Source organism: Rhamphochromis longiceps, linkage group LG7 (genome assembly GCF_057381845.1).
Source record: "Rhamphochromis longiceps isolate RC_006_pf linkage group LG7, R_longiceps_female_GT1.1, whole genome shotgun sequence".
NCBI classification, from domain to species: domain Eukaryota; kingdom Metazoa; phylum Chordata; class Actinopteri; order Cichliformes; family Cichlidae; genus Rhamphochromis; species Rhamphochromis longiceps.
This window is the reverse complement of record NC_140563.1, coordinates 71,170,765-71,308,109: the sequence shown is the minus strand read 5'-3', so window position 1 is coordinate 71,308,109 and position 137,345 is coordinate 71,170,765. Positions and strand designations below refer to the sequence as shown.

At 48.6% G+C, this 137,345-nt stretch overlaps 11 protein-coding genes and 1 long non-coding RNA gene across 20 annotated transcripts in view; 6 read left to right on the top strand and 6 right to left on the bottom strand.

The window, feature by feature from the left end:
• The window catches only part of zfc3h1 (zinc finger C3H1-type containing), an 18,139-nt gene extending 4,618 nt beyond the window's left edge, over nt 1-13,521 (top strand). Inside the window, exons 10-36 of one of the 2 annotated variants that reach the window (XM_085415143.1) lie at nt 10-168; nt 277-414; nt 525-643; nt 719-859; nt 940-1,114; nt 1,251-1,379; nt 1,809-2,429; nt 2,507-2,616; nt 2,695-2,826; nt 8,714-8,835; nt 8,915-9,016; nt 9,095-9,226; nt 9,304-9,481; nt 9,555-9,741; nt 9,875-10,063; nt 10,300-10,537; nt 10,627-10,732; nt 11,064-11,262; nt 11,339-11,433; nt 11,510-11,620; nt 11,707-11,811; nt 11,886-12,051; nt 12,200-12,300; nt 12,477-12,578; nt 12,659-12,698; nt 12,791-12,853; nt 13,213-13,521. In XM_085415143.1, the coding sequence (XP_085271269.1) occupies nt 10-168; nt 277-414; nt 525-643; nt 719-859; nt 940-1,114; nt 1,251-1,379; nt 1,809-2,429; nt 2,507-2,616; nt 2,695-2,826; nt 8,714-8,835; nt 8,915-9,016; nt 9,095-9,226; nt 9,304-9,481; nt 9,555-9,741; nt 9,875-10,063; nt 10,300-10,537; nt 10,627-10,732; nt 11,064-11,262; nt 11,339-11,433; nt 11,510-11,620; nt 11,707-11,811; nt 11,886-12,051; nt 12,200-12,300; nt 12,477-12,578; nt 12,659-12,698; nt 12,791-12,853; nt 13,213-13,338 (4,086 nt within the window). In that variant the 3' untranslated portion in view covers nt 13,339-13,521. Of the gene's footprint in view, nt 1-9; nt 169-276; nt 415-524; nt 644-718; nt 860-939; nt 1,115-1,250; nt 1,380-1,808; nt 2,430-2,506; nt 2,617-2,694; nt 2,827-8,713; nt 8,836-8,914; nt 9,017-9,094; nt 9,227-9,303; nt 9,482-9,554; nt 9,742-9,874; nt 10,064-10,299; nt 10,538-10,626; nt 10,733-11,063; nt 11,263-11,338; nt 11,434-11,509; nt 11,621-11,706; nt 11,812-11,885; nt 12,052-12,199; nt 12,343-12,476; nt 12,579-12,658; nt 12,699-12,790; nt 12,854-13,212 lie in introns of those variants that run through there. The other variant, XM_085415144.1, reaches the window with a different exon arrangement.
• Nucleotides 13,522-23,208: 9,687 nt separating this feature from the next.
• On the top strand, nt 23,209-29,705 carry tbc1d15 (TBC1 domain family, member 15). Its single transcript, XM_085415140.1, has 17 exons — nt 23,209-23,357; nt 23,913-24,011; nt 24,338-24,412; nt 24,594-24,741; nt 24,977-25,184; nt 25,761-25,863; nt 26,523-26,717; nt 26,811-26,939; nt 27,151-27,254; nt 27,352-27,446; nt 27,922-28,038; nt 28,118-28,218; nt 28,290-28,389; nt 28,474-28,571; nt 28,649-28,765; nt 28,837-28,923; nt 28,998-29,705. The coding sequence occupies exons 1-17, from the start codon at nt 23,334-23,336 to the stop codon at nt 29,175-29,177; spliced, it is 1,980 nt and encodes a 659-aa protein (XP_085271266.1). The 5' UTR covers nt 23,209-23,333; the 3' UTR covers nt 29,178-29,705.
• Nucleotides 29,706-29,900: 195 nt separating this feature from the next.
• Nucleotides 29,901-46,038, top strand: LOC146666983 (tryptophan 5-hydroxylase 2-like). The gene is made up of 11 exons (XM_085415141.1): nt 29,901-33,921; nt 39,955-40,089; nt 40,175-40,358; nt 41,917-42,017; nt 42,602-42,669; nt 42,753-42,949; nt 43,166-43,301; nt 43,456-43,582; nt 44,299-44,394; nt 44,484-44,617; nt 44,738-46,038. Exons 1-11 carry the CDS (start codon nt 33,487-33,489, stop codon nt 44,910-44,912), a joined length of 1,788 nt encoding a protein of 595 aa, XP_085271267.1. The 5' UTR covers nt 29,901-33,486; the 3' UTR covers nt 44,913-46,038.
• Nucleotides 37,350-68,956, bottom strand: LOC146666980 (uncharacterized). Its single transcript, XR_014912834.1, has 2 exons — nt 68,567-68,956; nt 37,350-37,533 (listed from the first exon to the last, which is right to left on the bottom strand). It is a non-coding gene; the product is annotated as an uncharacterized LOC146666980 (long non-coding RNA).
• LOC146666982 (apoptosis facilitator Bcl-2-like protein 14) lies at nt 49,985-51,102 on the bottom strand. The gene is made up of 6 exons (XM_085411465.1): nt 50,955-51,102; nt 50,758-50,829; nt 50,613-50,687; nt 50,455-50,513; nt 50,112-50,384; nt 49,985-50,008 (listed from the first exon to the last, which is right to left on the bottom strand). Exons 1-6 carry the CDS (start codon nt 51,100-51,102, stop codon nt 49,985-49,987), a joined length of 651 nt encoding a protein of 216 aa, XP_085267591.1.
• On the top strand, nt 52,718-55,466 carry LOC146666981 (sorting nexin-20-like). Its single transcript, XM_085411464.1, has 3 exons — nt 52,718-53,098; nt 53,435-53,577; nt 54,746-55,466. Exons 1-3 carry the CDS (start codon nt 53,041-53,043, stop codon nt 55,415-55,417), a joined length of 873 nt encoding a protein of 290 aa, XP_085267590.1. The 5' UTR covers nt 52,718-53,040; the 3' UTR covers nt 55,418-55,466.
• Nucleotides 68,957-70,354: 1,398 nt separating the features above from the next.
• On the top strand, nt 70,355-73,388 carry mphosph6 (M-phase phosphoprotein 6). The gene is made up of 5 exons (XM_085415139.1): nt 70,355-70,533; nt 71,269-71,381; nt 72,217-72,307; nt 72,738-72,838; nt 72,969-73,388. The coding sequence occupies exons 1-5, from the start codon at nt 70,486-70,488 to the stop codon at nt 73,090-73,092; spliced, it is 477 nt and encodes a 158-aa protein (XP_085271265.1). The 5' UTR covers nt 70,355-70,485; the 3' UTR covers nt 73,093-73,388.
• A 1,789-nt stretch (nt 73,389-75,177) lies between these two features.
• On the bottom strand, nt 75,178-84,480 carry LOC146666978 (glucose-6-phosphate isomerase-like). The gene is made up of 18 exons (XM_085415135.1): nt 84,267-84,480; nt 83,263-83,353; nt 82,930-82,998; nt 82,044-82,163; nt 81,884-81,967; nt 81,668-81,814; nt 81,478-81,549; nt 81,293-81,337; nt 80,563-80,616; nt 80,073-80,133; nt 79,817-79,860; nt 79,333-79,485; nt 79,043-79,172; nt 78,414-78,490; nt 78,181-78,309; nt 77,995-78,070; nt 77,778-77,844; nt 75,178-75,507 (listed from the first exon to the last, which is right to left on the bottom strand). Exons 1-18 carry the CDS (start codon nt 84,383-84,385, stop codon nt 75,384-75,386), a joined length of 1,662 nt encoding a protein of 553 aa, XP_085271261.1. The 5' UTR covers nt 84,386-84,480; the 3' UTR covers nt 75,178-75,383.
• Nucleotides 84,481-90,134: 5,654 nt separating this feature from the next.
• On the bottom strand, nt 90,135-96,119 carry lsm14aa (LSM14A mRNA processing body assembly factor a). The gene is made up of 9 exons (XM_085415136.1): nt 95,853-96,119; nt 94,812-94,975; nt 94,365-94,512; nt 92,092-92,295; nt 91,620-91,802; nt 91,378-91,534; nt 91,254-91,292; nt 90,925-91,168; nt 90,135-90,738 (listed from the first exon to the last, which is right to left on the bottom strand). The coding sequence occupies exons 1-9, from the start codon at nt 95,971-95,973 to the stop codon at nt 90,715-90,717; spliced, it is 1,284 nt and encodes a 427-aa protein (XP_085271262.1). The 5' UTR covers nt 95,974-96,119; the 3' UTR covers nt 90,135-90,714.
• A 10-nt stretch (nt 96,120-96,129) lies between these two features.
• Nucleotides 96,130-117,394, top strand: LOC146666976 (transcription initiation factor TFIID subunit 4-like). Of its 5 annotated transcripts, none has more exons than XM_085415132.1 (15): nt 96,130-97,973; nt 98,579-98,727; nt 100,369-100,455; nt 101,821-102,009; nt 102,091-102,213; nt 102,299-102,388; nt 102,455-102,646; nt 102,930-102,993; nt 103,229-103,337; nt 104,099-104,268; nt 104,586-104,716; nt 104,896-105,021; nt 109,550-109,606; nt 112,824-112,940; nt 115,274-117,394. In XM_085415132.1, the coding sequence occupies exons 1-15, from the start codon at nt 96,923-96,925 to the stop codon at nt 115,433-115,435; spliced, it is 2,817 nt and encodes a 938-aa protein (XP_085271258.1). In that variant the 5' UTR covers nt 96,130-96,922; the 3' UTR covers nt 115,436-117,394. The 5 variants fall into 5 exon arrangements, with proteins under 5 accessions (XP_085271258.1, XP_085271257.1, XP_085271256.1 ...); XM_085415131.1 differs by having other exon boundaries at nt 98,579-98,745; XM_085415130.1 differs by having other exon boundaries at nt 98,579-98,769.
• Nucleotides 117,395-117,420: 26 nt separating this feature from the next.
• Nucleotides 117,421-123,492, bottom strand: LOC146666975 (BTB/POZ domain-containing protein kctd15-like). Its single transcript, XM_085415137.1, has 5 exons — nt 123,194-123,492; nt 120,996-121,171; nt 119,221-119,365; nt 117,840-118,142; nt 117,421-117,751 (listed from the first exon to the last, which is right to left on the bottom strand). Exons 1-5 carry the CDS (start codon nt 123,434-123,436, stop codon nt 117,590-117,592), a joined length of 1,029 nt encoding a protein of 342 aa, XP_085271263.1. The 5' UTR covers nt 123,437-123,492; the 3' UTR covers nt 117,421-117,589.
• Nucleotides 123,493-132,495: 9,003 nt separating this feature from the next.
• LOC146666974 (carbohydrate sulfotransferase 8-like) overlaps nt 132,496-137,345 on the bottom strand; it is a 56,151-nt gene continuing 51,301 nt past the window's right edge. For all 4 annotated transcript variants that reach the window (XM_085415126.1, XM_085415127.1, XM_085415128.1 and 1 more), the window contains exons 3-4: nt 136,731-136,771; nt 132,496-134,175 (exon numbers count right to left, since the gene is read on the bottom strand). In XM_085415126.1, coding sequence (XP_085271252.1) covers nt 133,150-134,175; nt 136,731-136,771 — 1,067 coding nt within the window. In that variant the 3' untranslated portion in view covers nt 132,496-133,149. The remainder of the gene's footprint in view (nt 134,176-136,730; nt 136,772-137,345) is intronic.

Here is a 137,345-nt window from a genome sequence, read left to right as displayed (position 1 = left end):
TCTCTGCAGAAGAGCTCCAGCGCTCCTCCTTCTCCAGGTGGGCCTCCCCCTGCAGACCTTCAGCCTCCACCCAGAGGAAACCTGAGCACGGTCAGTCTGAACACGGTGCCTCAGCCCCGCCCAAACAAGGCCGCCAGAGCACACCTCGCCGCCAGAGCACCGCTTGTGGTAAGAGGCTCGCTGCACACCGCTCCTTATTTAGAAACAAACATGGAGCCTGAAACTGCCCCTCACCTGTCTGCCCCTCACCTGTCTGCCCCTCACCTGTCTGTCCAGCTGCCCAGACATAAGACGGTGGTGGTTTCTCTCAACGACTCTGACGACAGCGACTCGGACATGGACGCCTGCAGCTCATCGCAGGCGGTGTTTGGCGGCCTGGAGTTCATGATCAAAGAGGCCCGAAGGACGGTGGAGGTGAGTGCGTTCACCTGAACCGTCCGGGCACGACGACGATCGTTGTGCAGCCGGAATGTGTCTGCGGCGTTGCGTGATGATGTCACGACTCTGAACTTCTTATTTCTCAGGCGGCGAAGCCAAAAGGAGCGTCGGCCTCTGAGAAGGAGAACAACCCGGTCCGAACGCCAGAGGCTCTGTCTGACGCCAAGAAGGCCGAGTACCGCCTACTCAAAGAGGAGATCGCCAGGTACCCACGTGACCTCTCTCAAACACACACACACACAAAGACTTTTACTAACTCTGTGGGTGTGCACGCTCACAGCAGGGAGAGGCAGAGGATGATGAAGGAACAGAGCCCTCGTGGCTCCGCCTCGCCCGCCACTGCAGACTCCATCGACTCCTCCCTGAAGCCAGCGGTGGAGCTGAAGCTGAGCGAGGCCGAGCTGAAGCTCAGCAAACACAGGTGAGATCTTAAAACACACCGGGAGCTGGTGTGAGGTTTTCGGTGGCGCCGCTTTGACTGTGGGAGTCTGCTGCCCTCAGGGAGCTGCTGCAGAGAGACGAGGCCATGCTGCGACACCTGCTGCAGCAGGAGCTGAAGAAGAACGAGTCGCTGAAGGCCGCCGAGGCCAAAGTGGCCAAACTGAGGGAGCAGCTGCAGGCGTCGGAGAGGATCGTCGGCGCCAACAAGACGCTCCTCAGGAAGTTGCGCGAGCAGGTACGCCAACTTTACCGCCCCAACTGTGGCGTCAGCACGGCGGCACTCAGATGCAGGACATGAAGCTCAGACTCCTCCTGGCTGCTGTGAAGTCTCTTTGTTTGGTGTCGTTTGACCGCCTCCACGTCCTCTGCAGGTCCACCGGGTGGAGCAGCGGGTCTCCGTGAAGAAGACGGTGGCGGTGCGGTTGGAGCAGGAGCTGGTGCAGGCTCACCTAGCCGCCGGCAGGGCGCCCAAACGGCGAGCGGACTCCAGCCGGCCCGCGGTGAGTCTTCCTGTTTCTCTGTGGAACCTGCAGGTTGTGTGTTTGTCTCCTCAGCAGAGAAACACTCAGCCAGAGAGGCTTTTATTCTGAAAAAACAGTTGCATGAAGAATTGCTGTTGAAACTTACAGGTGAGGCAGTTAGCTGTAGTTAGCTGGCTGGTTAGCTAATAAAGCTAATTACCCATCCAGTCAGCTAATGAACAGCTGAGGCAAGGATCAGGGTGGGACCCACAGTGGGGAGGCGCTGGCTAAACGAACTCGGGCTGTTACAGAGGACGCTTGCGCTCACGCAGCTCCTCACGGCGCCGGTAACCATGGATTCAGAGGCGTTGGTGGTTACATGCACCCGCCGATAAAACTATAAGAAAGCTCTGATGGAGCGCCGCTGTGTGCAGGTGTGTTTACCCTGCGTAACGTTATCCTTTCCAGCTCAGCAAGTTGCCGCGGCGTGACGCAGCGCCCCGCGGTTCTGAGCGCCACTTTGCCGAGCTCATCGCTCAGAAGCAACGACTGCAGCAGCTCGAGTCCGAGTACGCGCTGAAGATCCAGAAGCTGAAGGAGGCGCAGGTGCTGCGAAACAAAGGCGTCCTGCCAGAGCTCCCCGTAGAGCCGCCGTTGCGATCCGCCACGCCCCCGGACCCTCAGGTCCAGCCGCCGCCGCAGCCCTCGCTGCACGACCTCTCCCAGGACAAGCTGACGCTGGACAGCGAGGACCCCGCAGAGGCCGAGGATCACGAACCAGAACCTGCGCCCGCTGCTGCGGCCAGAGGCGGCCGTCGCTCCTCCTTCCGTCAGTCCAGCTGCTCCTTCACCAAACCCCACCTGGACGCCACGAGCTCGGCTCCGCCCAAAGACGTCGGCACTGCCGCCAAGCCCGTGAAGGCGCTGCCCAGTGGCTCGGCAGGCGTGGAGCTTCCTGCCGAGATGTTCGCGGGGCTGGACGTGGACGCCCTGCAGCGGCTGTACAGACAGAAGACACCTCTGGGAGATCTGCTGCTGATGGAGCTGCAGGTGCTGGGGGAGGACGTGGACCCCGCCCTCGCCGCACAGGTGAGCGGAGACTGTCAGAGGGGCAGCTGAAGGTCTCGGGGGAATTTCACGCTAACGCTCTGTGTCCGGTCATCCAGGTGTTTCCGGCTGAGGTGGAGACAGCGGTGAGTTCGTCGGGCGGCTTGGAGCTGAGGCCGCTTCCCTTCGGACCGTACCACAGCCCTCTGCTGGCCTTCAGGTCCTACAGGTAGCTCCGTCGTACCGACAGCAGCAGAGCTCGTATGTGGTCTGTGCGGTCGGCTCACAGCTGTGTCCTCCCGCTCAGGTTCAGCCCGTACTACAGGACCAAGGAGAAGCTGTCTCTGAGCTCGGTGACGTACAGCAACGCCATCGAAGCAAAGAAGTGCTTCTGCCGCTTCGACCTCACGGGAACGTGCAACGACGATGGCTGCAGATGGTGAGCGGGGTGTAAAACAACAAAACAAACTATTTGAATAACGTGATATCAATTCATTAAATCCTGAATCGATTTTTGCATTTAAATGTATCTCCGGTTAAAGCTCAGGAAATATTTCAACAAACAGCTAAAGCAGTAAGTGAGAGCAGCTACGAGGATGTAAAAACAGAGCGTGGATCTTTCACCTGACGGCACGTCCACAGACACGCCGTCGGGCTGAAGGCCAAAAGCTCACAGATCCTGAAGCTGCAGGTTGCATCACTCTAACCGCCAGAGGGGCCGATGGCGCGATATGGCAGCCTCGCCTCTGTCAGTCTGCCCAGGGCAGCTGTGGCTACAACTGTAGCTGCCTCCACCAGTATGAATGCGAGAGTGAATGAATAGTGGTGTTGTAAAGCGCTTTGAGGGGTCCCGAAAAGCGCTATATAAATGCAATCCATTATTATTATTATTATTATTATTATTATTATCATTATTCTAACCCAAGTTCACTGAACCAGCAGCAAAAGCAGATCAAACTGAGCTTCACGTTTGATGAACTTCGTCATGACTTTCGCTGTTTTACTTTGACATCAAAGCCTCATCTCTGCTGTTCAAACTGAAGAAATTTAAACCTAAACGATCGCTCAGCTTCTGTAATCAAACCTCAGGTAACGTTCACATGTTGATTTATGGTTTTCTTCAGTGTTTGATCGACTGCAGAATATGTTTAAGGTTATCTGCTATAAAAAGGCAGGCCTGCAAAAACTCAAACTCTTACCAAGTATATTTGTCTTATTTCTAGTCAAAATTATCTCATTACACTTAAAATAAGACACAATCAGCTACAGGGCAACATTTCAGTAAGCTAAAGGAACTTGTTTCAAGACAGTGAATCTTGAAACTAGAGAAAAACTAGAGATTTTTCACTTGTTCCACTGGCAGATTTTTTCACTTATTTTAAGCTAAAATATCTTGTATTAAGTGAAAAAATCTGCCAGTGGAACAAGTGAAAAATCTCTAGTTTTTCTCTAGTTTCAAGATTCACTGTCTTGAAACAAGTTCCTTTAGCTTACTGAAATGTTGCCCTGTAGCTGATTGTGTCTTATTTTAAGTGTAATGAGATAATTTTGACTAGAAATAAGACAAATATACTTGGTAAGAGTTTGAGTTTTTGCAGTGAGGAAAGTCTGCTTCATGTTTTTATCCTCAGTTACTTTGACACAAAGTCTCCCAGTGTCAGCTTTGTGCTCACAGACATAAGCTAGAAAAAGTTGCATTTCCTGCGAAAGTGCGGTGTGAATGCCGTGTAGTGGAATCTGCTGAAAAGCTGAAGAAGCTGAAGTACACATTAGAAAAGCTGCTGAAATCATAAAAATTGCAGAATTGTAATGAATTAGCAGAAATACAAGACGATTCCCTGAGCTGTCTCGTGAAACATGTTTCCACGGGCGAGATTCAAACCCGGGCCTCCTGCTCTGAGAACCGCTGCTCATCGCACTGAGCTTGTTTAGAGCTGGGCGGTTTTTTTCATATCACGATATGTGTTTTTCATTTCAGGCGATAACGATATCTATCACGATATAAGCCAAATAACTATATTTGTAAGATTTAAATGTGCCGTTGCTCACAAGTAAAATGTGAAATAATCAGCAGCTTGTTTTTATTTAAATATTTATTTCCCATAATAAGTTCAACAGGGTAGATGTACTTAAGGAACATAAGACTTTTTCAGATAAATAAAGGCAAATATTGCAAACTACACAAAAGGCAGCCGCTAAAGCGTTTAAGTTTCAAAATAGAACAAACGAAACAGACTAAATTGTCAATTCCACTTAGAAACAAAATATTAATTCTAAAAATAAATCTTAGTTTGTTTTACAGAAGAACAGACAAAACTGACTAACTTTTGTCAATATCAAATAAACTGAGAACTAAAAGGAAATTCTCAATCTCTCCTTGTTGTATAGCTGAGCTTTTCAAACAGTTGTAACAGTTACTTTAGTCTGACAAAAGCCGAATGATGAATTAGCGCTTCCAGTCAGAGACTGAGCTGCACCGCTTTATCGTATTTCCAGACTTGCTTTCGGCACATTTACAGTGCAGCTGCTCTGTTTTTGTCAGTCTTGAAATAGCAGAAATACCTTCACACTACGGAGCTTCTATGGCTCTTCCGTTCGACAATCTCTCCGGCGTTGGAACCATCATCTGTTTTCTCTTCGGTAACCTTCGGTCACGCTCTCGGTTGATGTTTCTCTAGTCGGCACACTCATTTCCTCCATTACCCGGCGGCACGGCGGCTGGCTGCTTCCCAAACAAACACACGTGCGGCTTGGCACTTGTGCTGTACGTAACAAGTCACGTGACGTGACACTGCGGCTGTGATTGGTTCGGCTCTGCGCTACTTCATTTGGATTGGCTGTCCTTCTTTTTTTTTTTTTTTTTTAAGAGGACAAGAGCGGCGAGGTCTATCGCAATAGTTTAATTTTTCTATCAAGAAAAAGTTATTTCGCGATACATATCGTTATCATTCTATCGCCCAGCTCTACGCTTGTTCATTCATTTTAATGGGCCAAAGAACGGCATAGAAATCTTAATATTTTAAAAAGTGTGAAATAGATCAGGGCGATATGGCCAAAAATATTTATCACGATATATATTTGAAAATTTGCGATAACGATATAACTGACGATATAATTGATGCGAGACAAAATACAACTCCACAACATTACTAGCGCAAAAAGACAACCTTCCATTTATTTTCACTTAAACAAGAAGCTGGTTTTTATGTACATTAAAGCTTTATAAAAATGTAACAGTGCAAATGCAAATTCCTTGCTGAAAGTTTAACCAAAAGGCATTTCCAGTAGAAATGGGCTGACATATCCTGAGCATAACCATGTATAATATCCACTGAAGTTAAAAAGAGGTGCTTTGCAACATTAAACTGCAGTGTGCAGTATGCATTTTTCGGACCATAAGGTGCACGGGATTATACAGTGGGGCAAAAAAGTATTTAGTCAGCCACCGATTGTGCAAGTTCCCCCACTTAAAATGATGACAGAGGTCAGTAATTTGCACCAGAGGTACACTTCAACTGTGAGAGACAGAATGTGGAAAAAAAAAATCCATGAATCCACATGGTAGGATTTGTAAAGAATTTATTGGTAAATCAGGGTGGAAAATAAGTATTTGGTCAATAACAAAATACAACTCAATACTTTGTAACATAACCTTTGTTGGCAATAACAGAGGTCAAACGTTTACTATAGGTCTTTACCAGGTTTGCACACACAGTAGCTGGTATTTTGGCCCATTCCTCCATGCAGATCTTCTCGAGAGCAGTGATGTTTTGGGGCTGTCGCCAAGCAACACAGACTTTCAACTCCCGCCACAGATTTTCTATGGGGTTGAGGTCTGGAGACTGGCTAGGCCACTCCAGGACTTTCAAATGCTTCTTACGGAGCCACTCCTTTGTTGCCCGGGCGGTGTGTTTTGGATCATTGTCATGTTGGAAGACCCAGCCTCGTTTCATCTTCAAAGTTCTCACTGATGGAAGGAGGTTTTGGCTCAAAATCTCACGATACATGGCCCCATTCATTCTGTCCTTAACACGGATCAGTCGTCCTGTCCCCTTGGCAGAAAAACAGCCCCATAGCATGATGTTTCCACCCCCATGCTTCACAGTAGGTATGGTGTTCTTGGGATGCAACTCAGTATTCTTCTTCCTCCAAACACGACGAGTTGAGTTTATACCAAAAAGTTCTACTTTGGTTTCATCTGACCACATGACATTCTCCCAATCCTCTGCTGTATCATCCATGTGCTCTCTGGCAAACTTCAGACGGGCCTGGACATGCACTGGCTTCAGCAGCGGAACACGTCTGGCACTGCGGGATTTGATTCCCTGCCGTTGTAGTGTGTTACTGATGGTGACCTTTGTTACTTTGGTCCCAGCTCTCTGCAGGTCATTCACCAGGTCCCCCCGTGTGGTTCTGGGATCTTTGCTCACCGTTCTCATGATCATTTTGACCCCACGGGATGAGATCACGGGTAGATTCACTCTTCCCAGTCTGGTGCAGGTCTACAATACTTTTCCTGGTGTCCTTCGAAAGCTCTTTGGTCTTGGCCATGGCGGAGTTTGGAGTCTGACTGTTTGAGGCTGTGGACAGGTGTCTTTTATACAGATGATGAGTTCAAACAGGTGCCATTCATACAGGTAACGAGTGGGGGACAGAAAAGCTTCTTACAGAAGACGTTACAGGTCTGTGAGAGCCAGAGATTTTCCTTGCTTGAGGTGACCAAATACTTATTTTCCACCCTGATTTACCAATAAATTCTTTACAAATCCTACCATGTGGATTCATGGATTTTTCTTTTCACATTCTGTCTCTCACAGTTGAAGTGTACCTCTGGTGCAAATTACTGACCTCTGTCATCATTTTAAGTGGGGGAACTTGCACAATCGGTGGCTGACTAAATACTTTTTTGCCCCACTGTAAGGCACATTAAGCGAAACAAAGCAGTCAGATAAATCAAACTTTATTAAACTCATTCTTCTTGCTTCCTCCACTTCTGTACCATTGATTCATTAATGTTGAATCCTCTGGCAGCTGCTCTATTCCCATGTTGTTGCAGTGTATTAATGACTAACCTCGTATTGTGGATGGATTATCTCAGTTGTTCTCCTGACTGAAGTTTGGTCCGTTTACAGCATCCTGCCATGCGATTGCATTTGTCTCTAACCATCAGGAACCTTCACGTTAACTTTTATAAGTGGAAAAGTGTTAGTGTTCGTCCTCCAGCTTCACTGTTTATGTTATGCTAACATAGCTGTGTCGCTAGCGATCACGTAGCACATCATTATATACCAGCTAGCCCAACTTCAGTAACCCTACAAACGTCACTGCTGTTTAGTTTCCTGTCTTCATTTATGTTGGAAGTGATAGCAGAGCTGTACATTTGAATTTTTTCAGAAATCTCTCAGTCAGAACATGCTATATCATGCTTAGCTAACTAGCGAAACTAGCGAGCTAACTTCCGCTAGCTTCCTGCTAACTTCTAATTCCGTTAAATGTAATAAATTTTGTTTTCATGGATGCCTGGAAGTTAAACTTCATAGTTACCCCTGGTAAAGCAGCAATGCTGAACGTTTTATTAAAGATGAAAGAATTTAGACAGTTTTTAACTCTCAGTGATGCTGCAGTGTTCGTTTGACCTGAAGCATACGGAGTTTAGGACCCAGATTACTCCCAGATTTAAGAGCATCTTAGTCCGACAAATACGACAATAACGACGGCCGCTTGCATGTTCTGCAAAAAATGTGCTTTGTCGTGTATCTGACGGACAAACACCAAACCAGTTCCACATCACGGAAGTTGGGTTAGTTTTTACAAACCAGTTCTGGTTCATCTGTTTCACTCAACAATCGGCCATGTGCGTATGAAAACAAAGCCACTGCGCATGTGCGTTTTACTCATATTCTATCGCGATATTTCATTTTCCTATCGTTGCCTAACATTATACCGGTATTACCGTGAACGGTATAATATGGCCCAGCCCTAGTGTGAAAGTTATGAGCACCAAAAGATATAGCCGGCATCAGCAGAGAGAGAAGAACAGTTTAAAGTTTGAACAGTCGGATAAAAGCTGGTTAACCAGCAACACGGAGCAACTAGAATCACTGCATGTCTTTGTGAAACCTCACGGCGGGCACGTGCGGGTTATATTCCTGAGCCTGACCGCTGAGTGTGCACACACCCCGCTGATCGCTGGTGGACGTCACACCACAAAGTAAAACAACGCAGCGGCACGTTTGCGTGATGTGTCGCCCTGTTACCGTGACGATAATGTTACCCGCCTGAGTCTGTAGCTCTTCCTGTTTAATGTTTGTCCCTCTGCGCCGCAGGCAGCACATGAGGAACTGCACTCTGAGCGGAAACCAGCTCTTCCAGGACATCCTGTCCTACGACCTGTCGCTGATCAGCTGCTCCGACGGCAGCTCTGACGAGGACGTGTGCGCCGCCACAGGTGCGGTGGGTGCGAAGCCTCGGTCTGGTGGTCGGCAGGTGTGTCACGTGGAAGCTCAGGTGTTTGTGTTTGTTTGCAGAGAAGTACATGAAGAGGCTGTTCGGCTCTAACAAGGACCGCATGGGCGTCGACCAGAAGGCCGTCCTCCTCGTCAGCAAAGTCAACGAAAGCAAGCGCCACGGTAGGTCAGCATTCCCGTAACGTTACGCCCACTGCTCCAGCCGCTTCCGTGCTTCTCACCTGTCCCCTCCATCTTCAGTCCCGCCCTACACCACCTACAAGGATGCGAGGAGGTGGAGGCCGAAGCCATCGACGCAAAGTGACCTCAGTCCCGAGGACGACGGCAGCGGCGACGAGGGGATGGCGGCCGGTCACGTGACACCTGGCAGAGGTTAGTGAACGGGGAGGATTTCGTCGTTTCCTCCGTGGCAGGTCTGAGTGAGCTCACGTGTGTCTGTGTGCGTGCAGACAGCGGCGCTCACGCCGGCCTCTCTGCTCTGGACGCGTGCGTCACCTCGGAGGACAAACGCTACTTCATCAGTGAGACGGACGACATCGCCAACCTGGAGGCCAGCGTCCTGGAGAGCCCCCGAGACACTCAGCTGTGGATCAAGCTCGCCTTCAAATACCTCAGTCAGAGCGAGACGTAAGTCCCCGCCTACCTCAAGGTCTGTGCTGCGGAGCTCCACCCCCTTTAACCTTGAATCTGTCCCCTGCAGCTCTGCGGCAGAGTGTTTGGAAGCCGCCCTGAACACGCTGTCACGCGCTTTGGAGAGCAACTGCGATAATCCCGAGGTGTGGAGCCATTACCTGTCCTTGTTCTCCAGGCGGGGCAGCCGGGAGGAGGTGCAGGAGATGTGCGAGATGGCGGTGGAGCACGCCCCTGACTACAGAGTGTGGTGGAACGTAAGTGAGCGTGGTTTGCTCGCAGGAGCCGCTAGCTCACCGCACAGCTCAGCGGGCTAACAGTGGCGCGTTGGTGGTTTTAGCGTTGTTTATCAGGTAAATGTCATAATGACCTCTGACCTCTGCTGCTCAGTACCTGAACCTGGAGAGCTCATTTGAAGGGAAAGACTACGTGTGCGAGCGTCTGCTGCAGTTCCTCCTCGCCGAGGCGTCGTCTGGAGTCACAGAGATGCTGTCCTTCGAGCTGATGGAGGCGCTGCTCTACAGAGTCCAGCTGAGCCTGTTCACGGGCCGGCTGGAGAGCGCGCTCGCCGTCCTGCAGGTGAGCCGCGACCTCGGGCACCTGCCTCACGCTGTGCACCACAAACGTAACGTCAGAGTGGGACGAACATTTTTCACAGAGTTTAAAGAATCAGGTTCCTAAAAAAACAAACAACAAACACAGCTGTTTACGTCAGTGTGCAGCCATGTTGGGGGCCACATGACTGGCTGTCACCTGTATTCCAGAGGGCGGGACTAATGTGACGTGACATCTGCTGTCTGGATTTCTCCTCTCAGAACGCTCTGAAGTCACCTCAGGACCGGAGCATCGCCGACCACCTGATGGCCGCCGACCGGGCGCTGCTCTGGCTCTCCTACATCCACCTGACAGAGTTCGACCGACTGCCGGCGTGCCTGTATGACCCCGCGGAGTCCGGCCCGTCCCGTGTAGTCAGCAGGGAGCCGTTCCTGCTGCCATGGAGGACGCCGCAGGACATCAGCACGCCTGCCGACATCCTCATCGCTCTCTTCCAAGGTATGGCATTGCGACCCAGCAGACACGCGAGGTTCTTGTCTCCCTAAGCTTAACTGGTTTCTACTTTCTGTGTGACTGTTTCCTCTCAGATGGCGTCCGTCAGTGCAGCGACGACCACGCATCTGACAGCGAGAGGACGCTGGCCTGCCTTCCTCTGCACACCAACCTCATCTTCCTCTACAAGTTGCTACAAAGGTGAGCTCGCTGCTGACATCACACTGTGAGGAAGCGGGATGAACATTCGAGTAATCAGAGCCCCGCCCACCTCAGACCGCTCTGACTCTGTGATTGGTCGGTTGACCTCGTCACGCTCGCCACACGGTTAGTGAGCCGCACCGTACCTGACCAGAGGAGCAGGTGTGGTGACGCGAGGTCACCTGTGAGGTCAGTGCGGAGTGCGCCATGTTTGTTCTCTCGTGTGATGTCATCGTGTCAGGTTTGTGAACAGCTGTGAAGTCAAAGGTCAAATCTGTTTGTGCTCGGTGACATCGTGGTCTATGAAGCGCCTCGCTGTGTGTGTGCGCAGGTACAGCGAGGGCGTCGCGCTGTGCGAGTCGCTGCTCGAGTTCTGTCCCGAGTCGTGCGTTCTGCGAGACGCTGTGGCCGACCTCCACCTGCACGGCGGGAGCGGCGACCGGGCGGTCAGCATGTGGCTCCACGCTCTGGCCGAATGCCCCCACAACGCCGAGGTCTTCTACCACTGCTGCAAGTTCCTCATGGCTCAGGTGAGCTCGACCGTGAGTCTGTGAATAAAGTTTAAGCTCCGCCTCTCGACGCTAAGAACAGTCTCTGTGTCCACAGGAGGAGGCGGGCGCCATCACGCCGCTGTTCAGAGGCTTCGTGCTGTCGCTTTGCGAGGACGAGCAGAGTCCGAGGACGCCCGTAGATGTGCTGCGGTACGTCCCGACGCCTCAGTCTTCCCAGCTGTAGTCCGCACGGACAGCTGATGGCGCTCTGTTCTTCCTCCCTCAGGCACATCCTGGGCTTCTCCTCTTCCTCCGAGCTGCTGGGAGGTCCCGTCATCAAGAAGGAGCTGCAGGAGCGGCTGAGCCAGCAGATGAGCTTCCTCCACCTCATTCACTGGTTGGTGTTTAAGGTTTCATAAATGGCGTCCTGCGGTGATGATGAAAGCGGGCGCAGTAGGGTTAACGTGCTCACTGTCGTTGTAGTCGGTGGCAGTGGCTGCACGGCTCGGTGGAGGACGCGGCAGAGGCGTTTGAGCGCGCACTGGGGGCGGTCACCCAGCTGGAGGAGCTTCACAGGCTGTGGATGGAGTGAGTTCACCTGCCACAGGTACTTCCTCCTCGACCGCACGCGCCTGCTGCTCACAGTTTCCCTCTCTCTGCAGTTACCTGACGTTCAGCTGCAGCCCGCAGGCCCGCGCCGCCACCGCCGCCTCACAGTCCAGGACGTTCTCAGACCTGGTCCAGCGCTGCCTCAGCACCACCCCCTCAAGACTCGAGCTCCCCTTCAACGCCGCAGAGTTCTGGAGCTGCTACCGCTTCCACAACAAGGTCAGAGGTCGAGTCTGCTGCCACACGCCATCTTCACCTGCGTGATGTCACGACTCCGTGCCGTCGTCACACAGATGTGAGCGCTCGCTGCCTTGCTCAGCGGCAGGTCTGTAGTTGTAGTCTGCTGATGTCATGTCTCCCTCTGCAGGTGGTCGCGCTTTACCTGAGCTGCCTGCCGCCATCCCAGCATGCACTGGTTCTGGAGAGACTGTGCTACACTATGCCCAATAACACTGAGCTGAGCCTCAGGTACACACTTGGAGGAGGACTGGGTGGAGCTTAATGCCACTTGTCAGTGATTTGACTCCAGTAATGAGATGGAAAATACATCTACTTCCTGTTTGTCGTTGGATTTAAATCATCCGACCGCAGGGACAGTTTAGCTCTGCCCACATCAGCGATGTCACTGCTGTGTGTCTGCTCAGGTTGCTGCACCAGGAGTGGCTGGATGGGAACGTGGAGCACCTGAAGTTCCAGGCCCGGATGCTGAGCGGTAACACCCCCAAGTGTCTGAGCAGCTGGAAAATGTGAGTGCGTGTCGACAGTCCCGCCAGATCAGTGATCAATGATTACTGCGTCCTGATTGTGTGTGTGCGTATGTTCATAGAGCAATTGCTGTGGAGGAGGAGCTAAAGGAGCGAGCTGAGGTGAGTCTGAGACTGAATCAAATCAAGAAAAGAGGGTGGAGTCTAGCTGAGCACTCAGTGGTGTTTGTCTCCGCCCCCTTGTTGTGTTTCAGGTGCGTCACATGTTCCAGCAGGCCCTGCAGAACCTCCCACTGAGCGCAGCCCTGTGGAAACATGTAATATACACACACACAGATAATCACATCACATTAGACAAGCTGTGATTGGACAGCTGCTCTCAGATCTGAAGGGGGGGGGTCCTAAAAACTTGGACTGGGAAAAGAAATGCTGGAATCTGATTGGTCAGAGTGTGTGGCCCTGTAGTAGATCTGAGATCAGCTGTTCAGATAGGGCGTCGGCCCATGCTGATTGGCTTGTACTGCCTCGTATTCTATGACCATGTGACTATAAACAGTTTGACTCACCTGTATACAGCATGTTCACCTGCCCTCCGTCCCCGTCCCCCTCCCGCATGCCCCCCCCCCCCCCCCAACCTTTGTTTATCCCTCCCTTTGTCCCCCCCACACCCTTGTAGCGTCTGCTGCTGGAGGCAGCGGACGGCGGGGCCTCGGAGCGCCTTCGGCGGCTGTGGGACTGCTGTCAGCGGGCGGGGGTGAGCGTGAGCGGGGGCGTCGGCCCATCGCTCGGCGAGGACGGCTGATCAGACTGATCAATAATAGATCAATAATGAGAGGCTGTAGGTGACTGAGTGAGAGCAGACGAGGTAAGCCAGACGTCCCCCTCCCCGGCCGCTGAAGCCACGCCCCCTCCGGGAGCGCGTCGGTGTGAGTGTAAGTATCGAGAGCTGAGTGCCGCCCTCACTCTTCATCACCTTTCTTTAGTTCCTCACTTTTCAGTTGGAGTCATTTCCCTCCCTTTTATATCTCATTTACCCGGCGGGGGGAGGGGGGTGCTGAGGGTGTGTTTGGCGCCTGTGTGTGTGTGTCAAGAGGACGCCGCCGTCGCCTGTCTGTGGACTCTTTAGTTAAACAAACTGAGTGTTACTGAGGCGACGCGGCAAGAAAGGGAGCGGATGCAGAGACTGGACCGACCACCGCCGCTGTTGGCCACGCCCCTCTGAGACTCATGTGCAATGTGCTTTTGTTTTGTCAATCAGCTGATTAAAGAGTATTAGCAGCAGAGGAGATGCGCGTCCTGCCACTGATGTTTTTTACATTCACCTGTTATTAAATTATTTTCTAAAATAAGAGGGTGTGTGCCTCTTCACTGCCTCCGTGTCACTTCCTCCAGCAGCGGCTTCCTGTCACAACCAGGAAGTGACACATTCACATCAGTCGTATTTGACGTGATTCTCTGGCTGTGTCCCAATTAAGAGACCGCACGCTTGAAGTACGCATTTTAAGTGCGGTTACGTCACCGCCACGCGACGACGGCTGTCCCAATTCAAAGTGTGCTTCAAACGCATACTCCAAATGCGCCGTCGATTTCCCCAAATATCAAGCGTGGTCCGGTGCACGCTTCGTGGTCCCATATATCCCACAATTCATAGCACAGCGGTGGGTGTGGATAATTTTGCCGCAAAATACGGCAGAAGGGAGCGGCTGAAGAGGTTTTTTTTTTTTCAAACTTTATTGAAATTATAAAGCGAACAGTCAGTCATTCCAGTTCAGTTCGTACAGTAGACATACAAGGCAAATAAGAGTAACAATATACAGCACAATGAAATAAGAAGGATAAATAAATAAAGGATAAAAAAAAGGGGGGAATGTGACAGACTTCATAACAACTTTGTACTTGAAAGTTGTGACAGCTCATTCCTTAAACATTTCTGAATGAATTTCAATCAATGATAAACCTTTTTTATTGGAAGTTAATTTAAGAGAGTTTAAGTAATATTGAATTTCAATCAAAAACAAATTAAATGATGGGGTTGAGTTTTGAAATTTACATTTATGTATGTGGAATTTCCCCAATAAGATGGAGCGGCCGAAGAGTGAACTGTCAAAAGTACTGAATATGACGTCACTTATTTATGTGCGAATGTTTAATAATTAGTCAGTCATACAAACACAACAAGCTGAAAGTCAGTGATATATGTGTGTGTGTGTGTGTGTGTGTGTGTATATATATATATATATATATATATATATATATATATATATATATATATATATATATATATACATACACACACACACACACACACACACACATCAGCTGGATAGCGTAGTGGTTAGACTACACGCCTTTCGAACAGAGGATCGCAAGTTCGATTCCTGCCTGGGGCGTCTGTATCCAGTAAGGGTCCTAAGGCTAGACCCCCTATGCTAAGCAAGCCTACCGCAGACATGAGCGAGACAGATAAATATGAAGGCATGCCGGCTCGGACGTCGCCCGGATCAACAAGGTCCGCGTCAGGTGTTGAGGAACCAGGGCACCCTGACGAAAAGTGGGCTACTGGAACAAGAAGGCATCGGTGGGCAGGAGAAGTGTAGTCGGATGGTAACAAAGAGAGGGAAGGTAGTCAGAACTGAGGGGATTGAACTACCAGAAGGCAACATTGCAGACATAGAGGACAGTTACAAGTACCTGGGGATCCCACAGGCAAATGGGAACCATGAAGAGGCCGCTAGAAAGGCTGCAACCACCAAGTACCTGCAGAGGGTCAGGCAAGTCCTGAGGAGTCAGCTGAATGGTAAGAACAAGATCCGGGCCATCAACACGTACGCCCTGCCCGTGATCAGATACCCTGCTGGGGTAATAGGCTGGCCAAAGGAGGAGATAGAAGCCACTGACATAAAGACAAGAAAGCTCCTTACCATGCATGGAGGGTTTCACCCCAAGTCCAGCACCCTGAGGCTGTACGCTAAGCGGAAGGAAGGGGGCCGGGGACTGGTGAGTGTCAGCACCACAGTCCAGGATGAGACAAGGAACATCCAAGAATACATTGGGAAGATGGCCCCAACTGACCGAGTGCTCAGTGAATACCTCAGGCAGCAGAAACCCAAGAAAGAGGAGGGAGACGAGGAACCATCATGGAAGGACAGGCCCCTGCACGGTATGTACCACCGGCAGATAGAGGAGGTGGCTGATATCCAGAAATCCTACCAGTGGCTTGACAAAGCTGGACTGAAAGACAGCACAGAGGCACTAATCATGGCAGCACAAGAACAAGCTCTGAGTACAAGATCCATAGAGGCTGGGGTCTATCACACCAGGCAAGACCCCAGGTGCAGGCTGTGTAAAGATGCCCCAGAGACAATCCAGCACATAACAGCAGGGTGCAAGATGCTAGCAGGCAAGGCATACATGGAACGCCATAACCAAGTGGCCGGCATAGTGTACAGGAACATCTGTGCCGAGTATAACCTGGAAGTCCCGAGGTCAAAATGGGAGATGCCCCCAAGGGTGGTGGAGAATGACCGAGCTAAGATCCTGTGGGACTTCCAGATACAGACGGACAAAATGGTGGTGGCTAACCAACCGGACATAGTGGTGGTAGACAAACAGAAGAAGACGGCCGTAGTGATCGATGTAGCGGTTCCGAATGACAGCAATATCAGGAAGAAGGAACACGAGAAGCTGGAGAAATACCAAGGGCTCAGAGAAGAGCTCGAGAGGATGTGGAGGGTGAAGGTAACGGTGGTCCCCGTGGTAATCGGAGCACTAGGTGCGGTGACTCCCAAGCTAGGCGAGTGGCTCCAGCAGATCCCGGGAACAACATCGGAGATCTCTGTCCAGAAGAGCGCAGTCCTGGGAACAGCTAAGATACTGCGCAGGAACCTCAAGCTCCCAGGCCTCTGGTAGAGGACCCGAGCTTGAAGGATAAACCGCCCGCAGGGGCGTGCTGGGTGTTTTTTTTTATATATATATATATATATATATATATAATCAATCATAATAATCTGACAATACTATAATATTGGCCATATTATATTTACATTGCCACAGGGAGTTGACTTTAGTCTCATGAACAACATTGGTGGTGGCTGTAGCTCAGGTGGCAGAGCAGGTCAGCCACTAATCAAAAGGTCGGTGGTTCGATCCCAGGCTGCCTCCTGGCTGCATGCCAAATATCCTTGGGCAAGATACTAACCCCGTGTTTGCCTACTGGTGGTGGTCAGAGGACCTGGTGGCGCCAGTGTCCGGCAGCCTCGCCTCTGTCAGTGCGCCCCAGGGCAGCTGTGGCTACAATGTAGCTGCCATCACCAGTGTGTGAATGTGTGTGTGAATGGGTGAATGACTGAATGTAGTGTAAAGCGCTTTGGGGTCCTATGGACTAGAAAAGCGCTATACAAATGCAGGCCATTTACCATTTAACTAATTGTTATTTACTAACTAATCTTAAATGACTGTTCAGCACCAGAGGCGGAGCCAGACATCAAGACACGAGGACTAAACCCCAATTCAACCAGACCCAGAACTGATCCTGAATTAAAGCAGGACTACAACAGTTCAAAATCAGGACTACTGAGGACTTAACCAAGACAGAACCAGAATCAGAACTAGATGATAGTAGCAGTAAAAATCATCATAGACCTGCACTACACTTATTGTTTAATTCTACCAAAGTACAATATTTAGATTGAGAAAAGTTTATATAATTATTTAGCCTTGTTGTGCAAACAAGCTGCAGAACTTAATAAATATAGAATTTGAAAAATAACAAACCTAAAAAGAAACACGAGGTACGAGATACATGAGGACCTGTGATACGCTGATACTTCTGGTAAACAACCATGTGACTGACATGTGTGTCTCACCTGCTCTTGTTCATCTGTTCTGTCCTCATTCTCCATCTCCCTCTCTGTTCCTCTCTCTCTCTGCTCCTCTCTCTCCCTCTCTGTTCCTCTCTCTCCCTCTCTGTTCCTCTCTCTCTCTCTCTGCTCCTCTCCCTCTCTGTTCCTCTCTCTCCCTCTCTGCTCCTCTCTCTCCCTCTCTGCTCCTCTCTCTCCCTCTCTGCTCCTCTCTCCCTCTCTGTTCCTCTCTCTCTCTGCTCCTCTCTCCCTCTGTTCCTCTCTCCCTCTGTTCCTCTCTGTTCCTCTCTCTCTCTGCTCCTCTCTCTCTCTGCTCCTCTCTCCCTCTGTTCCTCTCTCTCCCTCTCTGCTCCTCTCTCCCTCTGTTCCTCTCTCTCCCTCTCTGTTCCTCTCTCTCTCTGCTCCTCTCTCTCCCTCTCTGTTCCTCTCTCTCTCTGCTCCTCTCTCTCCCTCTCTGCTCCTCTCTCTCTCCCTCTCTGCTCCTCTCTCTCTCTGTTCCTCTCTCCCTCTCTCCCTCTCTGCTCCTCTCTCTCTCTGTTCCTCTCTCTCCCTCTCTGCTCCTCTCTCCCTCTGTTCCTCTCTCTCCCTCTCTGTTCCTCTCTCTCTCTGCTCCTCTCTCTCCCTCTCTGTTCCTCTCTCTCTCTGCTCCTCTCTCTCCCTCTCTGCTCCTCTCTCCCTCTGTTCCTCTCTCTCCCTCTCTGTTCCTCTCTCTCTCTGCTCCTCTCTCTCCCTCTCTGCTCCTCTCTCTCCCTCTCTGCTCCTCTCTCTCTCTCTCTGTTCCTCTCTCTCCCTCTCTGTTCCTCTCTCTCTCTGCTCCTCTCTCTCCCTCTCTGTTCCTCTCTCTCTCTGCTCCTCTCTCCCTCTGTTCCTCTCTCTCCCTCTCTGCTCCTCTCTCTCTCTGCTCCTCTCTCTCCCTCTCTGCTCCTCTCTCTCTCTCTCTGTTCCTCTCTCTCCCTCTCTGCTCCTCTCTCTCTCTGCTCCTCTCTCCCTCTGTTCCTCTCTCTCCCTCTCTGCTCCTCTCTCTCTCTGCTCCTCTCTCTCCCTCTCTGCTCCTCTCTCTCTCTGCTCCTCTCTCTCCCTCTCTGTTCCTCTCTCTCCCTCTCTGTTCCTCTCTCTCTCTGCTCCTCTCTCTCCCTCTCTGCTCCTCTCTCTCCCTCTCTGTTCCTCTCTCTCTCTGCTCCTCTCTCTCCCTCTCTGCTCCTCTCCCTCTCTGTTCCTCTCTCTCCCTCTCTGTTCCTCTCCCTCTCTGCTCCTCTCTCCCTCTCTGTTTCTCTCTCCCTCTCTGTTCCTCTCCCTCTCTGTTCCTCTCTCTCTCTGTTCCTCTCTCTCTCTGTTCCTCTCTCTCTCTGTTCCTCTCTCTCCCTCTCTGTTCCTCTCTCTCTCTGTTCCTCTCTCTCCCTCTCTGTTCCTCTCTCCCTCTGTTCCTCTCTCTCTCTGCTCCTCTCTCTCCCTCTCTGTTCCTCTCCCTCTCTGTTCCTCTCCCTCTCTGTTCCTCTCTCTCCCTCTCTGTTCCTCTCCCTCTCTGTTCCTCTCCCTCTCTGTTCCTCTCTCCCTCTCTGTTCCTCTCCCTCTCTGTTCCTCTCCCTCTCTGTTCCTCTCTCTCCCTCTCTGTTCCTCTCCCTCTCTGTTCCTCTCTCTCTCTGCTCCCCTCTTCCTCTCTTTGTGCTGACAATCATCAAATATACAGTTGAAACCAGATATTTACTCTTCAGATAAAAACAATTTTTTAATTGTAACATCAAATCAGACTAAATGTTTATTTTTTTTAGATAAATATAAAAACATATTTGTTAACTTTAAGAGTAAAGACAGAAACTGTCTGTATTTCTTAATTGTAAATGGCAATAAATTGTATTCAAACTGAGCCACACTTATGGAGCTCCACAGTTCTCTTCCTGGTGTTTTGGTTGACATCTCTTGATGTTCCCATGTCACAGAAACAGGCTCTGTGTTTTGCCTTATATGCATCCACAGCTGTGCCACCAGTTTACTCACATGGACTCTACTAACCTATCAGAAGCTTCTTCAGCTCAGAATGGAATCGTCTGGAGTTTCTTATTAATTAACAATAAACTTAGTGTATATGTACTCCTAAATTTGATCAAAGTGATTAAAAAATAGAAAGCTCTGTCTCTCTTTATTCTGACATTTAACTAATTCAAAAGATATTTCAATATTTATCTAAAACAAAAGTTTACTCTAAATTGATGTTGTACAGTAAAAATGTTTTCTCCCTAAAGTGTAAATATCTGGTTACAAATGTGAATATCCTGCTGTGTACTCAAATCCCTCTTGTTTTGCATAGAAATATACTGAACAACATACAAAGCATAATATATAAAATAACATTTACCTGAGTTTTTTCTTTGAAAGAACCCTCTAATGTCCATTCTTATCTTTCAGTACATAACTGAAACCGATTTAGTCGGGGAGGGTAAGAACTGAAAATATGAAATAAACACACGTAAGCTAAAACTCGCTAAAGAAACAGCATTTGTTCGGCTTTTCATTTCGCCATTTGTTGATTCACTTGAAGAGCAATAACGTAATATTGGTCAAGTGATCAGTTTGATATCAATCTTTCGTGATGCACCGTCATATTTACATTATTTGTACGGTACGAATGATTTGCTTTGGTACCTGGTCAAACTTAAGCTCTCCTTAGTATGGCTGGCTCCGTTTCTCCAACAGCGCACTCACGGGCAGCAGCTGTCCCGCCCCCTCGCTCAGTCGCTGGCTGTCTCCCAATTCAGGGTCTGCAGCCTTAAAGTACGCAGCCTCAACGATCCTCAAGGGCCGCGTACTCAAAGACCGCTCAGGCCGGAAGTGCGAGGCTTGTGTAATGGGCCGGTCTAGCCTCCGTTGCGCTGATACTGTTGTTTGTCAATAAAGTTTTTTTTTTAAAAAAAGCCTCCGTTGCGGTGTCCAGGTAGCCTAGCAACCATGATACTAACAGCTGGAAACGTGTCATACAGCTGTGTTTGACAGAGATGAAGGAGAAAATCTTTTGTTCATTTGTTTGTTTCTACATGAGCTTTGATCATTCTCTGTGAGATGAAGCTCAGCTATTGGACGGCGTATATTTTAAAGTAAAGGCTTTAAAACCAAGTTAGTACAAACGTCACTGATGTCACATAACTTTGCTGACATGTGGCCAACAGTAATGTTTAATGGTCTTCGTTATTAAACATTTGCACATAAATAAGTGACGTCATATTCAGTACTTAAAGTTCACTCTTCGGCCGCCCCTCATCCGCCGTTTTTTTTCTGCAAATTTATCCACACCCACCGCCACGCTATGCATTCTGGGATATGTTGGGCCACGAAGTCTACACTGCCACATCCTTAAAATTCAGGGAAATGAAGGACGCATTTGAGGGCCGCATTTCGAGCAGCCTTTGAATTGGGACAGCCTTCGTCGCGCCGCTGTGACGTAATTGGCCTTGAAGTCCATACTTTAAGGCTGCAGACCCTGAATTGGGAGACAGCCGCTTAGTGCCTGAGCTCGGATCATACCAATATCAGGGGGGATTCACGCACAGTCGTAAATTCCCACAGTGTGCACTATGTGCTTCGAATATTGTGTGTACTTTTTGTTTTATACAGTTGTCAGCCAGGCATCTAACTATGAAAAAATTACACTCCAAAAGACCCCGGGCTTCTGACAAAACAACCCGGGCTTAAGCCCAGTAAGCCACCCCCACGTCCGCCCCTGTTCAGCACAGAAATGAAGCCCAACAATCATGTTTTACAGTGCCGTGGTCTCAGCCTCAGATACTCAACTAAAGTGATGTCATGACAAAAATGAATGACCAACAAAACATTTTTCTCCTTCATTTCTGTCAAACAAAGCTGTATGTAACGTGTCTCGCGGTTAGTATCATGGTTGCTAGGCAACCTGAACAGCAGGACGAAGCGTATACCGTCCCATTTCACAAGCCTCTCACTTCCGCACTTCTCGTACTTGTAGTACGCGTAGTGCGCGTACTTCAAGCGTGCAGTCTCTTAATTGGGACACAGCCTCTGACTGAGGAGAGCCAGCAGGCGTCTCACCTGTGCCTGCAGACCACAGGTGTGTTCACCTTTCAGCATAAAGTTCTTGCTGTGTCTCAATACACTGATCGGGTTCATTGATGATGTCATCAGTGTGTGACAATATCAAAACTGTTAGGCTGACGAAGACATTTTTCACGTGTGGCCAAAGGTGGAGCCAGCTGTTCCAGGAGGATGCAGTCACTGTGAAGCATGAAATAAAAACATTGAACCTCATTTTAATCCGTTTTTGTCTCATTTCTAAGAGTTTGATCATTCCAGACTTTACTTTATTTTGAAATGTCGGGATGTGTTGCTCATGAAAGAAACAATTTTTTCTCCAACTTTATTTCAACAGAATCTTCAAGAAAAAGCAGAAAACTGCACGATGTAAAATTGTAGTGCAAAATTATGATACAGTGGAAGAGTATGTACAAATAAATAGGACAGAAATGCAGATTCAAACAGGGAAAGGCGAGAGACACCGTGAGATTATTAATGGTTTTAAAGCTTTCTTGTTGTAAGAGGAACAAATTGTTCCGATTCTGTCCTGAGAGTGGAGAAGTCACATTTATGGATGTGGAGTTTGATTAATGAGAGTCTCTCACTAAAGTCTAAACCAAAATACGTTTTGGTAGAAAAGATTTTGATAAGATGCTGTTAGAGATGAACGTAGTGACATGATTCCATAACAACTGAGTAAAGGTGAATTTTCCAAATAAAATCTCTTCACTTTGTTACTGACCTTTATCCAGTCTGCGTCCTCAACAAACTGAGACCAGAAAGAAACCGACTGAGGAGCAGAGGTCAGAGACGTAGAGCGTTAATTAAGTAGTTAGTTAACGAATGGATCAAAATTATAGATGAAATACAAACAATTGACCTACAGAATAAGGACTCAGGAAGATCAATACCATAAAAAGTGGGAGAAATGGACTGAGTACATAAACCCAACAGGATAAAGACCAACACACTGATAATGAGAAATGATCAAACTGTAGAAACAAGGAGATCCAACATGGGTTTGTTTTGTTATCCTACCTGTTGTATTTATCTTTTTGTTGTTGTTGTTTTGTTTTGTTGTTACCCCCCTGTATAATGTTTAAAGAAAACAATAAAAAGAAAGTAAAAAAAATAAATTCAGTTGAGTTGAAAAGATACCAAACAAGGCAATGGGGGAAAAATAAAATGAAACAATCTGAGGGTGAAATACAAACGTAAACTCAAAGGAGTCACAAATGTCCGGTTGTATTTCAGACCTCAGTGGGTTCATCCAACAAATCATGAAAAATGAGGTTTACATGTTTGTTCATGACGGTGCAGATTTCTGACATTTTGTGTAATTTAAGCTGCAACAATGTGACTGTTTTCTAACAAAAACAGTGAAACTTAAGTTAGACTTGTGTTTGTAAATGAAGCGCCCCATGTTGTGTAGCTTTCTGGAGTTTATACTTATTGGGCTACATATTTATTTATCATACAGGCTATACAGTACATAGCATCAAAACTCACATGTTTTATGTAACTAAAGTGTGTAATCATGTGGGCTACAGACAATAATTAAGTTATCGACTATATTTATATGAAAAACGTGCATACTTACTGCATTTGAATCATGTAACCGTATGTAACCATGAGTGTTTGGGGGGGGGCTTCGACTTTGCCACCCTAAGAAAATCTCTCTAGATCCGCCCCTGGGCTGTAACATCTATCCGTGCGTTTGTCAGTTTTTACTTCAATTTAAGCTCTTTTGTCTTTTTTTTTTGGGCCGTCAGCTGACCCGTTGAAGTGGGCGTGGTTCTAACCGGAAGCTGACCTTTTTAAACCGGAAGCTGAGCTGTCGGTTGTGTTTTGGAAGTTGGTGGTCACGTGAGCTTCCGTCGTCATTGGGAGAGTGAGTCCAGACATGGCGGCGGAGCCTGCGTTCAAGGTAAAACATGATCGCGTTTCCGGGATTCTGCCGCGGAGGCCGGAGCTCCGCGGCGGGGAGAAGAGAGCTCCGTCCTGTCGGGCCGGGAGCTCTGTCCTCCGGCTCTGCGCCGCCGCTGCTCGGATAGCCACTGAGCTCACCGACCGCAGCTGCCTCGGGAGGCGGCTATCCGCCGGCCTCTGTCCGCCTCTCCGGCCCGGACGCTGTCTGCGGGCGGCGTAGGGCTGAGGGTCGGGGCTCTCAGGGGACAGGCTGGGTTAAGCTAGCGTGCAGTGGTCCCTGGGCGGACCGGTGAACCTCAGCAGACAGCTTCAAGTTTGCGTGATTGATCTCAGGGGAACCTGACTGATTTGTTTTGATTAGTATTGATCAGTGGTTTTATCTGAAGCTCTGATTGCGGGTGGCACAGGTGTGAACAGGTGTGCCACCTTCTCGCTGTATCGCAGGTTATTTTTCCCACAATGCCCTGAGTCCTCAGACGTCATGTGATGTGATCAGACTTCCTGCCTGCTGTATTGATCCTTCAGCTGACCTCACTGTGACTCTGCTCCACAGGTGATATTTGAACACGAGGGAGTCTTCCTCCATCCCAGCAGTGATGAGGAGATCGAGCCAGACTTCCTGGTTTCAGGAACCCTCCGGATCCTTGAAAAGGTAACAGTCCCGACACACTCTGGTATCGATTAGTCAGCCTGGTCATCGATTAAGTATCAGAATGTCTCTGCGATGGAACGACTTGAAGAGAAAAACATCCTCACACACCAGCAGCATGTTTGATACCAGGGCGATAACCTGATTGCTTAATCAAAGACCTGTTAAACTGCACATGATTGGCTGGAATAAAGCTCCGGTTTGTCACTGTTATTGATTGTTTATAGATCTATGCGATCGGAACAGAAGCGCTCTTTCTTCCTGAACGCTCCTGTGATTTGTTTGATTGATCGATGAAGTAATGTGTCAATGTGTGTCCTCGCCGTCAGGACGCCGAGATCGTGGTGGAGTATAGACCTCTGGAGGACGGCGTCGACCCCTCAAACATGCTCTGTGCTGGGAAGGTTTGTCCAAATACTCCCACTCAGTAGAGTTCAACTTTATTGACTCAAATTGAGTATCAACAAACCGAATTTCCTGATTTGATTACATTCAAACTTCAAAGTTTCCAAGAACAGATTTTTAAACAAACCAAAAAAAACATAAAACTTCATGTAAAGGTGATTTAAGAGTGTGTGTGCGCAGGACTCGAGCTCGGTGGTGGAGTGGGCTCAGTGTCCAGGGGACCGTCCACAGTCTCAGCAGCTGTTGGAGGCTCAGCTGAGCTACGAGACAGAGTGGGACATGGTGAACGCCGTGTCGTTCAGGAAGAGGCGGAGCTCCAACATGGAGGGTGAGCGGCTGCTTTAACCTGCTCGGCATGTTGGAATCACGTGACTCAGATTCAGAGACGATGAGGCAGCGATGAGGAATTTTAATGCTGTCGACTGCAGCCTAGCCTCGAGCTGCCGGGCTGCATCTGCAGGTCGTGAAGACTCTCAGCAGCCTGAGCCAGACGGGTGCATCAGCTGATCTGAGCTTTTATTTTGAAATCCCTGTTTTTTCTAATCCCTGCTTCCTGTCTCCAGGTTCTCTCAACAGCAGCCACGAGAGGAGCCGCTTGGCCTTCGCCTTCAGTGTCAGTGACCTCCGCTCCGTCACGGTGAGGGAGGAGGGCTGGACCTTCATCATCCTGCAGCTGAAGGACTCCTCCACCCCGCTGCCACATCTGCACTTCCACCAGGGTGGCAGCAGAGCGTTCCTGGACAGCCTGAGGAGGTTCGCTCTGCTCACAGAGTGAGTCCAGCGGTTGATGTTAAGCTCTGACCCCGCCCTCCACCTCAAGGAGGGCTGTTTTTTTTTTTTTTTGTTTTTTTTTTGTTTGTTTTTTGTTTTGTTTTGTTTTGTTTGGGGGGGGGCTGGTCAGGTTCACATACAGATCAAGTTATTGGTGTTTGTGTCACAGACAGTTTATTCAAGTTACTCTCAGTCAGGAAGACATATAAATGTTACTCCACCTTGGGGTGGGGGCTGCGGGGGGATTTGGCGCCGGCGCCGCTCTCTCGGGTCATTTATATGCTAATGGCTGATTTCCACAGGCGTGCGGCAGCGTTCCCGTCCCTCTGATCCAAATATCGGGTGAGGCGGGGGCAGATAGCTGTTATTAAAGTTCTTATCAGGCTTCATAATGACGTCCCGCCCACGTGCTGCCTGCTGATTGGCTGATAGAATCTGTACACCCCAAAGAGACGAGCGCTTCCTCTGATGTCTGATTTGCCGCTCGCGCCGTGAATAATAAGCACCCGTTTGTTATCAGAAGGCCGGCGTTGATCCTGTGAGCTGTTACTGAGGTCACATGTTTCCTGTTTGCAGGTCTCCCAGCGACCACACGTGCCTGCTGGTCAGCACGCCAAACAAAGCTCTGTCGCAGTCCTTCGAGAACCTTCTGGACGACAACAACTTCGGCCTGGTTCACGTAAGAAGTTTAACCATCTCTCACTGCCAGCTGTTAGGCTCAAACATCTGGATTCGCATGCACAAACATGCACGCACACGCGCGCACACGGGGGTGCAACTATAGATTATTTGGTCGTCGATTAACCTGTCTGATTTCTCTTCGATTATTTGTGTGCTGAGTGCAGTCTGGGCAGGTGATGCAGCGATGCTGCCCCCACAGCTTCCTGTGGTGTACTGCAGGTACAAAAACACATTTATGAGGTTTTAGCATGCGACGTGTCAACGTCATGGAGTGTGGCGACGTGCGCACAGGGACTCTGTCGCACTGAAACATGCTGCACATAAAAGTGTGAGCATCACATGGTCCTCATAGTGAGTGAGGGGTTCAGCAGCTGTTACCATGGTGATTTAAACGGACACATTAACGTGTGATCTTCACGCAGATGTTTCTGTGGAAGCTGCTGTGCATCAGCGCATTTATTTCAAACTAAATAAATCTGTGTGTTGGTTTTGTGAGCGAGGTCGCTGCGGTGGGCTGTTGGCTGCTCTGGTTTCACACGTAGAATTCTGTCTGTGAAAACACGTCGTAGGATTTATTTTCAGATGACGTTTGGAGTCGTGCGCTCCATCTTGTTCCGGCGTCCGTCGGCTGATGAGCTCTGCGTTTGTCTCCTGCAGAAGTTCAAGCGGGACCCGTACGTCACCACGCTCGGCGGCTTCTCCAAAGTCACAAACTACTTATTCGACGCGCTGCGGGGGATGGAGGAGCAGCAACAGCGCCCCCCAGAGGAGGTGGCCGACCTGCTGGGCGAGGTCATCCCGGGGCTGGAGATCAACCAGCAGGAAGAGCCGGGCTTCGAGGTCATCACCAGGGTGAGGGGTCTAATGTGATTGGCTGTTAGGCAGACGCGTGGCAGCGGGTGTGTCAGCCGTGTGATGCTCTTTGCTCACCTTTGACCCCGTCAGATCGACCTGGGCACGAGGCCCGAGGTGAGCAGGAAGTCGCCGCTGACTGCAGACGACTGGGCGCGACACCAGGATGCAGACGGGAGGATGAAGGATGTCCCAGACCTGAAACACGCCGTCTTCAAGGGGGTACGTACGTGTCTGTGGGTGTGTCCAGCTCTGAACCAATCAGCTGACGTGATTCTTAGCAGCATCACTCATTTATTCAGTTTTGGGCTGTTTGATCTTCACTTTGGTTTTTATGCCTGAGTTTACTGTAAAGCACTCGTTGGTGTTTTGACCTGTGACACTGATTGAAACGAGCAGAGACCACGCCCTGACGCGTCTGTGTCGTCTGCAGGGTCTGTGCCACGCCCTCAGGAAGGAGGCCTGGAAGTTCCTGCTGGGGTATTATCCCTGGGAGAGCACGCACGAGGAGAGGAAGACCCTGCAGAGAGAGAAAACGTACACACACACACACACACACACACACACACATACCTGATTACCCTGACTGGTGTGTATATCATGTTAACATGAGGGGTGTGTGTGTGTGTGTCAGTGATGAATACTTCAGGATGAAGCTGCAGTGGAAATCTGTGAGTGAGGAGCAGGAGAGGAGGAACTCCAGACTGAGAGACTACCGCAGTCTGATCGGTGAGCAGCACCTCGGCTCAGGCCTTGTTTGGTTATTTGGGCGGGGCTCCTGATGGAGAGCAGTCCAGTGTAGCGGGTGGATGACGTCACATTTGAAGGTGTTTGTGATGTTTGATGTGCCAAAGAATCAGAAGCATTGATGAGCGATTGATTCTTGCTCTGATGCTGGAGATGATGTCAGCGTGGAGTCGGGTGCAGCAGGTGGGTGAGATCGTAACACTGTCGCCGGGATCAGATCTGAGGCGTTACCTGTAAAGTTAAAGGAGTTTTTACGTGTGAAATACTGCAGTACGGGGAGTGAACGCAGTACTTCAGTGAGGTACTCGAGTGAATGCTCAGTTACTGCCGCGGTGAGGTGGAGGGAGAGCTGCGGGAGTTGAGCAACGACCGCTTTGGTCTTCTGAGTTGGGTGGTACAGCTTGCCGTGAGGGGGTAAAGGTCAAAGGTCATGTGACGTATGTGTCTGCGCTCTCAGAGAAGGACGTGAACCGAACAGACCGAACGAACCGCTTCTACGAGGGCATCGACAACCCGGGCCTGGTCCTGCTGCACGACATCCTCATGACCTACTGCATGTACGACTTCGACCTGGGTGAGCGAACGCTTTGCCTCCGCAGGTACGGCGCCGCTTCCCGTTTCCTGGTCGTGACAGGAAGCTCTCTGTGTTGCAGGTTACGTTCAGGGCATGAGCGACCTGCTGTCGCCCATCCTCTACGTCATGGAGAATGAGGTCGAGGCTTTCTGGTGCTTCGTGGCCTTCATGGACCAGATGGTGAGTCTGATCTTTGCTCTGACAGCTCGGACGTTTAACCGCGTGCTGATTTACCGCCGTGTGTCCTGCAGCACGAGAACTTTGAGGAGCAGATGCAGGGCATGAAGACTCAGCTGATCCAGCTCAGCTCGCTGCTCAGGCTGCTCGACCTTGCCTTCTGGAACTACCTCGGTACGCCGCCTGCAGCTGTGCGTGTGTGTTTGCTGTGAATAGCGGCGGCTCTGAATGACTCCGCCCCCTCTGTCTGTGTCTCAGAGTCTCAGGATTCAGGATACCTGTATTTCTGCTTCCGCTGGCTGCTCATCAGGTTCAAGAGGGAACTGAGCTTCGTGGACGTGCTGCGGCTCTGGGAGGTTGGTGTCCTCCTGCGGGGTCGGAGGTGCTGACAGGTGTCGTTCTTCCTGTGGTCTCACGTGTGGTTCATCCTCAGGTGATGTGGACCGGGCTGCCCTGCGAGAACTTTCACCTGCTGGTGTGCTGCGCCATCCTGGACTCAGAGAAGCAGAAGATCATGGAGGAGAACTACGGCTTCAACGAGATCCTGAAGGTGAGCATCGCCCCAAAGCTGCCCGGAGATCTGTGCACACCTGAGATTGTTCACCGACCTGTGTGTTTCAGCACATCAACGAGCTCTCCATGAAGCTGGACATCGAGGAGATCCTGCAGAAAGCTGAGGGCATCTGTCTGCAGATCAGGAGCTGCAAGGTGAGTGCAGGGAGCGTCTTCTGTCATGGTACGTCCATCTGACCCCTCACCCTGACCTGTCTGCTCCTCCTCAGGACCTCCCTCGCCCTGTCGCCACCATCTTGGGCTTTGATGTCGAGTCTCGCCGTGCAGGCTCGACCGATTGCGGCTCGGCGGCGACTTCCGGAGCAGCTCGGCGGGAGGTTGGCGTCTCCAACGGACACTCGAGAGAAAGCAGCTGCGAGCAGAGTGGCAGAGGGGCCTTTGTATCGTAGTGAAGAGTGGAGATGGACTGTGTGTGGGCGGGGTGAATCTGTGGCCCCGCCTCACTGGAGGAGGGTGTGTGTGTGTGTAAAGAGATTATTAAGAATCTTATTTTTGTAATTTCTTGTATCGTGCGGCTCTAATCGGGCATTCCTCCACTCTGAAGCCTCATTCATCCTGATGAAGAGGAGGTGGAGCCAACCAGTGACTGAGCAATCATTCACCTGTTGGCTCCGCCTCCTGAGTGTTACAGATATGTTAAAGATAGGGTTAGGGTGGAGCAGTTGTCTGGCTGTAGTTTGAATGAATGAGGCTTCAGATCCAGGAAGTTCTGCCAACAAGAGCCCTGATTGGCCATGCAGTGACAGAGGGAGGAGCTCTTTCTGTTGACAGGAGGTGCCTGTGTTCCTCTTCCTGTTGGCGCTCTGACGTTTTTCTCTGTACTGAGATCAGATTAAAGACTCCACGTCATCAGCTTCTGTCACCATGACGACGGCGAACAAACCAAAGAAATAAAGTTTGTTTCCTGCAGCGTGAAACCGTCTCAGCTGTGACATCTGGATCACACTCACACACACAGTTTCCTCTCAGGGTTGAAACACTGAATCTGGTTCATGTTGTGAGTGCAGACGACCTCAGCGTCCAGCATGGCTCCACCTGAGGAACGCTAACAGGTGGTGCAGTAGAGCTCTTTGGTCTGCATCGCCTGCCTGATGTAACGAGGACACAGCTCCGTAATGCTGTAGCCTTACCCAGGCACTAGGGGTGCAACGATACTGGTATCGATATTGAACCGTTCGATACAGTGCTTTCGGTTCGGTACGCATATGTATCGAACAATACAACATTTGTAATTTATTTTATCAATTTTCCTTCTGACGATGCTGTCTGTGTTGAGCGCTCAGTGAATCTGCGTTCGACTACTCCGCCTAGGCTGCACTGTCCAGCGCAGATCCAATGAGTGCAGCACAAGCTAGCAAGACAGAAGTTAAGCTCCTTGCAACATGGACCTCCCCCACCCTCATTCAGATCTGGCGTTTGGAACTATTTTGGTTTTCATGTGACGTATGACCCTGAAGGTAAGCGAGTCATGGACTAAAGTAAAACAGTATGTTGGATGTGCCACGCAATGCTCAATTACATGGGTGGGAGCTAGTGCGTTAGCGCAGTTAACTCATTAACGTGTTGGCCGTCCAGCCCCACGCACGGGGCGATCCGCGGTAGCTCGTTAACGGAGATTTGCCGTGTTGTGGCGTTAACGTCATTTCAGATTAACGCTGACAGCACTAGTGGGAACACAACGAATATGACTGCACATTTACTCCGACATCATCCTCGTGCAAAGACAAGTGGAAGCAGACAAAAACAACAAGCACGCATGCTACAAACTTTACCCGAGTCATTTAGACAGCCGTTAGCACAGGATTCTCCTTATGGGGACCTGATATGTTTAATATGCTGCTGAGAATATAGCCCAGAAGAAGCGTATAGTAGAGCTTTTATTTTGGAAAGAGACATTTCTCTGTAATAAACTCTTTTCCAAAGATGAGAGATTTCTCCATTGGATTTATTTTTTTACTTTGTTGTTTCAGCAACATTAAATTTAAAAACTGCACGTTTGAGTTAAAATATTTATAATTTTAATAAATGACAAATTAAAAAGCATGAACATTTTTTTTGTATCGAAAAAATATCGAACCGTGACACCAAAGTATCGAACCGAACCGTGAATTTTGTGTATTGTTGCACCCCTACTAGGCACTGATGCCACAGGTGGCTGGGTGGAGTCCTGAGTGGTTCAGGGCCTCCACCTCCTGTAGACTCAATGATGTAGCAGCACACAGCCCTGAGGCCTGTCTGGGTCTAAAATCGCCTGCTGCTTGTAGTGAGGTGAAGTGGTGCAATACACCCTTTGCTCTTTAACGTGACGCATGTTGAAACTACAGGGTGCTGAAGGCGGACTACAAAAACTAAATCCTCTTCGATTTGTGGAGATGATATGAACGAGGCTGGCGTTGAGAGGAGGAGCGTCTGGGGTCGTATTCACCGACGTCAGCACAAACACTTCTTTGAATCCTGAGGCTCAGTTTGTCTGAAATCTGTGGTGTATGTGAGTCAAACACTCAGGATTTACCGAATACAATCAAACATCCTGCGCGTGTTGTGGTCGCTGCTGCTGGGACGGTTCAGCATACGGGGACACTGAGTCCGACTGCACCATGTTCACCTCCACCCACACACGCTGAACTTTGTCCTCATAAATATCAGCAGCTGTAGGTCTGCTTCCACCTTAAAATACGTTAAGGACTGAGTGCCATCTCTCTCTCTTATTGGAGCTGACCTGTCAGTAACCATGGAGACCACAGCTGGACACAGCATCGCAGCTCGTCACGGGAGGCCAGATTATTTACGATGATGCTCGCGCGGACGTTTTCGCTTTGTGTCACACGCAGAAGGAAAACACACCTGCAGGGCCAAGCTCCAATCAGAGAGCTGCGCCACTGCACAGTCAGAGTGGGAGGGGAGGTGGAGGGCAGCTGCTCTGCTTGCATCGATGTGAGGAAATGATTCGATTCATCTTCATAAATGTCACGCCTCCTCCCGTTTGCTCCAAATGTCACCTCAGCTGCTTTCATGCGACTGTCAGATATCTCCTGGCCTCCTCCTCCACCTCCCCCTCACCACCTCCCCCTCCTTGCCTCCTTAGATTGGAGAAGTTTGGTTTTAAAGGCGACGAGGAGGAGGAGGAAGATGAAGGTATCACCTGCAATCAGCTCATAAAGCCTCAGGAACAAAGCAGCCGCGGCTCCTCCCGATGCAGCTTTCATTTCCTGTGTGGCAGGAAATTGTCTCCGCACGCTGATAACCGCGGCTGCCATCATGGCCGTTTATCAGCCAACCATCAGCCGTCCATCACCTGCCCGCCCACAGGTTTAATAGAGGACTCCGCTCCTCTGTGCCCACAGCTGATGAAACCTCAAACTGAAGTTTAAGATCTGAAACGACCAATCAGAGCACGGCGCCATTCCAGACTCAAAGCTCATTAGGCCGAGAGCTGCAGATGTTTACAGTCGAACCAAACCACCCTCTCTGATGTCTGGCAGTCGGGGGGGCGGGGCCACAGCAGGATGTACAGGTGGGAATCATGTTTGATTTGTGGTCACATGACTTTCTGTGGGTGAAGGTCAGCTGTGTGACAGGATTTATGAACATAGGCAGGTATTTAAGGTGTGTGAGAGCAGGAAACACGCCCCTCACCTGCGGGAGTTGTATGGTCCGTCCAAGCCGGAGAGGGCGGAGCCGTGGAGCCTTTCTTACTCTTTATGTCCTACCTGTCACATGACACTCGACGTCAGCGGGAAATCGCTCAGGTGGGGTGACCAGGTGTGTCAGGGTGTTACGAGTTCAAATATTGAGGGTGAGCACAAAGACAACGATTGGTCCAGGAGAGTTAGGATGATTTAATGAACACATGCGTGGGGACATGAACACTGCACGCCGACAGCATCGATCTCCGCCCAACGATACACAAGCAGTTGTTTTCATAACATCAGGGTATTGTTTATGACGCCCCCTCACGCGTCAAACAGATACAACACATGCATACGTTTCAACACCACTAATGTTCTGTTGACGACTTTCGACACATTTAAAAGGACATCTTCTCCGTCTCGAGGCCAGGTGCTTCCTGTTAATAACTCTCGCTTATCTCCTGGAGCAAACTGTCCCTTAGGCAGACACAATTTTGCATCACAAGCTTTTGCAAACTATTATTTGAACTCTTACCTAAACATGAGTCTAACTACTGTGTGTGTGTGTCTCAACCTCCAAATGCACTCGGCCTCACCCCGCCCGTTGATGCTTCTGACCTTTTACCAGGCAGAAGCTCTCTGTCTCCTCTATTATCAGAAAACAAGGTCCTGACTCTGAAAACAGTATTTCTTATACCTCAGCAGTATCATGCATCATAAACAATATCATTCATTCACAATAAGCCAGCAGCCTAATGTAATGCAGTTTAACAAATGTAACTCAGGAGACTAATGCAAACTAAAACTACATAATAATTCACAGTCATTATTCAGGGGCATAACGTGGCATTAATATCACAATCTCACTGCTTTTAAACACGCAGGTCCCTGTGTGCGTGTGTGTGTGCTCCTTTAAACATCTTTGTGGGGACCAGTAATTGGGAGGACCAAATGGCGGTCCTCAGCTGTGGTTAGGTCATTGTTGGGGTCAGGCATTAGCTCCTATTGGTTAGAGTGAGACAGCAGGTAAAGTGTTACATCAGCTCAATGTCCTCAAGGAGATGTGAAAATGAGTGTGTGTTTGTGTTCAGGTGTGTCTCTGAGCTGCTATGTGTGCTCTAATGATGTCACTCTGCTGCCAAAGTCTCCGCCCACCTGGAGACTGCTGTGGGTGGAGCTTACCCCCCCTCCCCCTCCTGGGGGAGTATTTTTGAGGAGGCGGGTCGGCAGCGGCTCACAGCTCCAGCAGCATCAGCAGCAGTATCCTCCTCTTCGTCCTCCTGAGCGGCGGCAGAGCGACAGGCTGGAGTCCTGGTACTCGTACACTCACTGGTTCCCGATGGCGTCGGGCCACGTGATGAAGGACGATGGCGAACCCATCCCCAGGATGCAACCGGCTATGATGATGTTCTCCAGCAAGTACTGGTCGCGGCGCGGGCTGTCGCTGGACTCGGCCATGTTTGACCAGCAGCATCAGCGGCAGCGGCACACCGGCGGACAGATGGTGAGGAGTCTTCATCCTCCTCCTTTTAGACTAACTGGGTACTTTTACTCGAGTACTGTAGCTGAGAGCAGCTTCAGGACTTTATTGATTGCTGATCAGGAGAAGATAATAAGAAACTCTTTATTTCTCAAATTCTGCTCCAAAAATTCAAAGTCAAACTAATTATTTCTACTTTTAGCACTTTTTTACTTGAATTGGCTCATCACACAACCTTCTTGCTGAAGAGCCTTTGAGCAAGGCAGTAATCCCATCAGCTCAGAATATTCATCCAGGCAGCAGAAACAGATCAAACGATTTAAAAAGAACTGCCCAGAGCGATCAGATCAGTAACTGAAGATTCATCTCCACACTCTAGTTCGACCCTCTGCTTTATGGAGGAACAAATGTGCCAAAAGAAATCTACAGGAACTAATGAATCTGACATGAATTTATGTTACAGAGTTCTTTCTGTGATACTCGTTATTTACATTCACTTTAATTTATTTATTCCTTTTATTTCTGTTTTATCTCTGCACCATTCTCTCTATTTACATCTTTTTCTAATGGCAGGAAATCTGTCAAAGAAAAGCAGAAAAACAAATGCAAATACAATTTAAACCCTAGCATGAAACGGTCAGCCTAAAGTGATGTTTCTGGACTGTATTTAAGCAATATTTCTTCTTTTTCTCTGGGCCAACATGAAAAACCTGCAGTCAGGCTGATGGCTCTGCATCGTTTACATCACACGTTAAATATTCCCTCCATGCAGCTTTGCAGGCGGCATTTTCCTGCCAGTCGGCTCACAGGGATCGAAGTTCGTCCACGAAAAACAAAAACCGTCCACAATCCAGACACTGAAGAAGAGCGAAAGATAATGTCCAGGCTCAGCATGAGGTAAAGAGTAGACTCAGAGTACACACTCAGAGTTGTGTGTCCGTGCTCACTGTGGGGTCTTTGCTGTCAGAGTTCTGGGTAAGCAGCGTGTCGTCGGTTGCTAGGCTATGGGCTGTTTGTCCGAGCATCCGTCGGCAGCTCCACATCTTTATTTCATGACGCTAACAGCCGTCAGAGCAAGCTGCTTCACGCCGTTGCCACCGTGTGTTTGAACAGCAGTTCTGGGGAAATTTGTCGCCGTCTGCATCAGATAACGCTCCACGCCTTTATGAGGCCGGCCTATCAGAGCAAGCGATCATACTGATGGCGTTACTGAGAGGAAGTCACCCAACCAGAAACAGAACTGTGCTTTAGTTTACGCAGTGGAAACAAAAGCACGCAGGTAAAAAGGTTTAGGGTGGAGAAAAGGCTCCATCAGCTGATGAAGGTCAGGTGGCCAGCAGACACACTGGTACAGTTTAAATTCATTCACAGCAGCAGAAGCACCTCAGCCTGACTCCCGCTCAAACACTGCCCCCTGCTGGTGGGAGTCTGAGCTAAATCTGCACAGGACACAGACGACTCACCCTCCTCTGTCACTCCGACCCTCTGCATGTTCCCTTCACTGCATCCATGAACCTCCTCTGAGCTCTTCTCCTCCTGCCTGCAGCTTCTCCCTTCACCTTTCCTCCTCTGCACAGGCTCAGACCATCTCAGCCTCTCTGAGTCTGAGCCGTTCCCCTGATGACAGGATTCTGTCCACACTGCTCACTTCCAACAAACATCTGAGCATCTCCACATCTCCAAACCCCTGACACTCTTTCTCCACCCACTCCACCCTGCCTGCACGCTCCTCTTGGACCTGGAGGTGCTGCTTCCTGTCCCGTTGGACTGAGGGCTGACTCACTATCGCCCCCTCAGGTGCAGGGTGGCATTAAAATCCACAGGAAAGGTGAAGGGAGAAGCTGCAGGCAGGAGGAGAAGAGCTCAGAGGAGGTTCATGGGAGGGCCTAATGAGCAGGGGCGGATCTAGAAGGGTGGCATGGGGTGGCAAGTGCCACCCTAAAATGATCCCTTGCCACCCCAGTTTTGCATATGACAGTGTTGTTTATTAAAGTAAGACAGCATTAACAGTTTGAGCGTAGTTACAGTCAGCAGTGAATATAAATGCTAAAACTGAATATATTGCATAGTGTCCCCCCCCTGCACCAGTAACAAATGGTTCAGCCCATAGCAGGACCGGCTTTTTTCTTGTTTTCAGCAGCAAGCGATGCTCATGATCGTGCCAGAGCACATTTTGAACAACACCATGGGAATTTTGGATTTTACACAGGTGGGTGGATGTTACACTGTGGAAATGGAAGGAAGGTGAGTGTTATTAACCCTCTGTGGTCCACGGACACGCTGCACCTCCAGATCACATGACTGATGTAAGCTGACACAGCAACAAGCTGCAGCCACGCTGAGTCTCTGTTTCAGCCACATTGAAAGTTCGGACTTCAAAGTTTTTAAATTTTAATTACAGGCCAGTAAATCCAGAGTTATGATCATATATATCAGCCACGCTTCGTTCTAAATACTGTCGTCACGTGTGTGTTTTAAGCGTTTTGTAAGGACAGCACGAAAACAGGAAAGAAAGGAAAAAAGCCACCTCTTTCTTATTGGTGGAAAAATGCACCATGTCGACCAATTTTAAAAAAAGTCAACATGTGGGATTTGGTTGTTTAGGAAGAGGGAAAAGTTTGGGGAGTGACGGTAACAGGGCGAGCGAGACAGAGCGAGAGAGAGAGTTTAGATGTGGCAGATTTGTGACGTTTAGTGTGTTGTGTAGTCGTTCTGTTGTGTAGTCGTTTTGTTTAGTGTGTCAGTGAGGGCGCTAATGACTGTCAGAGGCACATTTGCAACGTAAACACTGTCACTAAGTAGAAAACCAGCGGAGTGATACACCTGCTGTTGTCGGGCCTGCAGGTTTGTCCCTGTGCTCTTCTGTCTTTTGGTGGACAAACTTGTTTTTACTGGCACACATCATTTGTGGGGCATCTTATTGCCACATCTGATTGTTCTCTCATTTTAGTTTTAGTAATATTTTTAAATGGTTGTAGAAAATGAAACAAACGGTGTATTGGCTGCATTTTTAGATAAATAGTTGTTTATGTTTATAAAATGTACGTTTTATATTTGCATTTCAAGTTATAAACATTTACCCAACATGTCTGTGTTTTTTTACAGTAAAAAAACAACTAAAGTCAGTTGAGCTGAATTTAGTTGTTTTTTGCCTGTAAAAAGGCAATTACAAGAAAATGGAACAAGATAGACCCACCATCACAGGACGAATGGATCAAAATTATAGATGAAATACAAACAATGGAAGAATTGACCTACAGAATAAGGACTCAGGAAGATCAATACCATAAAAAGTGGGAGAAATGGACTGAGTACATAAACCCAACAGGATAAAGACCAACACACTGATAATGAGAAATGATCAAACTGTAGAAACAAGGAGATCCAACATGGGTTTGTTTTGTTATCCTACCTGTTGTATTTATCTTTTTGTTGTTGTTGTTGTTTTGGTGTTTTGTTTTGTTGTTACCCCCCCCCCCCCCGTATAATGTTTAAAGAAAAACAATAAAAAGAAAGTAAAAAAAATAAATAAATAAATTCAGTTGAGCTGAAAAGAAAAAATGAAATGAAACAATCTGAGGGTGAAATACAAACGTAAACTCAAAGGAGTCACACATCGCCGGTTGTATTTCAGACCTCAGGGTTCATCCAACAAATCATGAAAAATGAGGTTTAGATGTTTGTTCATGACGGTGCAGATTTCTGACATTTTGTGTAATTTAAGCTGCAACAATGTGACTGTTTTCTAACAAAAACAGTGAAACTTAAGTTAGACTTGTGTTTGTAAATGAAGCGCCCCATGTTGTGTAGCTTTCTGGAGTTTATACTTATTGGGCTACATATTTATTTATCATACAGGCTATACAGTACATAGCATCAAAACTCACGTTTTATGTAACTAAAGTGTGTAATCATGTGGGCTACAGACAATAATTAAGTTATCGACTATATTTATATGAAAAACGTGCATACTTACTGCATTTGAATCATGTAACCACATGTAACCACCTGCATGAGTGTTTGGGGGGGGGAGGCTTTGATTTTGCCACCCCATTTGATTTCTTTGCCACCCTAAGAAAATTTCTCTAGATCCGCCCCTGCTAATGAGACCTCCATCGCATAGTCAGAGGCCTGATTGGTTGATGCTTCTAAACATCTGTTTTGGCTCTCGGCGAAGGCGGTCGCACTTTTCTCCTCTCCTCCTCCTCCTCTCCCTTAGCTTCCCTGCTTAGCCTCTTATGTCCTTGTCTAGTCTCGTGTTTTTTGTATTACTTTTCCCTGGAACACTCTCTCACAGTCTGTTCTCTAAAACCTAAAAGAGGAATTATGGATTTGATCAACTGGTCTCTGAATGCAATTGACACCCCTTCTCAACGAGAAGTCTGGGCTCGGGTGAGCCTGAGTGCTGAAGATATCTACCTATTCGGAACCATGATAACAGGGTTCTTGCTGATCGGAGCTGGCTTGGCCCTGACTTATGGAAGAATTAAGGAAGCGGAACCGGCTGTTCAAACCCCCACAAGGCTGCCCGCTGGGATTGGAACGATGGGACGAGGCGTGAGTTTTTCAAAATGGGCTCATTGAGTGCAGCATGGATAAGATCTTGGAGAACGCACGGCTGCCATGAATACTCAGAACAAGACCTCTGAGTGAAAAACTGGATTACATCTGGAGGGGCTCGCTCGAATAACACCTTTGAGCGCAAATTGGATCACATCTTGGGGAAGTGCACTGCAGTCGTGAGTTCTCAGAACCTGCTCTTTGAGCAAAAGAATGACAACATCATGGAGCGTAAGTAACATCATAGAGCCTCCCCATGATGGTATCAAACTTCTGTTCCGTGGTGTTATCATTCTTGTGATTCTGAGACCCCACAACTGCAGTGAGCCGTTCTGCGATGTGATCCAACTTTCGCTCAAGGGTCTCATTTTGAGCAGGCCTCTCTTTGATGTATCCCAATATATGCTCAATGGTGTTATTGAGTCTTCACGGCAGCTGTAAGCGTCTCCAAGGTGTTAGCCATGCTGCGTTCGTTGTGAGAGGTCGCGCCTCGTCCCATCGCTTCGATTCCAGCGAGCAGCCTTGGGGGGGGGGGGGGGGGGGGTTTGAACAGCTGGTTCTGCTCTCATAATTCTCCGATAAGCCAGGGCCAAGCCAGCTCAGATCAGCAAGAACCCTGTTATCATGGTTCCGAATAGGTAGATATCTTCAGCGTCCTCGATCGACAGTCCCGCCAGGCACATGATCCTCCGATTCTGCCACCCGTCCATCGTGTATCCGGCAGGGAAAGTCCCTCCAGGGCACTCGGGCTCTCCCGAGCCCAGACTTCTCGTTGAGAAAAGGGTGTCAATAGCATTCAGAGACCAGTTGATCAAATCCATAATTCCTCTTTTAGGTTTTAGAGAACGACAGTGAGAGACTGTTCCAGGGAAAGTAATGCACACGAGACAAGACAAGGACACAAGAGGCTAAGCAGGGAAGATAAGGGGAAGGAGGAGAGGAGAAAAGTGCGACCACCTTCGCCAAGAGATAAGCACGCACTCATCCCCCTCCCTTTCCAAACGCCTTCGATGCTTGTTTCCTGCGGGGGAACACGGCGGGTCTGTGTGCCGCGCTGGAATGGTAGCGCTGTGCAGGGCGGCTGCTGTGTTCGCTTCAGATTACTCCTCACCCCCCACCCAATCCTGTGGCTTGTCATGTCTTTCACAGAGTTGTACTGTGGACATTTATGTGCTTTTTGTGCAGAGGAGTTTTTTTGTTTCCTGTTCTTGTGCTGTCCTACCATGGAAGCACAGCATGAGTAGAGGTCTCTTTTTTTCCTCTTGTACTTTCCCATTGTAGTGTATATTTCAGTGTTTTTCTGTAACGCTACCGATCTCCGACTTGTATCCCCATGTGATGTCTTTGTTGTGTGTGTAAGCTTGGGGGGGGGGGCGGTCCCATTTCACTGCAGGGCAACCTTCATGTGGCGAATAAAGCTTTGATTGATTGATTGAAACGCTTCATTTTGTCACAATAACCTCACGTTTTTTGTCATGTTTGTGTTGTTGCTGTCAGTCGAGGCGTCCGTCCTTCTGTCCCATCAACGAGAAGCCGGACAAAGAGGGCACAGAGGATTCTGGGAAAACGGCAGTGGTGTTTTCTCTGAAGAACGAGGTCGGCTGTCTGGTCAAAGCTCTCAGACTGTTTCAGGTCAGGAAGCCCTCAAAAACAGATCACGCCTGAACCTCTGCCCCACCTCCATCTTCACCCTCTCTGTCCTCGCGTCCTCCTGCAGGAGAAGCATGTGAACCTGAACCACATCGAGTCTCGGATGTCGAAGCGAGTTCCTAACGAGGTGGAGATCTTTGCAGACTGCAGCTGCAGCAAGAAAGAGTTCAACGAGCTGCTGGAGCATCTCAAAGACCACGTCAACATCGTGTCCTTCAATACGCCAGCACATGTGTGGTGTGCTGAAGCAGGTATGAGCGCGCTCAGGCGCACACCTGGATTTCTGGAGGCTTTCTGCTTTTGTCTTAACAGCTACTGCTTTAGTTTTAGTCAACTAAATGTGATGCGATTACAGCAGACGTAATCTGAAGTTGATTCAGTGACTCAAATCTAAAATGTAAAATTTGTGTTTTGAGCGGTGAGTGATTCTCCACGATGTTTACAAAGACCGCGTCTCTTCTTCTCTCCCTCTTCTGTTACGTTTTCATGGGAGTGGGCTGAACCGCCCCTCCCTCGTTGTTTATCAGGAGCAGATGGAACGCTGCACAATGAGGTCACTTCCGATTGGATCACTTCACACTCACCCCACCTTTTCTGTAGTACCTGATTAGTTCTGATTGGATCTCTTCATCTTGTTTTGACTAAAGTGGCCAGTTTCTAGCCACGTGCATAAAACGGCAAAGGTGGAGGAGAAGAGAAGTCGTAGGTGTTCACGTGCCGTGGAGCGATATTTAAATGACCACGCCTGTTTTACCACTGGAGAAGGCGTCCCCTTCACCAAAGAAACAAAAACAGGAAGGAAAGTCTTCGACATCTAAGCAAAATCATATTGTCTTCCTCCGCAGCTCAAGTTCATCTCCTGAGCTGAAGTCAGGGAGCTAATACATGAAAACATGCATAAACTCGCTCATTCATTCCTGATATTGTCACATTTTGCCAGTTAGTGTCCTAAAAATCACACTTTTCCCCTGATAAACAGTTTTGACATTTTCACATTGTAAAAGAGCAGCTAACACAGGCTAACAGAGGATAAAAAAGCAGCCAACACAAGCTACTGCAGCTAACAGAGGCTAACAAAGCAGCCAACACAAGCTAAAAGCAGCTAAAACTGTAGCTAACAGAGGCTAACAGAGGCTAACAAAGCAGCCAACACAAGCTAAAAGCAGCTAAAACTGCAGCTAACAGAGGTTAACAGAGGCTAACAAAGCAGCCAACACAAGCTAAAAGCAGCTAAAACTGCAGCTAACAGAGGCTAACAGAGGCTGAAAAAGCAACCAACACAAGCTAAAAGCAGCTAAAACTGCAGCTAACAGAGGCTAACAGAGGCTAAAAAAGCAGACAACACAAGCTAAAAGCAGCTAAAACTGCAGCTAACAGAGGCTAAAAAAGCAGCCAACACAAGCTAAAAGCAGCTAAAACTGCAGCTAACACAGGCTAACAGAGGCTAAAAAAGCAGACAACACAAGCTAAAAGCAGCTAAAACTGCAGCTAACACAGGCTAACAGAGGCTAAAAAAAAGCCAACACAAGCTAAAAGCAGCTAAAACTGCAGCTAACACAGGCTAACAGAGGCTAAAAAAAGCCAACACAAGCTAAAAGCAGCTAAAACTGCAGCTAACACAGGCTAACAGAGGCTAACAAAGCAGCCAACACAAGCTAAAAGCAGCTAAAACTGCAGCTAACAGAGGCTAACAGACACTAACAGCAGGTAGTGGACAACACTGTGAAATGAAAAGCTATCATACAGAATGTAAAGGTTTGACAGGCCGCAGTGTTTAAGCGTTGTGAGACTTCTCTGTGTTCTTCTCAGATGAAGACGAGGTTCCCTGGTTTCCCATGAAGATCTCCGAGTTGGATCAGTGCTCTCACAGAGTGCTGATGTACGGGTCCGAGCTGGACGCCGACCATCCCGTGAGTCGTTTCAGTTCAACTTTATTTATAAAGAACAGCTCACAGATGCCTGCAACGTGAGTTCATCTTGCATTCGAGACAAAGAGGGGGCCAGACTGCAGTGTTTAGGGCCTTTGTGTGCAGGTCAGGGTGTTAAGTTTCTCCTTCGGGTCTTCGGGCTCATCTCTGAGTTCACCTCTGGACCTCCTATAGCTGTTTTCATTCAAGAGGAAAACTTTAACTGAGTCTGCAGCTGTCCAGCCTGTAGGTGGCATAGATCAGGAAGTGAGACCTGCAGAATGAGTTCCTCCCCACAGGTTGAGGTGCTGAGTTCAATGTGCTGCTCATCTGCCCCCTCACGTGGAAGAGGCGGGGCTTTTTACACACACCTGCCCGCTCTTCGATCCACACAAAATAAATTCGTCTTTGGGGCTTCGACACACTGGAGGAGGTCCAGCTAACGTGTCAGAATTCAGCCTTTCTTGGTGGGACGTACGAGTGGCAGCAAAGCTGCGAGCAGCCCATAGGTGCACGCAGAGGTGGCAGAAAGCTGGGCATGATGGGATATCTGTACTCTGACTGTGTGTCCTCTTCCTTCCTGTCAGGGGTTTAAAGATAATGTTTATCGCCAGCGCAGGAAGTACTTTGTGGAAGTGGCCATGAATTATAAGTTGTAAGTATGTTCGTCCGTTCGTCGTGTTTTCTCGTGTTTCACCTCTCACGTGTTTCACGTCTCGCGTGCCCCTCCCCCCACAGCGGGCAGCCCATCCCTCGTATCGAGTACACGGAGGAGGAGGTGAAGACGTGGGGCGTGGTGTTCAGAGAGCTGACCAAACTGTATCCGACTCACGCCTGCAAAGAGTACCTGAAGAACCTGCCGCTGCTCACTGAGCACTGTGGCTATAGAGAGGACAACATCCCGCAGCTGGAGGACGTCTCACTATTCCTCAGAGGTACGTCTCTCTGAACACGTTCACCTGGACTCAGGTGACCCATGAGTCACATTACAGATTCCAGAAGTTCTGCTGAAACATGAAGCGCTGTTGGTGGCTGCCCCGCCTCTTTGATGACATAATCCCTCCACGGTGATGTTTTTTGATGGATGAGAACGGGCCAGAGCTGAACAGGATGATGACCTCACTTCCTGTGTGGCTTCCTGTGTGTTTCAGAGCGCTCTGGCTTCACCGTTCGCCCGGTGGCAGGTTATCTGTCTCCCAGAGACTTCCTGGCTGGTTTGGCCTACAGAGTCTTCAACTGCACTCAGTACATCCGGCACAGCACCGACCCGCTCTACACCCCCGAGCCGTGAGTACCTCCACCTCACATCCACCTTTCATCCATCTCTAGTTTGATGAGTTTGATGATTTCCAGCTCAGCATCACGCAGACAAAGAGGTGAAATCCACTCTGTGTATTCAGTAGTTGTAGTGATCCATCTTTCCTCCTCCTCCTCCTCTCAGAGATACGTGTCACGAGCTGCTGGGTCACGTCCCCCTACTGGCTGATCCAAAGTTTGCCCAGTTCTCTCAGGAGATCGGTCTGGCCTCCCTGGGAGCGTCTGACGAGGACGTTCAGAAACTCGCCACAGTGAGTTTCATCATCATGGTAACGCTGCAGAGGTTCGAATCCAGCTGTGGGAGGTTTACGGAAGACTTAGGATAAAAGAAATTGAAATAAGCCAGTAAAATAATAAATAAATATCTCTTTAAGAGTAATGGTACTAAAAATAGCAGCTGTATGAGATTAAATATTTTACACCCTATTACACGTTAATTATATTAATTTCGAAAATTATTTCTTCATGTTTTGTTTGAGAACGATGAGAGTCCTATTCTCACCTTATGTAATGATGAAGTGTCACCTGATGGTGGCGCTAGAAGAACATGTTTCATCACCAACATGTTTTAACTTTACAGCATCACTTTAAAGTGGATCTGTTCTGTTAGAGTAACAGAGTAAAAGTACTCAGTTACTTTGAAGCCCTGTAACTCAGTACAAAACAGAATCAACAACGCAAAGACATGCGCTCTAGAGACTCAGTTTCACACAGTTTTTTATAGTCATACATCTCCATGACATCACAGAGATGGGACAGAAGCCCCACCCAGCTGCTGCTCAGAGCTTCTGTTTGTGAGGGTTAGCGTGGTTACACCCCCTGTGGTGCAAAATGATATTACATGAAAGCACAGGCCATCTGAACAGCTGATGTCTCTAACACAGAGGTTTGGACATGATGCCATAGAAACCAGTTTTTAAAGGAACCAATCAGTGATCAATCAGTGATGGAGCCTCGTGTGTTTCAGTGTTATTTCTTCACCATCGAGTTCGGACTGTGCAAACAGGACGGTCAGCTGAGAGCTTATGGAGCCGGTTTACTGTCGTCTATTGGAGAGTTGAGGGTAACACACACAATGCACATACGCGCACGCACACACAGACGCACACACGCACGGTGGAAGTGATGTTTGTCTGCTGATGTTTTTCCCAGCATGCCCTGTCTGAAAAGGCATGTGTAAAGATGTTTGACCCGAAGACGACCTGCAACCAGGAGTGTCTCATCACCACCTTCCAAGAGGTTTACTTCGTGTCGGAGAGCTTCGAGGAGGCCAAGGAGAAGATGAGGTAAGCAGCGAGTAGTCACTGAACGCATCGTGAATGTTTTAAAGTCTGAACAGGAACTAAACTCCTGCCTGGACCGAGCCCGCCGTGACTTCCTGTGCGTGCGTGCTTCCTTTCCCGCAGAGAGTTTGCAAAGACGATAAAGCGCCCGTTCTCGGTGTACTACAACCCGTACACTCAGAGCGTCGACCTGCTCAAAGACACCCGCAGCATCGAGGACGTGGTGCAGGACCTGCGCAGCGACCTCACCACTGTGTGCGACGCCCTGGGGAAGATGAACACCTATATGGGCATCTGAAGCTGGGGACGCACCACCAAGCTTCTGCAGAACATCAGCCGCCATCACGCGTCCATCTACGCCTCTGAGTCCAATGTAGCAACCACAGGAAGTTATTAGCTATCATACCGGCTCATAGTCTGTATCACAGCGCCACGAATCCATCAATGACGACTTACTGACCAGGTCAAAGGTCACCGAGACCATGCCCAAGCATCTGCAGGTGTTTCCTCATGAAGGCAGATCCAGGACGAGGAACGCTCCCTGTAAGGCTTCCCACGCCGATCCAAAGCTGCGTTCACACGAACCACAGAGCAAAGTTTCACCTCGCTGTGTGCAGCATTCACGTCCCCGTGTTGCTCCGTTTGACTGCCTGCAAAGAGTCAAAGGCCTGTTTTTGACACTTTCAAGCCGTCTACGTTCGTCTGAATCCCGTCTCTTTCGCTGCATTTCGGGCTGAACTGCTGAAAAGCATGGCGGCGGTTAGCTCAGTACGATCAGCTCATCAGAGCAAGATGTCGTGAGTAAGAAGGATGTCCAATAAGACCCTCGCACATTGACTCACCTCTTTCAAAACCCCCTTCAGCCAACCGCCATCCATCGTAGAAATGAACTTTTGGTAAATTTTTGCCTCGACAACTTGTTTCTCCTTTACTTTGGCGCCAAACTGCACAGGCAACCATGGCACTCTCTCAGCTGTGTGATGGATCCACAGTTTGGCTCAAAGTGAACAAGAAGCGAAATCGTGCGACTCCCGCCTCATTCGCGTTGCGATTCCTCTGGCGTCCGTCTGAGCTCTCGCCATACTTCCTGCCAGCAGGATCGGGTGAATACATTGTTTATTGGATCAAAACGCATTCGCCTCTCTTCTTGTTGTCTCGTTTTCGATGTCACAGCGTGAAAGCTTCCCTTCGTGCTTGGTGTGAACGCTCCGTCTGAAGGTCCTCCCCTCTGATGAGCTTTGAGGTCTCGTGACTATAGAGCATCAGTGAGTCATGTGATCTGACTGAGGGTTTGTGTGATTTGTGGACTGAACAGGCGGCGCTCTCAGCTGATTGGCCGCGGCTGACTGAACTTCCTGTGCTCCTGTGTTGCTTCTGTACACGCCTGTAAATGATGGACCATTAAAGCTCCCGAGTGTCGCAGGTCTCTGTGTCTTCATTTTTACCTGCAGTGAGAGCATCATGCCTGCACGAGCAGAGGGCGTCCGACGGGTGGGGCTACCTGTGGTTTTAGTCCAAGGTTACAGTCTGCTGAAGTCCTCTGACACTCACCCCCACCATGGTACAAACTCAGTGTGTCATCCAGATGTTTGTGGGTGGGGAACAGCTGGGGGCTTTAGGGTGTTCGAGAGATGTTTGACTTTTAACCGAGACTCAAAGTCATTCCATCAGAATTGGCTTTTCAGTGAGTTTGTGTCGGTGGGACGTGATCCTGTTTCCAGGCTTCATGGCCCCATGCCCAGCTTTAAGCCAGGTTTGAATCTGCTGCTCGTAGAAAGGAGAAGTGCCCTCTCTCTTTTAACCATGTTCAGACAGAGTGCAGGACGAAGGAGATGAGATGTGGAAGTACTTCAACTTTGTTACTGGGAACTTATGAAGAAGAGAATAAACATGAAACTAAGGTTAGACAGCAGGAATATGAGGAACAACACGACAAAGGATGCAGACAAAGGGTTTAAATTCACAAAAGCGAATGGGCAAAGTGGAGACACCTGGGGAACACAAGTGAACTGAATGTGACTAATGAAGCAGAACTGCACACGACACAAAGAAGTATCAAAATAAAACAGGAACTAACAGAACAGGTGACACTTCAATACCAACAGAAAGGTAAACCAACACAGGGACCAGACTGACGACTAAACACAGATAAGACATGAAGTAAATGTACACAACCTACAACTAAACACTGGGTGATGGTTACACTGAGAAAGAAAGCACATGATGACAAGCCTCAGAGTTGATAATAAAGGGGAGATGCTCACAAATAGTAGGTGCTACGACCTGAAAGGTGAGTACGAGGTGCGACCTGTAATGAGTGACCTGAAGAGCTGAGACGGCGAGGACATGTCTGCAAAATACGGCGGCGCACGATTGTGCACAGCGCCAAAAGTTTAGGCCGAGTTTTTAAAAGTGATGAAGAGCAAGCAAAACGTGCGACCTCCTACAGCAGCAGCATTTCAAACTGGATTTAAAGACGTAGCCTGGAACACATCCAGCTGAAACTCATCAGAACCAACATAATAAAACTTTTACTGTCAGTGACGTGGCTAAAAGAGCCTGACACAGGTGTTTACTTCCTGCTCTGTTAGATCCTCTGATGAGCCCAGAAAAAAGTCCCTCCCTGGCTCTTCGGACTAATAATTCCTACTTAGTGATTTTCCTTCTTTTACCGAGTCACCTCCTTTCAGCTTCTGCATGCAGTAGCGGTTTTAGATACGGGCGACACGGGCGGTTGCCCGGGCGGCATCGTGGTGGGGGGCGGCATCACGGGCATCGGCAAAAAAAAAAAAAAAATGCTCATGCTGCCCCAACATCAGCCAGCGCATACTGGGAATGTCACAGGCACTGATCGGTTTTCTATCGCCCATTTGCTGGGAGTAAGGGCGCCCTCCGTTTGCGAGGTGCGCCTGCTGCTTGCGCCACAGGGAGGAGATCGGCGGGGAGCAGCATCTAATAACCAACTCGCAAAATAAAACAAAATAAAAACAAACCAACAAACACGAAAACACCAGACATCCTGATACAGACGTATAATCTGCACCGATGTTTTTTCGAAATTCTGTACGTGAAAAGTGAGCGCGAGAGCCCTCGGTGCGCGTGCTCGCTGCTGAAGTCAAAGTAAACTTTATTGTCATCTCCGCTACAGACAGTCCAGCATATAGAGACGAGACGACGAGGCTCCAGCTACAGCAGTGCAAGGAAACAAAGAGGAGTAAGAAAATAAATATACACTTTAGGACTCGGGGTAAAGGATCAATAACAATTTAAAATTTACAGTTTGATGATTTAAAGTGTCACACAACCTGTGGAAAGGGGAGGGGCCCTGCTGCTTCCAAATAAAGCACATTTCATTCATAATGATGTAAATCCAAGCCCATCATGGATTCATGATCTGAATCCTGGGTTGTGTGAAATCCCAGAAATGCACCTTAGACAAAGGGAGTCTGTGAACTAAGGTGTCGGTGTGTTAGGGTCTCTTAGATCATGTTGTGATCCTCGGGTTGGGGGATTTGTGTTCATGCTGGAGTGCAAAATTAAAACCAAGATGGACAAGAAAAGTTCAAAGCCATCAGGAGCTCAGTTTAGAAAAAAGAGAAAAGAAGAGGAGGAGAAACGAGCAACAGATGCAGGTAAGCAGATGTATGATTGGATAATGGCAGGTCATCCTGAACCAATCAGAATCAGAACACTTTATTAATCCCTGAGGAAAATATGTGAGTTACAGTTGCTCCAAGAAGAAATGGTAAAAATAGCAACAGTAACAGACTAAACTCCAAACAATACATTATGTTAAAGATTTTAATAGTAATCAGTCATTGTCAGTTGTTGATTTGTCCTGTTCTCATTGTATGACGAATTATGATGGCTGTTTGGTAGCTGTTTGCATACTATGCATACTCTCTCTCTCTCCATATGTGTGTGTGTGTACAACAGTTTTATGTTAATGTACAATCCTTAATATGTTTTGCCTGTGTGTGTGTGTGTGTGTGTGTGTGTGTGTGTGTGTGTGTGGGGGGGGGGGGGGCAGAGGGAGTGCTTGCCCAGCGCTCCAAACAGGCTAGGACCGCCAATGTCTGCAGCGTCACGGTTTAAACTGGGACGTTTCCTTTAAACCGACCCCCTTCCACACGGTTTGGTCTCATGAAAGAGGTGAAAGGGTTTTAAAGAGGTAGATGTGACTCATAAACACTTAAAAGTAAAGAGACAACCCTCTGAAGGATCATTAACAAATAACAGAAACTAAAGACATGTTTTTGTTGGTAAAATAAAGAAATCAGGTGGTTGACTTTTAGTTTCAGTGGACTGTGACGACAGACTGAAACGTTCACGATGTGTCACAGTCAGGCTACGGCACAGAAACACCTCTTCTGTGGAACCAGCTTCCAGTTTGGATTCGGGAGACAGACACTATCTCTACTTTCAAGATTAGGCTTCAAACTTTCCTTTTTGCTAAAGCATATAGTTAGGGCTGGACCAGGTGACCCTGAATCCTCCCTTAGTTATGCTGCAATAGACGTAGGCTGCCGGGAGATTCCCATGATGCATTGAGTTTTTCCTTTCCAGTCACCTTTCTCACTCACTATGTGTTAACAGACCTCTCTGCACTGAATCATATCTGTTATTAACCTCTGTCTCTCTTCCACAGCATGTCTTTATCCTGTCTTCCTTCTCTCACCCCAACCAATCACAGCAGATGGCCCCGCCCCTCCCTGAGCCTGGTTCTGCCGGAGGTTTCTTCCTGTTAAAAGGGAGTTTTTCCTTCCCACTGTCGCCAAAGTGCTTGCTCATAGGGGGTCATATGATTGTTGGGGTTTCTCTGTATGTGTTATTGTGGGGTCTGGTTACAATATAAAGCACCTCGAGGTGACTGTTGTTGTGATTTGTATAAATAAAGTTGAATTGAACTGAATGAAGTCAGCACTCATAGACTCCTGTGTTAAGATCAACATGTTTACAGTCTGATACACAAACCGTTTGGTCTCTGTAGCTGATTGAAAGTTTGCATTGTTAGGGGCGTGGCCTCTTTGACTGACAGGTGGATGGTGACACAGGTGGCTGTAGCTGCTTGGCTGAGCTCTGCACCGCGTTTGTGCTGTTGGAGCCTTTTGGAGCATTTGTAATGACATCGTGTGACCAGTAACATGGCTGCTGCGAGGTCACTGACCGTCCAGGAAGGCGGAGCGAGAGTTTGATGGGTGTAAGAACTTCTCAGTTTACAAAGACTGTCAGTGACACTCAGTCAGCATGTGTGTTTTTCAAAAGTTTATTTTAAAAAATTCTACTTTTACAAAACAAATATGGCTCAAATACTTGAACTTTGACAGCGTGGTGACCTCCACCTGGAGATTCCTCTGAGGTTCGTGCGGCTCAGTCGATGCTGAAAGCTTCAGCCTGGACAGAGACAACATACCCAGAAATCGTTTTCATTTCACAGAAATCGCTTCAACATCAGTGAAAGTTAACAGTTCACGTTCTAACACATCTTCATGCTCACCCAGCCTCTGTGCTGCTCCACCCAAGCCGAGTGGTTCTCCTGAATGTACCGCTCTCCAAAGCTCAGCACCCTCCTCTGGTGGACCAGACTCGTGGCTGACAGCCTGCTGGTCACTTCGAAGACCAGAGCGATCTTCTGCCTCTGAATGTGAACCTCAGAGGGTGCCGCCCGCTCCGCCGGGTGGACCAGGCTCTGCACGCTGGAGGTGAGCTCCTTGAACATGTCATAGTCCAGGTCTCTGAGCTGCTGCTGGAGGTCCAGGTTCTGTTTGATCTGACAGAAATACACCGGTGTTCAGTACTGAGCTGCCTACCTGCCGCAGCCATCTACGCGTCTGATTCACCTTCCTGTCGATGTCGTCTCCCTCCGCTCTGATCAGCTCTACCAGCCTCTGGACGATGTCTGCGGCACAGCGAGACGCCTCGTTAGAACAGGCAGAGTAAAAGGACTCCGACATTCTCACCTTCACACAAGCGTCCTGCTGCCGCTTTGGACACTCACCATCCGTGTGCGCTGAGGTACTGAGCGTCCTGTTGTGCACCTCATCACAGGTGGAAGACTCACCTGAGAAACAAACTGAGCGGTCGGCGTGATGAGTCTGAGCCTCGACACGGACAGGACGTCAGAGAAACACCTGTTCACTCACCTTCTCCATCAAGTACAACCTCCAGAGACTTCTGGAAACTTGCACTGGGAGCTGGACCCTGAGGAAAGATAACTGACCAGAGAGCACACAGGTGAGCACACAGGTGAGCACATCAGAAGACCCACAGAGAATCTTTCCCGTGTTGGTGAGCAGAGGAAGGAGGAAGCACCAGCTGCGTGCTCACAGTTCAAACCAACCTGGGACGTTTCCTTTCACACGGCGGGCAGCAATCGTCCTCACTGCCATCTCAGGTGAGCGCTGTTTTGACCTCTTGCTGCAGTACTTTTCCAGCAGCTGGAACACCTCGCTGGTTTCCGTGGCATCTTCAGCTCGCTGGCTTGTCATTTTCAGCTGCTGAGAGTCAGAGCAGAAACCAGAGCTTACCAGAATATTTGAACGTCTGTATTTAAAATGAAATGAAGAAACAGAGACCTCCACCACGCTCGCTCTGTGCAGCATTCACAAATAAAGGAGCAGGAAGAGTCGGTCAGATAATAACTATTTACAGAAAAGTGGACATCAGTGTCTGAGCCTGTTTGGTGCAAGTGGGCACGGTGAGCACGCCATCAGCTGCCTGCTGTCAAAACCGATGCATGTTCTACTGCATTTTACTGTATTCTACTGAACTTCCTCTCCTAAATGCTGTACCAACTCAAACACAATAAACAGTTATCAGGTTTATGGGGCAGTTACTTTTGCACACAGGCAGGTAGGTTTGATCACTTTGTTCCCTTAATGAATAAATCATCCTTTAATTTCGGCATCTCTCTGGTGATGCCGGGTTAGGGCAGTGCGACCTGCTTCCTTTTACAGCCACTGTGTTTCCATCACCTCTCCACCGTGTCCTCCCACGCGGTTATTAAATGGTAAATGGCCTGTATTTATATAGTGCTTTACTAGTCCCTAAGGACCCCAAAGTGCTTTACACAACCTGTCATCCACACATCCACACACTGGTGATGGCAGCTACATTGTAGCCACAGCCACCCTGGGGCGCACTGACACAGGCGAGGCTGCCGGACACTGGCGCCACCGGGCCCTCTGACCACCACCAGTAGGCAACGGGTGAAGTGTCTTGCCCAAGGACACAACGACCGAGACTGTCCAAGCCGGGGCTCGAACCGGCAACCTTCCGATTACAAGGCGACCTCCCAACTCTTGAGCCACGATCGCCCTTAAGAGCGAGGAATAACGGCTCGGGCTGCCGTGATGTTGGCACCTGACTCACCGTGTCCAGGACACCTGCGGAGGAGGAAGAGCGAACCTGTCGGATCAGCTGATCCTGGAGCTGCGACGCGAGCGAGAACACTTTTACTTTCACTTTGACGGAGAAACAGCTGATCAGCGTCACAGCGCAGAAGAACCGAGTCTGCGCAGGTGCTTCCTCTAAAACTGCGCCCTGCTGCCGCCCTGAGCCAGGCACGTGATCATGCAGGGGTGGAGACACGCAGCTGGGGGGGGGGTAGTTTTGTGGTCAGGTTTCCTGTTTTTCTAAAGTCTGGCTTTCATTTTTATTTCCGTCACTGAGACTGGTTTTATTTTTACTTTAGTCTCAGTTCCTTCTGAGCACCATAGGTCAAAGTTCAGCTGTGCAGATGAGTCACAGCTTGATTTATCCTGTTAAACCGCAGCAAGCATCGTCTGAACCACGTCTGCCTCCCTGATCCTGGTTCTGCTGGAGGTCTTCTTCCTCCCCTCTGTCACAGAAAGCTGCTCAGAGGGCTCGTCTGAGTTCCTCTCTAACACTGTGAAGCATGTCAAGGTAAATCTAATAAAGACTACTCAGTGGTGTCTGCCTGTGACCTCTGACCTGCCTGTGCACCTGCAGATGGACATTAAAGCTTAAAGAGCTTTCAGAGCTCCCCCTAGAGGAGCAGAGAGGAGCTGCATGCAAAACACTGCTTTCTGCTAGCTAACTCCACCCGCCTGCTGCTCCGCAGCCATGAAACAAGCACCTCTCTCACACACCATTTACGACACACTGGTCTTTCATTTCACTTCCTCTTCAGCATGTTTGCTGAAGTCGACTTCCTCCTGCCTGCACTCGTCTGTCAGCACGCAAACGTGCAGCACGTTCTTCTGTTAGCGACGCTCGGCAGGCCCGCTTGGGCCTTTTTAACCCCTCACTCACCTGCAGGAGCCACACTGGCAGCTTTGATCTTTACAGGAATAAAAAAATCCAAAAGAGATGAAGCAGAGCCAGAAAACACAGCTGCCCATCACTGAGTGAACATCAGGAGGATAAGCGAGCTTCTCTGGCCTCAGATCAGCAGTTTGGACCCGATGGCAGAAGCTCAGCAGGGAGCCCAAGACCTGACTGAGGTGGACACAATGACTCCAGGTTCTGTCATCTTTCACCTTTAACCTTCCTCTTCTTCATTCTTCTGTCTGAACTGAGACGTCAAACTTTTAGGTCAAGTCTCACTCACATTTCAGACCTCCACCCGAGTAAACAGTGACGCTGAGCTTTAATCTGGCAGATATTTATGTGTTTGCAGCCAATGATTCACGTCAGAAACAGTGAAAAGAGGAGCTGGTAGGGAGGTGGGTTTCAAAGAGGCTGGCAGCTGCTAAAGCAGCACGTAGAGTCAAAGAGGCCCCGCCCCTAATAATGCAGCCTTTCCACAGGTGTGCCAGTCCAGCAGTGGGTGCTGACTCGCTGTGTTTGCTGTTTCAGAGGACTTGCCCAGCTCTTCCAGTTTAACCACTAAGGAGCTGCAGCAGAACTGGAGGGCGGTGAAGCAGCGAGAGCGACCCGTCCGGCTGCTCTTTGAGATCCCCTCCACCCGCATCGTCGAGCACGTGCTACACAAATACGTGGTGAGACACCGAAACACACCCACCAGCCGACTCCAAACACTCTGCTCAGCAGTTTTTATACTCTTGGATCCCTGTGATGTCATAGAGGTGAAATACCTTCTGTTTTTGAGGGACAGCCAATCAGAAGAGATTCTTTCAGACAGAGGATGAGGATGAGGGGCAAAGCGGCTAACCTGTAAATGTTCCCAGCTAACTTTCAGTGAAGGTGAGCCCGCAGGAAGTGAAAGTTTAACCTGAGGAGGAGGGGCTTATTTTCCAAAGGTGTGGCTGTTGGAGCAGGAAGCAGTAAAGGTGAACTCTGGTCATAAGAGGCACTGGCTGAGCAGTGAAATCTTTATATGAAGACATATTTGAGATAATAAGCAACCCAAAGACCAGCTTTAACACACCTGCCTGCACTCACCTGTCCACCTGCTGTGCGGTCCCAACAGTTTCCCTGCCTGCCACTGTCAGGTGTGTTCATTTTAAACCTCAAACATGTAAAACTCAGTCAGGGAGCTGTTCATTGATGAGTGCAGGTAACCGATGCCGTGCGGTCACAGAAGCTAATGTGCTCCATAATGAAGGAAATATTCAAACTGACACATCAGCAACTTTCTGCTTGTCTATGGTGCCCCAGAGGACCAAAACACAGCATCATCATCAGGACGAAGCACATAGTCCCTTAGTTATGGTGCAATAGGTGTAGGCTGCTGGGTGATTCCCATGATGCACTGGGTGTTTAATCATTAGTTATTATTAACTTCTGTCTCTCTTCTGTCTTCCTTCTCTCACCTCAACCAATCACAGCAGATGGCCCCGCCCCTCCCTGAGCCTGGTTCTGCTGGAGGTTTCTTCCTGTTAAAAGGGAGTTTTTCCTTCCCACTGTCGCCAAAGTGCTGCTCATAGGGGTCACATGACTGTTGGGGGTTCTCTGTTTTCTTTGTATGGTTGTAGAGTCTTTATGTTACAGTGTAAAGCACCTCGAGGTGATCGGTCGTGATTCGGTGTTGTATGAATGAATATAATCGTCAGCATAACGTCTCAGAGAAAAGACGCCTGCGGTGGGTTCACCGTTGAGAGGGAACAGGAAGTCCAGCCTGTTTCTCTGACTGGCTGTTTGCGCTGCAGCAGAGTTAACTTTAAACTTTAAAGGTCAAAGGTCACGGTTCTTTCTGTTTGTTTGCAGCTCTACCAGGTGGTGGTGATGCGTTCTGGCAGCTTCGATTCCCGCCGTGTTTCGGTGGAGCGCCGCTACAGCGACTTCTCCCGCTTCCACCACAAACTGCTGGAGGAGTTTGACGAGGAGCTGGAGGAGGTGCAGCTGCCTCGTAAGATGCTCTCGGGGAACTTCTCCCCCGAGAGCATCGGGGAGCGGCGCCTGGCGCTGCAGGACTACCTGGCGAAGCTGTACGCCACGCGCTGCGTCAGACACTCGCCTTGCTTCTCGGCTTTCTTCACAGAGCAGGAGCAGCAGCGGGCGCACGGCCTGCTCCGGGCGGGGCAGTTCCGGCCAGCCGCAGAGCTGCTGCAGACCGTGCTGGACATCCAGGAGAAGCTGCTGCCCTGGCAGAAGCCCACCCTCCTCGTGCCCGCCCTCGCCGCCCTCGCTGTCTGCTACCGGGACCTGGACGAACCGGAGCGGGCGTTCTCCGCCGCTCAGAGAGCGCTGCCTCCAGTGAGGCGCTACGGACTGACGCGCTACAGAGCGCCGCTGCTGGAGCTGCTGGTGGACCTCGGGTACCAATTGGGCCGGCCCGTGGCTCAGCTGCAGGATGAGTTGACCGCTCTGAGAGATGCCGAGCGTGGGGAAGCGTCCTCCCACTCTCTGAAGGAGGTAGTGATCCAGGAGTTCCTCTGAGGGTGGAGCGGCCATCCACACCTGGATTAGCAGGTAAACCCCTGCACAGCCCCTGCCAGCTGTGGAGGTGTAACAGCTCACAGTGGGTCAGAGTACCCAGAGTACTGCAGTACTGTCCTGCAATAAAGTATTTAAAAGTAATTTTGGTATTGGGTCTGATTCATGATGTTTGATGATTAGCGATTAACGGCTGACTCTACCATGGAAATCTGACCACACAGTACTGAAGCCGCGTCTTTGGTCATCCTGTGGTAGCTCTGGGTGGGGGTCAGCACCTGCTGCTCCAGGATCAGATCTCCGATCTGCTTTCAGTTGCTGCTCTTTGGAACAAGCTGCTGCTCACCTGAGATCAGTTACGACTGTGTGTACATTCAAAAACAGAACAAAGACCTTTTCGTTCACGCAGCTGTTTTTGTGTTTTGCTGTTTTTGCTCAGTTCAGTTGGAACCGTCTGTGTACTGCAAACGTTACAACAGGTTAAATCATCAGATTCAAGTTCGCTGTATCTCTCATGTTAATGAGCCAAAGTGCAAACTGTTCAGGTCTCACTATGTCACTTAGCTTGTTTATGTGCCCTGTATAGCTAACATCATCAGAGATTATGAGCTAATCTGAGATTTGGATTATCTGTTTATCATCCATAAGAGACCCATTTTACTGTAAACATCATTTTTGCACATGTGCATATTTACATGAGTATGTAAACAGATCCTGGAGCGTTAGCTTTTATCGATGTGTTTGTGAGCACAGGGCGAAAACCAACAGGTGAGTGGGGGTGTGGCCAAAGTCAGCACTGTAGTTATGATGCCAGGTTAGCTTCTGTTTGAGTACATTTGTTAATGACAACAGGGAACTGTCCGTGTTCTCGTGTTCTCTCCGGCTTCCTCCCAAATACATGAATAATAATACGTTTGATTTAAAGTCACCTCACAGAAACATGAATATAACATCAGTAAGGACAGAGGAGTCATGTGACAGGTGGAAGGAAGTGTGCTCTGAGAGGCTGGAAAGTGGAGAGTGATGGACGGAGGACCTGAGAGGGCGAAGATGTGTTCAGAGAAGAACAGTAGAGACTTAAAGGTGGAGAAGGTGGAGAAGCTTGAACTTGAACAGTGTTTAACCGCAGCCGGTGGAGTTGGTGGAGCACGGGTGTGACGGACTGACGGAGGAGTTCTGGTGATGACGGAAGCAGCAGAGCTGAGGATGAAGGTGCTGCTTGAACCTGACAGGAGACCCAGAAACATGTATGCTCTCAGAAACATGCCATGGAAAGTAATTAACTGAGTGTAATTTCTGGTTTTCTCCTTTCATTTCTTATCTTCTTCTCTTGATCTTTTACTTTTAAAATTATTGAAGTTGTTTAAAAGAGGACAAATACCAATATGATCCCTAAGTTGTTTGTAATGGTTTACATTCCCAGTGCTTTTACCTTGTAAGGTAAATGGCCTGTATTTGTTTAGCTCTTTTACTAGTCCCGCCTAGGGACCCCACAGCGCTTCACACACCCAGTCATCCACACACTGGTGGAGGCAGCTACAGTTGTAGCCACAGCTGCCCTGGGGCAGACTGACAGAAGCGAGGCTGCCATATCACGCCATCGGCCCTTCTGGCCATCGCCAGTAGGCGGTAGGTGAAGCGTCTTGCCCACGACCGAGACTGTCCGAGCCGGGGCTCGAACCGGCCACCTTCCGATTACAAGGCGAACTCCCAACTCTTGAGCCACGATCGCCCGTAAGGGTTTAAAAAAGTGGTAACTAGACCTGTTCAAGTATATTTACAGAAAACCACACAGGCAAAAAGAAATGAACTTTGTTCTACAATCATTAGATATAATTTCCAAGATCTAATTCCAAATAACTCCGACTTTATACAGATGGATGATGTGCACATGTGATTAATGACATTAGTTGGATTAACACAAATAAAATTCCTCACAGATCATACCTGATTCCCAGTTACAGTATCCTATGAGATATAGCAGAACTCGATCATGTGATTTGGTAACAGTCAGTGATGTCAGCAGAGGACTGGAGAAGCGTGATTTGTTTACTGGTAAGTTACCTTTCCTTCTAAATAACTGATTCTTCCATTTTTTTCATCCTGTTTCCTAAATCAGCCCATAGATCAGAACTCTTAATTACTCAAACACAGTGAGGGCTTTTTTTCTTCGTGCCTTTGGAAATCAGTGGGCGATCGTGGCTCAAGAGTTGCCAGTTCGTCTTGTAATCAGAAGGTGGCCGGTTCGATCCCCGGCTTGGACAGTCTCGGTCGTTGTGTCCTTGGGCAAGACACTTCACCTGTTGCCGGGTGGCGCCAGTGTCCAGCAGCCTCTGTCAGTGCGCCCCAGGGCAGCTGTGGCTACAATGTAGCTGCCATCAGCAGTGTGTAGATGACTGAATGTACTGTAAGGAGCTTTGGGGTCCATAGGGACTAAGTAAAGCGCTATACAAATACAGCCATTTACCATTTTAACTCATGCTGTAGATCCTACACATAATTTGTGCTCCATGCTGTGGAAATGCAGATGTGAGGTGTTCATCACAAGGAAGCACCCTTTGGTCCTCTCTAGAGCCAACAAGCTGAACATCCTATAGACGAACCAAGAGCAGTTTCTCTTCGTGATGCACTGATATTTCACACATGATAATAAACCCAGTGAACCCTTATGCAGCGTGCATGCAGGGGAAGAGGACAGAGTTGGCCACCTTCTCCATGGCCAGGTTCCTGTTGGAACCCAGGGGACCTCAGCATGTTGGGCACAAACTGAGCCTAGCACAGCAGTTAGTGCACACCTGGGGAAGAAGACATGTATGTTCATGACAGGTGTTTATTAAAATGTTAATCTTCACAGTTATGCTTCTGCATACACGCATGGACGAGTGGATCAAAAAGACAAAAATGACATTTTACAGGAGGCAACAACCAGTTCTGGTTAAGTTACAGGCTGGACTGTACACGCCAGGTGTCCAGACTGGCACTGGAGGACTGGGGGGAGGGCAAAGTCCAACTCGAACTGGCTCGCTATGTCACTGTTGGGATCTGTGGTGCCTGAAAGGGTGGGTACGGGCTGAGAGGGAGGGCACTCACAGCCGGAGCAGAGGTATTGTAAAGTAGAGCAACAATGGTGATCAATATGGCGGTTTACTGAGTCAGCGCCTTGTTAGCTTAGCTAGTGTGTGAGCATGCTAACATTTCCCCGCACTCACACCAGTTAGTAAACGTTAACAACATCGCATAGAAACAGAATTCAAGAGTAACTACTGGAGAAATACAAAGAGGGCATGACATTTTTATAAAGAGACCAACAAAGACAAATAAATTCTGTCAATGTGAACCAATTATAAGGTGGTCACTTTTTTCATCATTTGGCAAAGAAAACCAGATCTCAAATCAAATCAAATCACTTTTATTGTCACATCACTAGTGTTGGTCAAGTTACTTGAAAAAAGTAATCAGTAACTAATTACTGATTACTTCCCCCAAAAAGTAATCCCATTACTTTACTGATTACTTATTTTCAAAAGTAATTAATTACTTAGTTACTTAGTTACTTTTTAAAAACACGATTTACAACCTGAAGAGGTGATAGAGTGATAGATCTTTTAGCCCAATTCTACTTTTTCTACATAATCATCATACAAAATGTAATCAAATGGAAAAGTCTCTTTTTAAACTTGTTTTATTAGTTTTAATCTTTTAACTTTATGCATCAAGCAAACATTTAATTATCTGCAACATTCTCTGACTGGAAGAAATTAGTTTAACAGTTAAACCTATTTTCTGCACATTCCAGCACATAAAATAAAATATTTTTTGTGTTTACACTCAGTCTTTGAAATAGATGCAAGTAAAACACAGCAGAAAATAAATAAAGTCAAAGACTCAGCGGTCCTGTTGCTCTATTTTCACCTGTAAAGCAGGAGTGGGGTAGGCGGAGGTTTACCCTGGTGCAGGTGTGCCGCGGTCAGTGGAAGAATCCGCGAGTTTCTCTGTGAGTTTCTCTGTGAGTTTCCCATTACGTCGTAGCTACTCGGTGCTTGTTGGAAGTTTAGGGGTTTTTTGCTGTAAAAAGAAGTTTTCTTCCCACGCACAGCGGACACTAATGTTTTTGTCACTTTTTATGGAATCAAACTCAAAGTAAGGTCAGTACTTCCACGCTTTAAACGCTGCACGCTCATACTCTCTCTGCACTCGATATATGATCCATTGTTGATCTGCACACAGCTGTTGTCACGAACGGCGCACTCGCTTACGTCACTGTCGTGAGACATTCTCGCAAAAAAAAATATCACGGTTTTAGTAACGCAGTAACGCAGCGTTCCTACGGGAAAGTAACGGTAATCTAATTACCGTTTTTGCAATAGTAATCCCTTACTATGGGCAGTAACGCGTTACTGCCCATCTCTGCACATCACATGTGCAGGTATTCTGGTACAGTACATGCGAGTGAAATTCTTGTGTGCGAGCTTCACAAGCAACAGAGGTGTGCAAAAATACAATAACATAAGAACAAGCAAAATATAAGAATGGCTAAATCTGAGACTAATAAATATATGTACAATATATAATAGTATATGCATTACTGGATGGATGTATACTAAACGTGTGTTTCTACGTGTGTGTGTGTGTGTGTGTGTGTGTGTACACATTTTACAAATTAAATAGAGTCAACAATAAAATAAAATATATAAAAATATACAGAGTTGGAGGCAAGCCTCCGCGTACAGTCAAGTATGCTGCTCAATTAAATGTAAGTAAATGTAAAACACTTGCTTCTAAATGCACTTTTATTGCACCATGCTCATTCAGTCATGAGCTACTGTAACATGAATCAAATGGCTGATTTGCCACCTCAGCATGCAGTCACGTTCTACAGAGTCTTCCTAATAACCTGCTAATTGAATTGAGGTGTGTTGCAGCAGGGACACATGCAAAAGTTTCAGGACAGCGGCCCTCGAGGGCTGGAGTTTGGCACCTGTGTTTTAGGTAACTCAACTTTTTTTGTCATTAAATATCAAAATATCCTCGTGTGTAATGATGACAGAACAGTTGGTGGGGCTACATCTGTGCAGTTAAATTCTACATCATAAACTCCAACAATCAAATGACCCCTTATGAGCAAGCACTAGGCGACAGTGGGAAAGAAAAACTCCCTTTAAACAGGAAGAAACTTACAGCAGAAACAGCCTCATGGAGGGGCGGGGCCATCTGCCTTGACTGGTTGGGGTGAGGGGCAAAATAAAACTAAAATGAGAGCACAAGTTGGCTAAATGTTGCTCACATTGGCTAACATGAACAACAGTTTTCTGGATGAAAAGCAGTTGATCATTACCATTCTTTAATACACACTAACAGCTGCTGGGTTAAAAATAACTGCATTTGTAACCCAGTGCTGGGTCAAATATAGACCGAGCCAACCCTGGGTTACTGGTTTGATTTGGCATACTGGGTTAGGATAACTATCCAAAAACTGGGTTGAATTGACCATTGATTAAAGTTGAGGTTACCAAAAATTGGGTAGAAAGCTCATAACCCATCACAATGGTTACATTACAGTCATATTTGGGTTAAAAAAATTGTAATTGCTTTAAAATTCAGCAAATAAACAATGGATTGAAGATAAAACTACTTTTATTGCCATATGATACATAGAATACAGACAGCAGAATTCATACCAAAAACATGTTAATACAAGTGAAGACAACATTTCACGTAAATGCAAATTAGGCTGTGTCCCAATTCAGAGACCGCACGCTTGAAGTACGCATTTTGAGTGTGATTACGTCACCGCCACGCGACGACGGCTGTCCCAATTCGAAGTGTACTTCAAATGCGCCGTCGATTTCCCCAAATATCAAGCGTGGTCCGGTGCACGCTTCGTGGTCCCATATGTCCCACAATTCATAGCGCGGCGGTGGGTGTGGAGAATTTTCAATTCAATAAAACTTTATTGATCCTGAAGGTTGACCCCAAAGGAAATTGGGTTAACGCTGCCGACCTTTGCCAGCGCCAACTTACCCTTCTGACCATACATACATGACACAAACATCACATGGGGAAGACAGGTCAGAGAGGTATAACAATGGAAAATGCACCACATGAGGAAAGATAAGGAGAAAAAATAACTCCCCCCAGACTGAGCTCCAACAGGGAGATCAGTCTGAGAACAGAAAAAAACACCTCTGCAAATGAAAACACTCTTAATACACCAAAGAAACACATGACAAGCAACAGGGGGGGTAAAGGGTGAGAGACATCTGGGCCTGCGTGCGCTAGTCTCCTTGATCCGCCGTCAGCATCGGAGGGGAATAAGCGTCGAAGGCGTTTGGAGGGGGGATGAGTGTGTGCATATCAGTGTATGTGTGTGTGTGTCCAGAGTTCAGCTGAGACAGTGTCCTTCGCCCTGCTAGGCACAAAATACGGCAGAAGGGAGCGGCCAAGAGTGAACTGTCAAAAGTAAGTACTGAATATGACGTCACTTATCTATGTGCGAATGTTTAATAATGAAGAACATTAAAACATTACTGTTGGCCACATGTCAGCAAAGATATGTGACATTAGCGATGTTTGTACTTTCAGCGTTAACTTGGTTTTAAAGCCTCTACTTCTAAATATATATATAGTCGACCTTAATCTTACAGAGATTGTGATGATTTCATGGATAATTAAAGTCAGTCATATATCCACAAACACAACAAGCTGAAAGTCAGTGATGCTGCTCGGTTTGCAGTCCTGAATATCACAGCACAAGCAGGATCCACTGCACTGTTAATGTGAGCTGTGTTATATTGCTGCCTCTGTTCGGTGGTGTCGAGCCAAACGGACTTTAACGTGTGTTTGAACGAGCTGACGGTTCACTCGTTAAGCTGAAAGAAAGATGCTTTAATCACAGCAGTCACACATGTGTCCACTGCACCATCTGGAACTCTTCTTGTTTACACTCGTAATAACACAAACACTAAATCCTGCTTCTCTGTGCTGTTGTGTAGCAGTGTGTACACCTGAGACTGTCACCTGTCTGTCTGTCCTGCACTCTCTCTCTGTTTCTTTCTCTCTGATTGTGGAATAAAAGTATGAACATGTGTTTATACAGTACATGTAAGCATTGAGCCAAATGTAATAATGCCAACGTATTAAACGAACAATATTTGTCTCTTATATATGAGAGATGAGATGAGATAGCCTTTATTTGTCAGTTTTAGGTCTTTTGCCCACAACCGAGATGACAGACCTTGCCGACCGTACTTACAATACACAAACATCACATTGGGGAGACAGGTCAGGCTAGGTAGCAGGAAAAAAACATTGAAATGTGTAACACAGAAGGATAATACAGGAATGCACAGATATCAACACACCATAGCACAATAAACACAGACAGCAACATGGCAAAGAGTTCCAGTGTGTACATCTGATCTGGGACCGCTGCAATCTTTGACTGCGCCTCCAGCTGACCCGATGTCCACATCAGAGGGGAGGTAAGCGTTGGAGGTGGCGTTGGATCCGGGGTAGGGAGGGTGATGCGTCGATGAGTGCTTATCAGTATCAGAATATGTATTTGTGTGTGTGTCCATAGTTCAGCTGAGACAGTGTCCTTCGCCCTGCCAGGCTAAGTAAACAGTCTTCCAGCTAACCCAGGTGGCCTTGCAGGGAATGGGAAGAACAGACTAAACACAGTCGTTATCAGGGTGTTTTGTTCAGCTCCGGCCTTGCAGCTGGCGCCAAAGGGGTATCCACATGAAGTGATGGTGGCTTTTACTTTAGTGCGAACAGCTCATATGAATTTCAAAGCAGTTCTACAGTCCAACACTGGTCTCTCAATCTCCCGCTGAAGAGCCGCGAGCTTCGCCATACTTGCGTTCTGTGATGTTGTCATTTCATGTGCTCAAGGAGCCGATTCTGAGAACTCACGGCAGTGTGCCTCCCCGAGATGTATCCAGTCTGCAGTCAGAGATGTTATTCTGAGTATTCACAGCAGCCGTAGCCTCTCCAAGAGCTTATCCGTGCTGACTCAATGAGCCCATTTTGAGAAACTCACGCCTCTCCCATCATTTCAATCCCAGCGGGCAGCCTTGTGGGGGTTTGAACAGCCGGTTCAATCCAAGCTCTTCTGCTGGCCTTTCCATGTTAATCGAAGTTTTGCTGGATGTGCCAGAGTGTGCTTTATCTGATGCTGCCATAGCTTCTTCATTACTGGGGAGAAAAGCTTCCTCTGCGCCGCTCGCTCCGCGGTCATATCTTTATAAAATGACAAGAAGCAGTTCTCCCACAGTATTCCTTTCTTCTGCTTAGCAGTCATGAGAACTTTTTGTCGTGCAGTGTAACGGAGAAATCTCACCAGCACGATTCGAGGTGGCTGACCAGGTCCCGGGCGTGGTCTCGTACTTCTGTGGCATCGTTCCAGCTCATATTCCTCCCCTCGTAGACCTAGGCCATCCGCGAGTATCTTCATCACGTAATCATTTATGCTGCCACCACTTTCCAGACCGATAAGCCGAACGTTCTTTCTGCGGTTTCTGTTTTCCTGGTCGTCTACTCGGGCCCAAAGTTGTTCAAGCTTTTTAGCGTTTTTGCCATTATCTTCTGTTATGCTCCTCATTTTGTCTTCCACATCTGAAATGCGGCCCTCAGCTTCAGTCATCCGTATTTGGATTGCACTTATAGCGTTTTTAAATTCCACCATATCTGACTTGATGTGAGATACATCGGCCGCAACACTAGTTAGGATAGTTCCAAGCTTAGTCGTTTCGGCAAACAGGCCGCTTATATCCATCTTTGGCCCTTCTTCTTGGCTAGCAGGGCTAACCTTGGCACTGCTAGCATTACTTTCCCCCGCCGCCACCGTGGAGATTCGGGTTTGCACGCTCTTCTTCTTAGTTCCTGTGGCCATGTCTCTCAATAAATCCAAGGACACTGATCTAGCAAGTCACCGCAGTGAGGAAATATATTATTTGGGAGCGTTTACCTTGTTTTAAAACTAATGTAGGATCGATGGGGGTCAGAGACTCTCTATGGCGCGGCCATTCCCAAACGCTCCATCATGTGACTCCCCTAAAACTCTTTAATTTAACCATTTTGTCTCGCTGTCTCCTTTTTTTGACCCGGACACATTTCGTTATTTCCCCTCACCCCCTGGACCTTTTTAGGGGAACATAAAAATGTAAAAAAAAAACGTATGACAACGACCATGAACATTAGGAGGTACTTGATTGTAATGGAAAACCAGTCGATCCGTGTCGAGTCAATCCAAGTAGGTACTAATGGAGAAGGGGCTTTAGATTCCTGAGAGGTGAGTCCAAGGATCAGGAGCTGATCACATTTAGGGATTGATAGATAGGATATAAATGAGCATACAGATACAGACTCCTTAAAGTATTATTGATCATTATTGATAAACTTGGTGCTGCAGCAGGGGCGGATCTACTGGGGTGGCACCCTAAAACAATCTCTTGCTGCCGTAGTTTTGCATATGATAATGTTCTTTATTTGGAATTTGAGCCTTTCTACAATTAGCAATGAATAGTGGAACAATGTACCATGTCGACCAATCAAAAAATTATATGGCATTTGGTTGTTTGGGGAGAGAGGCAAGCTTTGGATGTGACGACGGCAAGACGACATCAATAGGAAGTTCTGACATGTGAGAGATTTGTGACATTTAGTGTTCTTGGAGTGTGTAGTTAGTGTGTAGTTAGTGTGTAGTAACATGTAACAGTTTGATTATTTCTAATAAAAGCAGTGTGAATAGAATGTCTTTATTGTCATTGTCAGAAACTTGTAGTTAAAACAGCTGCCAAGACCATCGGAACATCTCTCCCTCTGCTACAGGACATCTTGTGTGCTGCATCAGTAAGGCCTCTTGCATCGTGCCTGACCCCTCACACCCCTCACATGGACTCTTTTCTCTCCTTCCATCCGGCAGACGCTATCATAGCATCGGGCCTGATCCTCCAGACTGCATGACAGCTTTTTCTTGCAAGCCATCGGACTCTCGAACTCACAGCCCTCGTTGTGTCGTCTTTCTATATACTGTACTGTGTATAGCAGAGATAACAATAAAGTTTACTTTGACTTTGTGCTCCTCATGTTGTGTAGCTTTCTGTGTGTTATAGTTATTATGCTACATGCTTATTTATTATATGGTGGATACAGTACATAAATTCCAAACTGGAGTTGTTTTATGTAACTGAGATGTTTAATTATGTAGTTTGAGAAAATAAGAAGAATGTTTATATAAAACATGCGTTTACTTATACTGCACTTGATGTATTTTAACCATTTATAATGCATATTACAGAATGTAACACCTGCATATGTATAAAGAAATGGCTTTGATTTTGCCACCCCATTTGATTTCCATGCCACCCAGGGGCAGATCTAGAAGGGTGGCATGGGGTGGCAAGTGCCACCCTAAAATGATCCCTTGCCACCCCAGTTTTGCATATGACAGTGCTGTTTATTAAAGTAAGACAGCATTAACAGTTTGAGCGTAGTTACAGTCAGCAGTGAATATAAATGCTAAAACTGAATATATTGCATAGTGTCCCCCCTGCACCAGTAACAAATGGTTCAGCCCATAGCAGGACCGGCTTTTTTCTTGTTTTCAGCAGCAAGCGATGCTCATGATCGTGCCAGAGCACATTTTGAACAACACCATGGGAATTTTGGATTTTACACAGGTGGGTGGATGTTACACTGTGGAAATGGAAGGAAGGTGAGTGTTATTAACCCTCTGTGGTCCACGGACACGCTGCACCTCCAGGGGTCCGTCCTTCGTACCTCGCTAAGTAAGTTAGCTGGATTAGATTGTTGACGATTTCGCGTGATCTTGGATCGTTCGGTTCCCCGAAGCTCATCCGGGACTTGCTGCCATAGCAACAGAGCCGTAAGCGTAAACCTGCTCGGGAGCAGGTTTACTTTATGTAAACAGGATTAGATCGCGGCCACGCAGATATGTCCGCTTCATTTATACGAAAACAACAGCGATATTCCACCACTGTTTCACCATAAATAAATAACATCAATGTAACTGAAGATAATGCAGCACTTGATCCTTTTATTGATGTCACACAGATACATACAGGTCATTTCCTAAAAAGGGAAATCTACTATTAACATTCTATTACATGTATGTGATTATTACAGATGTAATTCATATTTCAGAGTAGTAATTGTAAATTACTTCGTGTAATCAAGATGAGAGACCATGGCTATAAAAGCGAAGGTGGATTTGGGAAGCCTGTCGCAGCCATGTCCTGTCCGTATACGCGAGCCACCCATTGCGGAAGGTGCAAGATTGATAAGGAGAGTCCTCAGAATTCAGCGTATATTGCGGGACAGACAGGATCCTTTAGCTCAGCGCGACAGTGTGCTCATAGAGAGATATCGATATTCCCGTGAGGGTATTATTTACTTAACCAACTTGTTGACGAGGGGGTGCAGGACCACCACCTGTCTTTTTTTTGCTCTGCCCTTTTCTTGGTTGCTGTTATAAACAAACAAACAGATTATTTCAGGGTCGCTTTCCAAGAGACGAAAAGCAATATAAGTGATAAATATTACCATTCTGTAGAATATTCTTATATTTCACTTTTACTTGTTCCCATGTTCTAGTGGATCCTGTTGTGGCTCTAATGTGAAAGAGGATATAATGTAATATAATATAATATAATATAATATAATATAATATAATAAATTTACCCTACCGCCTACTGGTGTTGGCCAGAGGGGCCGATGGCGCAATATGGCAGCCTGGCTTCTGTCAGTCTGCCCCAGGGCAGCTGTGGCTACACCTGTAGCTGCCTCCACCAGTGTGTGAATGTGAGAGTGAATGAATAGTGGAATTGTAAAGCGCTTTGGGTGCCTTGGAAAGCGCTATATAAATCCACTCCATTATTATTATTATTATTAAATTACTTACGAGTTTAATTTGTCAGCAACTTCCTGCCAGCCCTCTCTCCTTGCTTTTGCAGCCTTTGCAGTGTTGCCTTGCGTTCTGATTAAACTCTGAAACTCCTGAAATCCCTCACTCAAGAGTTCTTGCTCTGCTGCCGAAAAATACCGAGCACGCACCTTCGACATTTTCGCCGACCAATCAGAGGGTTGCCGATCAATGTTTCTACTATCGATGCGTAGCCCCTGTTAAGCCACCCAGTGATCTCACATTACTTCATCCAGCTGTACTAATCGTCAACAGCAGGTGTGTTCGGAGAACCGGATTAGCGAGCTCACGGTTAGCGCGATGATTTGATCTTGGATGTAGTAAGCGACGTACGAAGAACGGGCCCCAGATCACATGACTGATGTAAGCTGACACAGCAACAAGCTGCAGCCACGCTGAGTCTCTGTTTCAGCCACATTGAAAGTTCGGACTTCAAAGTTTTTAAATTTTAATTACAGGCCAGTAAATCCAGAGTTATGATCATATATATCAGCCACGCTTCGTTCTAAATACTGTCGTCACGTGTGTGTTTTAAGCGTTTTGTAAGGACAGCACGAAAACAGGAAAGAAAGGAAAAAAGCCACCTCTTTCTTATTGGTGGAAAAATGCACCATGTCGACCAATTTTAAAAAAAGTCAACATGTGGGATTTGGTTGTTTAGGAAGAGGGAAAAGTTTGGGGAGTGACGGTAACAGGGCGAGCGAGACAGAGCGAGAGAGAGAGTTTAGATGTGGCAGATTTGTGACGTTTAGTGTGTTGTGTAGTCGTTCTGTTGTGTAGTCGTTTTGTTTAGTGTGTCAGTGAGGGCGCTAATGACTGTCAGAGGCACATTTGCAACGTAAACACTGTCACTAAGTAGAAAACCAGCGGAGTGATACACCTGCTGTTGTCGGGCCTCCAGGTTTGTCCCTGTGCTCTTCTGTCTTTTGGTGGACAAACTTGTTTTTACTGGCACACATCATTTGTGGGGCATCTTATTGCCACACCTGATTGTTCTCTCATTTTAGTTTTAGTAATATTTTTAAATGGTTGTAGAAAATGAAACAAACGGTGTATTGGCTGCATTTTTAGATAAATAGTTGTTTATGTTTATAAAATGTACGTTTTATATTTGCATTTCAAGTTATAAACATTTACCCAACATGTCTGTGTTGGACATAAACAACGTAAACTCAAAGGAGTCACACATCGCCGGTTGTATTTCAGACCTCAGTGGGTTCATCCAACAAATCATGAAAAATGAGGTTTACATGTTTGTTCATGACGGTGCAGATTTCTGACATTTTGTGTAATTTAAGCTGCAACAATGTGACTGTTTTCTAACAAAAACAGTGAAACTTAAGTTAGACTTGTGTTTGTAAATGAAGCGCCCCATGTTGTGTAGCTTACTGGAGTTTATACTTATTGGGCTACATATTTATTTATCATACAGGCTATACAGTACATAGCATCAAAACTCACATGTTTTATGTAACTAAAGTGTGTAATCATGTGGGCTACAGACAATAATTAAGTTATCGACTATATTTATATGAAAAACGTGCATACTTACTGCATTTGAATCATTTAACCACATGTAACCACCTGCATGAGTGTTTTGGGGGGGGGGGGGGGGGCTTTGATTTTGCCACCCCATTTGATTTCTTTGCCACCCTCATGCCACCCTAAGAAAATTTCTCTAGATCCGCCCCTGGGCTGCACATCAGAGTAGTGATGGGATTTCCGGCTCTTTTTAGAGATCCGGCTCTTTCGGTTCGGCTCACTAAAAAGAGCCGGCTCTTTCGGCTCCGAACCGGCTCTTCAGGTTGTTTTGTTGCTTTAATTAATTTATTATTAACAATAATATAAAATTATGCACAAAAGGAATTACTAACGTAAAAACAAGTGGTTTTATTTATATATGTTTATATATAAATATATGCGGTGGCCCCTAGAGACAAAACACGTACAAACTCCAAAACACATTTCTAGCATGAACTGAACTTCCAAAGCAGAGCTACTAGATCACTTAAATTACACAATTGAAAGCATGTGTGTATTGTTTGTATATTTATACACAGGCACTCATATATATATTCAAATAATTTAAAAAAAAGTTCATTTACCTGTTATTACCACACACCAAATCCGGTCGTTGGTACTTGCTGGCTTGTGTAGCCACAAGATAACAAAGGCTCAACACTGCGCCCAGCATCCTGGAGCACTTCTGTTGTCTTTTGTACGTGTTTTGAGTTTTTATGTGCTTCTGAGTTTTTATATGCTTCTGAGTTTTTACGTGCTTCGGAGTTTGTACGTGTTTTTACGTGTTTTTGGAGTTTTTACGTGTTTTGGAGTTTGTACGTGTTTTTACGTGTTTTGGAGTTTGTACATGCTTCAGAGTTCGTACGTGATTTGAAGTTTGTATGTGCTTTGTCTCTAGGGGCCACCGTAAATATACTTTTATTTATTCACTCCACATAAAATGTAATAAATAAATCATATAATACAAAAATCAACTATTCACATTTCAACTTTTAACTATTTAAATTTTCAGCTTTTTCCTTTCACAAATTTAAAGTGAAAAGAACACAAAACACTGCAAACCACAACACAATTAAATATAAATTATAATATGAAAACTAAAAGAACATGCATATTCTCTGTCATATGGACCTGCATGAATAAACTTTCTCAATCCTTTATCATCTGCAACCGAAAATAGTTGTGGATGATTACTATACCTTTCTAATGTTGTTGTCCCTGCCTCTCTTTCTCTCTCTCTGGCTCTGTTCCTGTGCTACTGAGTGTAACTACCGCCCCTCCCCCCTCTGCCCAGCGTAAAGCACAAGGCTCGTGTGCAGAGTGAAGCGGAAAAAAAGTGCGAGAGAGAGGCTGAGAGAAAGAAAAAAAAAAAAAACCCACGTGACGGCTCGCGATAAGGAGCCGGCTCGCGTCGTTCACTTCAAAGAGCCGGCTCTAAGAGCCATTTCGTTCGCGAACGACCCATCACTACATCAGAGCTCGATTAGCAGGGCTGGAGAAGCAGCTCGGCGCTCGGTTCTTTCTGCCTCTGTGTAGCGTGGCGTTAGCTCGGTGTGCAGCACCGAGGGTCCTCCGGTTCGGTTAGCCGCATTCTCTTGGATAAAAGATGGCGAGTGAGTCGGTGAAGCTGTCCAAAAACCTGCTGCGGATGAAGGTGAGTGAAGCTGCGCGTGCTAACGGACACGCGGAGAGCAGCTAGCAGCCGATAGCTAGCAGAACGTTAGCTTTGTAATGCGCCGGCGCATAACTCCACTCAGAAATCTGATGATTTAAGGTTTTCTGCTTCACATGAAGTTTTAAATCTCACACAGAAGCTAAATTTTATTACCTGATGTCAAGTGTGACCTGGAGAGTAAATCGGCGTTCAGCAGAGTTAATAACAGGCTGTAAATGTAATTTATTAATAAATAATGTGTGTATGAGTATGAGACACTAAAGATAAGCTCTGACTTTAAAATGATCTGTCACGTGATGCGAATCTGAACCGGTGTGGATGCTCAGGTATTTGTTTTACGTCACTAATAATGGGAACAACGGCTGAAATTCATGCTTTAAAAACTGTATCAGAACCGGATATGACATCCAGGGGGCGGTTACAACCTACAGGGTGCTGGTTTGTTTCCTGGGGAGGCTGAACCAACGTGGAGAAGATGTTTCTGGGGCCTGATGCCTTGACCAATCAGAATGAAACCCTCTCAGCTGATTTTCACCTTTACTTTAAAAATCTGGTCTGCAGATGTGGAAGATTTCACACTGAGAAAAACAGCTGTGGTTCTCTGCAGGGAGACCTCAGCCAATCACAGCTGAGTGCAGTAAATCATTCATGAGCGCAGGTGTGGTTAAAACCTCACAGAAACGTCAGCTGAAGGTGACGTGTGTGTGTCCACAGTTCATGCAGAGACGTCTGGATGCAGAGACGAAGAAGCAGCTGGAGGAGGACGAGCGGAGGATCATCAGTGATGAGCACTGGTACCTGGACCTACCCGAGCTCAAGGCTAAAGAGTACGTATGAGCGTCATTCAGGCTCCGCCCACTTTAGTTCAAGCAAAATGTATAATTCAATTAAATTTTATTTATATAGCGCCAAATTACAACAACAGTCGCCTCAAGGTGCGTTATATTGTACAGTAGATCCTACAATAATAGATACGAGCCTATGAGCAGCACTTTGGCGACAGTGGGAAGGAAAAACTCCCTTTTAACAGGAAGAAACCTCCAGTAGAACCAGGCTCAGGGAGGGGCGGGGCCATCTGCTGTGATTGGTTGGGGTGAGAGAAGGAAGACAGGATACAGACGTGCTGTGGAAGAGAGACAGAGGTTAATAACAGATATGATTCAATGCAGAGAGGTCTGTTAACACATAGTGAGTGAGAAAGGTGACTGGAAAGGAAAAACTCAGTGCATCATGGGAATCTCCCAGCAGCCTACGTCTATTGCAGCATAACTAAGGGAGGATTCAGGGTCACCTGGTCCAGCCCTAACTATATGCTTTAGCAAAAAGGAAAGTTTGAAGCCTAATCTTGAAAGTAGAGATAGTGTCTGTCTCCTGAATCCAAACTGGAAGCTGGTTCCACAGAAGAGGGGCCTGAAAACTGAAGGCTCTGCCTCCCATTCTACTTTAAATACTCTAGGAGTATAACAGCCTCGCCGCACCGTCGTTAAAGGACTTTCTTCATGCAGCTGCTTAATGTGCAGTTTTCTGAATGGAGTCTAGTTTGAAGTCTGAACACAGTGAAGTGTGATTTAAGTACTTAGGGGTCAGAGGTCATGTGATCATGGAGGCGGATGATGTTATTCTGGAGGTGTTCTTAATACTGTGGCGTCTCTGCTCCTGCAGGAACCTGATCATCGAGGAGAGGAGTTTCGTTCCCTGCGAGGATCTGAAGTATGGCCGACTCTCCTTCAGAGGCTTCAATCCTGAAGTCGAGGTGTGTGTCATTTCACGCCCACTTCCTGTTTTTATTTTGACCCCTGACGTCGCGGAGTGTCAGATTACCTGACTGCTGTGTTTGGGAGGACACAGAGCTAAGAAACATCAGTTTGTTCTTCGTTTTTTTAACAATAATCAGCCTCGATTTAAACCAGCAGGGACTGTCTGACTGAAGGTTACCATGGAAACGACCAGCTGTTTTATTCATGTTTAAATATTGCTGTAAGATCTCAGCTGTACAACTGCAGCAGAAGCATCCCAGTACGACCCTGCCTCTGTCACCTGGAGGCTTCAGGTGTGTCCTACCCCCTGACTCCTCACCCTGGGTCCTCTGTCCTACCCCCTGACTCCTGACCCCAGGACGACGAGTCTCTCTGAGTGTTTGCTCTGCAGCATTTAAACTGGAACCGTCCTGTGTGTCCCTGCAGAAGCTGATGGCTCTGATGAACCCCAGAGAGGAAGAGGAGGAGGAAGAGGAGGACCTGAGCCGGATGCAAACAGACGTCACAGATGAAGAAATGGCTCTGAGGTACGAACTGTTTCCCTCTGATGCTGAAGCGCTGCGTGTTCCTACTGTAGCTCATTACAGACACACACACACACACACACACACACACAGTGCATGAGGCGAGGCTCTCATCTGCTGTTTTTCTCGGCAGGTACGAGAGTTTAGTTGGAAGCATGAAGAAGAAGTTTGCAACGAAGCGAGAGCGAGTGGCGCAGGAGGCGGACGAGGAGAACCACGAGGCGGCGAAGAGAGCATTCGTGAAGCCTCAGGACTGAAGATGCTCGCGCTCCAGATGTTTTTAAACGTGAGGCTGGCGTGGAGCAGCAGCTGTGTGGATGTTATACATCCTGCTTTTATTCCACGAGGAGGACACGAGCAGCCTCAGAGCTCCTGAGAGCTGCATGTTTATTCCCTGTTTGTTTTTTAACTCTGTATGTGACTCACCTGAGGGGTGTTTAAAGCCACGCCTCCTCCACTTGTTTGCTCGTCATGAGGAGGTGAAGGTTAGTTCAGACCTCTGAAGAAGTAAAACACAGACTGTAAATAAAAGATGGAGGATGTGTTTATTTCAGAGTGTCTCGTTTAAGCTCGAGTGTTGAAGCTCCGCCGCCTGACAGTTGGTGTGTTTAAAAACGGGTCGAACATGGCGGCGGTCAATGAACGTACAACGGTCTGGGCCGGGTTGCCAGCAGAGCGTGACATACGGCATTCGCCACGGGAGACGGATCCTCGGCTGACTGCCGTGACATCTGGGCCAGAACACCGCGTAGATGTCTCCTCCGCCCGAGCCATGGAGGAGAAGGTGGCAAGAAGCTCGTCTCCGCGGCGAGTGGCGGCCCCCTCGTTCCCAAAGGTGACTGAGAGGAAACCAGTTAGAGATGACGGCTTAGAAACGTAAAGTGTTAACAAATATAAACGTAAATATATGGAAATAATTAGAAAACTTCAAACTGAAAATAATTTCAGAGTCACACATGAAGTTTGGATAAATTAAAATTTCAAAATAAAAGTAAAATTGTACCTTTGAGTTATTGATGTTTTAACTTTCAGTTATTTATTTCAGAATAAATTCAACCCTGATCAAAAAGCTCAGGATAATGTGTAATTCAGATATTTCCACTTAAACGAACATCTTTAATAAGAATACGAGCCTGTTTGTAATCGGATGGCAGCAACACGACAGCTCCATGTTCCCACTGTGCAGCCTGTCCTCTTAACTACAGTCTGTTCGAGGTGGTGTCCTGCAGGTCTTAGACATGTCCCTGATCCAGCACAGCTGATTTAAACGGCCTCATCAGCATGTGTTGAAGTTCTGCAGAGGCCTGGTAATTAGAGCAGGGCGATATGACCAAAAATATCACGATATACATTTGAAAATTTGCAATAACGATATAACTGATGATATAATTGACAAAATACTTTACTCCACTTTATTAGTGCAAAAAAACCCTTGAGGGTAAACTGAGTGCCAGTTGGAGCGCAGCCATCAGAAATCTGATCGCTTCCTGCTCGTCCAGTCTGAGCGGGCTGGCGCTCACTGAAGCACAAACGATGCATTTGTGCACGGAGGTCGGAGCAGGCATGCGGCTGTTTTTAATCAATGTTTGCTCCACACAAACGTTAAACTCCTAGCAGGCTTTAAAGAGTTCATTCAATATTAGGGCTTTAAAATAAGAGCACCTTTGCTTGATCCAGATCAAAATCATCCTACTTTATCTTAAACGTCTTAATAACAACTGTTCAACTTCAGGAAGTCAAGACTCAGCACCCTTCATCGCTTCCACACCTGCAGTTCCCCTGATGTCCACTAGAGGCTCTGCAGTGAGTCATGTTAAAATAAACATGCTCGCCGGCTGACGCAGGAACTGAACGCCTGTACACGCTGTGTCATAACTCACCCGTTTGAACTGGGATCAGGTGCTTTTGTTCCACCAGAAAAGGTTTAAAACGGTCGTTTGGCTGTGAGTCACCACGCTCTGTCACAGAAGAGTTTAAATTTGCTTTGATGTGAGAATCCATGACTTGCATAGGTACTGCTGACCTCTGATTGGATGATAAGTTCAGAGCAGGTGTGTAAAATCAGCACCAGTGAGCATTACAGGTGTGCGTTACCTGTTGCTCATGTGTCACCAGCACGGCCTTGTTGTGCAGCGCCAACAGCATTTCCCTCGTCCCGCCCCAAACATCAGCACGAGGCTTCAGCTCAGCACCCCCCCCGTCGTCCAGCGAGGCCAGTCCAACATCACACCTGATCAGTAATCAGTAATTACCTGACTGCTGAAGCCGACTTCTCCTTTAAACAAGCTCACTGATTGGACAGAAGCATTTCCTGTGACCTCACAATGAAACCAAACACAGCATTGGCGACAAACAGGCTTTTATTTTGAAAGTCACAGTTGACTGGGCATGGTCACCTACACAAACGTGTACGTTTTCAGGACTCGTCTACACGTGAAGACTCTTAGCACACAGATAACAGACAGGAAGTGCTCACAGCGTACGACAAGACAAACATCATTCAGCCAATGAGGATGGAGGATGAGGTCGGCTAACGCCGGCTCAACGTTCAGGCGAAGTTCTTCTTCAGGAAGTTGATGAGGCCGTTGGTGGACGAGTCGTGGGAGGTCACCTCCGAGTCGTACTTCAGCTCCGGCTCGATCTTCTTGGCGAGCTGCTTCCCGAGCTCCACCCTGCGGCGGAAAGAGGCGGGTCAGCAACACAACTTTACACAGCAACGCTGGTTGGTCAACAACAATTATTTTGTAAGGGAAACGTACGGAAGACCGCTGGTACCAATGAGGCAAGTTTGACTAAATCCGGTTGTTCAGTCTGACGTCACTAGCCGTGTCTGGGTCTAAACTCCGCTGCAGGTCCATATATCAAACGATCACTGTGGCATTACTGAGAGTTGAAAACTGTCTAAAGTCTTTCCTCTTTAATAAAATGATCAGCATTCTGCTCTACCAGGTGTAACAATTGAGTTTAACATCCAGGCATCCATGAAAACGGAATTTATGACATTTAACGGAGTTAGAAGTTAGCAGGGAGTTAGCTCGCTAGCTTCTATCTAAATACAATATAGCATGTCCTGACTGCGGGGTTTTGGAAACAAATTCAAACGTACAGCTCTGTTATCACTTCCAGCATAAATGAAGACAGAAAACTAAACAGCAGTGACGTTTGTAGGGTTACTGAAGTTGGGCTAGCTGCTATATAATGATGTGCTACGTGACCGCTAGCGACACAGCTATGTTAGCATAATATAAACAAGCTAACTTTTTTTCCACTCGATAAAAGTTAACGTGAGTGTTCTCGGTGGTCAGGAACAAATGTAATCGCATGGCAGGATGCTGTAAAAGGACCAAACTTCAGCCAGGAGAACAACTGAGATAATCTATCCACAATACGAGGTTAGTCATTCATATACTGCTGCATGGGCTGGGCTGTAGTTACATCCTAAGGTTTTAAAAACTGAGCTTAAATAAATGATTAGTGGTAATAAAAGCCGAGGGAGGTCAACAGTGATCACTGACTGTTTTAGGAGCTTTTTGAGATCAAATAGAAGAAAATACAAAACATTAAACATGTTAACAACACAAAAGCCATATTAAACGCAGACTACTTTAGACCCGGAAGTAGGATTCGTCGCGTCATCACTGAACAACTGGATATATAATAATAAAAGGCGCCTTTAAAGACCCTCAAGGTTACCTGACATAAGCACAAAATGAAAACATGTAAAACTAGACTAAGACGGAGTCACGATGAAGAGTAAGCAGTTCTGAATACATGTTTTAAGACGTGATAAAATAAATACAGTGAAAATTCATTGTTTTAATTTAAATACAAAAAACCCAACAACTTTAACCCTTTAAGACCTACCATAGAACCAAGTCCGCCAGAGCTTATATTATATTTGTACATGCTGTGGAGCCATCTTTGGGAGCATTTCAAGTTGCTATACATCAATACAACAATTATAGCCCAGATTTTAATAATATGTCTGCATTAAGTGCATAGTAATTACATAAATTGCAAAAAAAGTGCAATAAACTACAAAAAAAAATGAAAATCGTTTTTGTTTTTTTAACATATATTTCTAGTTAGAGAAATTTAAGAGGTTTATCCCTCAAAACTGCAAATACAAAAAAGTTGCACAAACTAGTTTCCCACCACAGGAAATTTATTTTGAGTGTCTTCATAGTTTTATTTTTGAAATACACCAATTTTTATATACTGCAGGAAAAACGAAAATAAATATTATAATGCAAATTTGCAAAAAAGCAGCATGTGCATCAAAATAAACTATTTCCAGCAGAGCAATATGAGTCCTAAGCATCACAGAAAGTCATAAAGTCAAACATAACTTTTAAAAACACCAGTATAGGCTCATGAGGCCCTGATGGTAAAAAAAAAAAAAAAAAACTACATTTCCGCGAAAATGACGTCACTTCCGGTTTCGGGCAGGACATGGCGGACATGCAAAAGTTCGCGCTGATGGACGTAGGAAGTGTTATGAACAGCTGATCGGATCGGCAAAGCGTGTTTCTGGAATATTATGTTTTTGTTGCTGCAAGAGCTTTTTATGCAGTTTTTGCAAAGCTGTATGTGGAAGGAAACTGTGACCGAGGACAAGCTGATGGCATCAGATGCAAGTACAACTCCTCCGGTTTCATATGCAAAAAAATATATATATATATTGTGCTAGCTTACGTGGTTGCAGTGCTGCCGGGATTTAAAAATAGTTACGCAAAACAGAGCGTGCCCGCTCCGACCGGCTCTAAAGGGTTAAGTTATTTAAAAAAGGGAACGTATGGAGGTCTATTAGTGGCAGCAAAGTGACCGTTCAAGATCGTTAAAAAATTTTTAAAAAATGAATGTTTAATTGTAAAATAAAACCCAAACGTGGAAGCTTAATCTACCTTAAACCCGAGTTTAGCCCCGCCCAGGTGTGACTCACCCCCACTGGTCGTAGCTGTTGATGTCCCACATGACGCCCTGGACGAAAATCTTGTGCTCGTACATGGCTGAAAGAACAACACAGCTGTGTCAGACTCCTCCTCTTTAAATGGACACACCTGAGACGTTATTGGTGCAACTGAAGTTTACAGTAACCGGAGATCACCTGCAGTGACTCCGCCCACAGCAGCACGTTTGATTAAAAAGCCAGTACTCACCGACCAGAGCTCCCAGTATGAACGGGGTGAGCTTCTTGAAAACGATCGAGTTGCTCGGCTTGTTCCCCAGAAACACCTGCAGAGAAAAACATCATTTAAACGCTGGAACGTCGACACGCTGTACAGTCACCTGACTGTTTCTACTCTGATGGTCACACACAGGTGTGTCCAGGTGTGCGCTCTTACCTTGTGCGGCAGCAGCTTCTCCAGAGCATCTCCCGACATGCCGGCGGCCTCCAGCTCTTTCCGGGCCTCGTCCGGAGTCTTTCCCTTCATCAGCGCTTCGGTCTGAGCCAGGAAGTTTGCCACCAGGATCTGCATGAAGCACACAACACCCGTGAGGCGTTACATCATCCAGGTGTGCTCTCGGTTCCTCCAGCTAATCAGTTCAGCCTGGCTAAGGTAACAAATGTCCAGACCTTGTGGTGGAGGTTGTTTCTGATTGGATGCTGAGACTGAGCAGGAATGAGGAAGTCAGCAGGAATCATACGAGTGCCTGAGGAAGGACAAGCAGTCTGTTAACTCTGGGTATTGATCACAGGCTGTTCAGACGCACGAGGCGGCGAGCTCCAATCAGATCAGACCAAAGAAGAAAACTCTGTCTGGCCTCAGTGATCCAGAATAATCCGGCTCCCTCTGCTGTGGGGGTGGGGGGGGGGGGGGGGGGGGGGGGGGGAAGCATTCGACGCCACCAATCATCTGTGGAAGGAGCCCTGTGGTATCCAATCACAGCATCTCGAATGTTCTCAGATCAATAAGCAGCAGATCAAAGACACTCAGGTGTGCCCCTCTCACGTCTCTTATTAAATAAAAGACATCTGATTATGTTTACAAAAGGACCTGTACAGGTGTTTCCACAGGGGGAGGAGCTTCAGCTTCAGGCTCGGGCGCTCCAGGTACGCGGCACGTCGTCTGTGACCATTTTAACTCACCTGTGCTTGGATCATGAAGGTTTGTGTGACCTACGCTGGGGCTGCAGGTGTGACAAGCTGCCCTGATGTTCACTAACGAGCGGTCACTGTTACATAATTAAAGGGTGGAGCTTCACCTTGGTGGATGAGCTGGTAGAAGGCGTGCTGCCCATTGGTCCCCGGCTCGCCCCACACGATTGGTCCAGTGTGGTAGTTGACGCGGGCGCCATCTTTGGTGATGTACTTCCCATTGGACTCCATGTCGCCCTGAAGACCAAACAGACGGGTCATCAGCGCCGACATTCATCACGAACACGAAACTCCACCCCCACGCCGCAGTCTGATGTAATGTAAGGTTTCTGTGGTCTCCTGCGCGTTACGTGACGCAGGCGTCACACCTGCAGACCCGCCTCCCTGCGTCACTGACCTGCTGGAAGTAGGCGGCGAAGCGGTGCATGTACTGGTCGTAAGGCAGCATGGCGTGGGTCTCTGCCTGGAAGAAGTTGATGTACCAGACGCCAAGCATGGCGAGTAGCACGGGGGCGTTTTGCTCCAGGGGGGCACTGCGGAAATGGTTGTCCTGGGAGGAGGGGGGAGGAGAGTTTAGGTTCATGCTCCTGCTGTCAGGCTGCACACGCTCTGCTGACTGCAGGTGAGATGTTCACCTGCAGTCAGCAGAGCGTGTGCAAGTATTGTGCACAGAGCGCGTGCAGAAACAAAGGGCGCCATTCTCTCGCCTTTCACATTCGAGCCCGAGTTGTGAAAGTGTCCTGTTCAGTAACTTGACGGGAAGCGTGGAAACATTTCAGAGTGACGCAACGATCAAATAACACGTGTTGAAATCCATTTTTGTCCCGCGGACGAACGTGAAGTAACTCGCTCGCAAGAAAGCAGAAGAGACGGCGGCGTACCATCCAGTGAGCTCCGGAGAGAAGCTGCTCGAAGTTCTCAAAGCCTGAAACACAAAACAAACCAGAGTTTATCAATCAGGCTCTCAGAAGGAGGGACAACAACTCAGTCGTGCACATATCAACAGGCTGAAGCTCAGCTCGCTGCAGAGCAGCTTTGCTTGATTCTCAGTCCAGAATAATCCTTCTTTCCTCTGACAGGACGACGCCATCACTGACTGATAACTTTGCCCCGGCGACAGCAGAGTCACAGACGTACCCACGTGCAGAGCGATGGACAGACCGATGGCCGACCACAGCGAGTAGCGACCTCCGACCCACTGAGGACAAGCAAACATGACATCACACAGTCACTCCACCAATCAGAGCACAGGCAGGGCAGCAGATCGTCAAAATAAAAGCAGTGACAGGAAGCAGCGAGCTCGCACTGAGCCGCTTTCTGTCAGTTTGTTTTCAGCAGAAGGATGGCAGCGTTAACCGAGGTCACGACAGGAGCGACCTCACGAGAAACACGAAGGAACTCCGACTACGGTAAAAATGACGAGCTCCTTAAATCTGAAGAAAAGCGATGAATTTAACTGTGAAGGAGCCAGAATCAACACAAACGAATATTATTAAATAAATAACGAGGGTCGACTCAAAAACCTGTTACCCAGGTTACACGTCACCAGCCCGCCGCTGAAAACCATCCGAGTCACATGCATTCATAGTGACATCATCCTCCTCATCATCGTAACAGGCGCACTTACGTCCCAGAACTCGAACATGTTCGCCGTGTCGATGCCGAAGTCCTTCACCTTAGCCTGAAGGAGGCGGAGACAGAGAGGCTGCAGATGATCTGATTAGAGCAGCGTGTGTGTCTGCCTGTGTGTGCATGAGAGCGTGTGTGTGTCTGTCTGCGTGTGTGTCTGTCTGCGTGTGTGTGTGTGTGTGTCTGCGTGTGTGTCTGTCTGCGTGTGTGTGTGTGTGTGTCTGCGTGTGTGTCTGTCTGCGTGTGTGTGTGTGTGTCTGCCTGTGTGTGCATGAGAGCGTGTGTGTGTGTCTGTCTGCGTGTGTGTGTGTGTGTCTGCGTGTGTGTGTGTCTGCGTGTGAGCATGTGTGTGTGTCTGCCTGCGTGTGTGTGTGTGTGTGTCTGCGTGTGAGCATGTGTGTGTCTGTGTGTGTGTCTGTCTGCGTGTGTGTGTCTGTCTGCGTGTGTGTGTGTGTCTGTCTGCGTGTGTGTGTGTGTGTCTGCGTGTGTGTGTGTGTGTCTGCGTGTGTGTCTGTCGGCGTGTGAGCATGTGTGTGTCTGCGTGTGTGTGTGTGTGTCTGCGTGTGTGTCTGTCTGCGTGTGTGTGTGTGTCTGCGTGTGTGTGTGTGTGTCTGCGTGTGAGCATGTGTGTGTCTGCGTGTGTGTGTGTGTGTCTGCGTGTGAGCATGTGTGTGTCTGCGTGTGTGTCTGTCTGCGTGTGTGTGTGTGTGTCTGCGTGTGTGACTCACTGAGTTGGTGGACAGAGCCACAAAGTGTTTGGCCACAGCAGATTTCTGTGGAGGATGAGAGGAGAGAAGCTCGTGAGCGTGATGGAGAGATCACCACCCGACCCCCTGACCCCTGACCCCGTCTGCCTCCATTTTAAAGCGACTGTGTGTTTTAGAGCAGCTGCGTCAGGCTCGGGTCTACTCACGTCGGCGGCGGTCTGCAAGAACCAGTCTTTGGCGGACTCGGCGTTGGTGATGGTCTCCTGGGTGGTGAAGGTCTGAGGAGGTCAGAGTGAGGAACGGAGAGTTAGCAAACAGTAACTCAAACCAATAGTCTCTCGAAACTGAAAGCAACCGACTGAGCACGCTCAGACCCAGGAGTTAGGCGTGTGTGACCTTGGAGGCAATGATGAACAGGGTGGTCTCGGGGTTCAGCTTGGCGAGCGTCTTGGCCAGGTGAGTCCCGTCGATGTTGGAAACGAACCAAACGTCCGGTCCTCCCGCCGAGTACGGCTTCAGAGCCTCCGTCACCATCAGAGGGCCCTGAACGCACCACAACACAGTGAGTCACATGACTGCTGACGCGCGTGCGAGAGCTCAGCGGTCACTCACCAGGTCGGAGCCTCCGATGCCGATGTTCACCACGTCAGTGATGCTCTTCCCGCTGAAGCCTTTCCAGTCACCACTGCGAACTTTCTGTAAACGCACGACACAAAGGTCACGACCTCCAGGCGTCACACGCATTGACACACGCTCACAGACACACACTCACCTGGCAGAACGCCTTCATCTTGTCGAGCACCCTGTTGACCTCGGACATCACGTCTTCGCCGTCGACGAGGATCGGCGTGTTGGAGCGGTTCCTCAGAGCGACGTGGAGCACGGCCCGGCCCTGTGAGCGCATGCGGTAACAACAACGGGGTTAGCAGCGACCCCCTCACACAAACGCACGCGCTGATGTCGGAGTCACCTCCGAGTCTGAGGGCCACCTCACACTGGGATATATCACCATGGCAACAGATGCTGTGACCCTACCCTGCTCTCAGGTTAGAGATCAGCAGGTGTGACATCACCATACTGATCAATCAGATCTGTGGAATCCCCCGATCAGGTCAGGATCCATCAGCACGTTCAAACAGGCTGAACTTTATTGATACAGGAGCCATTTACAGTGTTTGGTAAAATTATAACAGCTTCCTGTGATCGATGACGTCACCACACAGCCTGTTTTAAGTGATACAAACGTGTTTGCGTAAATATTTAAGATTTGTGATCCATCGTGTTGATCAGGAGCTGCTCAATCAGCCGCTGCTGAGCAATACATTGACCTTCAGTGTGTGTGTGTGTCAGCAGCTCTGAGTCTGCGCGGTGTCAGGTGGAGGATGAAGAGCGTCTCTGAAACCAACAAAATAAAGCCATCGTGGTGCGTTTGAGTGTCAGTTGGAATTTAGATGCGTACAGGTCGAGCCTGCGCAGGTGTACTTTAACGCGAGTGCACACACACACCTGAATCATTTATTCGCTCTACAAACCTTTGCTCGATCGACCTGATAAACACCTTCGTGGGATTAATGATGGATAAGTGAAGCTAGAGGAAAGCGGTCACGTGACCTTCGTTCCCCTTTTAGTTTCTACGTGGACGTGTGAGGAGGCGTTACCTCGGTGAAGTTGATCTTCTCTCCGGAAAACATCCTCTTCCGCGCCTCCTCCAGCCCCCGAGACTTGGCCTGCACACAGGAAACACACGGGCAGCAATCAGGTGACTTCAGGAAGCTCATTTCACCACCAGGAAGCGGTGACATGTCGACACGGCGCCCGCCACTGGTGCCGTGGCGCAACGCTTCTCTTTCCAAATAAAGTGTGGAAACCTTCCTGTTTCACTGGAGCTCTGAGCAGATAAGGCACGCCTCCTCCGCTCACCTTTAGCTGAACCTGCTGCTACAGGTGAGCTCCAGCTGCCTTTCAAAATCAAAGACCGAGTGTGTTCTCACCAGGGCCAGGAGCATGGCCAAGATGTCCTGGTTGATCAGGTTCTTGGAATAATCGATCAGGATGTCGCCATCATCCGTCTGCAGGGTGGTGCTGTGAGCAGAGCCAAAAACCTTTATTTACACCCAGTTTCACAGACACGCACAGAGCAGCCAAACACAGGACCTGAACAACAACAGAGCAACCGCCTGAGGGTGATGACCGCAGCATCACCCTCAGCTGACCGTGTGAGGGTCCAGGAAACGCCTCACACCGCCTCCTGTGATGGTTCTGCTCAGACTCCCTCAGCACGTGGGCCTCTTTCACGCGATGACTCAGTCTGTCTGCGGATGCGTCACAGCGCACGTACCCGCGGGCAGAACCGGTGCCCGGTTGTCCCACCCCCGGCTCCTGTGCTTCATTACCGCCCGCATCCCGCCCTGACATCGGGCGAGCCCGGCGGGGGGGCTCGCCCGATGTCAGGGCTAATGCTTCCATTATCGTCTGTCCGATAATGGAAGCAGAACACCTGAAACTTCCTTCAGGTGTTCTGCTTCCATTAACGGACAGACGCGCCACAGGCAACCTGTCGCTCCCGTGACAGTCTGCAACGTAAACGTCAGTATGAGGTCAACCCCACATCTGAGACCCACCTGCGAGGGCCTGGTGGTGTGTTGGTGAACGCTTAGTAAGCACGTGCGCAGGTTTGGCACAAACAGGAAATCTCTGCAGACTGTCCGATAATGGAAGCAGTCGTTTTAGCAAGCAGCTAACAGTAACCCATATCGGTAGAGGAGGGAGCCACCGGGTGTCGGGCCTCTGGTCTGCAGGTTTCGGGCTCAGTACCCGGGCGGGGGGCGATGATGACGAAGGGAGTACGGGGTGGGGGGGCTTACAGCGGAAACGCGCGGAGCGGATCGGTGACCTTGTCGGTCACCTGCGGTCACAGTCCGAGAAGGAGAATCGATAACCGGGCGGAGCGCTGAGGACCTCCAACCACGGGGATACGTCCTCCGGCTGTCCTCACCTGAACCGGCCGAAACGCTCCGGGTCGGACTCGAACAGGGCCCTCATGTTGAGGCTCGCGCCGTTTGCCTCGTGCCACTGCTTCAGCTTCTGGAAGTTTGCGTCGGCGGTCAGAGCCATGATGGCGGCTGCTCGGTGCTCGATGTGGACAAATTGAAGACGCTCCCCGGTGAGACTCGACCCTCCGCAGCCAGTACTGGACTGAATGTGGTGGGGAGTCAGGGAGGAGCACCGCGAGGAAAGAGCCGCTCCCAACCAATCACAGCATAGAACCCACCACCCGAGCTCCGCCCACAGACCCGACCTGTCACGTCCTCAAAGGCAGCGGGACTGAAGTATGGAAGCCGATTAGTGACGATGTTGCGTCGATATTGCGACAAGGCAGATCTACGGGGTTGGCATGGGCTGGCATGTGCCACCCTAAAATGCTCTCTTGCCACCCCTAGTGCCATCCTAGCTTTGCATATGACACTGTTGTTTATTAAAATAAGCTTTGTATCTTGTTCTATTTAATCTGAAACACCCCTAAAATAGTCAGTGATCACTGTCGGTCTCTCTCCGTTTTCATCATCACTGTTTATTTTAAAGCTCAGTGTTTAAACCCTTACCATGTAGCTGCAGCCCAGCCCATGCAGCAGTATATGAATGACTAACCTCGTATTGTGGATGGATTATCTCAGTTGTTCTCCTGGCTGAAGTTTGGTCTGTTTACAGCATCCTGCCATGCGACTGCATTTGTCTCTAACCATCAGGAACCCTCACGTTAACTTTTATCGAGAGGAAAAAAAGTTAGCGTTCATCCTCCAGCTTCACTGTTTATGTTATGCTAACATCTTTTATTTATTGTAGCCACTGAATTACTTGCTATTACTGTCATAAATTCAAACATCAAAGGATTAGACATAAATAACCACAAATTAATAATAAGTCAGCCTGCCGATGATACAACAGTCTTTCTAAAAAATAAAGAACAAATTCCATTGGCCTTAGATACAATAAAGATCTTTTCTGATGCTTCTGGACTACGGCTGAACCTGGACAAATGTGAACTCATGAGTATCCACAATTGTTCTCACTCTTCTTTGTACAATATACCTGTCAAAAATGAAATCAAATATCTTGGAATCTGGATAACTAAATGCATGGCTGATAGTGAAGAAAAGAATATTCAGAATACAACTGACAAATGCAAAAAAACTCTGAACCATTGGCTACAGAGAGATTTAACGTTGTTCGGCAGGATAATGTTGACCAAGGTTGAATCTTTGTCCAGATGAATCTGTCCAGCTTATTCCCTAGCCATCCCACCAAGAATTATAAAAGACATCAATAAGGTGAATTTTAATTTCATATGGAAAAATAAACATCATTATATCAGTAACAGGGACGTGATAAAAGACTATGAAGAGGTGGGTTTAAAAGCAATCGATTTTGAAATAATGAATGGCATTTTAAAGATTAATTGGCTACGATCTTTCTTGAAAAATGATAATGAGATCTGGTTCTTGATACCATCTCTTATTTTCAACAAAGTTGGGGGGATCCAATTCCTTTTAGTGTGTGATTTTGAAATTTGTAAACTATCCACAAAACTTTCCAAATTTCATCAACAAGTTTTGTTAAATTGGAAATTAATGTTTAAACATAACTTTAGTCCCCACAACGTTCCACTGTGGAACAATAGGGTGATATTGAATCGGGGGAAATCTATGTTTGTGGAAGAATGGATGACAAAACAAATTTTGTCTGTGACACATATAATGGATGAAAATGGAGATATACTTGAATTAAACAGGCTTAATGAGAAATATGACATGAGTTGCTCATCCGAGCTCTATAAAAAGGTCTCACAGAATATCCCAACAGTCCTTGTAAATACGATAAAGAACAATTTTTCAAATATACAGACTCCAAATTTACATAAAATTAAACTAGATGGTCTTGACTTGGTTAATGAAAAATGCAATATTCAGTTTTTGAGGAGGTATTTGGTTAACACCTTATATCCAGGTAGGACAAAACATTCACTCAGCTTTAAAGATTATAACAAATCTGAGATCTCGTTGATCAGAACCAAATATTTAAAATTTCCAATTCCATCCTCCTACCTATGTATAGATAGGTAGGAGGATGTAGACATATATTTATATAAATAAGTTCTTCTTTTCCCTGAGTACTATTGTCACGTTTGTGTGGGAAGAAATGGTAATTTTCTAAGGTCATCACAAAAAATGTCCCATGTCGACCAACAACAAGGAGAAAAATTAAAGGTAAAATACAAACGTAAAATCTAACTGTAGTCAAAAGTGTCCAATTATATTTTGGACTCAGAGGGGTAACCCAACAAATCCTGAAAAATTAGGTTTGAATTTTGGTGACCAGTGTTTTCATCACACTGCAGGTTTCTGACACTTTGTGTGAATTTAAGCAACAAAAAACAAAACCAACTGAAGTTACACCCGTGTTTGTAACTGAAAAACCTGATGTGTAGTTTTGTGGATTTTATACTCACTGGGCTGCATAGTTATGTATTATAGGGGCTACAGTCAAACTGCAGCCTGTCCCGGCTGCCACAGGGTGACAGGTGGGGAAACAAGCGTTCACATTCACGCCTATGGACAGCTTACAATGTCCAGTGAACCCCACCCTCCTACCTGCATGTGTTTGGACTGTGGCGGAGAGCCAGAGTACTCGGAGAGAACACACTCATGTAAAGAACATCCACACAGAGAGACCCCACCCACATGGCGGCGTTAAGCTCGGGAACTTCTTGCTGTGAGGCAACAGGCATGCCACCATGCTACCCTTATTTAATAAAAATCATATAAATATGTTTTAAAGTGTCTCCTTTGGCAGATGTAACAGCTGAACACAGCCGCTGCATTCTGTCTACAACAGAAGTCTAATCTTCTCCCATATCTGTGGACTTTGTAGCTGCTTTGCTTTCACTCTTCTGTCCAGTTCATCCCAAACCAGCTCGATGGGGTTTCAGTCTGGAGACTGTGCTGGACCTCCACGTTTACAACCTTAACGTCTCGTTCTTCGTTCCTGAGGTGGTTCTGCCACGGCTCGGACTTATGTTTGGATCATTATCTTGCTGTAGGATGAAGCCCTCACAGACTAGATGCACACCAGAGGGTCCTGCATGGTGCTGCAGAGTGCTGCGGTAGCTGTTTTGGTTCAGGGAGCCCCTCACTCTGTACCAGTCACTGACCCTGCAGCCAGCAAACAGCCCCAGACCATCACACTTCCTCCTCCGTGTTTGACAGTTGATGCCACTCACTGTGGAACCGTCCTTTCACCCACTCAATGGCGTACAAAGATCCTGTGTGATGAACTAAAGGACCTGCAGCTTGAAGTCTTCTCACAGCTGAAACTGGACTCACTACGACCACTATGAAGCTGCTTGAAGCTGTTGTCCTGTGAGCCGCCATCACACAGCTGTTCACTCTCAGGAACGTGTCCTCTGATTCGGTCGTGTCTTTGTCTGCAGACCTCTTCCTGTCACAGTTTGTTTCTGAGCCTTTGGATGCTGAAGGAAACCTCAACTTTCTTTGCAGTTTCTCTTTAAGACATTTATAAGTGTTATGATGGTCTGTCCCGGCCATCTACAGCGTACATTGTTTCAATGTCTCCAAACAGAGTTTGTTTCCCCTGCGCTGGGAGCACACGCTGGGCTCTCCAAATCATTGATAAACAGTATCCCACGTTTTTGATTTTGAGTTCACAAATACTTCTTATAACAACCAACTACTCCTGAAACTTTGGAGGTTTTAGGTCTCTGTACAGTAAAGTTACAGGAGGATACAAATAATTATCAGGCAAAATGTCCTTGATTGTTCCAATAATCCCGTCCGATACCACGTGAGAACAATAAATGCATCATTTTCTGTTGCAACCCTCACACTCAAAGGTAATGTAACAACACTCATTTTTCACAACACTAAAACATCACTCCTTCCATGTCTAATGTCTGTGATGGGGGCGGAGTAAACTGGATCCTCACGCCGTGCCCAGTGAATGCTCGCGACACAGGGGAACACGTTCTGTCGGTGATACCTGCCTCGGTACAACACTGGTCACGTCACGGCTTATTCCCCGATTCAAATCACAGCCACAGTGTCCCAAAGTTGTTTGTTTTTAAACCGATTTTGCACAGACATTTTTTTGATGTATTGATATCAGTGTTGAATATTCTTACAGTGAAAATACCCCAACTATATGTAAAATAATGCCGGCCACTTGGTTATGGCGTTCCATGTACGCCCTGCCTGCTAGCATCGTGCACCCTGCTGTTATGTGCTGGATTGTCTCATCGTTACGCAGCCTGGGGTCTTGCCTGCTGTGATAGACCCCGGCCTCCATGGATCTGTGCTCAGAGCTCGTTCCTGTGCTGCTGTGATTAGTGCCTCTGTGCTCCTTTCAGTCCAGCCACAGAGAGGATCGATCGCTTCAAACGCACCATCAGAGCGGTTCAGGCGCCGCTCTGCGTTCGTTTCACGTTCAGTCTGAGCTGCTGCAGCTTTTAGAAGAACACACCTGACTCGACGACCTGGGCTCAGCGTGGAAAACCTGTCCACGCGTCTCTGCACTCAAAGACCTGGAATTATCATCAGACCCGGGTGGAGACGCAGCTCACCTGAGGGAATGCTGAGGCAAGAGCAGGCGAAGACCCCGATGAGCGCCGAGCAGCGGCGCGCACCGATGACCTGGAGCACCTGTGGCGGCTCGCGATGACCCCGCACCAGCCTGTAACCCCGCGACACAGATCAATCACCTTTACACCAAAGTGTTGACGATGACCTCTGACCTCCAGCAGACACAATGAGCAGGCGGACACAATCAGTGACTTCAATTTATTTTGCTCGTGTCATCATTAAAAACACAATTATTTTCAACAAGTTTGATTTTTAAACACGTGTCAAAGTGCAGCTCCAACACCTACGGAGGCCCATCACGGCCAAATATAAACTCCAGTCCATCCAGCCATTACTCTGCACCTTTACTGGCCCTGATGAGCTTCCGTACTGGCCTTTAAATCAAGTCCTGTGACACATCGAGTCCAAAATCTCTCGCTTCCTGTTCAAGTCTCTCTGTGATTGGACGGCGGGGGCATCGACCTGTTGTCAATCACAGCAGCGAGAATCAAACTGAGAGGATGCGTTCACCGCCAAGGAAACCCTGAACGCATCCTGAGGTCACACTGCACGTGCCTGGCTGTGAGGGGGCGGAGTCAGGACTCACGTTAGTAAGAACCCGCCAAGAGTTTGAATATTGCTAACCTACGATGCTACAGCGAGCTCGTGCTTGTTCTACTTGACATCACTTCCTGCAGCGGCTACGGGCTCACGCGTTAGGGTAACCGTAACGCAGAGTTATTTAGTGTACGAACGAGTTAACGATGAGGAAAGTGCAAAACGCACTCTACTACGGAAGACTTTAAATGCCTAAATCAAGAAAAAGCTTCAGTTTTGTCTGCAGACGCTTTTAATGTGTCAGTGTGATTTCAATCATCTGTACGTGTCTTTAGGACTCTCACAGCTGACAGCAAACATCGAATATCACGCCTGATTTAGTTCATTTGTTTTTAATGTGTCAGAATTAAAATATTTCTAGCACTTCCTGTTGCTGCAGGTTTCATTTCTCACTCTTTATAAAGTTTATTTGACATCTTAGTTCCTGAACTATCACTGAACACGCTCAAGGAACATGAAGTGAACCATCTACAAGTTATTTTCTAAACGGTGGCATTTTAAACCTTCCATATGGTAAGTATGGAATTCTAATGAATCTGTGGGAACGGATTAATTTAAGCATTAAACGTCCTCCGTACTTCCCGCAGCACCTCCAACTGAAACAAACTATGAGGAAAAACAAAGTGGCGACAGAAAGGTGAACTTTGACCTTTCGGTTAGTGTGTGACCCGGGAAGAAAAAAAGAAAAAGAAACGCCAGTGACGTGTGCACGTCGGCGGCTACGCTAACGTGAGACCGCGACACCGAGGGAGAAAACACCAAACCCTATTCCACAACCAAAGGAAACGCGGGAAAGAAACAGCGGGTCACGACGCGTGAGGGCGAGCGGGTCGGCAACGAAGAAGAACGCAGGAAGTCTACGCAGCAGTAGAAAAATACACATTACAAAAGGTGAGAGCGAGCGGGCAGCCATTTTGGCGATGAAGTTAGAGGAAAGTAAGTGCCCGTAAAGCTACGTCAGCAGGCATTGGTCGGACAAGTCGTCACAGACGGCATGACAGAAACGCCTCGCTGCTGCCTGCGAGGATTTCTCGCCGCTGCCGCTGACAGACATGGAAGGTTACGCTGCATCAAGCATCGACACCGGTGCTGGTGACAAATACACAACTTCATTATTTTCAACAAAACAGCAACAACTACTCGTCTTCCTCTGAAGAAGCTCCGCCTCTGTGCCGACGACTCCTCCCACCGTTACTACGACGCCACTTTGTCGTCCTTCTGCAAGAAAAACAGGAACAAACGCCAACGTTAGCACCGAGAGGCGACGGACTTTAAGGTCAGAAGGACGGGGCGGAACTCCAGCTCCTACTTCCTCAAGTCATGTGTTGGTCTGACAGGAGCCCTCTAACCCCGCCCCCTGAGCCTTCACTGTCTCGAAGTTAAAACACAATAACGTGACTTCACCCGGTACGCCGACAGGTCGGCGAACTCCCGGCCGGCCTGGTTTCCTCTGTATCCTCCCCTGTAGCCGCCACCGCCTCCCTGCGGTGGCCCAAAGGAGCCCCGGCTGGCCGGGCGACCCCGCCCACCGCGATAACCTGTGCCGCCGCGGCCACGGTAGCCCTGGCGACCTCGGCTCTGACGCAGAGGGATGCCGAAGGTTTCAGCGTTCATCCGCCGCTCCTCCGCCCACGTTTGCCTCCGCTCCCTGCAAGAGAAACAAGCGGCGGTGAGCGAGAGACGCGGCACGCTACACACAGGAAGTGGTCGGGGCTATGGTTAAAGCGACTCACCTCGGGAACCCCGACCCTCCGGACCGCTCGCTCGTCTTCCTGCCGGACAGAAAACATTTCCATTGTTAGTGACCGCGCCCCCTTCAGTGTACAGAAGCCACGCCCACACTGACAGCACTCGTACCTCGTGTCATCGCAGGAGATGTTGTCGAAGAACGACTTGGACTTGTCGTAGTAGCAGTTGGGCCCGAGCGGGTCGCACTCGTCGTCGGCATTGCTCTCACTATTCTGAGTCTCCACGCCAGAGTCGCCTTTATCCTCGCCGTTGAGTGCCTTCTCGTCTGCGAGGCGAACAACAGAAACGGGACACGCTCAGACGAACGTTACGCTTAACGCTGCATTTCGGCCCACCGTCGGTGACCTCACCTCGGAGCTTCAGCTTGCTCTGGAACTCGCGCTCCAGCTCCTCCTTGTTGAACTGCGCGTTGGCGCTCTCGAAGTCAAAGTCCTTCTCGAACTTCATTGGGCCGTCCCGGCGCACATTGAAGCGTCCTCTGCCGCGGTGACCGCCTCCTCTGCCGCGTCTGTTAGACGGAGCACCCGCGGCAGCTGAAGAATAGAGGGAGGACGAGGAGGACATTAGTTACCGTGGTAACTAGAGGGGGAGACACGAGGACGTGAACTGAGGCACATCCACGATGACGGACGACCTCGCAGCACTTCGAGGTAATGTCACATGTTAGCAATCACACATGCAGGTAACAGGAAGTCAGGTGACACTCAACTGACTTCCAGTTACCTGATAGGACACTGTGAGGATGGACGTCACGCTCCGATTGGCTCATACTGTAAACACAGAGCGGTATGTGTGGTGCCGACGCCGCATCTACAGCCTCACCTCTCCTCGTGTCCACGCTCTCCTGCGAGTGCTGCGCCTTCTGGCTGCTCTGTCCTGAGGAGGCTGTGCGGCCATGGGTGGGGCTTCGGCGTCCCAGGCCAGGAGCCGGTGCAGTAGTGGTGGTGGCTGAGGGGGCGGCGCTGGCTGCCTGATCCAGGACCGGACTCTTCCTCAGAGGGTCCAGGTTACCTGGGCTGGTTCGACCTGCAGAACCGGGGAAAGGTCACAGTTAGTGCGGCGCTACTCGATCATCAATGATCACGCCGAGAGAAACTCATATCAGAGAAACTGAGCAGGGCGTGTAGGTGTTCCTCACTTCCTGCTTCAGCACTGCAGGAGGACAGGAAGTGACTCATACAACTCTTCAGCATCACACGGTGATGAAGCAGCGCAGGAATTTGTGCTGACCTTTGAAGTCATTTAACACAAAGTAAAGATTGCACAATAAAGCAAAAACATTAAAAGGCGAACTGCGATGGGTCCATGACACGATCACGTGAAACAAACATTTGCAGTAACAGTAAAGGCGAAATTCTCGCTGCGTCTCTGCTGCAATCGGGATTTCTTATAACAACTGGCGAGCAGACACAACGCGCTGCGAGCGGCAGCTTCAACATCGCAGCTGACTTTTAATCCTCTGGACCGCGTGGAGGTCATGTGGAGCAGGAAATGAAGGCCTTGATGGCTCAGTCACGCCAACGCCACAAACCACCCCTGCTCGCTTCCTGTGGCATGAGTTATGTGGCACAAGGGTCACAGACAGACCCTCAACTAGGGCTGGGCCATATTATACCGTTCACGGTAATACCGGTATAATGTTAGGCAACGATAGGAAAATGAAATATCGCGATAGAATGGGAGTAAAACGCGCGTGCGCAGTGGCTTTGTTTTCATACGCACATGGCCGATTGTTGAGTGAAACAGATGAACCAGAATTGGTTTGTAAAAATGGTGCAACTTCAGTGATGTGGAACTGGTTTGGTGTTTGTCCGTCAGATACACGACAAAGCACATTTTTTTGCAGAACATGCAAGCGGCCGTTGTTATTGTCGTATTTGTCGGACTAAGATGCCCTTAAATCTGGGAGTAATCTGGGTCCTAAACTCCGTATAATTCAGGTCAAACAACACTGCAGCATCACTGAGAGTTAAAAACTGTCTAAATTCTTTCATCTTTAATAAAACGATCAGCATTGCTGCTTTACCAGGTGTAACTATGAAGTTTAACTTCCAGGCATCCATGAAAACAAAAGTTATTACATTTAACGGAGTTAGAAGTTAGCAGGAAGCTAGCGGAAGTTAGCTCGCTAGTTTCGCTAGTTACCTAAGCATGATATTGCATGTTCTGACTGAGAGATTTCTGAAAAAATTCAAACGTACAGCTCTGCTATCACTTCCAACATAAATGAAGACAGGAAACTAAACAGCAGTGACGTTTGTAGGGTTACTGAAGTTGGGCTAGCTGGTATATAATGATGTGCTACGTGATCGCTAGCGACACAGCTATGTTAGCATAACATAAACAGTGAAGCTGGAGGACGAACACTAACACTTTTCCACTTATAAAAGTTAACGTGAAGGTTCCTGATGGTTAGAGACAAATGCAATCGCATGGCAGGATGCTGTAAACGGACCAAACTTCAGTCAGGAGAACAACTGAGATAATCCATCCACAATACGAGGTTAGTCATTAATACACTGCAACAACATGGGAATAGAGCAGCTGCCGGAGAATTCAACATTAATGAATCAATGGTACAGAAGTGGAGGAAGCAAGAAGAATGAGTTTAATAAAGTTTGATTTATCTGACTGCTTTGTTTCGCTTAATGTGCCTTATAATCCCGTGCACCTTATGGTCCGAAAAATGTGTACTGCACACTGCAGTTTAATGTTGCAAAGCACCTCTTTTTAACTTCAGTGGATATTATACATGGTTATGCTCAGGATATGTCAGCCCATTTCTACTGGAAATGCCTTTTGGTTAAACTTTCAGCAAGGAATTTGCATTTGCACTGTTACATTTTTATAAAGCTTTAATGTACATAAAAACCAGCTTCTTGTTTAAGTGAAAATAAATGGAAGGTTGTCTTTTTGCACTAGTAATGTTGTGGAGTTGTATTTTGTCTCGCATCAATTATATCGTCAGTTATATCGTTATCGCAAATTTTCAAATATATATATATATCGTGATAAATATTTTTGGCCATATCGCCCTGATCTACCCTCAACCCTTGGATTTCATGCCCGGCGAGAACCCCACCCCCCCTGCTTACCTGCAGCACCAAGCTGCGGCGACACCAACGGGCTGCTGTTGAACTGGCTGTAGGCGGGGACCGGAGCTCGGCTGAAGAGGCCGTAGGAACCGGCTGACTGGAATGGGGTTGGCGCCGTGGCGGACGAGGAGCTGGAGCTCATAGATGACTGCAGGAGGAGGAAGAAAGGTTAAAGGTCACATCAGCTCCTCGTTTCATTTCTCGCAGAAAACTGAAACAGGAAGCCTAATTTGTCCCTTTCACAGTAAAGGTCCTGTGATAGCAGAGGGGACAGATTAAAATAAAGCTCTCTCACACATAGCTCAGCTTACAGGAAGTGGTGGAAATAATATTTCAACATAAGATAGACTGGAAGTGGATCGGTCAGGACCCTCAGGTCAGAGGGGCCAAGTCCAATCAGACAGCCCACAGGCCAAACACGACCTTGCCTCCTCAGGACGGGCGTACCTGGACGATGGCAGGGTCCTGGGGCAGCGAGCAGGTGGGTTTGGGTGGCTCGCACACGGTCAGGTCCTTGATGTCGCTGCCTCTGAAGATGATGTACTCAAACGTGTCATCCCGAGGCGGAATTGGCCGGTCGGTGGGCCGGTCTTCAGTGCCGAACGAACGAACTGTCAGAGGAGGAAACAAAGTGCTGCTAGAATCACAGGTCAAAGGGGAAACAGGGTTCAAACCACCCCTCTTAAATTCACCCTAATGGAGCACCAAATGCTAATTAGAGCAGAACAGTAGTCTAGGTGATGCCCCTACTACAGAGAGGAGAGCATTGGGTGACCTAGTTATTGATCGTCAGGCACCTAATGGCGGTCAGAGGAGCTGTGGTCTGAGCTGGGAGGAGACCGGACACATCTCCTCTCAGATCACCCGGAATACCTGCAGAGGGCTCTGGGAAATCTAAGGAAACACATATACATACAGCCCTCACTCTGGTGTGTGTTGTTTTTTTTTTTTTTGTTCCTGCTCTGTCACAGGTCACGTGACACCGTGCTTCACTCGCACAACATAACGCTTGGACATAGCACCACAAAACCACGCGATCCACTATACTACTTGTCCCGGCTCCGCCTGCACCGGTCTGTGACGTGCACTCAGTGACGTCAGAGAGTGCGGCGAGCAGGTGAGGCTGACCGGAAACGAGCATGGTGTCGGCTTCCTCTACTGGCTAGCGTTAGCCGGTTAGGTGAATCACCTGTTACTCTATCTGCGCACAGAGAGCTGGTGTGAGCCGTCACAGCAGTTTAGCCTCCCTTTATCCGCTTGAACCCGAATAAGTCGGTGCAGTTTCATGCTAGCTCGGCAGAACACGCTTTTTGTGACGAATGTTAGCATGATAGTGTTAGCCAATGGGTTTAGTTTAGCGTGCTAAGCTCGGCTAAAACTGCTAATCACCGTTGTTTACGCCCGCGCAGCCGCAACTCAGCAACACAAACAAAGCTTAAACCGAGCAAGAGCATAGCCGCGAGCCCTCCACTCACGCGGCAGTGCTACCTTTAGCCAGCGCCACTGTCGAGTTCTCGGTGTCGATGGTGTAGAGGATGCCTTCGTAGCGGATCTCGGCCTTGGAGATCAGGCTGATCTTGCTGCCGAGGTAGGGGGTCCCGCCGCTCATGGTGCTGTCCGTGACTGGGAGCTTCTAGCAGAGAAACGGACAGGCGCCTTGTGTGAAGTACACGCGAAACAGAAACGATCCTTCGGGGGGTCTGTGTGTGTTGACTCTACTGCGCTCCGCGGCTACAACATGGCTACCTGCTCCTCCATCTGAGGCTCTGAGCGCGGGGGCTAACGATACTACCCAGCATCGCGATATTTCACGGCTTCGTCAGCTGTAGATCTGAGGATGATAGAAGAGACGGCAGCTGCTGGCCCTCGTATGGAACAATAGAACTACTCTACCATAGCACCATACCAAACAACACGTTTAATTAAAGGGTCAGTTTTGTTTTCTTGATTCTTTATTAATATTCTTTTATTTATTCACCATCCAATGTTTGTCTGAAGCCTGGTCAGTTTCCACCTTCTCCTGGGAGCTCTTCCCAGGTCAGATGTCTTTAACCTCTAGGAAATATCCTCCCGAACTATCTCAGCTGCCTCCGAAGCTCCTCGCCCACCTCTAAAAAACGGAAGCTTTAGAGCTGGAAGCAGGAAGGACCGTGTGGCTCTGTTGAAGTGGTGGATTGTGACAGTTCACCGATGTAAACATGTGTGGAATAAAATCAGCAGGATTTATTGACCAGATTATTGAGAAATCTGATTGATAGATAGAATCTGATCAGGTTTCTCCTGGATCCTTTTGTTTTCTTTTACTCCACTTTTGTTTTTACGGGTTATATACGAAGCCTCTTTGTCCTCGTTGGCTGAATTGAACGGAACGGAACCTGTGTTCAAATAAAGTTTTGAGTGGCTGGACTCTGCCCTCACCTGCGAACTCACCTGTACACAAAGAGCTGCGGCTCTAATGGAAAATCTGCCTCTCCTATCTCTATGCTCGGAAGCGAGCCGGATCCTCGGCGCATGCGTACATTCTAAAATACGATTTGCACAACGGTCCAGCATCAAAGATGGCGGGAGCCTCCGACCCACTGGAGGACATGCTCTTCAATGAGGTGGACGAGAAGGCGGTGAGCGACCTGGTCGGTTCTCTGGAATCTCAGCTAGGCGACCGAAAGCCTCCCGCGCCTCCGTTTTCCGCCGGGAAACGAGACGCGGCTCCGTCGGCCGCGGGCCACTTCTCAGGGAAAGTGCGCGGAGCGGAGTCCGCGGAGCAGCCGCAACAAGGACATCCCGGAGCGGTGCTGACCCCGGAGCCCGCCGCAAGCGAGCCGCCGTCCGCCGCACCGCTGCCCTCGTCTACCTCCGCCGGGCCCGCGGGAGCCAGCCTGGCCGCGGTCGGACCGCCTCCGCCCGCCGGTTCTCCGGGACCGGGACCTCTCGGCGCTCCGGCCGCCGGCGCTAGCTTCCCCCGGGCTGCGGTCCCGGGTCCGAGCGCTGCGGAGGCGGTCAGGAGCTCTCCGCCCGGACTGCAGAGCGTGAACGGCGGTACCGGAGCCGCCAAGTTGGTGAGCTCTCCCGGTGTTCCTGCGACCGCCGGGGCCGGCCCCGCGACTTCACAGCCCGGCTTCCCCGTACCTCAGCACTCCGGGGGCTCCCCCTCCGCGGTCCTGCAGAGGCTCCCCAGCCCGGCGGCCCAGAACGGGCTCGACCCGCAGGGCGGCCCGCCGGCAGCCCCCGCCGCCTCCGCCTCTCAGGTCGTGAACCACAACAACCCTCTCATGCACGCCAAGGTGCTCGTGCCCAGCCAGCCCGCCACCGGAAGCTCGGTCATACTGACCGGCACCCCCTCCCCGGTCCAGGCCCCCATCAGCCACCCTCAGACCGGGACCAGCACGTCACCCTCCCCCGGGGCTAAACCCGCAGTCAACGGGGTGTCCCAGCCCGCCGTGGCCGTGGTGAGGCCGCCCGGACCGGCCGTGGTGGCCACCTCCATCCCGCAGCAGAGACCCGGGCTGGTGGCCGCCACCACCCGGGTCGCTACTTCGCAACCCTCGCTGGCTGTCCGGCCCCAGCAGCAGACCACCATCCAGCTGCCCCAGGGCTTCACCATGCCCCAAGGTGAGGACACACACACACACACACACACACACACACACACACACACACACACACACACACGCACACACCAGGTGACCCACAGTCTCCCAGCTGATCTGTGAGCCGATCAGTGATCGATCGTCCCTTTGAGGAGGACCTGATTCTGTTCAGTAACTGATCTGCTGAGAGCTGGCAGCCTCTGATGGAAGGCTATCGATGAAGTGATCAGCTGCTGATCAGTTTATGACTGATTAATCGACTAATCTGAACGTTTCATAGTTGCAGCTTTGAGGTTTTTGTTGTGTGAATGTTAAATCAATAATCTGATCAGCAGGCAGATTGTCAGACTGAGGTTGGCTCTGTTTGAGTTCCTGCTCCTGCTGTGTGAGCCACAGCGACCACAGCAGTGATCAATAAAGGATTCTGATCAGTGGACTAGCTCGAGTCTCCAGCTCCTCGGGGTCACGTGACCATATTCAGCAGATTGTTGAGAACGATTGATTGTGTGGGTTGGTCAAAGGTGAGAGCTGAGACAGGAAGTGAAGAGTCAGGTGTTGCGTTCAGGCGTAGTAAGTGCTCAGTTTACAGTAAATTTCCTGACCTGCCCCCTCCTCCTCCCCCTGCAGGTATGGTTCTGGTCCGGACTGAGACGGGTCAGCTGGTCATGGTCCCCCAGCAGGTCCTCGCTCAGGCTCAGGCCAAGACGCAGCAGAGCCAGGCGGTGACGAGCATCACGCAGAGACCCGCCACGCCGACGGCCGCCACCACCATCCGGGTGAGCACTGCCCCCACGGTAAGCTCCGCCCACACAATGCAGGTGCGAGAGTTTTTTACTTCACATTTAATTTTTGTTTCACTGTCATACTCCCAATCTGATGAGCTTGACCAATCACAGGCAAGTTCTTCAGTAGGGGTGGGTTTCAATAATCAATAATCAATTCTAGCTTGAATGAGGCGATATCGATTCATTCAAATCCTGAATCGATTTTTAAATATATTGATTTTGCCCGAAACGCCAGAATCTCAGGTTAAACCTCACAACATTTCTACAACCACCAAACAGCTAAAACAGTAAATGCGAGCAGGAACACGATTCTGCACAGAGACGTAAACACAAAGGGCGGACCCCCCGACGCATCAGAATCAGTCAGCTGTCGGCGTTTAGCCCCAACGGCGTGCCCGTGTACGTGCCATCAGGTGAGAAAGCCGACAGCTCACAGATTCTGATGCGTCGGGGGGTCCGCCCTTTGTGTTTACGTCCTTTTTTGGGCTCGATTCTGAAGCGGTAGTTTTGTCTCTCCAACCAAACTTCACTGAACCAGCTGCAGATCCAAACTCCGCATCACATAAACATCGTCATGGACTCACTCTGACTTTGGATGTTTTGCTTCCACCACGAGAAAGTCACACTTCCTGCACAGCTCTCTCTCTGTACTTCAAGAACAGTTTCCCCTCTATAAATCTGTTTTCTGCATTATTGTGCACCAGTCACCCGTTGTTCACAGCGCTGTCGGCCGCTGTGCTTTATTTGATTTAATTTAACTGACCTCTGACAAGGAAGCGTAATTTCTGCTGTTCAATACTGAACAAATGTAAACTTTTTAAAATGCTGTGTCTCTAATCCTGTAACTTTGCTTCACTTCAGCAGCATCAGGTCATGTTTATATGTTGATTCATGGTTTTCTTCTGTGTTTGATCGACTGCAGAATATTTTAAGGTTGTCTGCTATAAAACGCCAGAACAGGAAAATCTCCTTCATGTGTTTGTGTGTTGCTCACTTACTTTGACACAAAGGCCTCTGCTGTGATGCTCACACCTCTGATAAAGTCTGACAAGCTGTAAAAATATGAATATGTGCTGATAAATGATCAGAATTATAATATTTCTGACTGTCTGGGACAAAATTTCCCTGATTCGAATCGATCAAATCGGGACCTCGTGAATCGGAATCGATACCCAGCCCTACTTTTCAGTTTATTTACTGCTGCAGCCAGAACAGAGGCCAAAGGAGGGGGAACAGCTAAGCTGTAGAGCCTCTTTACTTCACTGTGCAATACTTTTTGTTAACAGTCAGCGGTGCAATAGACTTCAATGCCCTTGTATTCTTATTCTATTTATTCTTTTTATCCCTTTCGTATATTTTCTTTACATATGTGTGTATAGATAATCTTCTGCTCACGTTCTGTAACTTCTGTCGGTGTTGCTATTGGAAACCGAATCTCCCAGAGGAACCCACCCGAGGGATTAATAAAGTTTATCTTATGTTAGAAGTCAAGCCCCTCCCCTTTTAAAGCTCTGGGGAGGGGCTTTAATGAATTAAAAAGGAAGTCCTTCTGTAGTGCTTGTTTGTGATTGGTGGAACTGATGTTACCTGATGGTGCGGTTTGTTTTTTCCCCTCCTCCCCGCTGTCGGCAGGCACCGGGCACCCCTCAGACCGTCCGCCTGGCCACACCTACTCAGACCAGAATGATTCAGCCTCCCTCCACGACTGCCGCAGTGCAGGTGTGTTTCCTGCTGGCAGCACGTCATGTGACACCTGATGGTTATTTTAAGCCTCTTTTCCACCAGTCTCTAACGCTCCATTAACAGTTAGTACCGCCTCAGCGTGCGTGGGGTTGTACCTGTTACTAATCAGGTTGTAGTAACAGGTACCCACAGGTACCACACGGCTGTGGGTCAAACTGTGTGGTCGCCAGTGTTGGGGAGTAACGGAATACATGTACCGCCGTTACGTATTTAAAATACAAAATATGAGTAACTGTATTCCGTTACAGTTACCGTTTAAAAAGGTGGTATTCAGAATACAGTTACTTTGTTGAAATAAATGGATTACACTGCGGTACTTTCCTGTTTCATTTTGTCGCGGGTCAGGACTGTTTGGGTTTGTTTGACAGCTACGTTCTGTCGTTCCAGGCGGCAGCGTTACGGTTGCCATGGTTACAGGGCGACGCTCTCTCTCTCTCTGCGACTGTGTGTTTCCTGGGTGAGAGAGCGCCTTTTCGCTGTTGTTGTTGTTGTGCTAAGCTAACAGGCAGAATGCTACAAGCATAGCTCTAAAGAATGTAGCATCATGTTCAGTGTAGTCCGTGCTGCTGGGAGAATGCACTGCCATACACGTTATGGGTCTGTGAGCGAGGAGGGAGAAAAAGGCGAGTGGAAAGGTACGAGTTGTCGTCGAGGAAAAACGGGAGCTGGAAGCATGTAAATATAATAATAACCACTGCAGCCAAGAAGAGTGCCTGACGAGCCCAGCTGTAAGTAAGCTATTAAGACTCGACTGTACACCGTGTTCGTGTTTTCCTCCGAAACAATAAGTTCTGTTGGAGCAACCTTTCAACGCCTCTCTCTGTCTCTGCTAGCAAAGTTGACCCAGACAACAAAGTAAAGCTAGTTTTTGGCTACGAGCCGACAGGGACCCCGCCGTATTAGTCAGAGGTCCCTTTACTACAGTTCGGAGTCGCGGACCTTCAGTAATAGTAATAAATCACACAGCAATAGTACATTCACGTTGTTGTAAAAAGCATGATAATATATTAAGTAATCCAAAGTATTCAGAATACGTTACTGTCATTGAGTAATGTAACGGAATACGTTACAGGATACATTTTGGGGCATGTATTCTGTATTCTGTAATGGAATACATTTTAAAAGTAACCTTCCCAACACTGGTGGTCGCTAGCCTGTGATGAAGGCGACAGACGTGTTAGACCCCGCCTCACCTTCCACACCTGAGCTCTAAACTTTTAAAACTTATCAGACCGCCATCTTCACACCAGGTCTTTATTTAGAGCGAACGCGGCGGCGTGTGTCACATGAGGTCAGCCTGATGGTGGTCATGTGACTTGTCTGTTTTCTGTTGCTTTACAGAAGGCGCTCGCAGTGGCGCCCAGCATCACGCCGGTATCGGTGAAGATGACGACCCCCCAGAAGACGCCGACGGTGATCACGACGGGGGGGACGCCTGTCGCCAAACCTGCCGGTGTGCCGTCCACCCCCATGACCGGCACACCGGCGCCCGCAGCCTCGCCCGCTACCAGAGTCACCGTGGTGTCCCAGGTGGGTTCAGGTGTATCCGGCAGGTTTGGGCTGCTGTGATGGAGGCACTTCCTGTCTCTGACCCTCTGTCGTCCTCAACAGGAAATGCAGGAAAACGTAAAGAAATGCAAGAACTTCCTCGCCACGCTCATCAAGCTGGCGTCCCACAACTCGCCCTCGCCGGATACCTCGAAGAACGTGAAAGCCCTGGTGCAGGACCTGCTCGTAAGTAGCTCCTCCTCCTGCTCACTGCCGCCTGATTGGACCTATGGGGTCATGTGATCGTACGATGCCGTCTTCATGTTTTCAGGACGCCAAAATCGAGCCCGAGGAGTTCACCACTCGGCTGCAGGCCGAGCTGAAGTCCTCGCCACAACCCTACCTCATCCCCTTCCTCAAGGTACGGCTGTAGTACTGCGAATACTGCAGGTGTTACTGCAGGTGTTAAGCGTGTGTGTCTCCACAGAAAAGCCTCCCCGCTCTGCGGCAGACGCTGCTCAACAGCCAGCAGTCTCTGATGACTGCACCCCCCGGCGCCGTGGTCACGCCCCCGGCCACCCCTGGCTCAGTCACCGCCGCCACCATCAGGCCGCGGCTGCCCGTCAACCCGGCCGGCGGCACCGTCCGTCTGAACGCACCCATCGGCACGGCGGCTCTGGTAAGAATCGTCAGGTTACAGGTCAACAAAAAGACTTTTGTAACCTTTGACCTTGTAAATATGAAAATATTTTGGATGTTTTAATTTGGAAAAACGCTCCAGCTGCAAACCTGCGTCAGACTCGTTTATTCGGACTCTAACGTCCTCACCGGAGCGCTGCGGGTAACCGTGAGCACGCCACTCGCCGTCAACAAACAAGTGAACGCTGACCCCTCAGAGGAAGTCTGAGGCTCAGCCCTCTGTGATGATGATGTAATGATGATGTCATGATGCTCTCCTGCAGCCTGTGTGCAGACCTGGAGTGCAGACCGTGCAGGCTCGGGCGCCGATTGTCTTCAGACCTCAGGGTGAGTTTGTCGAGCTGCTCGGCGCACCTGGAGAGTCACTTTTGTTTTAAGGGGCGGAGCCTCCCGCAGCTTAAGCTGCTCAGTTTTAAATAAATCGGCTGTTTTAAAGGTTAAAAAAAAGCAGCAAGCGCCACCACCAGGTGGCAGCAGACCGCAGGGTTATCAGGCCTGTTTCACAGCTGGTGGGAGGAGCTTTTTTATTTTTTTTAATAAGCATGCTTTTTTCCCTTTTCAGCTACGCTGCAGGTGAGAGGACCCACAACCATCATCAGCAAAAGCCCTGTGAACCTTGCAGCTCAGGCCAATCAGAAGAAGCTGAGCGATCCAGGGGGCGGGACGTTCAGGTGAGCAAAACGTTATTTAAAAAGTAAAAAGCTTCTGTGACACCTGTAAACTAACAATGGACACGGAACGATGGATACACTAGTCCCGGAGGTCGAACAGAGATACGGAGGCCCCGGAGCGCCAAAAAACAAGCATCAAAACAGGAAGTGCAGAACAGCTGTTTCAGTCACACAGGTCGGCTTTACTGAGGACGGTCGAGGGTCGCCTCACCTGAAACGGCACAAGTGACATTCATTTAAAAACATGAGCTGAGAACACCTGACCGTGTCGGATCAGTCTGGAGAAGGTTAGCGTTCTTAAGGTTGGGCCTCTGTGAGCACAGGTCACGATGATGAAGCACGCGTGACCTGTGACAGCAGGAAGTGACTGTCCAGCGTCTCTGGCTCTGACTGGTTCCTGATTTGGGTCAGAGGGGTTGCGATGAGCCGGAGTGTTACTCTGACCCGGCGAAGGCTCCAACAGAAAAAAAAGACTAGTCACCACTTCCTGTTGGAAGCGTAGTTCACAGATGAGGCAGCAGGGGGCAGTGTGTGCCCACAGCGAGCAAAGCTGAGTGTAGGTGTGAGAGGAACATATTTTAATACACTGCAATAAAAAATAAGTGTGTGCGTTTAAAAAAACAGGAAGTGACTTCATCTTTGGGCCAATGAGATTGGGGAACGCTGCTGTGCTTCATTCGCAGTGTGGACCTGAGCTCTGACACGTTCTTCCTCAGCCTCGACATCCCTAACCTTCCCGCTTTCCTTTTCTTAACCCGCAGAGATGACGACGACATCAACGACGTGGCTTCGATGGCTGGCGTCAATCTCAATGAGGAGAACGCCCGAATCCTCGCCACCAGCTCGGAGCTCGTGGGCACAAAGATCCGCTCGTGTAAAGACGAGGCCTTCCTGCCGAGCAGCCTGCTGCTCCGCCGCATCCTGGACACAGGTCAGTGTGAAAACTCAGCAAATCAGCGGGTCTCCTGATTCTCCTGTACCTGCTCAGGTATCACGCCTGAAAGCCTGTTTCACCTTCAGCCTCAAAGGTCAGCTGAGTCAGTCGGGACCTCCTCCTCCTCTGTCGGCTGTTCTTAGTGAAGGATGCAGGGAGGAGTCTAAAACTAGTTCGAGGACAGGAGGAGAACTGTAGGCGCTGATGAAGACGAATTCAGAAAGGAAATGAAGCCGGGATGATCGACCTGCAGAAACCACCTGCTGACGTGCAGCGGCGTCCCGTCCTGATGATCTCTGTTTTCTCGTCCTCAGCTAAGAAGTTTGGCGTCAGCGAGGTCCCGCCAGAAGTGGTGAACCTGGTTTCCCACGCCACGCAGTCCCGGCTGCGCACCCTGCTGGAGAAGGTTTCGGCCATCGCGCAGCACCGCACGGACGGCGGGAAGGTAAGAACGCTCGCAGCGTGCCTCACCTGCGTTTAGATCGAGCCGCCGTCGGGCTGTTTCTGGACGACTCCGCTGTAGATCTGCTGTTACCGTTGAGCTGCGCAGGCTGATGTTAAATTAGCAGATATTTAAATGGAGTCTGGTTTACATGTCCCGTTTCTCTCCTCCCCCCCCATCAGGATGAAGAGCGCTACGAGCAGACGTCGGACGTTCGCTCTCAGCTGCGTTTCTTCGAGCAGTTGGAGCGTTTGGAGAAACAGAGGAAAGACGAGCAGGAGAGAGAGATGCTGCTGAAGGCCGCCAAGGTACGGACACGTTTCTGCGTTCACCTTTCTGAAGAGTTCAGTTTAAAATGAAATGTTTTTGAAAGAAGCTGAGTTTGAAGAGGACCAGCTTCCTGTTCCCCGTCCTGATGTAACACATTTTATGCAAAGTTATATCAAATATACACTAAGTAGAAACGATCACTAAACTAAACACAAAATGAAACAAGTAAATCAAACTGCAATTGTATAAAAGGCCGGGCTTCTGCTTCTGAGAGACCAGACAGGTTCTAAAGATCAGGAGCCAATGGGAAGGCTGTTAAATCTGCAGGAGCAGCTGGTTGGTGGACCTCAGCGCCCGCAGGATTATATGGTTTCAGAAGTTCTGCTAAGTAAGCTGGTCCATCGAGACTCTTAAAAACAAACAGCTTGCATGCAGCGAAGTCAGATCAGAGCCAACGTATAAAGAGCTGCAATGACGGAGACGTTGGATAGATGTGTGTGTCTGTGAATGTCCACCAGCAGAGGACCCACATCTGAGCCCTGTGGAACTCCACGTGTGATGTTTGTGTGGAAAAACTCACCAAGAAAGCTCATGTTTCTCTAAAGGTTATAATTTCGTGGACGTGAAATCAAATTGTGTTTTTATGGGCCTGCCTAGTGATCAGTGCTTCCACTAGAGATGTGCAAAGCAGCCGGTATTTGTATCTGTTGAGGGGGGGGAAGTATTTGTATTCGAGTAAAAATCCATTTTTTTGCATTACACTTCTAATTAATGTTATAGTAAGTAGTGAATGGACAACGGGAACCTCTGCTAATGTTAATTAGCCTATAGCCTACGTCTTGCTGTCTGCAAAAGACTAACATAAACGTACATACAGTGGGGCAAAAAAGTATTTAGTCAGCCACCGATTGTGCAAGTTCCCCCACTTAAAATGATGACAGAGGTCAGTAATTTGCACCAGAGGTACACTTCAACTGTGAGAGACAGAATGTGAAAAAAAAAATCCATGAATCCACATGGTAGGATTTGTAAAGAATTTATTGGTAAATCAGGGTGGAAAATAAATATTTGGTCACCTCAAACAAGGAAAATCTCTGGCTCTCACAGACCTGTAACGTCTTCTGTAAGAAGCTTTTCTGTCCCCCACTCGTTACCTGTATGAATGGCACCTGTTTGAACTCATCATCTGTATAAAAGACACCTGTCCACAGCCTCAAACAGTCAGACTCCAAACTCCGCCATGGCCAAGACCAAAGAGCTTTCGAAGGACACCAGGAAAAGTATTGTAGACCTGCACCAGACTGGGAAGAGTGAATCTACAATAGGCAAGCAGCTTGGTGTGAAAAAATCAACTGTGGGAGCAATCATCAGAAAATGGAAGACATACAAGACCACTGATAATCTCCCTCCATCTGGGGCTCCACGCAAGATCTCATCCCGTGGGGTCAAAATGATCATGAGAACGGTGAGCAAAGATCCCAGAACCACACGGGGGGACCTGGTGAATGACCTGCAGAGAGCTGGGACCAAAGTAACAAAGGTCACCATCAGTAACACACTACAACGGCAGGGAATCAAATCCCGCAGTGCCAGACGTGTTCCGCTGCTGAAGCCAGTGCATGTCCAGGCCCGTCTGAAGTTTGCCAGAGAGCACATGGATGATACAGCAGAGGATTGGGAGAATGTCATGTGGTCAGATGAAACCAAAGTAGAACTTTTTGGTATAAACTCAACTCGTCGTGTTTGGAGGAAGAAGAATACTGAGTTGCATCCCAAGAACACCATACCTACTGTGAAGCATGGGGGTGGAAACATCATGCTATGGGGCTGTTTTTCTGCCAAGGGGACAGGACCACTGATCCGTGTTAAGGACAGAATGAATGGGGCCATGTATCGTGAGATTTTGAGCCAAAACCTCCTTCCATCAGTGAGAACTTTGAAGATGAAACGAGGCTGGGTCTTCCAACATGACAATGATCCAAAACACACCGCCCGGGCAACAAAGGAGTGGCTCCGTAAGAAGCATTTGAAAGTCCTGGAGTGGCCTAGCCAGTCTCCAGACCTCAACCCCATAGAAAATCTGTGGCGGGAGTTGAAAGTCCGTGTTGCTCGGCGACAGCCCCAAAACATCACTGCTCTCGAGAAGATCTGCATGGAGGAATGGGCCAAAATACCAGCTACTGTGTGTGCAAACCTGGTAAAGACCTATAGTAAACGTTTGACCTCTGTTATTGCCAACAAAGGTTATGTTACAAAGTATTGAGTTGTATTTTGTTATTGACCAAATACTTATTTTCCACCCTGATTTACCAATAAATTCTTTACAAATCCTACCATGTGGATTCATGGATTTTTTTTTCACATTCTGTCTCTCACAGTTGAAGTGTACCTCTGGTGCAAATTACTGACCTCTGTCATCATTTTAGGTGGGGGAACTTGCACAATCGGTGGCTGACTAAATACTTTTTTGCCCCACTGTATAACTCCCACAAGTGCATACAATTCGACACAACTACACAAGCGTTGTTTTAACCTTTTAAACCGAACTTTAACGTTACTCTGTCAACAGCCTGTTGTCCAAATCCAGTCCCCAACCTTTTTTGCGCCACAGACCGGTTTATGTCCGACAATATTTTTACGGACCGGCCTTTAAGGTGTTGCGGATAAATGCAGCAAAATAAAACCAGTACTGGTACCAAATAAAATTTATTGATAACACACGGCAAAAGACAGAGAAACTGAGGTAACGATCAAAACAATAAATATTAACGATAAAACCCTGAAAACCGTAAATTTCACACCTGAACCTCAACACTCGCGGCCTGGTACCAAAAGGCTCACGGACAGGTACCGGTGCATGGCCGGGGGTGGGGACCGCTGGTCTAAATGTCGCGCTAACAGCTGCGTAAACAGAGCGAACACGAGAGCACCTGTGCAGACGTCAATAATGCAGCGTAATTGATTAATCTTCAGATCCTCGCGAAACTTATAAACTGCCTCCGGAAACCAGTTAAGGTAGAACAAAAATCTATTCAACAAAACCAGTGATGCAGTTCAGCCGAGCCTCTCTGTTGCTGTGGAGCAGCCCACACGTCACTCGCTCGTGCACTCATGCGCTGCAGTCTCATGAGGAAACTCAGCTTTTTGATATAAAGTTTTTCTTGTTCCCGAATACAAATATTTTTTAAAGTATTTATTTGAAATAATTATTCGTAAAAAACGCGATATTCGTGCCTTTCCGAACACCGTATTCGAATTCAGCTCCACCCCTAGTTTCCACTAATCACAGCTCACAGTGAAAGCACACCTTCACTCTCAGGCGTGTTTCTAAAATGAGTGCGTGAGCCGCCTGGATGAAGGCGGCGGCTCGCAGTCTAACCCTCAGCGTGCACGCAGGTTAGATTTCAGGTGTGTTTGCTGCAGGAAGTCCAAACTGAGGAGCTCTGTTTGCGGTCCTGGATCTTCTGTCCTCTCTGACAGAGAAAAGGTTGTTTCTGTAACGATCTCTGCTTCGCTGTGTGCCCTCAGGCGTCTCTCTGCTCATCACTGATGAGCTCACACTAATAGCTCGTGCTTCTGTCCCCGCCTGAGCTTAGACACTCTGATTTGAAAGAACAGACTGTAGGTAAAAGATGGGGAGAACATATAGGTCCTCGTCCCGCATGTACTTAGACTGATGTAACCCCGCGCAGCTGTGATTCCTCGAAGGATGCTTTCCTCCTCCTCATTTAGACCATTTGTGGTTGATAATTTCACAGTTTTTTAGTCGTGCTGCCGACAGTTGGAACAAACCACTGACTGGCTGCTCTCATCAAAACGAGCTCGTCAATGCCTCGCCATTTTCTCTTCCGTTTTCCGCTGTCTAACTTTGGGTTCTTCCTTGGACACCAGCGTTTTTGTTTTCGCCCGCCCACTTAACTCCAGAACTGTAACGCCACACGCCTGAAGTTACCGTTTCCCTCCTTCCAGAGCCTTCTCCATTAGTACTCGGATCGGCTCACCATGGATCGCCACGGCTTGACTTGGATCGACTGGTTTTCCATCACAATGCTTTACTACCTAACCTGCATGATCGTCGTCATAGCAACATGTCAGAACATCGCGCGACACGAGCGCTTCAAAGCCGATATACCTGCTGCTCGCTCTGTGGCTTTTCGCTCGGGGAACACACCGTTGTTGTTGTTTGTAACCAGTTCTTTTCAAAAATGGCGGTTTGAATTTTCATGAACGAACCGAGTGATGCTACTGACCAGCCAATCGGTGACATGCAGTCTGACGACATCACATGCTGGGATCACATAATTGCATAAAGCAGACTAGCAGCAACGTGGTGCATTGCTGCCCCAACAGGTCAGGAGTTCAATCTAAACCCGCCACGGTGGCCTGGGGCAGGTGATCATTTCCACCCGTGGATGCTGTTGCAACATCACCCAGGATTCTCTTTGTGTCGATTACCGAGGTTACCTGCTCCCTTGACCCCAAACTTTAATAATGTCTGAGCTGTGGGCCGATGTCTGACAGGTGAAGATGAGCAGATTAATGCATCTACTCTGTTTTTACTTCCAGAGTCGTGCCAGACAAGAAGACCCTGAACAGGCTCGACTCAAGCAGAAGGCTAAAGAGGTACACCTGTCTGTCTGTGCGTCTGTCTGTGGGCCTGTCTGTGGGCCTGTCTGTCTGTCTGTGGGCCTGTCTGTCTGTCTGTGCATCTGTCTGTGCGCCTGTCTGTGCGTCTGTCTGTCTGTGGGCCTGTCTGTGCGCCTGTCTGTCTGTCTGTGGGCCTGTCTGTCTGTCTGTGCGCACGCCTGTCTGTGGGCCTGTCTGTCTGTCTGTGGGCCTGTCTGTCTGTCTGTGCGTCTGTCTGTGGGCCTGTCTGTCTGTCTGTGGGCCTGTCTGCGCGTTTGTCTGTCTGTCTGTGCGCCTGTCTGTGCGCCTGTCTGTCTGTGCGTCTGTCTGTGCGCCTGTCTGTCTGTCTGTCTGTGCGCCTGTCTGTGCGCCTGTCTGTCTGTGCGTCTGTCTGTGCGCCTGTCTGTCTGTCTGTGCGCCTGTCTGTCTCTGTGCGCCTGTCTGTGGGCCTGTCTGTCTGTCTGTGCGTCTGTCTGTGCGTCTGTCTGTCTGTGGGCCTGTCTGTCTGTCTGTGCGTCTGTGTGTGGGCCTGTCTGCGCGTTTGTCTGTCTGTCTGTGCGCCTGTCTGTCTGTCTGTGCGCCTGTCTGTCTCTGTGCGCCTGTCTGTGGGCCTGTCTGTCTGTCTGTGCGTCTGTCTGTCTGTGGGCCTGTCTGTCTGTCTGTGCGTCTGTCTGTGGGCCTGTCTGCGCGTTTGTCTGTCTGTCTGTGCGCCTGTCTGTCTGTGCGTCTGTCTGTGCACCTGTCTGTCTGTCTGTGCGCCTGTCTGTCTCTCTGTGCGCCTGTCTGTGGGCCTGTCTGTCTGTGCGTCTGTCTGTCTGTGGGCCTGTCTGTCTGTGCGCCTGTCTGTCTGTGCGCCTGTCTGTCTGTCTGTGCGCCTGTCTGTCTCTCTGTGCGCCTGTCTGTCTGTGCGTCTGTCTGTCTGTGCGTCTGTCTGTGGGCCTGTCTGCGCGTTTGTCTGTCTGTCTGTGCGCCTGTCTGTCTGTCTGTGCGCCTGTCTGTCTCTGTGCGCCTGTCTGTGGGCCTGTCTGTCTGTCTGTGCGTCTGTCTGTGCGCCTGTCTGTGCGTCTGTCTGTCTGTGGGCCTGTCTGTCTGTCTGTGCGTCTGTCTGTGGGCCTGTCTGCGCGTTTGTCTGTCTGTCTGTGCGCCTGTCTGTCTGTGCGTCTGTCTGTGCACCTGTCTGTCTGTCTGTGCGCCTGTCTGTCTCTCTGTGCGCCTGTCTGTCTCTCTGTGCGCCTGTCTGTGGGCCTGTCTGTCTGTGGGCCTGTCTGTCTGTGCGCCTGTCTGTCTGTGCGCCTGTCTGTCTGTGGGCCTGTCTGTCTGTGCGCCTGTCTGTCTGTGCGCCTGTCTGTCTCTCTGTGCGCCTGTCTGTCTGTGCGTCTGTCTGTCTGTGCGTCTGTCTGTGGGCCTGTCTGCGCGTTTGTCTGTCTGTCTGTGCGCCTGTCTGTCTGCGCGCCTGTCTGTCTGCGCGCCTGTCTGTCTGTCTGTGCGCCTGTCTGTCTGTCTGTGCGCCTGTCTGTCTGTGCGTCTGTCTGTGCGCCTGTCTGTCTGTGGGCCTGTCTGTGCGCCTGTCTGTCTGTGGGCCTGTCTGTGCGCCTGTCTGTCTGTGCGTCTGTCTGTGCGCCTGTCTGTCTGTGCGCGCGCCTGTCTGTGAGCCTGTCTGTCTGTGCGCCTGTCTGTGCGTCTGTCTGTCTGTGGGCCTGTCTGTCTGTCTGTGCGCCTGTCTGTCTGTGGGCCTGTCTGTGCGCCTGTCTGTCTGTGCGCCCGTCTGTCTGTGCGCCCGTCTGTCTGTGCGCCTGTCTGTCTGTGCGCGCGCCTGTCTGTGGGCCTGTCTGTCTGTCTGTGGGCCTGTCTGTCTGTCTGTGGGCCTGTCTGTCTGTCTGTGCGTCTGTCTGTCTGTGCGCCTGTCTGTCTGTGCGTCTGTCTGTCTGTGCGCCTGTCTGTGCGCCTGTCTGTCTGTGCGCCTGTCTGTGCGTCTGTCTGTCTGTGGGCCTGTCTGTCTGTCTGTGCGCCTGTCTGTCTGTGCGCCTGTCTGTCTGTGGGCCTGTCTGTGCGTCTGTCTGTCTGTGCGCCTGTCTGTCTGTGCGCCTGTGTCTGTGCGCCTGTCTGTCTGTGCGCGCGCCTGTCTGTGGGCCTGTCTGTCTGTCTGTGGGCCTGTCTGTCTGTCTGTGCGCCTGTCTGTCTGTCTGTGGGCCTGTCTGTCTGTCTGTGGGCCTGTCTGTCTGTCTGTCTGTCTGTGCGCCTGTCTGTGCGTCTGTCTGTCTATGGGCCTGTCTGTCTGTGCGCCTGTCTGTCTGTCTGTCTGTGCGCCTGTCTGTCTGTGCGTCTGTCTGTGCGCCTGTCTGTCTGTGCGCCGGCCTGTCTGTCTGTGCGCGCGCCTGTCTGTCTGTGCGCGCGCCTGTCTGTGAGCCTGTCTGTCTGTCTGTGCGCCTGTCTGTCTGTGCGCCTGTCTGTCTGTCTGTGGGCCTGTCTGTCTGTGCGCCTGTCTGTCTGTGCGCCTGTCTGTCTGTCTGTGCGCCTGTCTGTCTGTGCGCCTGTCTGTCTGTCTGTGGGCCTGTCTGTCTGTGCGCGCGCCTGTCTGTGCGCCTGTCTGTCTGTGCGCCTGTCTGTCTGTCTGTGCGCCTGTCTGTCTGTGCGCCTGTCTGTCTGTGCGCCTGTCTGTCTGTGAGCCTGTCTGTCTGTCTGTGCGCCTGTCTGTCTGTGCGCCTGTCTGTCTGTCTGTGGGCCTGTCTGTCTGTGCGCGCGCCTGTCTGTGCGCCTGTCTGTCTGTGCGCCTGTCTGTCTGTGAGCCTGTCTGTCTGTCTGTGCGCCTGTCTGTCTGTGCGCCTGTCTGTCTGTCTGTGCGCCTGTCTGTCTGTCTGTGGGCCTGTCTGTCTGTGCGCGCGCCTGTCTGTGCGCCTGTCTGTCTGTGCGCCTGTCTGTCTGTGAGCCTGTCTGTCTGTCTGTGCGCCTGTCTGTCTGTGCGCCTGTCTGTCTGTCTGTGCGCCTGTCTGTCTGTGCGCCTGTCTGTCTGTGAGCCTGTCTGTCTGTCTGTGCGCCTGTCTGTCTGTCTGTGGGCCTGTCTGTCTGTGCGCGCGCCTGTCTGTGCGCCTGTCTGTCTGTCTGTGCGCCTGTCTGTCTGTGCGCCTGTCTGTCTGTGCGCCTGTCTGTCTGTGACTTCATTAAGTGTAAAAACTGAGTCATGTGAGTATTCCTGATGTTCTGATTGTTCCCACAGATGCAGCAGCAGGAGCTTGCTCAGATGCGACAGAGAGATGCCAACCTCACTGCGCTCGCCGCCATCGGCCCGCGCAAGAAACGCAAGCTGGACTCACCGGGCGGAGCTGGCACAGAGGTAAGACACCAGCTCAGAGGTGGTGTAAGAAACAGAACACAGCAGGGAACCACATCATCATCATCATCATCATCATCATCATCATCGTGTATGTGTGATGATGTCAGCTGCTAGCTCAGCTGTTCTTCCAATCAGCTGTGCATCATGGGGCGCTACTGCTCAGAGCCCCTGCATGACCAGTTGAATACATTACTGAACAACCTCCACCTTTATCCACCCGTATAGGTGATGACTCACTGCTGCCTCCGCTGGTCGTCAGAGGAACTGTAGGTTTACTTCTTCTGCTGCTGCGCTTTTAATGGCACAGAGTGGAGAACCTGCAGCGTGTCTGACCAATCACGAGAGAGCGCGCGTGTATATAACGACCCTCCCTCTCCTCAATTCAGGCTGTGAATGTGAGCAGAGTTGAGTGAAGGGGGTCAGTGTGTGCCTGGGGGCTGTGAGGGTCTGACTTTCCCCCTCTGCCACCTCCCCCTCCCCTCAGGGGCAGCCATTCATTTCTGAAATGAACTGAGACAGCGGGGGTGGGTGGTGCCCCCCTGCCCATCCTGTCCTGCCTGGGGCTGGCCCCCCAGCAGCCGCAGACAAAGCCAAGCCCCTACAGAGAAATCCAGCATTTCTGGGCTCGTTTAGCAGATACAGAGCAGCTGGCAGCAAGCGTGGGGGCGGGGCAACAGGGGCGAGGCACTCCGGTCGGAGTTGCTGTGTTCATGTTTTAGTAACGGTGTGCTGGCGCCATGCTCGTTTGACTAATGAGTTAACTTATTGGCTTATGAACTGGGTTGGGCTCCAGATGTTTGCAGCTGTCAGTGCTTTTCTCAGGAAATGAAGCTCCTGATTGGAGGTTGAGAGGAATGACCACGCGATGGAGTGTGTGGCGCGAGCTCACTGAGCTCAGCCTGCATTAGGATCAGACGCCGTTTGTGTTCGTGGACGCTCTGAGCTCAGAGGAGTCAGCTCAATGAGAAGCTCAAACCTTACCGTGTGGCAGCAGCGCTGCAGAGTGAACCGCCGTGGCTCCTGTAGTCACCCTGAGGGGCGTTCACGAGCCCGCAGGGCGTCGGTGTAGATGGAGCCTTTACCTGAGCCCCCGCTGAGCGTGAGTTCACACACCATCAGTGTTAATGGTACAAGCTTAGACGGCCCGCTGAGGGACAGAGGTCACATTCGTGTGGGGCGAGGCGGTGTCGGGGCAGCTGTGGTTGGTGCTGGGAGAGTCTGCGTTTGTGCCGTGACACCTGCTCAGGTGTTCTCACGAATGTGCCCCACTGTTAGAAACAAAGGAGTTCAAACTGAGCCTGAAGGCGATCAAAGCCGAATGAAAGGAAGCGTTTGTGCTTCCTGTTGGTGAAACAAGGCGTCTGCAGGCGTGCATTCAGAGCAGGCTACAGCCTGAGGTGGTGGGGGCGGGTCCGGGGCGGGCAGACCCAGCTGAAGCCTGATCGGGCCTGCAGTGGATGCTGAAGGGCAAACTGCTGCAGCTCCAGGGCAGATTAGAAAGAGGCAACACAAATCTCTTTGTGCTGGAAATTTCCAGCGGAGAGGGAGCAGCGCTCGGACGCCGTGACATGTGCTGACAGGACTGAGTCGCAGACGCGTGCACGCAGGTGTCACTGTGGCGTTGTCAGCTCTGAATGAAACAGGAAGTCCATCTTCCTTCATATAACATCCAGCAGAGGGAGGAAGAGCATCCGTCATCCTCAGGAGCAGCTCGCTCTGAATTCCTCGCCAACATGAGCCTGGTCGGCTTCGGTAATCGGGTCAGCCTGCAGCTCGCCATCACGTTCGCCATCAGCTGACTGCAGATACCTGCAGCTCTGTGAGAACCCATCGCTCAGGGCCTTTCTGGATTATTGGGGCCTTTTCGGTCGTGGGGGGGGGGGGCTTCATCAGTTTCTCTCGTTTTGGATGCTTGAATATGATTGGCTCACCTTAGACCGTGTGACTGGAACTGCTGCGACGGGCATGTTGGAGCAGCAGCTGCTCAGTACTTTGACTAATCGCTGCAGGGCTGGGAGTCACCTGACCTCCGGCTGCCGGCGCGCCCTCCGCACGCAGGTGTGGCCCGGCAGCAGGTCTGGACCCAGCGAGGGATTAAAGCAGCGTGGGAGAGCTTGTGCAGACATGGGGCGGAGCCTCGGCATAGACCCGGCATCTCTAAATGCACCAAACATGGAGGTCAAAGGTCGCTGTGCTTCAGGCACTTTTTAAGACCGCGAGACAAACTGTGTGTCAGAGGTCGCACAGCAAGTGCAGCTTTAGCTCATCAGGATGTTTTTTCCTTCCATGTTTGTTTCCTGCTCACTGCCTCCTCTCTCCTTCCTCCTCTCCAGGTGTCCTCGGGCTCAGCCGCCGGCTCCTCCGTGGCCGGCTCCTCCCGCCAGCAGCCCCGCCAGCGCATCACACGAGTTAACCTCAGGGACTTAATCTTCTGTATGGAGCACGATCGGCCCACGGCTCGCTCCCTGATACTCTACAAGGCTCTGCTGAAGTGAGGAGGGAGCCACCGCAGCCGCCCCCCCTCGCCCCCAGTCCTCCAGCGGAGGTGTTTGATTCTGGTCTTCAGTCCTTACGGCACCTTTCAACGCTCAGCTCTGCTTTTACGATTATTTTTAGAAAAGGACATCCCGCCTCAGCTCGCCCTTCCGTTAGCGGAGCACTCCACTGCTCTCATCCAGATCAGGCCAATCAGAAACCAGATCCAAGGCTGATTGGACAGATTGTGATTGGCTGAAAGGCTGGTCTGTTTTGGTGCTCGGCTGCTCGTTGATGCAGTTTAAAACAGGGTGTGAAACGCGGCCTGGGTTATGCTATCGAAGCTGTGGCCACGCCTACCCCTGTAGTTGAGTCCAGCAGTGACGTCTGGAACAAACTGCTGTTGAATACTGTTTCAAGTCATGTGACCAGGAAATAAACTGCCTTATTAAGTCCGCCCCCTCCATTACCCACAATCCAGCTGGACCTCGAGAAGCTGTGTGGGAGATCTCCTCTGTTGTGTCTAGCCGCTGACTTGAGGAACATCACCACATCACCTGTAATTATTCTCTTAGTTACTCATTTGAGCAAATTCTACTTCAGCGTGGAGTTCGTCAGGGCGCCACTTTGGGTCCTTTTGTTCTTCGCCAATGTTTCTGGTTGCTGTGGTTTCTCTTCCTCTTAGAAACCTTTCGTCCACAGCAACTCCTCCGCTGCAACTCCACGCAATTAGTCCGCCAATCAACACGTGAACCGTCTCGCGCGGTTTCACGTGGTGTTCCTGTGACGCCATAAAAAGCTGAGCTGACAGGCATGCAGCGTGACACTGAGCTTCTCCTGTGAGATGAGGTGGCGAGCGCCTCCGGACTCCAGCGCTGTACCTGAACAGGTGCCTTTGAGTCAAACCTTTCCCGACCTCTTTAGATTTCCTGTTGGCCCACTCAGGACGCCAGGCTCGCAGGCTCATCGTTTTGTTTTGAAAGTTTTCTGATCGCGCTCAGATCCTTCGGCTCAGTTCCGTCACGTGATGGGAGGAGCTTCTTTTCACGATGTTGTGTTCGTCAAAGGAACAGTTTAACATTAAGACAAATCTGTGTGAGAGCCGGACGGTCAGATCGGTGAAGTCGTGGCGTTTTCGGGCAAATCGAGCGCAAAACCTAGCAAGATTTCACAACCTGAAAACTTTTTATCGATTAGAAAAATCAATGTCCAGTTTGTTTTGATTAACCAGCTGATTCTTTTCTCAGATAATGAAATTACAAATATCCTGTTAACGCAGACTGACGCCCTGGTAACCACCCGTTGTTGTTGTGATCGCCCGCTGAACACGCACCTTGTCTGCAAACGCGCTAAAATCTTGTTGCCTGTGACGCCAAAGCTTTTACTTTGAAGGTGAACTATTACAACTTCCGGCATGGTTTCCATGCAGCTCGGAAAACATCGGCCGCGTGATCACGAGGATTTGAATGCAGCGCCATCTGCAGAATGCAGATTTATTTATTTTCCCTAGCAACTGTGGTTACCGCGGTTACCGTAGGGCAACTGTAGCCTAAAATTCCAACTTTCTACACGTTTGAGGAAAAAAAACATTTTTCCTCATGAAGTCGTTTCTTTAGAAAAAATGTTGATGACGAGTGGCTTCATTGGAAGGGGGCGGGGTCTGAACGTCACGACTCTCAGCAGGTAGACTGACGGACTGTCCCTTTAAGGTGAAACAGGAAGTGCTCCTCCTGGCGGCGGCTGCGTGCGACTGGACTCGAGCCTCGTGGTTGAAATGCAGTTTGAAAGTTTCCGGAAGGTTTTTAACGCTTTAATGTCGGTCTGTGTGGCGATGGCGTAGAGCCCTATGAACTGAAGGACGCCATTTTTGGGACTATTTATATTTCCTACATTGTGTATTCGCACCTGAGGCCCGCCGGGCCGTTTTACAGTCGTTTGTACCTTTGCAAAAAAAATGAAATAAAGAGAAGGAGAAAGTGGGCGGAGCTTTGTGTGGTTTCTTTTTATGAGAACAACAGCTGAGCTACAAACACATTAAATATACAAACAGCACTTTATAAAAATGTAATGACACTTAGAAAAACCATTATGTACACGGCAGCCAAGCTCCGCCTCCTGAGGCCTCCGCTCCAGGTGTGCTCGGCGTGCTCAGGTGACACGGTCACCGCTGCTCTTTAGTCCAGAGGCTCTTGCTTAATCCGGATTGGCGTGCTGATGACGGACTGGCTGTGCTGCAGGTCGCGACACAGCACGTACTCGCTGAACTGGGACGAGTCGACGCCGCCGCCGCAGGACGCCTTGATTTCGAAGCCCTTCAGGAAGAGGCGCTCGAGGACCTGCATGGAGACACGGAGGCACAGATGAGACCCGCCTCTCCTCGGCTCCTGGCGTGTGGAGAACGTTTGGCGATGCGAGCGGACTCACCTGCACAGAGTTGAGCCTCAGGTACCCGTTCAGAGGGAAACGGATGACATGGGTTGGGTCCTGGTTCCAGCCGGCGTTCACAGAGTTGCACATCACGTCTCCGGTCTCGGGGAAGATTTCCTCGATGAGGACCTTCTCGCCGCTCAGCGCGATCCTCTCGCCCAGGTCAGGTGTGACGCGGACCACCAGACACTCGCAGGGCGCCGTCCGCTGGGCCTCGCGCTCCGCCTGCCAGCGCTCCAGCTCGCGCACCATCGGAGTCAGCTGGTAGTACCGAGCCTCCTCGTACAGCTGGGGCAAGTCCTGAGGACAGAGTCACATGACAACGATCAGCTGATCAATATAAATAATAAGCTAATTACAGATCAGCCTGATTACATGACCTCATGATGGACGACCTGTTTCCTGCGTGGTATTTGAAAACTGTCAGATCAACAGCTGGAGCATGTAGGATCAATCTACCAATCACAGAGAAGAATCCCAGCAGCACGAGGAGCTCCACATCACATCCTCTCTCCAATTCTTCTTTCCTTTAATTCTTTCCTTCCTATTTCCCTTTAAAAAAGACAACTCTCCTGACCTTCACTTCCTGCTGTACTGGTGCTTTTATTCTGAAAACCCGAGCACACTTAATTCTCTTGCCTCTGATTTTCTCTGTCTGACACTCAGATGGAGGTTTGTGGTTTTTCCCCTCACTGCCTCAGGCGTCCTGCTGCATCGAAGCCCCCCCCCGGTGGAAGTGGGGGTGGGTGTGTTTATGTAAAGCGGCGGTGTGTCCGCGGGCCGTCTGACTCACTGTGAGCCGGGTGTCTCAGTAACAACACACACAGATCAGAGGAAACAGTATGCTGCTAACACACACCTCCTGCTTTCATTTAGTAAAAGACACTCGTCTGCGCCGCCGCATCGGCGTGTTACAGAGTCCGAGCTAAAACGAGTCTCAGTATGAACCAATCATCTCTGAGTCAAACTCTTCACGTCTCCTCAGAGTTTGTTTTACCCATTTGTGAAATTTGACCATGAAAGTAAAATAAACATTAGCTGTTTCCATGGAAACTGAAATCTAAATAAACTAAACCGCGTGCCGGTTGTCTCGGTTTAGTTTATTTAGATTCTGCTCAGCATGTGATCCTCTCACGCTCTGCTGGTCACTGATTGGCCCAAGCTCACGGGTTATACAGCTACAGGTTTGTTAATGTAGCACCAAATCACACGTGTGCCTCAGCGAGCTTCATACTTCAGGCTGAGGGTCGCACAATAACAGGAAATCAACAAGCGGACCCAGGCTCACGGATGGGCAGCCATATAAAGATCATCAGTAATGCAACTGGTCTGAACCGTGAACAGGCGTTCACCTGTGCCGGCTGCTGCAGGGGCTCACCTGGAAGTCTTCAGGAAGCAGCAGCTTGCAGGTGCGCAGGAAACTAAGGATGTAGCGGAAGATGTCGCCGTCCCGGTCGATGAAGTAGTGCTGCTTCAGACTGTCCAACACGATGGGCTCTGCACCGCTGAACAGCCGGCTGATCCTGCAGAGACACGAGCCGGGGTCACGGTCTGATGTCAGACTGCCCGAGGTCAAAGGTCAACAACATGCAGCCATGCGCGTGCTGGGTGAGGAGGATGAGGAGGATGATGATGATGGGGATGAGGAGGAGGAGGAGTCCGCGCGTGCTGGGTGAGGAGGATGAGGAGGATGATGATGATGGGGATGAGGAGGAGGAGGAGGAGGAGGAGGAGTCCGCGCGTGCTGGGTGAGGAGGATGAGGAGGATGATGATGATGGGGATGAGGAGGAGTCCGCGCGTGCTGGGTGAGGAGGAGGAGTAATGGTAAATGGACTGATTCTTATAGAGCGCTCTCTGCCAGAGTCCTCAAAGCGCTCTATACAACACGCCACATGCACCCAATCTAACCAACGTTCACACTCCAATGGACGCAGCTTGGGGTCAGTATCTTGCCCGAGGATATTTGGCATGCAGACTGGGGGAAGCCAAGGATCGAACCACCGACCTTCCAGTCAGTAGCTGATCTGCTCTACCATCCACTACAGCCAGCCCAGTCTGAGCATGCTCAGTGAGGAGGATCATGTAACGTGTGCTGGAGGATTTCTGAGCCGTGGTCAGGCTCTTGTGGAGTCTCTGCAGGCTGAATCTCTTCTCCTCCTCCTCTTATCAGCTTCGCCTCCTCGTCGCCTCCTCTGGCCTTCAAAAGTAAATTAGAGCTCCTCTGTCCTTCTCTCGCTCTCTTTGGTCGGGTACAGCAAAGAGCGATCAAACACGCCATCATTAAACTCCCTGTTCCCGCCATTAAACAGCTGCAGGTGTTTGTATTCATCGCATCACCATTAAATGCTCCTTTTCATCTTTAACTTAATAATTAGGGGAAGGCCCCGCCATGGGTCTGTTTCTCATTCTAATGTTAATATTTTATACCACAGAGTAATATTAGCATACAGCACACACACATTAGCATTAATCACGTTATTATGGCTGTTTTTGTTTCAGGCCATGATTATTTTTTTAAAGCAGGAAGTGAAACCATTGTGTTTTTGATGGTTGCGCTGTGGGTGGATACAGGTAATGGAGAAAGACTCCACATCAGAGCCTGATTGGCTGTAGATACCTGCTGGTACTGGCCTGACTCAGACACACTTGTGTGGGTGTTAGGGCTGGGCCATATCATACCGCTCACGGTACTACTGGTATAATGTTGGGCAACAATAAGAAAATGAAACATGGCGATAGAATATGGGTAAAACGTGCATGTGCAGTGCCTTTGTTTTCATACGCACATGGTGGCGATGGAGAATGAGGAGAGTGAAAGCGGATCGTTGAATGAAACGATGAACCTGAACTGGTTTGTAAAAATGCTGCAGCTTCACTGGTGTGGAACTGGTTTAGCTTTCGTCCGTCAGATACACAACAAAGCACTATTTTTGGTAGCGCATGCTAGCGGGCCGTCGTTATTACCGTGTTGTTTGGAAAATACGTCACACTTAAAATCAATCCTTTGATTTTTCTGAAAGTCGACAGAGCCCCTTATAATCCCGTGCGCCTTATGTATGAACTCTGGTTGTGTTTACTGACCTGGAAACCTCACCTCACTTCAGTAAACATACTTGCATGCCCAGGTATTCCCCCAGGCTCATGTCTCTCACCTGGACTCCGGGAACTTGGTGAGCGTCGCCAGGCTGCTGGTGTACATGTGCCCGCCCACGTCGATGTGGACAGGGGCGTTGGCCTTGGTGAGCTGGGCGGGCGACGGGATACCTTGGGTCGTCATGGGCGACACAGGTGAGTGGCTCAGAGACATCCTGGACAAGCTCCGTCCCTCCTATCACAAATAACAGCAGGTCAAAATTCAGAACACACCGGTTTTATTTTGAAGAGGCTTCACCTGGATTTACCCAGGTGTGTCCTGCTGAGTTTAAAACGCTTAAGTGATTGTTTCAGCAGCTTTGCATAATTCACAGCTCAAAATAATCCTTCTTTATCTGATACAGTCGGGAATTAGTTGTTATAGCTCCACCTCCTTTAAACCCTGGCTCCGCCCCTTCAAATCCTGACCTGTGGGTCAAGTTAAAACCCTACTCCAAGCTGGCGAGGCCAAAAACGCTCAGCTCGAACTGCATAGAGCGACGAACCAAGAGGTGAAGTAAGGTGGCAGCTTCCATCTTTTATGTACAGCCTATGGGCAGTACCCCTACACCAGTGTTTCCCAATCACTGGGGTGCGGGACATAGGTGTGCCGTGAGAAATGATCAGGTGAGCCGTGGAAGATTATCTGGTTCCACCTGATTAGTACTCTAAGCAACCAGCGTGAGTAACGGGCAGAACAATGGCATTCTCTTCCACTAGAGGGCAGTACAACTACCTGCTCTAATTCAATGGGTCGCCAACTGCCAGTAAAAAAGAAGAAGACAAAGAAATGACATAATAGTCATGCTGTGAGATGACACAGCGCGTAACAGCAATAGATAAGTAATTGCAAAGGAAAAGTAGTCAGTGTGACCTGGTCCTGGAGGAAACTCCGACCCAGGTGAAGCCCCAGCATGAGCAGTGGTCAGAAGGAAGCAAAAAAGGTAAACTGGGGACAAACCAAGTCAATTCTGCGCCGCCTGGAGTGCGGGGGAAATGATCAATGTGCTTTTTGTGACATTTTTGTTTGGGGGTGTGCCGTGGCTCCAAAAGGTTGGGAAACACTGCCCTACACGACCAGCAGGGGATTCGCTGCGTGTTAAACCTATGCCTAGTTTTCTTCTGCTGCTGCTGTTTACTGAGCCAGCTGGAAGACGAACAGCGCCAACTAGTGTTTCTCTGACCTAGGCAGAGTCAAACTGATGGAGGAGGAAGACAAGGACGATGGAGCGCTCTCAGAATAACGGCATCTATAATCTGACCTCTGACCTCGGCTGATGAAGGGGCAGGGGCTCCTCCCCCCTCAAAGCATAAGTTTTGTTACAATTATTTTTATTCTGGTTCAGATAAATTTATAACGAGCCGGGGTGGGAGGTGTCCTGGGGGGTGGCTGCTGCCGCTGAAGAACCTTATCTTCCGCCCCCTGGGCTATGGAGCATGAAAGGTGAACATTGCCTCGGGTCACACCAGCGTAGGGCCCCGCCCCCACCTGCCTGTCTGCAGTGGTGCGTTCAAATATCGGGAAATAACAGACGTGAGATCAGTCCGTGGTTTTCATCAAACCCTGAAATAAAGAATTGACCTGCACGTGAGGCCACGTGTTTGAACTTTAGGGTTCGGAACATCAAGCCCTTCCACTTTCGCACTTAAACCAACATACGCCAGGCTCCTTTAGAAAAACCCAACATTTAACGTATCCTCGCAAATCCAACGAAGCCAGGTGTCTCCTGACCTGTGTGAAGGTCTCCTCTCCACACTGTGCGGGCTTCTGGTGAAATCTGGATACGAACCCTCACCGACCCCTCTGTTAATTCTGGAGAACCTTATCTTTAACCACAAATAACGGAGATAACGTCCGTCCACAGCGGCGGAGCAGCCGTTAAAGGATGGCCAGAAAGCAGACGCGCTACCGGCAAAGGTTCCGACTGCGCTGAAACATTCTGTAATGTCAGAATATTTGTTTGTGCCGACGTGAAGAATGTGCTACGAAATCAACGGAAAATACGACGGTGTGTGGTGTGGTGGCTGTTTGTCACCGGGACCCCGGAACACTTAAATCGGACGTTTTTTTAATGGAGTCTGGCGGCGAGAACGGAGCAGCTCGGCGTGTCTTCCCCCGAAACGCGTCTGAATTTCTAGTTTTACGTCATAAACTCGAAAACTTTATAAATGAGCCTCACAGCAGCACCTGTGCCCCCCTCCCGTCCCGCTCACTCACCTGAGAGGAGACCGACACGGAGGACATGGAGGGCGGCGTGAGAGAGAGCTCCGTCCCGGCGGCAGGGCTGCGGTCCCGGAGAGACTGAGGAGGAGCAGAGAGGAGGGCCGACAGAAGAGCACCCGGGGCCCCGCAGAACCCCCGGGGCCAGGTCACAGTCCCGACCCCACCGAGGCAGCGCGCGCACGAAGGTGAGATCCCGCAGGTCCCGCCCCCTCCCGAATGACGCGTCCCATCACGCATTACCCGCCCGCGGCCAAATGCGCCATTTCAATTACTGCGCACTGCTGGATGGAGACGTGCGCCGCCAGCCTGCGCATGCGAAGAGGAGAGCGCGCGCACCCGAAAGCATTTTCAGCTGCAGAGCGCGCGCAACCCCCACCCGCGGTTTATTTTGATTTCTTTTACATATTCCCACAATGTCCTGTAAATACAAGATGACCCACTAACACTGACGCCACCTTGTGGTACAAACTGGATCGGCACGAAGGAATGACACAGACCTGAAACCAGAATGTTCCCCGAGGACGACGCTCCGCCCTCCTCCTTCAGATCTGATCCACACAGAGCGTGACCTGAGCGCAGCTCACGTTTGTGGATCTGTGAGCCGTTATTGAAGCTAACGATCTGAACTTCATTAACTGTAAAGGTCTGAATTTACTCGGCTTTGGATGAACACATTTGTGAGTCCTCAGACGTTACACACAGATCAGCGCGCACACCTGTAAATCTTTGTTACACCTGAATCATATCGTACTGGTTTGGCTCCCCTTTGAGGCCGTTTATTCCAGACTTCCAAAACTTCATTTTGTTCTTTGAGCCAATCGGAGGGGGACGTGCTGCAGGACCTGATCATTGTCCTGCTGCCTTCAGGGTTTTCTGGTAGAGAGCAGAATTCCCTCAGTTACAGCGAGTTGTCCTGAAGCAGCAGAGCAGCACAGACCATCACACCACCGTGTCTGCTGCTGCTGTGATGTTCTCTTTATGAAACGCTGTTAGTTTAAGGAAGATGTGACTCGAACGGCCTGCAGGTCTTTAGATGTCGTCAGCTGAGTGCTCCTGGGAACATGAAGGCAACATGAGCCGACAGTACAAACATGCCGAGTGATCGGCTGTTAGCTCGGTGACAGAGTCACAAACGCATGTCTGCACTTTGATTTTGTTACATACAAACACACTGACAGCAGCAGTGTGTGTGCACAGAGAGGACCGATGTGTTTGTTTGGTCAATGAAAGGCTTCAGTTAGTTAGAGTGAGTTTATAGTTTTGTCTTATTATAAAACATTTGAAATTTAAACTGCTGTTTGACATATTTTAGACTGCTTCACTCTGTTGCACAGCTTCTGTTTAAGTGATTTATTCAATTCAGTTTAAATGTTATTAACACAGCGCCAAATCACAACAACAGTCGCCTCAAGAAGCTTTATATTGTAAGGCAGACCCCACAATAATAGATACAGAGAAAAACTATCATATGACCCCTATGAGCAGCACTTTGGCGACAGTGGGAAGGAAAAACTCCCTTTTAATAGGAAGAAACCTCCGGCAGAACCAGGCTCAGGGAGGGGCGGGGCCATCTGCTGTGATTGGTTTGGGTGAGAGAAGGAAGACAGGATAAAGACATGCTGTGGAAGAGAGACAGAGGTTAATAACAGATATGATTCAATGCAGAGAGGTAACACATAGTGAGTGAAGAAGAAACCCGCAGTGCATCGTCTGCATAGCGGTGTAAATGTATGCTATGTCTTCTAGTGATGCTGCCTAGGGGAAGCATGTATCAAGAAGAAGATCATTTGTGACCTTTGTAATGATAGTTGCTATTGTTGAAGCTACCCACAGGGGGCGCTCTGGAATCAATAAGATATACAGAATAGAAGAAGAAGCGATCGTTGTAGAAAGAATAATAAACAGCTAGCTGAAGCTAGCACCAGGAGCAATTCTTGATGTTTTATTCATAGAGGAATAAGAACATTACATGGTACCAGGAGATGGGTTAAGAATAGAGATTGAAAATGTGACGTCATTCAGGGGTAGAACCGCAAAGAATTCTGGGAACTCGTGGCAAGAGGTACTAGCCCACGCAGGCTTTCAATTGAAATCAGTTATACAGCGATAAAAAGAAACACAAAAATGTCAAGAAGCTGTTGTATTATTAACTGCAATAGCCGGTCGCATGACAGCCACGGGAAGCCGACGGGTAAAGAGATCGGTTGTTATCGGATTACGTCGTTGAAGAGAAATTGTTCGAGCCATGTTTCCGAAGTAACAAAGAGGCGACTGGATCGCAGCCATTCAAAGACCAAATATAACGTCCCAGAGCACTCCAGCTCACAGGTTAGTCTGCTCCAAGCATTTACACAAAGGTCAGTCTGCTGTTGTAGTTAATGCGTCATTTTTCTTAACATAATTGGTGATATAGGTTACAAGCAAGTCTGGCGCTGAACAGAAATTGTGGCGCTATGCTCCTTTGTTTATTGTGCATAAATAGTGAATTGTCCTGACACAATATTGTGTTTCGCTTCTGTTATTATGGTACATTGACAAAAACATATACTTTTATTCACAGGATAAAACAGGTTTTTTGTATCACTAATTGCCCAGTACGATTACAGCATACAATATTATTGTCACTGCTACATTTCTGTGATGCTACCAGAAATTATTTCCACTACTAATTAATTACCGTTGAGCTCAAAGGTTATATTAATAAACGGTTAACGAATGTGTATTTATGACGACGATTTGTGAGACTGGTAAACTTATGATACGTACGATGGTCTTTCGTTCTACACGGTGCATTTCAAGGTCCTGCACCCATCCGTCGGTAAACTGTACCTGGGCTTGTTGCAGTGACCTGAAGTTACTAAACTTCATGAGTGTGTGCACTCACTCCAAGAACCGTATGATTATAAATATGAGCGTGGTGAAGTTGGGCAGCACACTAACGTCTTTTGTCCCTCTGTGTGCTCGTAAGGGTCTGACCCTTTCACTCCTTTGATTTTTTCCTCGTATCTTTTCTTTGACTTTTCATCGAGTCTGTCTTTGTACGGACCGGCATTGTTCTCCTTCGTTTTGTACATACCTTTTTGGGGGGCAAAGAAAAAGCAAGAAGGTATTGGAACCGGAGAATGAACGTTTTGCGGTGCTGCAAATGCTTGCATCTGATGCAGGTACTTGGATTGTTTTGCCACGAGTTCACGGCATGCAATGCACGAAAGTCACGTGGTCTGTCAATCTCTATAAGAAGCAATGCAACAAGATGGATGCAATAAAACCGCCAAGTCCGTTGAAACTGACTGGAAACGTGGATGCAAGTTGGAGGACTTTCAAACAGCAGTTCAAACTGTATATTGCAGCTGTCGGAGTGGATCGACGGGCAGATGAAAGGAAAATAGCCATGCTGCTCACCATCGCCGGCACAGAAGCAGTAGAGGTCTTCAACACTTTTGTGTTTGCTCAGCCCGAGGACAAAGATAACTTTGATGAAGTCATGAAGAAATCTGACGAGCACTGTCTGTCAAAGAAAAATGAAACATACGAGAGATACGTCTTTCGCTCACGCTTACAGCATCAGGGTGAGTCATTTGATACTTTTCTCACAGACCTCAAGATCAAAGCTCAGTCCTGCAGTTTTGGTGATCTCAGAGACTCCATGATACGAGATCAAATAGTGTTTGGAACTAATGAGAAGAAGCTCCGAGAGAAACTGTTGAGAGAAACAGAACTAACGCTGGAAAGTGCTATAAAGATAAGTCAAGCCAGTGAGCTAGCACGACAACATGTACTGACGTTTAGAGAGCCTGTTCAAGGAGCAGCGCAACAGGAAAATGAGGCAGTGAACGCAGTGTTGATTAAAAGAAAGCCATGGAGTAAATTCAAAAACAACGACAACAAAAACAGAATGTGTGACAATGAAATGTTCACTTGCAAGAGATGCGGAGAGAAACACAGACCAAAACAATGTCCCGCATATGGGAAAAAATGTGCAAAATGTAAAGGACAAAACCATTATGCAAAAATGTGTCTCTCCAAAAACAAGGGACAAAAAGTACACACTGTGCAGGAAGACACAGATGACAGTGATGATCTAAGTGAAACATTTTTCATTAAGATGGTGTCACATGAAGAAGATGTCAATGCACAGTCTTCAAGACATAACACTGGCCAAAGTGTTAGTTCAGTCACAAATGATAAATGGACTGCTCCACTGTTAGTCAATGGGACATTGGTAACATTTAAAATTGACACAGGGGCCAAAGCTAACTTGATCAACGAGAAGGATTCAAGGCACTGACTGAGAAGCCTAGAAGATTTACAGAGAAAGTCATGCCGCTGAGGGCCTACAATAACCAGCCAATACAAACAAAAGGAGGATGCAGACTTAAAGTGACAGCAAAAGGCAAACAGCATAACATTTTGTTCACCATCGTACCTGATGGACACGAGTCACTTTTAGGAGATAAAACATCTGAGGACTTGGGACTAGTAAAGAGGATCTATCAGATTAATACTGACGCCATGAAAGAAGCCAAACAAGGCAAAAGACTGGAACACCAAGGGCATGAAGGAAGTTCAGACATTATCAGTAAATTTCCTTCAGTCTTCAAAGGACATGGAACATCGCCTTACACCTACAAAATCCAGCTCAAGGATGATGCCGTGCCTGTGGTGCATGCCCCAAGGAGAGTGCCTGCTCCATTACGGACAAGTTTGAAAAAAGAGCTTGAAAGAATGACTCAAATGGGTGTCATTGAACGAGTGGAAGAGCCCACAGACTGGGTGAACTCTATCACTTGTGTCAAGAAAAAGAATACAGGTGCCTTAAGAGTCTGCCTTGATCCCAAAGATCTAAATGAAAATATTAAAAGAGAGCATTATCAGATCCCTAAGAGAGAGGAAATAATGAGTGAAATGGCAGGAGATACGTTTTTTAGCAAACTGGATGCATCACATGGATTTTGGCAGCTGAGGCTAGACCCAGAAAGCAGCAGGTACACTACCTTTAACACGCCATTTGGGCGTTACTGTTTCTTGAGGCTCCCATTTGGAATTAAATCAGCACCAGAGATCTTCCACAGGGCAATGGAGTCCCTGATCAAAGGGCTGGAAGGCACCAGAGTCTACATAGATGACCTCGTAGTCTGGGGAAATACAAGGCAACAACATGATGAAAGGCTGGAGAAACTTTTGTGGAGAGTTAACAAGAATGGACTTAAACTGAATAGAGACAAGTGCCTCTTTGGTGTTTCAGAGATGACCTTCCTGGGAGATAAGGTTACAAGTGAAGGGGTGGAACCTGATCAGTCAAAGGTACAAGCCATATTGGATATGCCAGCACCCATTGACAAAAAAGGTGTCTTGCGAGCAATGGGGATGATCAACTTTCTGGGTAAGTTCATTCCTAATCTTACCTCCACGACAGCATGCCTAAGGGAGCTGCTACAGCACAACACAGTGTTCGAGTGGACGGGCCGGCATGAGAAAGAGTGGAAAAAATTGAAGGAAACTGTAACTACAGAGCCGGTCTTGACATTCTTTGATCCATCAAAGCCAACAAAAATTTCAACAGATGCCTCAAAAGATGGCTTGGGAGCAGTTCTGCTCCAAAGGAACAAAGACAAGTGGCAACCTGTAGCATATGCGTCCAGATCAATGACAGAAACTGAACAACGCTATGCTCAAATTGAAAAAGAGACTTTGGGCTTAGTGTTTGGGTGTGGAAAATTTCACAGCTATGTATATGGATTACCAACCTTTACAGCAGAGACTGATCACAAACCTCTCATCTCGATCAGAAAAAAGAACCTCAACGACATGTCACCCAGAATTCAGCGCATGATGATGGTGTTGCAGCGCTATGATTTTGGGGTGGCTGTAGCTCAGGTGGCAGAGCAGGTCAGCCACTAATCAGAAGGTCGGTGGTTCGATCCCAGGCTGCATCCTGGCTGCATGCCAAATATCCTTGGGCAAGATACTAACCCCACGTTTGCCTACTGGTGGCGGTCAGAGGGCCCGGTGGCGCCTGTGTCCGGCAGCCTCGCCTCTGTCAGTGCGCCCCAGGGCAGCTGTGGCTACAATGTAGCTGCCATCACCAGTGTGTGAATGTGTGTGTGAATGGGTGAATGACTGAATGTAGTGTAAAGCGCTTTGGGGTCCTATGGACTAGAAAAGCGCTATACAAATGGAGGCCATTTACCATTTTGAGCTGATCTACACGCCTGGGAAATATATCGTACTCGCGGATGCATTATCCCGAGCGCCAGCACCAAGTGGTGACAGGTTAGTCAGCACTACAGCCGAGGAGGCTGAAACACATGTAAACATGGTAACTGCCTCACTCCCAGCATCAGATGTCATGTTGCAGCAAATTGTACAGGAGACGACAAAAGATCCAGTGCTGCAGAAAGTATCACACCTTATACAGAATGGGTGGTCAAAAGGAGTCTGTCCAGGGTTCTACTCTGTGCGAGCTGATTTATGCATGGCTAATGGGCTGGTGCTGAGACAAAACCAGATTGTCATCCCTCAATCCATGCAGAAAGACATGCTTCAGCGTATCCATGAAGGACATCTTGGAGTGGAGAAATGTAAAAGGAGAGCGAGAGAAGCAGTTTACTGGCCAGGCATCAACAGGGATATTGAGGAGATGATACAGAAATGTGAAACATGTCTCAAACATCACTACAAACAAACAAAAGAGCCAATGCTGGCAGCAGATCTACCCACTGCACCATGGCAAAAGGTAGGCACGGACTTATTTCATCTGGATGGCAAGGACTATGTTTTGGTGATTGACTACTATTCTAATTATCCAGAAGTGGCACAGCTTTCCAGTACATCAGCACAGTCAGTCATCACACACATGAAGGGCTTTTTTGCCAGACATGGAATTCCACAGTGTGTCATCAGTGACAATGGTCCACAATATGACTGTAGAGAATTTAGTGACTTTGCAAAACAATATGGATTTCAACATATCACCTCTAGTCCCTTGTATCCCCAAGCGAATGGACAGGCAGAAAAAGGAGTCCAAATAGTAAAGAGATTGTTCAAAAAAGCAAGAGACAGTAAGACCGACCCTTACCTGGCTCTGCTAAGCTACAGAGCTTCATCCCTGGAGTGTGGGGCATCACCTGCTGAGCTACTCATGCATCGCAAGCTCCGCACCACACTTGCACACATTTCCAAGGAAAATGACAATGCACATGACAACAAGCTGACCGACAAAAGAATGAAACTCAAGCACAGACAGAAAAGGAACTATGACAAAACTGCAAGGCGTCTGGAACCGCTTCAGGAAAGAGATGTTGTGAGGATTGCAGGTCCAGATTTCTGGGACAAAAAAGCAACAGTTCTCAGCGAAGTAGGGCCCAGATCGTTTGCTGTTCAGACAGAGAATGGACAAGTGTTAAGAAGAAACCGGAGAAGTCTGTTAAAGACACAGGATGTTAAACATCAGGACACAGAGACTGGAACTGAACAACGAGGTGCTAACCCTGTTGAGCACCACAGTGAGCCTCCTTCACCTTCCCCAATGTCTGAGATACTGAGAAGGTCTACCAGACCTAAGAAACCTACAGAGAGGCTCATAGAACAAGTGTGAACTGTTGTGGTAAAGAATTGTTAAAAAATAATAATAATAAATCACAAGTAAATAACGGATAATAATTCATTTAGAATAGTAATTGTTCACACTTAATTGAGACCTGCTGAGTTATAATGTGTTATTGACTGTTCAAGTTGTCAAAGGTGAAGAGTTCTAATGTGCTTGAGGGCTGTATGGGATTCATTTGGTTCATTCTGGACGATGTAAGGTATACATTTGGATTTATTTTGTTTGACTTGTGCTACAACTTTTGGTTAAAAAAAAACACTACTGAATGTAGTTTGTTGCACAATTTATAACATGTTGAATGTTAGACAAGAATGTTCAGATGTTACAGAGTAACAGTTCTCTTTGGAATTGTGCTTATTATAACACCAACCTGTTTGGAAAGGGGATGTAATGATAGTTGCTATTGTTGAAGCTACCCACAGGGGGCGCTCTGGAATCAATAAGATATACAGAACAGAAGAAGAAGCGATCGTTGTAGAAAGAATAATAAACAGACTGGGTGTTAGCTGAAGCTAGCACCAGGAGCAATTCTTGATGTTTTATTCATAGAGGAATAAGAACATTACAACCTTCATCTTCACTTCTGTGCTGTGATGAGCTCTGAAACCTGACTGAAACTAACGAGTCGTCTGCTTTACGCTACGTGTTTGAGAATTATACCACGGAGTCAGGTACTTCTGATTTAAGTCTATTTTTCACCAGAGCTACAGTATCCAGAGTCGTACGCAGTGACAGGAGGTAAAGTTATTAACAAGATGATGGACCTCTGTTGGAGCAATGTTCAGGTAGCTGCTCTGCTCTGTGTTGGCATTGAAGATGATAACAGTGGGTGCACACACAGGTCAAACTCTGCCCCCCGGTGGTGATCCTGTGAGTCACAGTGTGACGCCTCGTTTTAAATGTCACTCGTTAAGTCAGCTCAGATTTATTCTCGTGTGAACTCAGTTTTCCTGTTTGGGTCGGAGAACGTGGGCCCAGCTCGTCGCCACAGATCACAACTCTGGTGCTCAACAGCGCCAAAGTAAACATTTTAATTATATTTCATTATCTCATCTCCGAGCGCGCTCAGTGATGAGATGCTGCTGTTTGTTTCTAAGGTAACGGCTTTTTAAAAATCACTGATCAGCGGAGAAACATGAGACATCGCACGGTGATAAAACAGACCTGCTGTTCCAGCTCAGAGGTCCGAGGGATCGTCCAAAAATGGTATTTTCTGGAGATCTGATTGGTCAGTAGGCGGTGATGTCATACCTATTTATCTTTAATCTTGATCTTAAGTTACCATGGTGATTTATCTGTATAGAAACCAGGTTAAGCCTGAAGTTACCCAGGTTAATCTAAACCCAGTTTAGGCCTCTGCTATCAAACATGAGGCTCCCAGGCCTGGACTGGCCACTAGAGGGTCCAACTGGGTCCACAGGGAGAGCGTCAGTGATGAATAAATACAGGTGAATAATAACAAATCTGACGGTCTGCAGGTGATGTTAGGGGAGCTAAACTTTATTTACACCCAGACCTGAGCACAAAGGTCAAAGGTCAGCCTGTGAGTATCAGAATAAGAGGCGAGTCTCCAGGTGTTCAAAGAGTGTCTCGTTTATTGTGGTCACAGGTGAGAAGGCAGTGTTAAGGCTTCGAGGTCGTCTGAAAATCACCACAAACACATTTGCAGCATCACCTCCTACCTCACTTCCTGTTCCTGCTTTAAACAGACTGTACATAAATGATCAACTGAGCCACTCCTCCACCCGAGCAGATTTAAGGTCTTTATTAAAATAATCCAGAGCTCGGTCAGTCCGCAGCATCATACTTCCTGTTCGCTGTCATAATGTCGGGTTAAATAATAAAATGACATTTTTGTGAAAAACATTTTTATATTTTTGTGCCTGATTCACTGATTAAAAAAAATTATTAAACAGCATCTCGACCGTGTCTTTGCCACAACGCCGAGGTCAGAGGTCACATCGGCTCATCTCCTCATCCTCCTCCGCAATTGTGCAGACCACCTCAGCTTCTTTCGCCAACAGCTGCGTTTGGAGCAGATTTGGCTAAATGCGATCTGATTGGCTGATGCCTCAACGTCGCAAGCAATTGACTCAAAGTTGTCAATGTGTGACATCACGGCGTCTGAGCCCGGAAGCATCCATGTGATTCCCGCCGTTATCTGACAGCTTCTCTCTGCAGGACGCGGCTCAACAAACTTCACAGAAGTCGTTAAAAACACACAAACACAAAAATCAGTCTCTGAGTCTGGAGCTCTCACACCTGCACAGGTACGCAGCCTCAGCTTGTCCCACCCCTCTGACACGTTAACAGAGCCAAACATGCTGAGCGCGGCAGTGGCTCAGTGCAGGTCGCTGAAGGGCTTGGGGTACCCGAACATCAGGTAGTCCATGTAGTAGAAGTCGAAGACCTTCTGCCGCTCGGTGGCGTTGAGCTGTGAGAAGTACTTCTGCGTGATGCTGGAGGATGTCCTCTCCGCCAGTGGGTTCCTGTCCTTGAAGTCCGGGAACGTGAGGTTAGCCGGCGCCCCGATGCTTCGGAGCAGGAAGTTGGCGTCACGCTCCAGGCTCTCGAACTTCCCGATGAAGGTGAACTGCAGGAAGCATGGGCTGCACAGCTGGCTCACCGGCTCCCAGTGGATGTCCATCCCCACGGGCCGCCGCACATCCAGCAGGTACTGCACAAACTCCCTGAAGGTCACACCGGCGCCAGAGCGCAGTGCAGCATGTGTGGCGTTGGCTCGGTACCTGGAGATGATGGCCCGTCCAAACACGGGGTGGTAGTATGAGTTGGGGCTCTCAAACTTGTCCCGAAACGCTGACACGAGGCGCTCAAAAGGCTCCCGGACGAACAGCGCTTTGGTGTAGGAGCGAAGCCGCTCGGTAACGCCAGCACGACTGTAGCCGCTGAGCCGCGGGAGGCGGTTTTCGTAATGCGCCGCGTCATGGGGAATGTCCCGTGTGGACGCGGCGCTGCCGCTCAGCACCATCAGCACCCGCTTCCAGTTGGAGCAGCCAGCTTTGGGCACCTCGCAGTACAGCAGCCGGGACCGCTCCTCCACGTACACCCGCGACACCTGCCGCTGCGACGGCGGCCGCCTATCCACTCCCGGCTGGTATTGGGCACAGATATCTGTTAGCAGGCGGTGCCGTGACTCCTGCATCCTCGGCAGCTGCAGCGCCACCTCTACTTGGCCCGTGGGGGAGCTGGACGCCGCCACGCTGCTCTTCAGCAGCAACTTCCTGCGGCGTTTAGTGAGCGGCTGCTTTGAGCCGAGCGGTGAGTCAGAGAATAGCGAGGAGGACAGTGGCTGGGGACGGAGAGCGGGCGGAGAGACAGGACGACGTCCTGCCGCATCGTCGGCTTCCTTTAACACACACACATACAGGAAACAGAGGGCATGTCATCAGTGGGCGTTTCCCATCACGCAGGGCGTTGTCTGTATGTTTAACCTCCACGCTCGCCATTTCCTGCATGTAAAGAGTCCATGATCAGCCGCTTTGTTTTTGACCAAGCGGCTCCGATTCACATAAAACGTTCTGATCCATTAATCAGGTTTCTACTCTGCAGGTGCTACTCTGCAGGGTTCTACTGTGCATGGTTCTACTCTGCAAGGTTCTACTCTGCAGGTTCTACTCTGCATGTTTCTACTCTGCAGGGTTCTACTCTGCAGGGTTCTACGCTGCAGGTTCTACTCTGCACGTTTCTAATCTGCAGGGTTCTACTGTGCATGTTTCTACTCTGCAGGGTTCTACTCTGCAGGGTTCTACTCTACATGTTTCTAATCTGCATTTTTCTATTCTGCAGGTTCTACTGTGCAAGGTTCTACTCTGCAGGGTTCTACTTTGCATGTTTCTAATCTGCACTTTTCTACTCTGCAGGGTTCTACTCGGCAGGGTTCTACTCTGCATGTTTCGACTCTGCAGGGTTCTACTGTGCATGTTTCTACTCTGCAGGGTTCTACTCTGCATTTTTCGACTCTACAGGTTCTACTCTGCATGTTTCTACTCTACAGGGTTCTACTGTGCATGTTTCTACTCTACAGGGTTCTACTCTACAGGGTTCTACTGTGCATGTTTCTACTCTACAGGGTTCTACTGTGCATGTTTCTACTCTACAGGTTTCTACTCTACAGGGTTCTACTGTGCATGTTTCTACTCTACAGGGTTCTACTCTGCAGGGTTCTACTCTACAGGGTTCTACTCTACAGGGTTCTACTGTGCATGTTTCTACTCTACAGGGTTCTACTCTGCAAGGTTCTACTGTGCATGTTTCTACTCTACAGGGTTCTACTCTGCAAGGTTCTACTGTGCATGTTTCTACTCTACAGGGTTCTACTGTGCATTTTTCTACTCTACAGGGTTCTACTCTACAGGGTTCTACTGTGCATGTTTCTACTCTACAGGGTTCTACTCTGCAGGGTTCTACTCTACAGGGTTCTACTCTACAGGGTTCTACTGTGCATGTTTCTACTCTACAGGGTTCTACTCTGCAAGGTTCTACTGTGCATGTTTCTACTCTACAGGGTTCTACTCTGCAAGGTTCTACTGTGCATGTTTCTACTCTACAGGGTTCTACTGTGCATTTTTCTACTCTACAGGGTTCTACTCTACAGGGTTCTACTGTGCATGTTTCTACTCTACAGGGTTCTACTCTGCAGGGTTCTACTCTACAGGGTTCTACTCTACAGGGTTCTACTGTGCATGTTTCTACTCTACAGGGTTCTACTCTGCAAGGTTCTACTGTGCATGTTTCTACTCTACAGGGTTCTACTGTGCATTTTTCTACTCTACAGGGTTCTACTCTACAGGGTTCTACTGTGCATGTTTCTACTCTACAGGGTTCTACTCTGCAGGGTTCTACTGTGCATGTTTCTACTCTACAGTGTTCTACTCTACAGGGTTCTACTGTGCATGTTTCTACTGTGTATGTTTCTGCTCTACAGGGTTCTACTGTGCATGTTTCTACTCTACAGGGTTCTACTCTGCAGGGTTCTACTCTCTGAACCTGAAAATCTGAATTCCATCTGATGCTGTGAGTGTCCTGATCAATCATGCAAGTCAGGACGTCTGCAGTCTCAGCTGCAGGTGTCCAACCTAAACGTGTGTGTGTGTGTGTGTGTGTGTGTGTGTGTGTGTGTGTGTGTGTGGTGTCCAAACACTGAGGATGAGGATGATGATGATGAAATGTTTCTGAAAACCTTGCATTTGAACAGAATCATCTTTCTGAGATTCTGGGTGTTGTCAGACACTGCAGGACTAAATGTGAACATATTACATTTAAATTAAATTTTTAAATACATCCCGGTCTGAAACCTACAGAGCTGAACTCAGATCAGAATCTTCTGACGTTTCTTCATGTTAAAAATATTATTTTACATTGTTATGAAATCCACCTACATCCAACTACAAACTTCAGTGTGAAGGTTTTTATTAGTGCAGCTCAAATATGGGACGATGCAGACCTGCTTTTGCTGCATATTTTAATCAGGCAACACTCATGTTTCATGCATGTGTCTACAGACCCTGATTCAGCTCGAGGGCACAGCTTTAGTCTGATATTCATGTTTAAATATTACCCGAGTTTTAGTGAAAGACCGTGGCCATGTTTCAAAAACACATGTTTCTGATACATGAAGCTAAAACTTGACAACAACCATTATAAACCTTCAAACTTTGGACCCCGAAACTTTTATGTAAATTAGAAACGGTGGAGCAGAAGGTCCTCGATGATCTGAGACTCACAAGAACCGATCAGGAACTTTCTGTTGCACTAAAATATATGAATGTCTAACCACAGGAGCTGTCGTGCTGGCTGTGGACACTGGATGGCGCTCTAATCTTTGTTCTGCTCCATGTGTTTACTCTGTTTGGAAAATGTGATGCTGTGTGAGTCCAGCAGGTGTCGCCGTGCTGCTGTTACCTTCTGTGAAGGCCGCCTGGGAGCCACCAGCACCTGCACACCTGAGAAGGAGGGGGGAGAGAGCACAGTCAGGAGCAGAAGTATGTGGACACGTTCACTTTATGTTGGGTAGGATGATTTAATGAAGCTGAAAACAAACTGCAACACACGTGAGTGTGAGAGAGAGTGAGTGTGTGAGTGAGAGGGTGAGGGAGAGAGAGTGAGAGGGTGAATGAGAGAGAGAGAGAGAGAGAGAGGGTGAGAGAGAGGGTGAGTGAGAGAGAGTGAGAGGGTGAGAGAGAGAGTCAGAGGGTGAGTGAGAGAGAGAGGGAGAGAGAGGGAGTGAGAGAGGGTGAGTGAGAGGGTGAGTGAGAGAGAGAGGGAGAGAGAGAGAGTGAGAGGGTGAGAGAGAGAGAGGGTGAGTGAGAGAGAGAGAGAGGGTGAGAGAGAGGGTGAGGGAGAGAGTGAGAGGGTGAGTGAGAGAGAGTGAGAGGGTGAGTGAGAGAGAGAGGGAGAGAGAGGGAGTGAGAGAGGGTGAGTGAGAGGGAGAGGGTGAGTGAGAGAGTGAGAGGGTGAGTGAGAGAGAGAGGGAGAGAGAGAGAGTGAGAGAGGTTGAGTGAGAGGGTGAGAGAGAGA

Excerpts from the sequence above, each read along its gene's own strand:
- tbc1d15 (XM_085415140.1), top strand. The coding sequence starts at position 23,334 with ATGGCGGCGGAGCCTGCGTTCAAG. Across the intron at positions 24,413-24,593 it reads ACATGCTCTGTGCTGGGAAG|GACTCGAGCTCGGTGGTGGA; the intron begins GTTTGTCCAAAT and ends GTGTGTGCGCAG. Across the intron at positions 26,940-27,150 it reads AACACGCCGTCTTCAAGGGG|GGTCTGTGCCACGCCCTCAG; the intron begins GTACGTACGTGT and ends TGTCGTCTGCAG.
- LOC146666983 (XM_085415141.1), top strand. The coding sequence starts at position 33,487 with ATGAGTGTGTGTTTGTGTTCAGGTGTGTCTCTGAGCTGCTATGTGTGC. Across the intron at positions 42,018-42,601 it reads AGCTGGACGCCGACCATCCC|GGGTTTAAAGATAATGTTTA; the intron begins GTGAGTCGTTTC and ends CCTTCCTGTCAG. Across the intron at positions 44,395-44,483 it reads CGTCTATTGGAGAGTTGAGG|CATGCCCTGTCTGAAAAGGC; the intron begins GTAACACACACA and ends TGTTTTTCCCAG.
- LOC146666982 (XM_085411465.1), bottom strand. The coding sequence starts at position 51,102 with ATGACAAGCCAGCGAGCTGAAGATGCCACGGAAACCAGCGAGGTGTTC. Across the intron at positions 50,688-50,757 it reads GGTTGTACTTGATGGAGAAG|TTTGTTTCTCAGGTGAGTCT; the intron begins GTGAGTGAACAG and ends CCGACCGCTCAG. Across the intron at positions 50,514-50,612 it reads TACCTCAGCGCACACGGATG|ACATCGTCCAGAGGCTGGTA; the intron begins GTGAGTGTCCAA and ends GCTGTGCCGCAG.
- LOC146666981 (XM_085411464.1), top strand. The coding sequence starts at position 53,041 with ATGGCAGAAGCTCAGCAGGGAGCCCAAGACCTGACTGAGGTGGACACA. Across the intron at positions 53,099-53,434 it reads GGTGGACACAATGACTCCAG|AGGACTTGCCCAGCTCTTCC; the intron begins GTTCTGTCATCT and ends TTGCTGTTTCAG. Across the intron at positions 53,578-54,745 it reads ACGTGCTACACAAATACGTG|CTCTACCAGGTGGTGGTGAT; the intron begins GTGAGACACCGA and ends GTTTGTTTGCAG.
- mphosph6 (XM_085415139.1), top strand. The coding sequence starts at position 70,486 with ATGGCGAGTGAGTCGGTGAAGCTGTCCAAAAACCTGCTGCGGATGAAG. Across the intron at positions 70,534-71,268 it reads AAAACCTGCTGCGGATGAAG|TTCATGCAGAGACGTCTGGA; the intron begins GTGAGTGAAGCT and ends GTGTGTCCACAG. Across the intron at positions 72,308-72,737 it reads GCTTCAATCCTGAAGTCGAG|AAGCTGATGGCTCTGATGAA; the intron begins GTGTGTGTCATT and ends GTGTCCCTGCAG.
- LOC146666978 (XM_085415135.1), bottom strand. The coding sequence starts at position 84,385 with ATGGCTCTGACCGCCGACGCAAACTTCCAGAAGCTGAAGCAGTGGCAC. Across the intron at positions 81,968-82,043 it reads AGATGAAGGCGTTCTGCCAG|AAAGTTCGCAGTGGTGACTG; the intron begins GTGAGTGTGTGT and ends GTGCGTTTACAG. Across the intron at positions 80,134-80,562 it reads ACATGTTCGAGTTCTGGGAC|TGGGTCGGAGGTCGCTACTC; the intron begins GTAAGTGCGCCT and ends GCTTGTCCTCAG.
- lsm14aa (XM_085415136.1), bottom strand. The coding sequence starts at position 95,973 with ATGAGCGGCGGGACCCCCTACCTCGGCAGCAAGATCAGCCTGATCTCC. Across the intron at positions 94,976-95,852 it reads GACAGTGGCGCTGGCTAAAG|TTCGTTCGTTCGGCACTGAA; the intron begins GTAGCACTGCCG and ends CTCCTCTGACAG. Across the intron at positions 92,296-94,364 it reads GCCGCAGCTTGGTGCTGCAG|GTCGAACCAGCCCAGGTAAC; the intron begins GTAAGCAGGGGG and ends CCGGTTCTGCAG.
- LOC146666976 (XM_085415130.1), top strand. The coding sequence starts at position 96,923 with ATGGCGGGAGCCTCCGACCCACTGGAGGACATGCTCTTCAATGAGGTG. Across the intron at positions 98,770-100,368 it reads GCTCCGCCCACACAATGCAG|GCACCGGGCACCCCTCAGAC; the intron begins GTGCGAGAGTTT and ends CGCTGTCGGCAG. Across the intron at positions 100,456-101,820 it reads CCACGACTGCCGCAGTGCAG|AAGGCGCTCGCAGTGGCGCC; the intron begins GTGTGTTTCCTG and ends GTTGCTTTACAG.
- LOC146666975 (XM_085415137.1), bottom strand. The coding sequence starts at position 123,436 with ATGCGTGATGGGACGCGTCATTCGGGAGGGGGCGGGACCTGCGGGATC. Across the intron at positions 119,366-120,995 it reads ACCAAGTTCCCGGAGTCCAG|GATCAGCCGGCTGTTCAGCG; the intron begins GTGAGAGACATG and ends GTGTCTCTGCAG. Across the intron at positions 118,143-119,220 it reads TGCTTCCTGAAGACTTCCAG|GACTTGCCCCAGCTGTACGA; the intron begins GTGAGCCCCTGC and ends CTCTGTCCTCAG.